At 48.6% G+C, this 141,249-nt stretch overlaps 4 protein-coding genes and 1 pseudogene across 9 annotated transcripts in view; 1 reads left to right on the top strand and 4 right to left on the bottom strand.

Moving 5' to 3' along the window:
* The window catches only part of LOC100607001 (glutamate receptor ionotropic, NMDA 2C), a 19,579-nt gene extending 12,134 nt beyond the window's left edge, over positions 1-7,445 (bottom strand). The window contains 2 exon segments of the mRNA XM_030827113.1: positions 654-1,067; positions 7,364-7,445. Coding sequence (XP_030682973.1) covers positions 654-1,052 — 399 coding nt within the window. The 5' untranslated portion in view covers positions 1,053-1,067; positions 7,364-7,445.
* Positions 7,446-8,474: 1,029 nt separating this feature from the next.
* Positions 8,475-18,544, bottom strand: LOC115838360 (NADPH:adrenodoxin oxidoreductase, mitochondrial-like). Its single transcript, XM_030827954.1, is given in 13 exon segments — positions 8,475-8,927; positions 9,057-9,227; positions 9,875-10,046; positions 10,128-10,327; positions 10,460-10,544; positions 10,804-10,911; positions 11,718-11,819; positions 12,109-12,222; positions 12,424-12,546; positions 12,760-12,884; positions 12,887-12,977; positions 18,015-18,112; positions 18,222-18,544. Coding segments are annotated over 13 exon segments (1,602 nt in total). The 5' UTR covers positions 18,304-18,544; the 3' UTR covers positions 8,475-8,796.
* A 15,307-nt stretch (positions 18,545-33,851) lies between these two features.
* LOC100579711 (golgin subfamily A member 6-like protein 9) lies at positions 33,852-59,069 on the bottom strand. The gene is given in 10 exon segments (XM_030827112.1): positions 33,852-34,255; positions 34,822-35,292; positions 35,371-35,372; positions 35,645-35,723; positions 36,381-36,467; positions 36,668-36,724; positions 37,346-37,453; positions 39,119-39,401; positions 58,232-58,278; positions 58,740-59,069. Coding segments are annotated over 10 exon segments (1,626 nt in total). The 3' UTR covers positions 33,852-34,093.
* On the bottom strand, positions 38,356-39,068 carry LOC115838281 (annotated as a pseudogene).
* Positions 58,743-134,661, top strand: SEC14L1 (SEC14 like lipid binding 1). 6 transcript variants are annotated; one of them, XM_012495728.2, is made up of 16 exons: positions 61,153-61,247; positions 108,503-108,652; positions 109,059-109,190; positions 111,520-111,648; positions 112,774-113,008; positions 114,298-114,407; positions 118,557-118,746; positions 121,645-121,733; positions 123,329-123,399; positions 124,264-124,435; positions 124,749-124,883; positions 127,350-127,484; positions 130,269-130,520; positions 131,572-131,750; positions 132,173-132,274; positions 134,114-134,661. In XM_012495728.2, the coding sequence occupies exons 1-16, from the start codon at positions 61,185-61,187 to the stop codon at positions 134,127-134,129; spliced, it is 2,160 nt and encodes a 719-aa protein (XP_012351182.2). In that variant the 5' UTR covers positions 61,153-61,184; the 3' UTR covers positions 134,130-134,661. The 6 variants fall into 6 exon arrangements, with proteins under 6 accessions (XP_030683252.1, XP_030683253.1, XP_012351182.2 ...); XM_030827392.1 differs by lacking the exons at positions 132,173-132,274; positions 134,114-134,661 and adding an exon at positions 58,743-58,927 and having other exon boundaries at positions 61,155-61,247; positions 131,572-132,137; XM_030827393.1 differs by lacking the exons at positions 132,173-132,274; positions 134,114-134,661 and adding an exon at positions 60,406-60,424 and having other exon boundaries at positions 61,155-61,247; positions 131,572-132,137.
* Positions 134,662-141,249: the final 6,588 nt, after the last annotated feature.

Genomic DNA, 141,249 nt, shown 5'->3' with positions numbered 1-141,249 from the left:
CTGAGGTCCTTCCCGCCTTGGGACCTTCATCCCACCTGCTCCTCTGCCTGGGCCTCTCCCCCTCCCCACCAGCTCGCCCTTAAGCCCTCAGCCTAGACGTCATTTCTCCAGAGACCTTCCCTGGCCAACACGCTATGCATGAGCCATGCGTGAGCTCCCTAATAGCATCCTGTGTCTTTCCTTCAGAACGCTTGTCCCAGTTGTAACTGCTGAAGAATGTGTGTTTGGAACGTTCTCCCCCAGCCCTGCAAGGGCAGGGCCTGCCTCCCCCAGGGCTCCCAGGGTTCCCTGGAGTGCTCACCCTACAGGTCAACTACCAGTGCCCAGAGGGCATGGCACCACCTCCATGCCCAGCTGGCCCTCTGGGTCTTCACCCTGACCTAGGAAGCTATGGGAAGCAGAGAGGAGGAGGGCTGGGGCCTGCATCCTGCCCACCCCTTGTCCAGACACAATGTGAGGGCAGCCCAGAATATCTCTCCTCTAGAACATGGAATGTCATTCCCATTGCCATCTCCCCATCACCCACATCACGCCCTCAGCCCCCACCTCCCTGCCCATCCCATCTAATCCCAGCTTCCCAGAACCGAAGCACCCCCCCACCCCAGCCTGGCTCCAGGCCTGAGGCATGAGGGGACATGAGTTTGGACATGCACCTTGGGGGTGAGGACCACAGCAGAGCCTCCACTGATGCTGAGGATGGGCACATGGGTCTGGGAGGAGATGAAGTCAAGGATCTGGGCCACCGCCTCGGTGCCCACGTTGTCCTCAAAGACAATACCGTGGATGCGGGCAGCACCCAGGAGGCCGCAGATGTGGGTGAGAAGGCTGCTGGGGTTGGTGGTGTTGACCCCCACTGTGAGCGGCTGGATCTCCAGGGGCAGGTCCAGGAAGCTCTGGGGGGTGAGGCGGGCACGGCCCTGGGCCTGGGGCAGCCCTGAGCTGCCAAACACCACGGCCACCGTCATTCCCTGCTCGCCCTGCCCCCGACCTGGCCCCACCCAGGCACCGAAGAGCGAGGTGAGCAACAGGGCCGGCCCCAGGGCCCCACCCATGTCCACCGGAGGGTCCTGTGGAGAGACCAGGACAAGCACAGGGAGGGAGACAGAGAGGCAGATGGACAGACAGGAGGGACAGAGGGACACACATACAGAAGATGAAAGAGAAGAGGGGAAAACCTCCCTCCCCGAAGAGAGGTGGAGAGAGAGGGAGACAGACAGACACAGACAAAGAGAAAGAGACAGAGGTTAGTTGAGCATCCCAAGGGCATCCCAGAAGAGCAAGGGCTGGGGAAGAACAGGAGCCATGCGCGGCACCCAGCCCTCCAGTCTACTGATGCCTTCCAAAACTCCGCCAGCGGGTTCTGCCCTAGAAAGTCATATTGAAAATGCTAGTCTGGGGTTCAAGTGCGAGGATTTGAGTCAGACAGATCTGAGTTCATGTCCCAGTTCTGCCACTAACTCGCTGTGTGATCTTAGGGAAGTCGCTTAGCCTCTCTGAGCCATGTTTTCTTGCCTGAAATAATCACAGCAGTGTGAGGACTTAGATGAGCTAACAGGCTATTTGCTGGGATTAGTGACCTTATCCCACAGGTGACAGGCCCCCAGCCAGGTGAAGGAAGACAGCTCTTGCATCACCCCCAACCCCCGCCACCACCCGCCAGTCCTCTCTGCAGTCTAAACTGGATCTTCCATCTGTCTCTCACCAGGGCCTGTGCTACTGGTCAGCGTGCCCTGCTTGCCATGGGGCCAGCCCCGAGGGCCCTCCTCTGCATGGCTCTGCCTGGCACAGAGCCCCCTCCTCCTGGGCACTGGACATCACTGCAGCCCTTCCTTCTGTGGCCTCAGCTAGTAGCAGCTCTTCTGCAGCAGGGTACAGTGACTTGTTCAGAGCTCAGGGATACCCGAAAACCCAAGGTGGTGATCTGGCGTTTGGTCTCGTTAGACATGAGCTGGTGAGCTGGCCTCTCGGGCCATCACTGGTGTGCAGGATCTTTTGAACCCAACCCAGGGGCCTGACATGTATGCTTGCTAAATGGCATTATTTTGGATTGGGACCAAGAGCCACAGCAGTGAGGGTAACACAAAGCCTGAGTGGAGTGGTGCCCACGGATGTCACTTTCCCTCCCAGCTGGTCATCGGCCACAGCATTGCCGTCTCTTCCATCTTCATCACATCCCCAACAAAACTTCAGAGCAGGGGAGAGCTAAAGGGTGGACAGGGTGAGCCTGCCACTGCAGCCCTCCCACCTCCCCCAGGATCTGCACATCTCTGCTACAGAAATGCTCACGAAAATCAAGCAGTTGCCAGAAACCACGCCTCCGAAAGGCAGAGGCCCTTCAGGGCTGGGGCCCGAGACAATGGCTGGGCAGGCTCCAGCTTTCTCACAGGGCCTTCCTTTTGCCTGCCACGAAATTTCTTTTTTTTTTTTTTTTTTTTTTTTTTTTGAGATAGAGTCTTGCTCTGTTGCCCAGACTGGAGTGCAATGGTGCGATCTTGGCTCACTGCAAGCTCCACCTCCCAGGTTCACACCATCCTCCTGCCTCAGCCTCCCAAGTAGCTGGGACTACAGGTGCCCACCACCATGCCCGGCTAATTTTTTGTATTTTTTAGTAGAGATGGGGTTTCACCGTGTTAGCCAGGATGGTCTCGAACTCCTGACCTTGTGCTCTGCCCACCTCAGCCTCCCAAAGTGCTGGGATTACAGACGTGAGCCACCGCGCCCAGCCATCTTTCTCTTTTTTTTATCCAAAGCCGAATGTCTTACAGACATATGGGCCTTCTTGGATCTCTAGTTCTCTCTAAGGAATCCAGAGAGCAGGGAAGTGCAAGAGGCTACCAAGAACATTCAGGAAAGTTCCTCTTCTCCCCAGGGTGGCACTGAAAGGATCCTTCTAGGGGAACCCACTAGACCGACTTTAATGTAGAAACATAAATTGGCCCATGTGTGCTGAGCCCCTTCCCTGCAGTAGGCACTGGATGATGGAATGTCCCTATGGGTGAGACATGGTCCCTGCCCTCCAGGAACTTAGAGTCAAATCTGCAGAATGAGCATGCTGCTGTTAGCACCTCCAACCTCCTTTTTTCTAAATATATTTCTCTTTCCTACTTCCCTCTCTCTACTTCCTACTTCCTTCTCTCCCTACTTCCCTCAAACTCCCCAGCCTCCCCCTCAAGACCTTCTCTTAGCTGAGGGTCTAGAGCTCATTCACAGGAAGGTATAAGGGACTGATAATAGCTGAAAGGGTTCTCATTCCCCAGAGAGATGTAGTTTAACCACAGTCAGAGCCCTAAGCTAACGTACCAGGTGGTAGAATTTCAGGCCAAGAAGACAAGAGTTTTGGCAAGGAAGGGAATATTGTTCTCACGGTGGCGCCCTTGAAATCTTCCCATGTATATGGTTTCCTAGTACAGTGACACAGAAGTGACAGAACTGACAGCCCAGAGACATGTTTGAGTCTGGCAAGGGATCGATCCTAGCCATGCCGTGCCATGCCTCAGCTACCACCACCAATCGGGGATGTCAGATCTCGACCACAAAGGACACTGACATGCACGTCGCTCCCCTCGTGCAGCCTCCGTCTGCTCACCTCTGCCCACACCTCCAGGTCCTAGAGGTTCCTTGCCCTCTGGGGAGCCCCAAACCTCCTACCGCCCCTGCCTCCCGGTAATGAGCTCTAGATCTGTGCTGCCCAGTATAGGAGCCGCCAGTCATACACGACTATTGGGTACCAGAAACATCTCTCACCCAAACGGAGTTTGCTATCAGTGTAAAATTTCATCCCACACTGCACATTGAAGACAATAGGGAAAAAGAATGTAAAAATCTCATAAACATTTGTATCTTGATTACATGTTGAAATAATAACATTTGGGGTATGTTTACTCAAAGAAAATATACTGTTAAAATTAATGTCACCTGTTTCTATTTGTTTTAATGTGGTTACTAGAAAATTTTAAATTGCACTTGTGGCTCCCATTTTATTTCTTTGGACAGTGTGACCCTGGATGAAGGGCCCAGGCTCTCCCTCAACTGTAAAGGGGCAGAATAAGCAGTCTTCCATTAGCATCTCCAACCTCCTTTTTCTAAATGTATTTCTCTTTCCACTAATAGCCTCTGCCCTCCCTACTCCCCTCAAGCTTCCACCCTCCCCAGTCAAGACCTTTTCTTAGCCAAGGACCTAGAGCTCATTCACATGAAGGAATAAGGGTCTGGTAATAGCTGAAAGTGTTCTCATTCCCACTCTCTCCAACAGGAAGGCATCCTCACGGGCTGGGGACACCAGAGACTCTCCAAAGGGAAGGTGTCCTCCTGTGTTGGGGGTCGGGGGGTGGGGGAGGTGAGGCAGGTTGTGCCTCTAACCAAAGGGCCTAAAATGGGGGAGGGATCCCAGAATACCTCCAGAGGGAGGGGCCAAAACTAGGTAAGTCCCTGGGCTCCAAATAGCAAGGGGCAGACTCAAGGAGCTTCTGAAGTCTGTCTCATCACCCCGTCTAACCCAGCCGCCCTACACAGGTAGGAGGGACAAACTCCACTTTACCCCGCCACAATCTCCTCCCTTGCCTCCCCCTCCCCCCCTCCCATCTACCCACCCGCGCCAGCCCCACTGCACTGCTGAAGCCTTCCTCCAGCCACTGCTCCCTCCTCACACAGGACAGCTACTCCCTGGTGCCCACAAATGAAGTCCAGACAGCTTAGTCCCATAGACAGAGCCCTCTGCACCCTCTGCAACCAACTGTCCTCCCATCCCTGGAACCCACAGCTCTGCCAGTCTGCTGGCCAAACAGCCCCATTCTGCTCTCAACTCCAAGCCTTGTTCCAGCATCCCCCAGGCTGGAATGTCCTCATCCCAACAGAAGTCTACTCTCCTTCGGGGCCCAGCTGAAATCCCTCTCCCACAGGCACCTGCCTTGATGCCTCAGGCTCCAGGAGCAGGGTCTGCGGCCAGGCTGGGGGCACCTGCCCTTCTTCCCCCTGCCCTGGCTTCCCTCCTGGGTGGGGAGGCTCTGTGCAGTGGTCCCCTCCACCCCTCCATTCTGCCCTGCGGCAGGTGTGTGTGCACTCATGAACACCCTGCCCCACACTGGACTTCGGGCTCCTTGAGGGCAGACACATCGTCTCAGAGACCTCTGCCCACCCACCCACTCAGGGTCTCACCCCTTCCACAAACAGCCCTTAAACTAATGTTTGACAAACACAGAGATCCCCCAAAGAGCCCCGGAGAGGATGGCAGTGGTCAGTCCTGCAGGACACAGCAGCATCTGGAAGGGTCTGAGCACCTTCCCAGGCTGGAGGCCTTCTCCTTCCCGGGTCCTCACAGCTCAGCCAGACCCCCTGACATGGACCTGCACACACATGCACACTCCCGCACTCACACCCGCTCACATCCGAGATACCGATGGCTCTCCCTCTCCCAGGCTAGGAAACTCGGTCACAGGAGTCCTCCCCACCCACCAGCAGAGCCCCCCACCCCCTGCCCTTCCGGGGAGCCGCCCCTCCTTTGCCGTCGGGTTTCCCTCCCTCCCTTTTGCCCAGCCAAAACCCGAACCCAGGCGCCAGGGGAGAGGACCGCCGTTCTAGCTTGCTCCACTACTGGGGGCACGGAGTTCTCGCTCCTCCAAGGCTACGGCCCCTGTCTCCGCGGCCCCCGCCCGGACTCCACCCCCGCCGCCACCGGGATGCCCCGTCCCCTCCCCTCCGCAGGAATCTCTTACACTCGGGCTGTGAAGTTCGGGGTATTTTTAGGCCGGCGATAAATAATTCACAGGGAACGTGGCACCAGGCTCCCCCCGCGGGAGGAGGGGGCGCGAGCAGCGACAGCCACCGTCACCCGCGGCTCAAGGACACTCGCGATGCGGCGGCGGCGGCGGCGGCTCCGGGCGGGCACCCGCGCCACGCCTCCTGGCGGCCGAGGTGGGTACCACGCACCCGGTGCCCCGCGCCCCGCGCTGTGCCCCCCCCCCGGCGTCCGTGGCTCCAGGGCCCCCACCCCCACTCCCCTGAGTCCCGCAGTGGGGGGGACTGAGCCAGCCTGGCAGGCGGGCCCAGTACCAGCCCAGGCCCGCCCCGGGGCCCCGGGCGAACCCAGGTGTCCCGGACCTGCCGACCTGCCCCTGGCACGCTCTTATTCTTCGGGAGTTTAGAAACAGGCTCAAAGTCACTAGCACCGCCAAGACCTGGACGGGCTCCGAAATACAGCCCGCGGAATGGTACCCTCCCCAAATAAGTTTCTTTCCTCGATTTTCCTGTGGCCCAGGGTAACGGACTGAACTAGGATGACGCCACCATCCAAGGGCAGGGGACCGAGCCAGAAGTCCCCTTGGACGACCAGGGCTGGGAAACCGAGTGGACGAATGGGGTGGGCATCAGGGCCTGGCGGGAATTCCCGTCTTGCTCACCCAGCAGCTCCTTGCAGGGTCGCGGGACGAACCTGGGGATTCAGGTTGCCGGGTGCCTTTGCTCCGCGTGTCCCCGCCCTGCCCGCCTAGGCAGGAAACAGGAGGCTCGGGGCTTCCCCTTCCCGCCGTCGGGGGATCCTGGGCGAAGCCCCGAGAGACCAGCGCAGGCTGCTGGTGCGCAGCCAGGGCCCAGCGCCAGGTCAAGCTCGCCCGGTGCCCTCTCTGCCTACCCTTCCCTTTGCGCTCTGGAAGCCCGGGAGCCGGGCACGGGCCAGCATCTGCAAGATGCCACTACTCTGGAAGCCCACTCCGATTCTCCCAGGTCGCAGGAGGGAGAGAGCTAGGCTGGGGCAGAGCTAGAGGGGAAGAACCGGGACTCGGGGCGGGGAAAGGGGTCTGGGCGCCGAGGCAAGTGCGCAGCAGGTGCCCAGCAGACCTGGGGAAACCGGGGCACCGGGCTGGGGCGCAGCACAGCCCCCTTTCGCCTTCTCGACTCCTTTCCAACCCCTCGTTCTGGTCGATCCCAGCCCCGGCCCCCGCTCCTGGCCCTGTTCCCCGCTCTCCGCCCCGGCGGATTCCAGCAGCAACAGTTGGGGTCCGCGGCAGCCCAGACTCCCCTGGTCCCGCGGTGCCGCCGCGCCAAGCGAAGGAGGAGGAGGGCTCGGCGGCCCCGGGGACGAACGTCTTGGACGCTTCGCCCGCGTCCTTCTCTCGCGTCCGCCGCGCACCTGTCTGCTCGGCCTCTTCTTCGCCTTCTCTCCGGCCGCCCGGGTCCAAACCCAAGGGGCCAGGTTCTTGAGGGTCCGGGTCCTCCAGCCGCCCCCTCCTTGCGCCCCGAGAGTCCTGCGCAGGCCCGACTCCCCCGGGTGCCCCGCCTCTGTCTCCACCGTTCTTGCTCGCGCGCCGCGGGAACCCAGCCCCAAGTTGGCGGCGAAGTTGGCGCCCCCCGCCCGCCGCCCGCCACTCACCGAGGGGAAGGGGCGCTGCGCCCGTGGCGAGAGCCCGCGCCGGCCGCCTCCCTCGCGGTCTCTGTCCCACAGCCTCGGCCCGGGAGCGCTGGCGCGCTCAGTCTCAGCTCCGCGGGCGCCGGAGCCCGGGCGCGGCGGGGCGGGGGCGGGTGGCGCGGCCTGGCCGGCTGGCCCCGACCCGCCCCCGCGCCCCTCACGAGGCTCGCACGGCGCCCGGCTCCGTCCGGAGCTGGGCTGCGCACCGCGCCTCCTGCTCCCACGGCTCGCAGCCGACTGTGCGGGAGCTCTCACCGCAGCCCGCGAGGGCCCGCCCCGCCGGGGCCCGCCGCCTCCGCCCCGGCCCGGCCCAGCCCGGCCCCTGCACCTCGAGGCCCCTCCCGCCGCAGGCCCGGGTCCCTCTCCCCTCTCCGGGACCGCGTCCCCAGACCCGACACTCGCGGCAAGTGCGCCTTGGAGGAAACACCAGCCTGCCCGGAGCCTGGGTTTGAGCCGGCAGCTCTCGAGTGTGTGACCTTGGGCTAATTTCGAGGACCCCTCAGTTTATACAGCGAGGCAGAATCTTGGGGGCTGCCATAAAAGGGAGAGACCACTCTCCGGACACTGCAAAGCCCTAGGGAGATTGAGGCATTATTATTATTATTATTATTTTTTTGAGACGGAGTCTCGCTCTGTCACCCAGGCTGGAGTGAGGCACTATTTTTAAAGGCCAGTGGGTCTAGCTGGAAACGGAAGCAGGAAGGCTTTGGGAGCTAAAGAATGGGCCCCGGTCTAGACTCGCCTGGGGCACCCAGAGGTACAGGGGACAAGCTGCTGCTCAGTCCCGCCCCCGCTCCCATTTCTTTTCTGTTTTGATTGTACTGAGGGCTCACCAGGGAGGGGGGGTCCCGGTCCCGGGCAGCCGTAGTGTGGACAGAAGACAGGCAACCCGCAGCCACAGCAAGGCCGAGCGGAGAAAGGAAGGGTGCCTATGCCAGGGCTGGCTGACGAGCCCCATCGAGGCCCCTGAGCAGGGAGCCGTCTCTGCAGCGCCACCTGGTGACGGTAGGGGAGCTACGGCCAGAAGGTGACCCCCGACCCCAACCCTTCCAAAAAAAGTCCCCCATCAACCATGGCCCTTGGTTGCAGCTGTTTTATTTCCAGCATGTTCCCAACCTGGTGACCCTCCACAGTCCAGCAGTAGAGAGGTGGGTAAGGGGTTAGATCGGCCCACACCTCCACCTGTCCCTAAGGTTACCTCAGTTGCTGAAAGCTAAAACCTTGCGCGCAAGGGCGACCTTCCCCAGGAGGGAGGAGAGACGCTGGAAGAGCAGCCAAGCCTCCAAGCCAGGGCCGGCCGGGATCAGCAGAGGTGCACAGTCCCACTCAGACGGACCCAGCCCTTCCCCTCCCAACACTCACTCCTTCCCTGCTGGGGGCGGGGGCGGGGGCTGGGCTCAGTGCCCCAGCAGGCGCAGCATCTCCTGAGGATCCACCAGCTTCTCCCTGGGCTTCCCTGTGCCCTGGCCCCGGGCCACCTCCTCGGCATCCAGCTTCTCCCAGTCTGAGAAAGAGACTGGCCGGACCCCTGAAGCAGAGGGGAGATTGTCAACACCTCCTCCTTCACCCCTCCCAGAACAGCCCCCTCCCAAAGAGTGAGGCCCCAGAGAAGGACCACCCACCCCACCTCCCAGGACCTCAGCATCAGGGCCCAGACCTCGGCTGCTGAGCAGGGCCTGGATGGCTGCGTAGCCAGGCCTGGGGCCAGAGGGCAGCAGCCCAGCCTTCAGGTCCTGCAGCAGCATCTGGCCGGTGAGGAAGCTGTCAGTCATGGTTGTGGCTATGACACCTGTAGGTCCTCTCTTCACCCAGCCGCTGCAGTAGAGGCCTGAGAGGGTAACAAAAGGGGAAGGGAGGGAGGTGGCTGGATACCACCCTGGCCAACCTGTGCCCACAATCTACACCCACGTGCACGCACACAGACACCCCACGCCTCTCAGCAGATAGTCGGCTGAGCCTGCTGTGGCCACTGGTCCACTGCCCAGGATTCTTCTCTCCCTGTTTCTACCAGGCCGACCCCCTTACACCTCAGTTTCCCTGTAGACGAGGGGATCCCTAAGCTTAGGAGCTGAGGCTTGCTCCCCTGCAGTTTCAGTAGGCCCTTGGTAAATGTTTACCAAGTGAATTAATCACTAGATAGGTATGTGGGCACTTAGTAAAACTGGAAGCTCCCTGAGGACACAGGCTGCCTTATTAATCTCCAATCCCAGCACTAAGCACAGGGCCTAACCCAGAAAAGACCTCAGTAAATGTTTGTTGAATGACTTAATGACCCGACATATGTCCCATATGTCCTAGCCAGACTGGAACTTCTCTCAGGGCCAAGAGGAGGGTGGCAGTGGGTCCTAGAGAGGGCCTGCCCTGCAGGAGCTTCTCAGTGCATGTTGCTAGATGAATGAATGCGTGGCCCCAGGAGATACCAGCTTCTCGGCCTCTCACCATAATTCAGCACCCAGCCTCCTCACACCCTCTCACCTGGCACATCCAGAACCCGGCCCTCCACATTGGGGATGACCCCAAGCTTGGAGTCAAAGGGCACGCTCGGGTCGACAGGGCGGCTCTTATAGTCAATGCTGCTGAGCACCAGCCCACAAGGGAGGTCTTCCATGTCTCCCGTGGGCACTGCACGGGTGGCCTCATGGACACCCTGTTGGGGAGAGAGTGGGCAACAGCAGGCGGGGTGGCAGAGGCCTGGGAAGGGGGTGTCTTTGGGAAACATGAGACTCACCTCCAGTCTAGTGACTGCTAGGCGGACACCTGCTGCCCGCCGCCCATCTGGTGAGGGCAGCACCTGCTGGGGGCTTCGGAAAAAGCGGAGGCCCCAGGCACGGGAGGCCGATGCCTGGCGGGCAGCCTCCTCCGGCCCTGGCTTCTCTGTGGCCGTTCGAAGCAGCAGTTCCGTCAGCCGCTTCCTTGGGCGGGGGACCTCTGTCAGCAACATAGAATGTCTCCAGGCTGTCCCTGGGCCCTGGCCCTCTCCCTGCACACCCTTCCCCAATCCCTCTCTGACCTAGGCCACCCTCTCCCTAGTAGTTGGGGGGCCAGGCCAGGGCCCCTCACCTTTGATCTTGTCCTGGAGACCCAAGAAATCCGCAGGATCCAAAATGGGCCGGGCTCCCGGTAACTGAATCATCTCCCGAAGCTCCTTGAAGGTGGGAGCAGGGAATGGGAGAGAAGGTCAGGCCCGGACCACAGTCCACTTGAGCCCACCCCAGGGTCCAGCCCAGTCAGGAGAGACCACCACCCCCTTCCTCCCCAAAGGCACAGAGCCCCTGGGGCCCTGACTGCTCCCCTTCTTCCATTCCAGGCAGCAGCTACTCCCAGGGGCTCTGCCCCACCCCCACCCCTTAAGGAGAGGCCCTCTCCACTTGGAACCCTGGCTCCTCCCACTCTGGCCCCAGCACCTTAATGGTGAAGGCCACTTGCAGGGGTCCACGCCAGCCCACTAGCCACACTGTCTTCACTCGACTCTGCCTCAGTACAACCAGGGCTGCCTTCGTGATGTCTGTTCTCTGGCACAAAAGGAGGGCCTTGGAGTCATCAGACGCTGACCCAGGAAAGGGGACTCTCCATTTGGTCATGTCCCCACTGGGAGCCAGGAGAAAGCTGGTGGCCCAAAATTGCACCACTGCTTCCCCCTGGTGGCCAGATGGAGCATTGCTGCCAACTCTGCAAATGGCTCCAACTAATAGCACGCCAGGCCCACACTTTCATTCAACAAGTATTTAGTGGGCCTCTACCATGTGCTCACCCCCATGCAAACAGCTTGGAGGGGCAGGGGTGGTCAATGGTGAGGAAAAGAGACAAGGAGCAGGCCCTCTCAGAGCTTGTGATCTGCTGGGGAGAGAAATACTCATCGAATACTCATCAATGTGTGTAAAATTGCCATGGCGATGATATGCGGTGAAACAGAAGCAGATGGCTCTATGGGAGGAGGCACGATGGGGGAGTGGACCAATTCAGGGAAGTCTTGGAGGAGGGGACAACCGAGCCAAGATCTCAAAGATGAACTTTAGCTGTTAACTGGTGGGAGATGAGTGGGGATGATCCGAGCAGGGGATGGTGTGAGCAAGGGTCCTGTGGCTTACTGAAGAGTAAGAGAAACACGCCACTTAGCTGGAGTGCAGAAAGTGAAGGGCAAATGGTAGAAGAGGAAGCTCATGGCACTGCCCTTCAGAGGGCCTCTGCCTGGGCACCACGGGGAAACAGAGGCACTGAGCCCAGCTTGGAGAGGTGCGGCCTGAACCCTGCAGACAAGGGCACTCTCTCCTCAGGGTGACCCCACCTCCACGCCCCCCGGCCCCGACCTACCACTCACCTCCAGGTGCTCGGGTGGGGTCAGTAGGATGCGGGCCACGTCCAGAGCCACGTTCCCCTGCCCCAGAATCACGGCTGTGTCACAGCTCAGGTCTGGCTCCAGCTGGAGGGGAAAAGTCTTGATAGGGTCCCCCAGCCTTGCTCCACTCAGCTCATCTCAGTCTGCAGGTGCCTCATGCCTGGTCCCCACACCAGGAAAGTCCACACCTCTGGTCCCTCCTCCCCCACCTGGACCCAGCTGTCCCCCGAGGCCCTCCACAGCTGGCCCCCCGCCTCAGTCAGCACAATGTCACATCTCACCACTGGATGGCAGCTCCTCTTCCCCCAGGTCTGGCATCCAAGGGCTGAGGGCCGGGGGAGGAAGAGGCAGCGGGCGTGCTCCCCAAACTCACCTCCTGGTTCTCAGGAAGCCCGTTGTACCAGCCCACAAAGGCCCGGGCGGAGCACACACCTGGCAGCTCCTCACCAGGAATTTCCAGGGCCCGATAGTCCTCTGCCCCGTAGCTCTGATAAAAGATGGCAGGCCCAAGACCCACAGCCTTCAGCACCAGCACTGATAGGCCGGGCAGCCCCCCAGGCTCCCAGCGGCCTCCTTCCAGCTTCTCAGCAGCTTGCATCCTGGCCTCACCCCTGCTGCCGTCCACCCCGAGCCACCGGTCCCCTTCTGCAGCCCCTGCCTCCCCGACCCAGGGCCTGGCTGCACTCACCAGCACCACAGCATGGTAGGCCTCCCGCAGCTCCGGCACCGTCACGTCCCTGCCCACCTCCACGTTGCCCCAGAAGGCACAGCGGCCAGAGTGGGCCGTCTGGGTAAATGTGTTGATGACATTCTGCCAGGTCCCCCGGGAATGGGAGGGGTTAGAGGGTGAGGCAGCTCCAGGGACCATGTCTGCACCACCCTCACCACTCTGTCCCCAGGATGGAAGCTGGGTGGCATCGGCACAGACGGCATGAAGTCCTGTCATCCAGCCAGGGAGTCTCCCTGCCCTCCTCATCTTGACCAAAGTCTCCAAACCCCAGCCTCCAGGCCCAGAGACACCCACCTTCACCTCGGGGTGATCGGGCGCCACGCCAAAGCGCACCAGGCCAAAGGGCACGGGCTGTTTCTCGTAGATGTCCACGTGGGCCTGGGGGTGCTGCTGGGGAACAGGGTGGCAGCTGGTGGGGCCGAGAGAGGCTGGGACGCCCCTAGGTCCTCCCCTTCCCCAGACAGAGCAGGAGAGTTCAGGACCTTGGGCTGAGAACACAAGGCTTCCACCCTCTGCAAGGAAAAAGAGCACTCACTCCTCGGGCGGCTCACGCCTGTCAGCCCAGCACTTTGGGAGGCTGAGGCAGGTGGATCACCTGAGGTCAGGAGTTCGAGACCAGCCTGACCAATATGGTGAAACTCTGTCTCTACTAAAAATACAAAAATTAGCTGGGCGTAGTGGTGGGCACCTGTAATCCCAGCTACTTGGGAGGCTGAGGCAGGAGAATCGCTTGAACCCAGGAGGCAGAGGTTGCAGTGAGCCAAGATGGGCCATTGCACTCCAGCCTGGGTGACAGAGCAAGACTCTGTCTCAAAAAAAAAAAAAAGACGACCGGCCCTCGGAGATGGGGAGAAATGTGGCCAGCCGAGGAGGCCATGGCTTCCCCCGACTGGAATTATATCAGGGTGGCTTCTTTATCTTCTCAGGTCAAGCGCAACCCACCGCCCTGGCCGCCAACCCTTCCACACTTGGGACCCTCAGGTCCCAGCCAGTCTGAGGACGTGAGGGCCACCCTCTGAATTCACAGGTGCCTTAGCTCTAGTGCCCAGGACCGTGCTCTGGGGAAAGGGGAGCAGCAGGACAGGGAGGGGGCACAGCTGGGAATTCACGGGGAAGAGAGGTGGAAATGGGCCTGCTGCCAGTCTTAGAAAGACAGTCTCGGGCAGTGGTTCTGCGTTGACCGCTTTCCCAGGGCACCTTGACTTGAGAGGCCGTGTGGAAGGCACAGGGTCGGGGGTCCAGCAGGCAAGTCTGGTCTGGCTCTGCCACCCACCAGCCACATGATCCCAGCAAGTCCCAGGGGCTCCCCAGGTCTCAGTCTCCCCCTCTGCACACTAGGACGGATGACAGCTCCCTCTCATGGCTGCTGGGAAGCACCGGGAGGTCAGGGTGGTGAGACTCTGGGCCACGGGCCGGTTAGCAGTGAAGCAGTTAGGGGTCCCATGGCTGACAAGCCCAGCCCCCCATCCTATCCTAGGTCCCCACTAGGACACCTCCAGCTTCACTGGGACTCAAGGCAAAGAAGCCCCTGCCCATCAGTCTCCCTACCCCCCAACAAAGGCTCCCACCCACTTCCTCACCTTTGCCCAAATCCTGCCCCTTCCCCTCCACTCCCCCGCCTGCACCCAAGTCCACCCTGCCCCACCTCCTGCCTCTCTCCATCCCAGGCCAGCCACAGGGGGCTCCCCAAACCACCTCCCTCACGCCCCACGATGTTGTACCCACAATGCGCTTCGGGCTTGGAGTCAAACAGGTAGCCTTGGATGCCAGTCCCAGCTCCAGCACTAGCTGGCTGTGCCCTGGGGAAAGTTTCTTCTCTGTCCAAAAGAAGAGCCCTGTGGTGTCCTGCTCAAGGTTAGATGAGTAATCAGGCAGCCCAGGGTGCAACCTACTCTGAGTGTTCAATCAAGGAGGGAGCTTTCATTACTATCCTGTTGTGGTGTGTCACTGCCTTGCTCAAAAATCTTCGCTGGGGCCCAATGCCACAGCATAAAGTTCAAACTGCTCGGCCTGGAGGTCAACACCTCACCCAACCAACCTCTCTATCCTTATCTTCCATTCTTTCCTGCGACGGATCCTTCACTCTGGGTCACGATGTCCTCTCCAGGGCCACCTCCGGAACACTAAGTCTGCCGGATGTTCTTACCCCTTATCTCTCGTGGCTGACCTCATCTTCCAGGTTTCCTCCTTCCCTCCCTCCCTCCCTTCTGTCCCTCTAGCTGCTCCCCGCTAACAAGGACATTCTCTGAGGTTCTTCCGATGTGGCCCCCCTCCCTCCTCCCTAGTGATTTAACCCATTCCCTCCTGCAACCCCAAATTCCCCTGAACTTGCTGATGACTTTCTACTCTCTCTCTCCTGCCCAGACATCTCCCCAAGCTCCAAACCTGAGACCCCTGGATGTCCCACCCCAGACATCTCAAACCCATCCAGTTTCAAGCCAAGTCCCATTGCCCCAAATCGCTCCCCGCTTCTGCTCCTGTTCCCTCGACCCCATCCACTCAGAGCCCAACCTAGAACCTGGGGCTCCTCCCTGACACCCCACCTGATCCCATCAATCCCCATCCTCCCAGTCCTCTTCCTCACTACCACCCCAGCAGCTCCCCACTGCTCTCTGGCCACCAGCCCTGCCTGGATCTACCCTGCAGGCAGAGGGGGCATCCTGAAGGAAAACAGCACCCCGAAAACTCTCCAGTGAAGCCAACCATCTACAGCAGTGGGCACGAGAATCCTTCGGGGTGTTTAACATTGCTGACTCTTGGACGAAGCCACAGAGTTTGATTAGGTCTGAGTTAGGCCCAGGAATGTGTATTTTGATAAGATGCCCCAGGAGACTCTGATGGGGGAAGAGGAGGCAGCTGTGGACACCTCCCAGAGAAACCTGCCTCCAGAGCCTGGTCAGTGGCTTCCAAGCCCCCCAGGATCTGGGTCCTACCTACCTCTCAGCCTCGGCTCTCACCTCCTCACGCCTTACTGCACACACGCACCTTCCAGAACTTGCCCTTTCCCCAGACAGCCATTCTCTTCCTCTTTGTTCACGCAGTTCTCTGTGCCTGGGACACTCCTGCTATTGTCCCCCAACCTGACATCTGTCCTTCAGACTGCAATTGGGACATCTCTTCCTCCAGACTGGGCATGGACCCCCTCCCCGCCCCCCAGTCTCTGTGCTTATAGCTGTCAGAGCCCTAAAATACCTTGTAAATTATCCGCCTGTGCCCCCCACATTCGAATGTCAGGTCCTCGAGCACAGGGACCACGTCTGTCCTGTTCACGCCCATGTTCCCAGTAAAGCCAGCACCCAGAACATGTTACGTCCAGTAAATTATTACTGAATAGATTAACATGGATGGCCTGGCAGGGAGCTGCCTTTGCTCAGATCCCAGTGCCGTCCCTGCTCCACGGTGGAAGCTTGGACAACCTCACTCAGCCCCAGCATCCTTACCTGTGAAGCAAGAGGCACGACACCTGCTTTGCAGGTTGTCATGAGGATGCTACGAGATGCTGTGCTCAGTGCCTGACTCAAGCTAAGGGCCACTGTCCCAAACGTGCTGCATGTGGTCCTGTCTTAGGAGCACAGCCAGTAGCTTGGAGCTCCCTGTGGGCAAAGATCAGCCCAAGGATCAGAACAAGGATTGTACCTGGCCTGAGCCCCTCCCCATCCCAGTCCACAAGGAAAGCATGTGCACGTGTCTGCCAGCTGAGTACAGTCGTGCTAAGAACACTGCCTGGGCCAGGCGCGGGGGCTCACGCCTGTAATCCCAGCACTTTGGGAGGCCGAGGTGGGCAGATCACTTGAGGTCAGGAGTTCAAAATCAGCCTGATCAATACGGTGAAACCCTGTCTCAACTAAAAATACAAAAACTAGCTGGATGTGGTGGAGCGTGCCTGTAATCCCAGTTACTCAGGAGGCTGAGGCAGGAGAATTGCTTGAACTTGGGAGGTGGAGGTTGAAGTGAGCTGAGATTGTGCCACTGCACCCAGCCTGGGCGACAGAGCCAGACTCCATCTCCAAAAAAAAAAAAAAAAAAAAAAAAACCACTTCCTGGAAGGCTTACTCTCCCCCCTTCCAAAATTTCAGGCTCAGCTAAAAAAACTGTCCCTTATACAAAGTCCTTTGGGGCCTCTCCAGCCCCCATGTGCTCCCTGATCTCCATCCCAGAGCCCAGGCTGTCCTCCCTCCCACATGGCAGCGTGCCCAAGGCCTTGCATTCCAGGATGACTCCCCACATGTGGGAGGCCCTCACCAAAGCCCTTGGTCTGCTTCAATGCAGCTCAAATTCACTCTCTCTCTTTTCTCTCTTTTTTTTTTTTTTTTTTTGGAGACAGGGTCTCGCTCTGTCACCCAGGCTACAGTACAGTGGTTCGATCTTGGCTCAGTGCTACCTCCAACTCCTGGGTTCAAGCGATCCTCCCGACTCAGCCTCCCAAGTACCTGGGACTACAGACCTGTGCCACCACACGTGGCTAATTTTTGTATTTTTAGTAGAAATGGGGTTTCACCATGTTGGCCAGGCTGGTCTCAAACTCCTGACTTCAAGTGATCCACCCTCCTCGGCCTCCCAAAGTGCTGGGATTACAGGCATGAGCCACCTGGGCTTCCGGCCCAGGAAACAGTTTCCAACTGACCCCACCTGCCTCGGCTCACGCTGCCCACATTATTGTAATTAGCTCTTTCACCTGTGTTGCCTGGGAAGCATGCACGGGTCACTTTTCAGCAGAGTGATCAACTCATCCCAGTTTCCCAAGAACCTCCAGCTTAGCGCTGAAGCCCCTTGTCCTGGGCAGTCCAGGCCAGTTGGTCACCCTCCATTTCAAGCATCTCTGTGTGTGTGTGTGTGTGTGTGTGTGTGTGTAATTAAGATATTCATCCTTTCTCTTGTCTCTCCACGGACACTCCAAGCCTCTCCAAAGCTAGGCAACTGTCACATGTCTCAGTTAACCTGGGTATCCCCTCTCTACTCTGTCCCAAAGTCTGATGTGGAGTCTCAAGTATAACCTGTAGCCTTGGCTTGGGGCCCTTCCTGCCGAGGCGGACACTGAAAGCCTTGAGATCCTGGCCTTCACAGGGGAAAGGGGAGGGGCAGAGGGCAGGCTGAAAGAACAGAATGGCACGGAGGACTGGAGCTATGGGTGAGGAGGGCATGGCAAGGCAGGTAAAGTTACAGAAAGCAGAGGAGGTGGGTAGCCTCGAGATGTAGGATGTTTGGGACAGAGTGAAGATAGAGGAGAAAGGAGGGAAGATGAAGGAGAACAAAGTCATTTTGCAGGTCTACATAAGCCCCCTGGAGTGCTTGGCCAGGGAGGCAAAGCTGACCACCTGCCACTGACCACTCACCACCAATGTGTGTTTTATACCCCTGTCACACTGAGAACGTGAGGGGAGGGAGCCTCAGGTGTAGGTGAGGAAGCAAGTGGGAAGTGTCCAGGCCAGAGGGCTGGGAGTCCCTTCCCCATAAGGCATCCAGGAGTGCTCTTAAAACCCAAAGGGGGTGAGGCTTGCCCTTAGGACTGGAGCAGCAGGTGAATGATGGACTATGAGTAAGTGGCTTACCTTTAGCAGGTGTTGGGCCGTGTAGAAGCCCGCTGGGCCACTGCCCACCACACAGATCTGGGGGGTCTTCTCCTTTGTGGAGAAATGGTGGCAGAAGCCTGGGGCCAGGCAGAGGAGAGGGAAAAGGTCAAAATTAACTTCTCTCCCCAGTCCCAAACCAACCTGAATATCCAAGAGAAGCTGGAACTTCCCAAGCTTCACCCTCACCTGCATCCTCCTTCTCTTGTTCCTCAAGGCTTTGGCATTTGCAGGGTCTCTTCATCTGAACCCCCAAAGGCTGTGGGTTCATCCAGAGCCTCACATCTCACCCATGAACCTACTACACCACTGCCAATGGCCTGCCCAACAACACTTCATTCCCTATCCAATCGGCTAGAATCCCACATCCTTCCAACGGCCTCCGTATCATCCCAATCTCGCCCCCGTGGGTCTCCCCACAGTGTCCCTCCTCTAACCCCTCTCTCTCCACAAAACGCTATATTGCCCATATAGACCCGTCTTATTCCTACAGATCCCTGTTTCGACTCAGACTTCCCTCTCGCCCCACAGACCTCCGTATCACCCTCCATTCACCCCGTCTCACACCTGTGGATCTCAAAGTCTCTCCTTGTTCACCTTTGTTGGCCTCCGTCTCTAACCCTAGAAGCCTCACATCTCACGCACAGATCTCCGCCCACCCCCGTACACCACCGCGATCTCGCCAGCAGGAAGACACCCCTTCAGTCTCACCCCTCTCCAGCCCTGCCCCAGCTCTGCTCCGACCCCTGCTCAGCGCTCGCAGGCCTCCCCGCGCTCCCATCCAGCCCCAAAGGCGCCCTGCTCCTACTCGGGGTGCTCCTGGCGGGAGGCGGCCGGGTCCGAGGCCACGCCGACCAGCCCCACCAGCGCCAGCAGCGCGAAGCCATGGCTGGGCACAGCAACCTGCAAGTGGATCTGGTCCTGGCTACTGCCCGGCAGTGCAAGCCCGCTCCTGCCCGGGCCCGCCCACAAGCGAGGCCCCGCCCCAAACCCCGCCCCCTGCGCTCTGGGAAAGCGGAGCGTTGCGGCTCCACCCCGACTCCCGAGAGAATCCCGCCCCCAAAGGAGAGACCCGCCCTTAACTACGCCCCACCGTCGAAGCCCCGCCCCTCGGGGCATCCGGGGTATACGCGATTTAATACATTTCTCCCCAAGCCTCACCGTCCCTCCAAATCCCGGAAGCCTAGAGTTGGAAGAGAGCGAATCCCCATCGCTGTTTCAGTCCCTCCCCAAGGAAACAGCCACTTAGAAAGGAGCTTATTTTACTTAGCCGCGCCCCTCTCGGGAGGCTCTCGTCGCTTGCTGATGACGCATACGCCCTTGCCATTTGATAGCGAATCCTCCCCCGTGACTTCGTCCCAGCCAATCACGAGTCCGGCTGCAAGCGAGCCTTCCCGCCGTTGGGAAATAACCAGAGTGCGGAAGTCTGGGGTAAGGCAGCTCCTGCTCGGAGCCCAGCAACCTCCTTCTTTGATCCCGGGTGTTGTGCCGATGTAACCCCTCAAATCCCCGTCTTTGCCAGGCCAGGGAGAATATTAAACCCTGGAAAGCTCGTCCCACCTCACCTCCTTTCCCATTGCATAGGTGAAGAAAAGCGGGGCGGGGCAGTGGTTTACGTATGGTACTGAGGACAGTCTCCGACCCCCGTGCAGCCGAGCCGGGACCAGGGTTGAGGTACTCCCCTCGGGTTCAGAATTTAAGGGGGCTCCAAAACACTCAGTAATCAAGATAAATATAATACTGCAACGTTTTAAAAGGTCAAAATTAATGCAAAATGTCTATCATCAAAATATTTTTAAAAATAAGGACAGAACCCGTAGTCACAGCTGACCCAATAAGTCTAACCCCTCTTCCTTTTCCCCATGGGCCCTCTTGTCAAACATTACTTACTTGGAGAAGGCTTTTCTCTGACCCGTCCCCTCCCAAGTTCCAAGGAGTTAAAGACTTCTCGTTCCACAGCATCTGACCTTATCCCATCATGACTTACTACACTGTCGTTTTTAATGAGATTTTAAATTCAAGAATAGCATACAGAAAAGTGCACAAATCATAAGTGTACAACTTGACAATATATCACAAGGTGTAACCATATAACCACCACCCAGATCAAGAAATAAAACATGGCCAATATCCCAGGAGTCCTCTGTGCCCTTACTGGTCACTTCCTCTCCCTCCCACTGGTAAGTAAATACTGTTCTGCTTTCTAATAGGTCACTGTGTTTTATGCCCATCCCACTAGACCAGGAGTAGGCAAACTATAGCTTGCAGGCCAAATACTGTCCACCAGCATGTTTTGGATGACCAACAAGAATGGCTGTTACTGTTTTTATTTTTTTTGGAGGTTTTGGGGTTTTTGTTTTTGGTTTTGATTTTGTTTTTTGAGACAGGGTCCCGCTCTGTCACCCAGGCTGGAGTGCAGTGGTGCCATCTCGGCTCACTGCAACCTCTGCTTCCTGGCTTGGCTCAAGCTAGCCTCAGGCCTCAGCCTCTGGAGTAGCTGGGACCACAGGTGCCTGCCACCACGCCCGGTTCATTTTTGCACTTTTTGTGGAGATGGGGTTTTACCATGTCGCCCAGGCTGGTCTCGAACTCCTGAGCTCAAAGCGATCCTCCCACCTCGGCCTTCCAAAGTGCCAGGATTACAGGAGTGAGCCACCGTACCCAGCTTGTTTTTACATTTTTAATGGTAAAAAATAAAATTTTGTGACACGTAAAAATTTCATGAAATTCAGACTTCAGTTTGAATAAAGCTTTATTGGAAGACATCCATGCTTACTTCTTTACATATTGTCTATGGCTATATTTGTGCTTTGATGGCACAATTGAGTAGTTGTAACAGAGATCATATGGTTCGCAAAGCCCCAGATATTTACTGTCTGGTCCTTTTTTTTTTTTTTTTTTTTTTGAGACGGAGTCCTGCTCTGTCGCCCAGGCTGGAGTGCAGTGGTGCAATCTTGGCTCACTGCAAGCTCCGCCTCCCGGGTTCACGCCATTCTCCTGCCTCAGCCTCCCGAGTAGCTGGGACTACATGCGCCTGCCACCACGCCCTGCTAATTTTTTTGTGTTTTTTAGTAGAGACGGGGTTTCACCGTGGTCTCGATCTCCTGACCTCGTCATCCGCCCGCCTCGGCCTCCCAAAGTGCTGGGATTACAAGCGTGAGCCACCGCGCCCAGCTATCTGGTCCTTTACAGAGTTTGACCACCCCTGCACTAGACTATAAGCTCCACGAGGATGGGGACCCAGTCTCATTAGCTCTTATATCCCCAGGGCTTCACACACTGGCTGGCACATAATGGAAGTTCATACAATCCAAAAAGCTCTGTAGGGCTCCCCATTTAGAGGCAGTATATCTGGTGGTAAAGAGGATGGATTCTAGAGTCAGACAATACTGGGTTTGAATCCCTCTTCCTGCACTTACTAGCTATATGGCATTGAGAATTTTTTTTTTTTTTTTTTTGAGACGGAGTCTTGCTCTGTTGCCCAGGCTGGAGTGCAGTGGCGCAATCTCGGCTCACTGCAAGCTCCGCCTCCCGGGTTCACGCCATTCTCCTGCCTCAGCCTCCCGAGTAGCTGGGACTACAGGCGCCCGCCTCCGCGCCCGGCAAATTTTTTTTTGTATTTTTAGTAGAAACGGGGTTTCACCATGTTAGCCAAAATGGTCTCGATCTCCTGATCTCGTGATCCGCCCGCCTCGGCCTCCCAAAGTGCTGGGATTACAGGCATGAGCCATCGCGCCCGGCCGACATTGAGAAATTTAATCTCTCCAGGACTTTTTTTCACCGTCTGTAACATTTGGGGGAAATATGAATAGTGGCAATTTGTTGTAGACATTAAAATCAGATGATGAGGTGAAGACAACTTCCATAAGTGCTAGATAAACATTAGCTATTATCGTCATCATCTATATGTATTATGACCTCCCATATGTCTCTATAGATTAGACCTTAGGTCTCTGCAGAGACCTGGATATACTTCATTCACTCCTGTCACCTCCCTCACCTCTCAGGCCCCAGAAATTCCCAGCCCACATCCTAAGTGAAACAGAAAATGGAGCCTCAAAGCAATCGAGTGACTTGTTCCCAGGACACCCGTGGTACAGCCAGATCTGGCACCAGGGCCTTCAGCTACTGCCCATACCCCAGTCAGGTCCAGATCAATAACAGTGAGTCATTGTTTATGTATTTGGATGGTTTTAATCATGAGCCAGGACTGTGCAACTGGGGCCTTTTCTGCCACTGCATTTCTCAAATGGAGAATTAGCAGTTTGATTAATTACACCCCTAGACCTTAAGGCCATTTCTAAGCTGCTAATGCATTTCCAAGGAGCAGCAATAGCATATAGCAAAGCAGTGGGCTGGGGAGCCGCCAAGCCTGCCTCATGCCAAGAGGGCTGCCTGGATCCAAAACTCCACTCTATCAGTCAGCCTTCTAGCAAGAAACAGATGGCACACTCAAAAGGGGTGATTGAGGACAGTTTAATGAAGGAGTTTGTATACAGAGGTGTGAGCAGGGTGCAGGGAATGGAGAAGCACTCCAGGCTAGCAACAGCTGGAAACCACAACCACCGCAAGCCTGGAGGGAGCTGTTTCAGAACTAGTGAGAGTCTGTAGCTATGGAAAAGGGCGTCTAAAGGAACTGCGGTGTTTGGTAAAGGAAGGCGTGGTGGAGATGAATGGGGAGTGCACATAAAGGAACCAGTGGCCTCTGTGCAGCTGCCTAAGGCCACACCACAGAGCGGCTCTCCCAGGGAGCAAGGCTCAGGGAATGCCTGTGCCTGTAGCCAGACCCCTCTGCCCATCCCACAGGCTCCCATTTGCTGGCAGTTTGTCTCCCTATCAGCAGGGTCAGCACGCCTTTCACCCCATCCAAGGCCTTCACTGAAAAACAAGGCAATTACACGCTCAGAGAATGACTTGCATGTTCTCAACTGGGTCAACTCAGCAATGTCTGGAGACATTTTTGATTGTCACAACTTGAGCTCCCAGCATCTAGTACGTAGAAGCCAGTGACTCTGCTAAACATCCAACAATGCACAGGACAGCCCCCAACAACACAGAATTGGCCAGATAAAATGTCAGTAGTGACTGGGCGTGGTGGCTCACGCCTGTAATCCTAGCACTTTGGGAGGCCAAGGCGGGCGGATCGCCTGGGCTCAGGAGTTCGAGACCAGCTTGGGCAACATGGTGAAACTCCGTCTCTACTAAAATACAAAAAATGAGCCGGGCATGGCGGCAGGTGCCTGTAGTCCCAGCTACTCGGGAGGCTGAGGCAGGAGAATCGCTTGTATCTGGGAGGCGGAAGTTGCAGTGAGCTGAGATCACGCCACTGCACTCCAGCCTGGGTGACAGAGCAAGACTCCGTCTCCATAAAAAAAAAAAGTCAATAGTGCCAAGGTGAGAGACCCTGTTTTCAACTAATAGGTCTGGCCTCCTTCTCTCTCTCCCTCGGCCTCCACCTGGGCACTTCCTAGCACCCTCCCAGTCCAGCCCCCAGCTGGGGCAGCTCCCAGCCCTCTGTCAGTACTACCCACTGTGGGCTGAATCTCAGTGGTGTCCCCCAGCGCCTTGGCGTCTTCCTCTGTCTGGCATTGGTAGTTAGTTCCCTTATATTCCCACCTCACTCCCAGGCTGCAGATCATCCTTCCACAGCCCTGCCCAGCCCTGACTTCAGGCTCTTCTATCTGCACCCCACCCTCCTCCCATTCCTCTCTGAGGTCATCTCTCCTCCAGACCCTGTTCCCAGTACCTCCTCCAGCCCCAGACCCCTCCTACAAATTCTTCTCTCTCCCAGTGGATGATCCCCAGGTTCACTTCTAAACATCACAGAACAAACTGTTTAAACTAGCCAAGGTCACATTCAAAGCTATTTATTCCTCAGGTGATCCACTTGCATCAGCCTCCCAAAGTGCTGGGATTATAGGTGTGAGCCACTGCGCCAGGCCACATATTCTTTATATATATATATATACACACACACACACACACACACACACACAACTTTTTATATTCAAGAAAATCTATTACATTTATTTTTTCTTTTTTTCTTTATTTTAACGATTTATTTTTTTTTAATTATTATTATACTTTAAGTTCTAGGGTACATGTGCACAACGTGCAGGTTTGTTACATATGTATACATGTGCCATGTTGGCGTGCTCCACCCGTTAACTTGTCATTTATATTAGGTCTATCTCCTAATGCTATCCCTCCCCCCACCCCATGACAGGCCCCCGTGTGTGGTGTTCCCCACCCTGTGTCCAAGTGTTCTCATTGTTCAATTCCCACCTATGAGTGAGAACATGCGGTGTTTGGTTTTCTGTCCTTGCGATAGTTGGCTCAGAATGATGCTTTCTAGCTTCATCCATGTCCCCACAAAGGACGTGAACTCATCCTTTTTATGGCTGCATAGTATTCCATGGACACACACAACTTTTTTTCTGCTCCACTTGAAGTTAAGTTGGAGATGTGCCCATTTACTCCCAAATATTTCAGTGTTACTTCCAGAACAAGAACATTATTTTATATAACCACAATACAATGGTCAAAATCAGGAAATGTAACATTGATATAATACTATGTAATTCAGTCAGTCCTTGGTCACATTTTGGTCACATTCACAAAATGTGAAAAGTTATGGTTGATTTATTTTGTCCTTCAATTTGGGCTTTAGTAGCCGGGACCACAGGTATGGACCACCATGCCTAGCTAATTTTTAAATTTTTTGTAGACATAATATCTCCTATGTTACCCAGGCTGGCCGTGAACTCCTGGCCTCAAGTGATCCTCCCGCCTCGCCTCCCAGAGAGCTAGGATTACACTGGTGTGTGAGCCACCACATTCAGCCATGTACTCTTATCTCTGTTAATCTGTTAGCCAACCTTTGGCTGCCCCCTCCCCCTTACTCTTCCTCACCTCTAGTAAACACTATTCTAAGCAAATAGATCTTAAAGGAGACCACCCAGAACCTGGTAGACTCCTATATGGCCATTGTCAACAAGACAGTGTGGGACCTCATGGTTGGTCTCATGCCCAGGACCATCATGCACCTCATGATCAACAATGTGCATGCACTGCCCCATGGGGGCAGGAGGCGACTGTGGCACTGGGGACGGAGGTGGCCATGTTGGCCTGGGAGAGATGCCGACCAGCCTTATGGGACCTGGTCCAGGGAGGGAGGCACGGTCAAGACCAGAGCTGTCCCATAGAAATATAACATGGGACTGGGCACAGTGGCCCATCCCTATAATCCCAGCACTTTGGGAGGCCAAGGCAGGAAGATCGCTTGAGCACAGGAGTTTAAGACCAGCCTGGGCAACATAGTGAGACCTGGTCTGTACATAAAAATTTTAAAAATAGCTGGGCTTGGTGGTGGCACATGCCTGTAGTCCTAGCTACTCGACAGGCTGAGGTTGGAGGATCACTTTGAGCCCAGGAGGTTGAGGCTGCAGTAAGCAGTGATCTCACCCACTGTACTCCAGCCTGGCGACAGAGTGAGATCCTATCTCCAAAAACATTTTTAAAAACTGAGTAGACAGGTGTCCTGGTGGCATGATAGGTCCTGGGTCCCCTTCCAGATCTGTGACTTTGGACAGGTGACTTTTCCTCTGGACTTCAGTGTCCCCACCTGAGTGAGAAAAGGCAGTGGGGAGGCAGATCTTCGAGTCTAAGTGGTGTAGAAGCTGCGTCTGAAAAGCCATACTCAGGAATCCAACCCCAGCGCACGGTCCCAGCAGGACCCGGCAGGGCAGCCAGGGCGGCACAGGCATCAGGTTCCACCCTCCTTCCCTCTTTGCCCACTCTCAGACCAAGGAATTCATCTTCTCAGAGCTGCCATCCAACCTGTACTCGCGTAGGGACCAGAACACGCTGATGGAGGAGTCTGCAGAGCAGGCACAGCGGGGCGATGAGATGCTGTGCACGCACCACGTGCTGACAGAGGGGCTCAGCATCATCAGCGACATCAACACGATCACCATCAGCATGCCCATGGGGGCCCGTGGATGACTCCTGGCTGCAGGTGCAGAGCATCCCGGCTGGACGCAGGTACCAGGGCCGGCCCCCATGGTCCCAAAGTCCCCCAGCCTCCATGACTGAGCCTGGGGGCTCTTGGAACGGGCTCCATGTCCAAGCTGGCAGACATGGGTGCTCTCTGGAGCCATCAGAGAGGGCAGAGACCTCATGGTTTATGGTGTAGGGGCTGGGAGCTTGGAGGGGGTTGTGTGTGGGGCTGGATTCTGAGGCAGCCAGAGGCCTAGGAACATCATCCTGGGCACACCTTACCTGTCGTGCAGTCTGAGTCATGCTGCCAGGGCACAGTATCCAGCTCCCGGCCTGGGAGTGCCGAGGGCCAAATCAGATTAGGGCGATACTCAGGGTCCCAGCTCCTCTATTTGTTGGCAATCCGGTGGCGATCTAGGATAAAAGCCTGAGAGTCCTATACACACAGTCATCCCACAACATACTTCACAGGCCAGGAAGGGACACACAGCCCCCATCTCTCCCTCCCAGATACCATCATAGCTGCCAGTGTGTGACTGAAGGCAGGGTCCCTGGCCCCCGCCGAAGCACTACTGCCAGCCAGTGGGCTCATGCACCTTGGCCTGTTGCTCCTAGAGGTCACCTATGCTATTCAACCAAGGGGACCACAGTGCCTGCTGGCCCGGCTGAGCTCTGTCCAGTGAGCCTGCCCACCTCTCCTGCCACAGACTCTCCCTCTTCTGCTTTTCCCTGCAAGAAGGGCCCAGCCTCACCTATGTGACCTGCAGTCCCCCAACAAGCTGAGGCTCCCCTCTTAGACTTAAGTCTATGGCAGTGGCATCTGGCTGCCTGCCCTCCCTGCCTCCCCCAGGGTCCTGTCAGAGGGTCCTGGGCTTTCTGATGGCCCAAAGGGGCCTCCGGTGCTCACTCCAACCATCCATCCATTTTAGCTTCATCATCCTGGTTCAAGCAGTGTTCCTTCCCTATCAGGCCTGGTGGCTGTTGCTTGGGGCTCCCCAAGGCGAGCGATGGCCCTGGGCCAGTGGGTTGGAAGACAGGGTGACCAGAGAAAAGGGAAGCCTGAGGGGGCTGAGCATTGGTCTGAACTGTGGGTACACTGCCTGGATGCCATGGGAGAGGCGTGTGTGGGATGTGGAGGGCCGCCGCAGCCCCCAGGCACTACCTGTGAAGCTCCGGCTTCTCCCTCCATCCTCCTCCCCTTTCCCTTCCAGCCCCTTTTCCAAGAACCCTACTACACACCTGCACCTGTGCCCTCCCCTCCCCGGCCCTCCCACAGCTGCTGTGTCACGCCCATACTCTGCGCTTGCCTCACCAGCAATCCGCTCGCTTTTCTCTCTCCTGTTTTCTCTCTGCTTTCTCTCCACATGCCAGCTGATCGGGTCAGGCAAGTCCATCCCGTCCTGAGAGCCCCAGGCCCCACTTCGACCTCTAAACAGATCCCTCCTCTTCTCAGAGACCTCCCTTTCTGAGCCTGCCTGGGCGGGTGCTCTGTGACTTGACAGTGGCTCTCCAGCCCCAAAGCCAGCCCCCTTCATCTGTGACTTGGTCTGTTGTAGTGGTGAGCTGACACATCCAGGTGTGACTGTTGCTGAAAACTTGTCCCCCTCTGTGCTATGCCCCTGCCCTGTTCTATAAATAGCTATATATATTATTTTTTTTTTTTTTTTTTTTTTATATATATATATGCACCTACACATGGCTGACCGCCTCGCCTCTAGCACTAGGAATAAGTCCCCTGCTGTCCTTTTGGAGTCTTGTGGCCCAACAAGAGAAAGCTGTCCCCTGACATCGCCCCTCCAAAGTGTGCCACCTCCAGTGAGCCTCCCTGTCATGCCCGGCCTGTGGACAGCCAGCCCCCACCATCCCTCCCACCCTCCACCAAGCACGGGGGTGCTGTGCAGGCAGCCGTGTGGCCTGACAGTCACTAGTAGTCCTGCTGTCCCTCGGCTGAGAATCAAACCCATTTCCGGATGACGGAGAATGTGTCCTCTGCTGGCTGTGTTCTCTGTGGAGCTCAGGGAAGGGGAAAGGCCAAGCCATTTCTAGGGTGCTGTTGGGAGCAAGTGAAAAGGCCACATCCTTTCCAAGGGACACTTTTCCTGGAAAGTCCCTGGAGCTTAGCTGGCTTTTATCCTGTGAAGCCGGCTCCGTCCACTAGGGAGCAGGGTCATGATCTCAGCCTGGAGGGAGACTGAGGGGCAGCCGGCATTCCGGGGGGACAGACAGAACAGGCCACCATGTGCACTGGAGGGACAGACAGAAAAGGCCACCCGGTGCAGACAGGAGAGGGAGGCGAGGGGACGGAAGGGAAGACGCCTGGGGTGGATGGAAGTCAGTGCCCTTGGGTGCTGGTATCTGTCTTCCCAGCCACTGCTAGATCAGGCTTCTGAGCCTGTTGGCTGTCAGGGCCAGACTGTGCCCCATAGGTGCCATGACAGTCCCCGTGAAATCCACCAGGTGTCACCAGACAGCAAAAAGGTAACAGGCCTGGAAGATCCCCAACAGCCCAGCTGGACATGCTCAGACACTCTGGGGCTCCTCACTCAGCGGGACAAACTCCAGGACCCAGTGAAGGAAACGGGCACACACCAGGCTGAGCAGTATGGCTAAATCCATTTATTCCAAAATGAAAAGCAAAATAAACGGGAGTCGCATCACCAAGGGAGCCACGACCCCATCCCCGCCTCTTTCCTGTGTCCTATGCTAGCAATAAATACGTTTCCCAGATGCAAATAATTATTAGAACCTCCTCCCCATATGCCAGCTCTAACCTCCACTAGGTAGGATACAGGGGCGGCCCCACTCCCCAGAATATACAAAATGTTACACAGATACAATATATACACTGGGAAAGTGGGGGGTCACCCGAGCAGCCGGTGCCCTCGCCTGGTCTACTGTTAGCCCCACTGTCCTGCCTCAGCTGCCTCTCTGAATAAGAAGATGGGAAACCCCTGAGGGAAAAGTTGCTTTGGTGAGAGTAAGGAGGCCATCAGACCTCCTCCAAACAAACCAACTCCACCAACCTCTGGCTCTTAAATAACAAACATCATCCAGAAATTTAAGGACCCAGCCCTGGTCAAGGTGGCAAAGGATCTGTCTCCCCCCATTAGACAGGGGTCTTGTCTTGCTACCCTAATGGTAAAGGGGTGACTGGGAAGGGGTGGTAGGGACATGGTGGGGGCGGAGACTCCAGACCCACTGGCTTATGGTGACAGGGGCCTGCTTTTATTTATTTTTATTTATATCCCATGACTTTATTTTTAATCCCATAACTTCTTTTTCATATCTTTTTAAATAACTTTTCATACAAGTTTTTTCTCCTTTTTTTGACACACTTTTCCACATTTTTTATCCCATAACTCTTTCATCTCATAACTTTGTTTGCTCTCTTAATAAACGCACTTATATAGTTGCAATTTTGTAAAAATAAAAACAGATTATCTCATGCCAAGCGTGCCCATTTTTTGCACGCTATAGTATTTAATACTATAGTTTTCAAGACACACAGAATTTTAAGGCAAAAACAGCACTTTGCAACAATTTAATAATTTATTACATCACAGTAACATCACAGCAGTCAACAATGCCACTTTAGGCAAAAGTCAGTATTTCCATTATACATTCTGTTTGTAAATTTCATAAATAGGTAAAAGTCATTCTAAGAAAACTTGGCAAATAACGCTTTGGACTAGAATTGGCATTTCTTTCTCTACTTTTCCTTCCCCTGGTTTCTTTCTTTTAAACTACAGTATTCATATTTAAAATGTTTTAACTTATTTCAAAACATTAAGATAGCAGTTACATTTTTGAATAGTTATTTTAAAAAGCCTAAGATAAAGTTTTAGAGAAATTATGTTATGGATAGGGCTGATTTACATTTTCACATTTTCAAAAAATTAGCTTTGGTTTTAGAACTGATTTTTTTCATTTCGAGAAAACCTATCAGGTTTAATGAAATACTTTGAAAATAATCATCATATATTGCAGTCTCTAGATAGGTATTTTGATTCTTTACTTCCTACAGAAATTCACATTTATTCAGTTGAACTCACATTTTAAAATTCTGTTTCTGATGAACTCTAACCTTCTAATGTTGCCTTCTAAGCAAATCGAAAGCTGCCTGATACTGAATGAGGAAGAAAACAAATACTTGGCTGAATGAGGTATTACAAAAGACTGCATGCACTTTGAAGAAAGACTTAAGTTACTGTCACATGATTTCCATTCTTTTTAGCTTTTTCTTAAACATATGACAAAATACCTACACAAAGAGTGGTATTTGAATTAATATAGTACATTTACTTTTCAGACTGACATTGAGCTTAAATATGCTCATATGTGATTTAATCCATAGGTACCTGATGAACACATTATTGTCAGATTGGTTACAGATGCTAAATGCTATCTGAAGGTCATTCCTGGTCATTTATATGTGTCAGGGTAAAAGTGAAGTGATTTGAACTATAAAAATACCTTTGAAATAATTTATCAGTGTATTAGGTAAACCCAGTTTCAGAATAATAAAGAAAAACTGTGAGACCAAATAATGTGGCTAATTAACAGTGGTAGGATTTCCAGCCCAAGGGTTTAAAATGGACTTAAGGTCCTGTTCTTGCCTTTTATTTTCTGAACTTCCCGCTTTTGCATTCTTTGAGTTCAGTTTAAAGACAGTTACTTTAAGTCCATTTTAAACCCTCGGGCTAGAAATCCTACCACTGTTAATTAGCCACATTATTTGGTCTCACAGTTTTTCTTTATCATTCTGAAACTGAGTTTATCTAATACATTGATAAATTCATACAATTTGGAAGAGTCAGTTGAAGTCACAAGGGCTCAATATTTGCACTCTTTCAGTGAATGCAGGCAATTTTCTTATTCAATCTGTAAAATCATATTATTGATCTCCTATTAATGTCATATTTACAAAAGTATCATGAGGATGCCAAATGCTAGAAATGGAGATGGTCTAGTAACTAGAAATGCCCACCCCAGGGAGCGCAGATACATCTCTCCCTACATGCTAATGATATGATGTATTTTGGAATACAGACATTAGAACTTCGTGAAGTTTTAGCTGTTGATTCTTTCCCAAGCATCATCCAGTTAATGATTTAGGCAACATATGACTGAAATAATTCATTGATCATGCACATTAACATAACTGTTACACAAAATACGCCTCTAACTGAAACCGAGAGGTATAAAAACATATTTCACTCTTCGTAAAGAACTTTGTGAGGAAATATAACTCTGTGATTGTATAGACACTTTTCCTCATAACACTTTGACATTCACAAACAGTAGATTGAGCTGCAGTTTGTAACCATTTTAAGTTGCATAAACTTCTCCTTGATTTTCAACTGTAGTGTACTACTGTCTACTAAAACTCCTTTTTGTTTCAGCTAAGTACTGTCACATATATTAGTTTATAATAATGTTTCTTATTATTTTTAAAGTGTTTTCCATTCAAGGAAAAGAAGTAAATTCCTATGTCAGATGGTTGAAGACTAGGTATTAGCCAGAGAGGTCTAGATGGTAAAATCCATCTTCCAGCCTCAAATAAGCTCCATGAACATAGAGGAACGCCAGGTGTCACACACCTTCCCTTCACTCGAATTCATTCTTGACTAGAGCCTGTATGCCTGTTCCAGGGACATTTAAACTCTTAAAGGACCTCTTCTGATCTTTACTAAATACATTAAGAAGAATGCCAGCCAGTGCCCTTTTGAGTACTGGGACATGTAGTCATGTGATTAAAACAGGGAACATGAACTCTGACTTTAAAATGTATCGTAGACATAAATGCTCTCAGCTAGAAAAGGTTTTCCACATCCACAGTCATGATGGGAGCCTTCCACTCCTCAGAAATAATCCCTTTTTAGGTCGTCAAAAAAGAGTACAACAGCCACAGCTCATGATGCAATATCTTCATGAGCCCAGAGCACATGCAAATCCTAAGGGAACTACCATAGCACAGTGCTCATTCTTGGCACCAGAACACATGAAACATATTCTATCCCGCACACACCTGCCAGAGCAGGCCACTCTCCTCTTCCGGGAGATGTAAAAAGCTCCCCAAAATGTTATTACTCCCATCCCCAATACACAGAAAAAGGGGGAAAGGCTGTTTCCAGTGCTCCGCCTTTAAACGGCTGTAAATGTCAGTACTCACAGTGGCATATTACAAAGTAATAAACTGTGCACTTGAGGGCAAACCACATGTTGAGCTAATGAAGAGCTCACTGTGATTAGCATTCAATCAAACATAACAGCAGAACATAAGCAAATTCTATCTGAATTCCGTAATGAATATACATGCTGCACTAACATTAAAAAAGCATGGCAGCCTATCCCAAAGCAGCAAGAAGAGTTGTGTGCATATAGTGGGTCTTTGTGTGTTTGAACTCCCACCACATAAGGGCAAACGATATGCATGCTAACATCCTATAATTATCAAATTAAAAAAATGCTAAAGATGCCAGAGTGAACATGAGGGAAAGACCCACTCTCCTTTCACTTTTTAGAAATGAATTTAAATTATAAATTAGAAACACAAATAAATTTAAACTATAAATTAGAAACACAAATAAATTTAAACTATAAATTAGAAACACAAATAAACATAAGTGGCTCTAACTTTCAAATGAAGTAAATGAATTGTGTAGGAGATTAACCCCTTAACCGTTTTTTTTGTTTTTTTTTGTTTAAATTTCTTGACCAGCTCTTGAAGAAGATGTCTCTTCCCGTTCTTGGCAGCCCGAAAAGGATGGCATGCAGCCTCTCCTGCTCCTCCTGCCGCCTCTCCTGTACCAACAGCTTCTCCACCCAAGCCTGGGGAGTCCTGCATTACAGAAAGCAGCTGCTGGATCTGCTGTGCAGTGGGGTTGTCATGGGGAGAACCCTCCCTGTCCTCTCCTGGTGCAGGCTCCACGCTATCAGTGAGGCTCACCTTACAAAGATCTTCACGGAGAGGGAGGGGGGAGGTAATCTGAGCACAGTGTGAGCCTCCCCTGCTCCTGACTGCCCACCCCACCTGGGGGCTCTACTCACCACCCTGCTTGTCAGCAACACCCCAGCTCCTGTGGGATTGGGGCTCCCAGAGCGGTACACAGGTACGGGTCTGGCTGCTGCTGCAGACTCTGAGCCTCTTGGCTCTTCAGCTCCACCTGCAGGAAGACCCTGGGCATGAGGGCATGTGGTGGCTGGCTTCCAGATTCCTGGCCCATTAATAGGGTAGCGAGGGCACTGTGGGGCTCTGTGGCCTGCCCAGGGAGACTGCCTCCCTTGCCTAGAACCCCATGCCTCCTTCCCCAGCCTCAAATCGCACGTCCTTTTTCCCAGCATTTAAACTGTAGGCCACAGACTGGTGGAAAAGCAGGGGGAGCCAATCACCATCTGCTGAGTGTGCTACATGCCTAATGTTTCCACGTATTATCTCATTTAATCATCAGCACCTCTGCAAGGAAAAGGCTAACTTCCTTTTGAAGTTAAAGAAACAGAGACTTAGAGATGCAAAGTGGTTGGATTATGACCAGTGGAACCGAGGTCAGAATCCAGTTTGAATCTAAGGAGTCTTTTTTGTTTTTGTGTTTTGTTTTGTTTTGTTTTGAGACAGTGTCACTCTGTGTCCCAGGCTGAAGTGCAGTGGTGCGATCTCAGCTCACTGCAACCTTCACCTCCTGGCCTCGAGTGATTCTCGTGTCTCAGCCTCCAGAGTAGCTGGGATTACAGGCATGCACCACCAGGCCCAGCTAATTATTATTATTTTTTAATTTTACTAGAGATGAGCTTTCGCCATTTTGGCCATGCTGGTCTCAAACTCCTGACCTCAAGTGATTGTCCTGCCTCAGCCTCCCAAAGTGCTGGGATTACAGGCGTGAGCCACCACACCCAACATAAGGAGCCTCTTATACCACTGTCTCTTCCTCTGTGATTGGGGGCTCCATGCCTCTAGCTGGGATGATGATGTCCAGACCTGGGAGGAGCCCAGGGCTACCCGCCTCTAAAAGTCAGAGGGCAGGAAGCAAGAAACAGTCATAGGACCGCCATGCAGTGTGCTGGGGTCACCTGCCCCCAGGCTGCAGCTGCCTCTGGCCTGGCATCTCCCCTCCCCAGAGGCTGGTGCCCGCCTCCCAGCCCTTCTTGGATGGGTCCAAGGTTACCATCTCTTTCAGCTCACCCGGCTTCTTCTTTACTTTCTGCTCCACCAGCTGTAGGGTCTTGTTCTGGACAGAGAGAACCAATCAGTGGCCACCCACTAAAACTGGAGACCCCAGAACTTGGTGTCTGCCTCCCATGGCACCGGGAAGGGTGGAGGCAGGTTAGAAAAATCATCCCCTCTCGGCCGGGCGCGGTGGCTCACGCTTGTAATCCCAGCACTTTGGGAGGCCGAGGTGGGCGGATCACGAGGTCAGGAGATCGAGACCACGGTGAAACCCGTCTCTACTAAAATACAAAAATTAGCCGGGCGTGGTGGTGGCGCCTGTAGTCCCAGCTACTCGGAGAGGCTGAGGCAGGAGAATGGCATGAACCGGGAGGCGGAGCTTGCAGTGAGCCGAGATTGCGCCACTGCACTCCAGCCTGGGCGACAGAGCTAGACTCCGTCTCAAAAAAAAAAAAAAAAAAAAAAAATCATCCCTCTCTCCACAGCCATCAGAGCAGGGCTCTGGCTCACAGGTGCCTTTAGAAGTACCATTTCATGTGAAGGCTACAATGCCCCATTTTACAGGTGGAGAAACAAAGGCCTTGAGGGCTAGGGAAGAGGGCAGCCTCCCCAGGTGGGGCAACGCACCAGGTCCTCCGAGGCGCTGGATGGCTCGTCGCACTCCTCATCGAGGGCTTCCCACTCCGGCTCCAGCACCCTCTCCAGCTCCCGCGGCCTCTCCTTCCCTGGCGGCTCCTCCTGCTGACGCAGCCTCTCTTCCCATTCGTGTAGCCTCTGTTCCTGTTCGTATAGCCTGGCTTCCCAGTCACATATCCTCTCCTCCTTTTCCCATATCCTCTCCTCCCATTCACATAAGTTGTTGTCCAGTTCGCAGATCTCCACCTCTGTTTGACGTATCCTCTTCTCCTGATGACGTAGACGCTTCTCCAGTCTGGTTTTCAGGAGAGTAAATATCTTGTTGTTTTCCACCTCGGCCTGGAGCCGTCTTCCCACGCTCTCCAGCTCGTTTCTTAGGTGGTTGGCCTCCTCCTGTAGCTGCTCCACCTCAGAGGGCCCTGCTGGGGTTCAGCCGAGAAAGGAAGCAGACAATAAGGGCCTCTGGATTCCCCCCCCGCCATAAAAATCCTCCCTTTGATACACAGCTCCTGCTCTCAGGCTTCCCAAACTTGGCCTCACTGCTAATGATTCCTCGCACCCGGATGGTAGCCAATCTTCCAAGTCACTTTCAGGTAGAGAGCACTGTGGGTGGCTGACAACGGGCACTCCTCCCTCTTTGCTGATGGGGACACTGAGGCTCATGGAGATGACAAGACTTGCCGTCTCCTGGCACAGACCTCTTTCCCTCTGCCTCAAAGCCCTTCCATCCACCCACCTCCCTGGGGCATTCTAAGTCACCCCCACAGACCTCTGATGCCAGTCCTGCTCCCAGGTCATGCCAGCCCCATCTTACCCGTCTGGTGTTTTAACTTGAACAAGCTCCTCCCGAGCTTCTGCAACTATTGCTTCCACTCCTTCAACATGCGAGGAGCCTGCCCAAAGCACAGGGGGAAAGGGCCCTGGAGAGAGGGGCTGGTGAACCTCTAGAGACAGACTTTGAGAAAGGCCCACCCCCCTTCTGCCAGCTTGTGATTTAGAAAGGTGCATTCATTCAACAAACATTTACTGAGCATGTACAGGCCAGGTACAGTTCTTCATAGCAGAGATACAAGACAGCAAAGGACAGACGGGAGCCCTTGGCCCTGAGGTTTCCATTCTAGGGGCCTTTAAATCTCAGACTTTCAGAGCTGACGGAGACCTTTGATACTCTCTACCTCCTCCAGAAACACGAGCCTAAGGAGGAGACATGGCTTGTCCAGACTCAAAAGCAAATTAGGGACTGAGGCAGGGCAGAAATTCCGGCCCCTGACAACCAGTCAGGCTAGTGCTTCCCTGAGAGGTGACAACTCCAGGGCATGTGTGGCAAGGACTAGAGCAGGGGTGTCTGGAGAAGAGAGAGTCAGCAAAGAGGGCAGTGCGGAAGAGCCATGCTGCATGTTCTGTGCTCTGGGGTCCCTCCAGGTGAGACCTGGGTACCCCAGCTCCCCATTTGCCCTTGGCATCAGGGGCCCCTAGCCCCTTTCTTCAGGGCCCCAAGGGGAAACTGGAGTCGAGGATTGACAGGCTGGAATCAGGGGACCCCACTGGACTCTTCCCAGTGAATTGATGTTTCCGCTGAGTTGGCCGATTATTGTGGAGCTTGAATCCAGGGCTACCTCTAGTTGCTGGTGCTGGCTCTGAGGTGCATGCAGAGAGGAGGAGTTGGAGGAAGAATGTGGGGAGGGGTAGAGAGACCAATCATTAGGGCTGGGGGTGGGGGTGTGGGCTGTCTCAGCTGGCAGAGGGGTAACAAGCCCCACGTCAGCAAAAGCCCCTGTGGGAGGAGGTTGGAGGGCTGGCCTGCAGGCTCACTGCACATCGGCCCAGGGCCTCTTACCTCCAGATCCTTCAGGGTAGATGACGCAGGGCCCTCTCTCTCCACACTTGTTGCTGACTGCAAGAGATGAGAGTGCACATGGAGATGTTCTGTCCCCCCTCACTGTCTAAGCCCTCTGACTTCCTTTCTTCCCCATCAACTGACAAAAGCTTCTTTTCTGCCTATCTTGGACCCTTTGTCCTATAACTCCTTTGTGCCAACTTCTCTCATGGTTCTTATCTCCCCGCTATCCCACCGTGGGGCCCTTTCAGTGACTCCTAAAGGGACGGCCTGATGGCAAGTGGCTCTTCTCATTGGCCTGGCTTCCCCTTGAGACTGGGGATGAGGAAAATCAAAGAGCAATGACCATTTCCTGGATGTCCTGGGTGTTTGCAGCAGGCCATGTACTAAGGATGCACATAAAAGCAACAATAACGAATCTCATTTAAACTTCACAAATGGAAGTCAAAAAATACCACCTCTATTATACAGATGTGAAAAGAGAGGCCCAAAGACCTCAAGCAACTTGCCCTAAATCATATCCTAATCAATCCCTAATCAATCCTTAGCAGACGGAGAGGCAGAATTCAAACCCAGGATTCTTAACCAGTACCCAACAGTCCATCCACAATCTTAACAATTACCCTCTACTGCCCCTTGGGCCCCCTGTCCCCAGGAGCCTGGCCAGCCAAGACTCACATCCCCAGGTGAGTGGTAACCACCAGGAGTGGCTGTGTCAGGGCTACTGCCATTGATTTTCTTTCCTCCTGGAATGCCAGGGCTCTTCCTCCGCCAAAATTGTCTGAACTGTGGGAAAAAAGAGCAGTAACACTCGTGAGAACTATCAGCCCCTATAGCCACATCCTCCTTTACAGTTTTGACAAAATACTCTTATACACCATCTGATTTAATGCCACCAACCACTGTACAAGGTGTTGTCACAATCATTTAGTGACTGAGAGGGATTGATATCATGGAGAGAAAAAACAAAAGAAAGAAAGAAAAAGGCAATACTGGAACTTAAACTCAGTCCTCTGACTCCAAGCTCTGGGGTTTTGCCTTGAATCAGCAGCTGCCAGGGACCAACACCAGGGGCAGAGATAGAAAAGTAAGCATTAAGCAGGCAGGAACTGTAGGCCGTGTGGTTTAGAGTCATACATCCTCACACGTCTGTTGGTGTGAAGAAGTGCACCGGTACCTCTCACACTTTCATATCAATGTGTCCTCATGGCAGAAGGCAGCTTTTCTGTTAAATCTGAGAATTTATCAGGAAGATGACAACCCAAGCCTCATTTCAGAGAGAAGTCTGGTATGTGCTTGGAAACCTATGTGTCTGTCATCTCTAAGTACATTAATGTTTTTTCTCAAGAGAATCAAGGGAAAATGATGCTTCAGAAAGATGCCCCACATTTATCCTGTGGCACTCAAAGTACCCCAGGTTGAGATGATATGAGGAAGATTCAAGCTGTCAAGTTCAGTTTCCCAAGATCTATTCCACAGAAGATGGGCAAATCTCATTTCAGAGACCACTGACTGAAGGGCAGTCTGGTCCCAGAAGCGTGGAGAACTCAGAAAAAAATGTTAAAGTCTCTCTGGAAAGTAGAAACCTGGGAGAAAACCAAACCAAACCCATTCTCCCATTGCCACCTAGAGATACTGTCAACGTTTTGAGCTCACAGGCGAAGTGTAGGCTTTTCCCACCGTCAATTAGACATTGTTAAGGGAGTAAGGCAGCCTGAAACCTCTTGCTCCTAGGTCCCATAGTCTCCACTCCCCTTCCAGCTGGAAATTTGTGCTGCAACCAGAGGAACCAGAAATGGGGTGAGAAAACTTAGGGGACTGGGTTGTAAGATCAAAGGCCGGTCTTGCAGCAGTAATGACAGTTCCTAGGGGGACTGTGACATCACTACATTCCACTCCTCCCAGGGGAGGGGACCACATCAGCGCGATGCCCAAGTAGCCGCTCCACGATGGGGGAGGGAAACACACGGTTTTGACCCAGGTCCTCGGAGATGCCAGCCCAAGAAGCCCAGGGAGGTCGAGCTTGGGGCAGCAAGAGGGGAGGGCAGAGTCTGCAGTAGGGAGCCCCAGGAGTCACCAGCCCAAAGTCACCCAGGGATGACTGGTGAGGGCAGGGCCTGGGGCTGGGGGACCCAGGTCCTGGGAGACACAAGCCCAAAGAGCCCAGGGAGGTTGGGCTTGGGGTGGCAGGAGGTGAGGGCTGAGTATGGAGCAGGGAGCCCCAGGAGTCACCGCCCAAAGTCACCCTGGGGTGATTGGCAAGGGCAGGGACTGGGCTCCTGCTGAAGGGGTGGGGCTGACTGACAAGACTTTGGTCGGGGGAGCCCAGAGGCGCTGGGGTTGGGGGGCCCAGTCTGGTATGCCTCAGGAGTGGTATGGACTCTGGCACCAGCCTTGTCATCAGAGGGGCTCTGTGGCTGGGTTGGGGGCCATGACCTGGTGCGTTTTTACCTTTTTCTTGGCTGTGGCCAATTTCCCCTGTTGTGTTTTTTCTGACATCGCAGGGTGGGGAGGGAGGCGGGATTGGGGCCACGTCAGCAAAATCCCAGTGAGCACTGCTGAATGCCTCCAGTCAACAACCAGGCAGCTCTGCGACTGAGCCACAGGAGGTGTAACCAGGGCCCCACTAGAACGCAGAATAGGGGGCGTGGCCTGAATACTCCAAGCCCATTGGTCAGTGAGAAAGATGAAAGGGAAAGGAGGCGTGGCCAGGCAGCAGCCTGTCCAGAGGGACCTGTGACATCATAAGGAAAGTGGCCCATGCAACCGCTGTCCCTGCCCACTCAGAGAAAGGGGAGGGGCTGTCCACTCTGGGAGAGGGGAGGGGCTGGATTTTGCTTTAAAAGCTTTGAAACTGTAAAAAATAAACTTTAAAAAGCATATGTGTGTATACTTTATATATATGTATGTCTCTGTGTGTGTATCTATGTGTTCCTCCAGAGCTGTCTTCATTATCCAGCTTCTATGCAAAGTCTATGAATTTGGCCTATATTTTTCATCTTCAAATGGAGCACAAGAATTACCAGTATTACCTTAACTGAGATATAGATCCTATAAAAACGGAAAATCCATAGCATGCTTGATGATTAATGAAGCCAACTATAGTATCCAACATTCCAATAAGACAAAATAATCACAATGATTTCTCTTTTTTGGGAAAATGTTTGTCGTCTTATCCTCCATTATTGTTAAGATTTTTTTAAAAAACAAGAAACATGTCTAATATCTTTAAAAGCACAAAGCTTTTGGGCCAGGTGCGGTGGCTCATGCCTGTAATGCCATCACTTTGGGAGGCCGAGGTGGGTGGATCGCCTGAAGTCAGGAGTTCAAGACCAGCCTGGCCAACATGAGGAAACCCTGTCTCTACTAAAAATACAAAAACTAGCCAGGAGTGGTGGTGGGTGCCTGTAATCCCAACTGTTTGGGAGGCTGAGGCAGGAGAATCACCTGAACCCAGGAGACGGAGGTTGCAGTGAGCCAAGCTCACACCACTGCACTCCAGCCTGGGCGACAGAGCAAGACTCCATCTCAAAAGAAATAAAATAAAATAAAATAAAATAAAATAAAATACAAAATCAGTAAGAACACAAAGCTTTCAATTTAATAAGCACCTAAAGCTCTTTACTGGTTTCAAACAAACACAAGGCCCATTTTTCTAGAATCACCTGGCCTCTCTAAGCCTTGCAAATGAAACTGAATTTCTCACTTGATACCTGGCTATGACTTGCAATCATGAAAACCAAGAATTGTGTTATGTCACTGTGTATTGCTTGTTACCTGAAATCCACACTAGGCTGGGATCAAGGGTTGAATCCTTCATGATTTTCTCCATAACCTGTGTGGTTCTTATCCCAGACCAAACTAAGCTTTTTTCTAGAGTTCTACAATTTACAGTTAATAGACAAGAGTGGTTCTCAAAATGTAGTCTATTGGGCCGGGCGTGGTGGCTCACGCTTGTAATCCCAGCACTTTGGGAGGCCGAGGCGGGCGGATCACAAGGTCAGGAGATCGAGACCACGGTGAACCCGTCTCTACTAAACATACAAAAATTAGCGGGCGTGGTGGCGGGCGCCTGTAGTCCAGCTACTCGGAGAGGCTGAGGCAGGAGAATGGCGTGAACCCGGGAGGCGGAGCTTGCAGTGAGCCGAGATTGCGCCACTGCACTCCAGCCTGGGCGACAGAGCAAGACTCCGTCTCAAAAAAAAAAAAAAAAAAAAAAAAAAAAAAAAATGTAGTCTATGGACTGGCAGCACCAGCAGCACCTGAGACCTTTTTTATATGTGCAAATTCCCAGGCCCTGCCCCGGACCTGGTGAATCAGAAACTCTGGATTAGGGTTCAGCAATCTGTGCTGCAGTAATCCCTCCAAGTGTTCAAGAACCTCTGGCATACAGCAGGTAGTAAAATGTGTTTCCTTCTGTAGGTCCAAAGCCAGGGTTACCATATGTTCTGCCTTGTTATGAAACAATGACATGCAATTAAGAGACATAAATCTCCTTTCTACTCCCACCCTCCATCCAATGTGTTTTATTTTTATAAGTTCAATTAGAAAACAAGTGGCAATCAGAGATTTAGTCTAAAAAGTATGTTTACAAGTGTCCGTTCTTGGGGGTGGCAAGCCACCCAGGCGCCGAGGCAAGAGACTGAGGACACGAGCTGTTCCAGTATAATAAAATATAAAACAAGAATAGTTATGCCAGATATAGATCTTAGGTATGAATATATATGAATATCATTAATCATTAGTTTGTAGCAATTACTCTTTATTCCGATATTATAATAATCCTCACTCTATAATCATAACCTAGGAAAAACCAGGCCATACAGAGATGGGAGCTGAGGGGACACAGTGAGGAGTGACCAGAAGACAAGGGTGTGAGCCTTCTGTTATGCCCAGACAGGGCCACCAGAAGGGCTCCTTGGTCTAGCGGTGATGCCAGTGTCTGGGAAGATGCCCGTTGCCAGGCGGACTGTGGTCTAGCGGTAGTGAAAACTGTCAAGGAACACACCCGATACTTAGCAGACCGGGAAAGGGAGTCACCTGTTCCCCGGGGGAGTTTGGAGAAGACTCTGCTCCTCCACCTCTTGTGGAGGGCCTGACACCAGTCAGGCTTTCCCGCAGTTACCCGGAGGCCTAACCTTCTCCCTGTGATGCTGTGCTTCAGTGGTCACACTCCTAGTCTGCCTTCACGTTCCATCCTGTACACCTCGCTCTGCCTTCTAGATAGCAGTAGAAAGTTAGTGAAAGTACTAAAAGTCTCTAATATGCAGAAATAATGGCATAAGCTGTCTTTCTTTTTGTCTCCTCTCTCTCTCTGCCTCAGCTGCCAGGCAGGGAAGGGCCCCCTGTCCAGTGGACACGTGACCCATGTGACCTTATTTATCATTGGAGATGACTCACACTCTTTATCCTGCCCATTTTGCTTTGTATCCAATAAATAACAGCGCAGCCAGACATTCAGGGCCACTACCGGTCTCCGCGCATTGGTGGTAGTGGTCCCCCGGGCCCAGCTGCCTTCTCTTTTATCTCTTTGTCTTGTGTCTTTATTTCCACATTCTCTTATCGCCGCACATGGGGAGAGACCCACCGACCCTGTGGGGCTGGTCCCTACACAGGTTCACCCCAGGTTCACTTCTAAACATCACAGAACAAACTGTTTGAACTAGCCAAGGTCACATTCAAAGCTATTTATTCTTTTTTTTCTTTTTTCTTTTGAGATGGAGTCTCACTCTGTTGCCCAGGCTGGAGTGCAATGGTGCAATCTTGGCTCACTGCAACCTCCACCTCCCGGCTTCAAGTGATTCTTCTGCCTCAGCCTCCCAAGTAGCTGGGACTACAGGTGTATGCCACCACACCCAGCTAATTTTTTGTATTTTTAGTAGAGATGGGGTTTCACCATGTTGGTCAGGCTGGTCTCGAGCTCCTGACCTCACAATCCACCCACCTTGGCCTCCCAAAATGCTGGGATTACAGGCATGAGCCACCGCCCCTGGCTGGCTATTTATACTCTTTCCCCAACTCTGTCCCTGAGGAACTGTAGCAGGATGAGTAGTAGACAAAACTCCTCAGACACCAGATTAAAGAAGGAAGAGGTTTTTTTTATTCAGCCGGGAGCGTCGGCAGACTCTTGTCTTAAGATCCGAGCTCCCCAAAAAAGAAATTCCTAGCCCTTTTAAGGGCTTACAATTCTAAGGGGTCTATGTGAAAGAGTCATAATAGATCAAGTAAGCGTGAGGAATGTGACTGGGGGCTACATACATCAGCTAACAGAACAAAAAGTTTTACAGTGCTTTCTCATACAATGTCTGGAATTTACAGATTAACACCAGTAGTTTTGGTCAGGGGTTAATATTATTTCAACCACCAGGGCCAGGTGGTGGCGCCAAGGTCATCTAGCTATTTATCTTACTTCTGTTTCTTTCCAACTTTTTGCTTTCTCCCTTTTCCCCTGTCTTATAAACTAGGGAAAAGGGGAGGTTGGGGAGAAACTGGGAAGGACAACAGAAGTGGTGGTCTCATACCGTAATGGGAGGCAGGCTGCTGAACTGGGGCCCCTGTCTTGGCTAATAATATCACTTTTTTCAGCTGTAGTGGCTCAAAATTAAGTTTTGTCCTTTGCTGTGAAAAGCACTAAGCTTTTATCAGACATTATTTGACGTAGACATAATATTTAAAGGCTTGGCCAAGATAAATGATCTTAAAGGTGACTCACATTCCAGCATTGCAAAGTTGAGGGTTGGAGTGAGTGAGGCCATTGGAGGCAGCTCAGGTTTACTGAGTCCATATATTTTCTCAGTGTTCCTTTCAGCAGGTTGGAACTGGCTGCAGGAGAAATCACTGATCCCTTTCAGCATGTTGTACAGTCGCTTAACTGTTTAAAGCAAGTGATGCAGAAATTAAGGTGGGGGATCTGATGTCTTCCATCAGAGAATAAGCTTTACTTTATATTGAGATCCAAATTGCCCTAGCAGCCTTGGCTGCTAGAACATAAGAATAAGTGGATTTATTATTATTATTATTTTTTGAGACAGAGTCTCGCTTTGTCACCCAGGCTGGAGTGCAGTGGCACAATCTCGGCTCGCTGCAACCTCTGCCTCCTGGGTTCAAGCGATTCTCCTGCCTCAGCCTCCCGAGCAGCTGGGACTACAGGCGCGTGCCTGGCTAATTTTTATATTTTTAGTGGAGGCTGGGTTTTGCCACGTTGGCCAGGCTGGTCTCGAACCCCTGACCTCAAATGATCCGCCCACCTCGGCCTCCCAAAGTGCTGGGATTACAGGTGTGAGCCACCTTGGCCGGCCAGAATAAGCGGATTTAAAGAAAGAAAAGAAAAAGAAAAAAACTCTTCTTATAATTTTCACCAGTGAAGCACACTTTTCGATTCACTCAGCATTCTAAAATTTTAGCTTAGTCCTTAGATTCTGAAGTTGCAGGTTTTTTTTTTCCTTTCCCCTATTATGTCATGCACATGGCACTCAAGAGCTATGATATAAATCTCAGAACAATAAACGGATAGAGGAATAAATAGAACATTAAGAATCATCCAGGTGATTGCTACTTGCTATTTAAAGAACGCATGAGTCAAAGCAATTCAGCTGCTACGCCGGGACCATATGGAAATATTTTTGAGCTGAATATGTCTGTGGTTTGCTTGTTCAGTAGGATATCCCAGGACACACAGGCACCTACCTCTGCTAGGCTTTCACTCGGGGCCTTCCTGTACTGGAGGCCCCTGGCCATCCCACGTGCCTTATGTGCTTGCCGCCAATAGGCTTTTCACCATGACACCAGGATGTACAAATCTTGAAACCGGTGACCTGGAAGGAAGAACAAAAAGCCAAAGAACTGTGAGTTCAACAGAAGGAATGGGGCCGGGCGGGGTGGCTCACGCCTGTAATCCCAACACTTTGGGAGGCCCAGGCAGGCAAATCACCAGAGGTCAGGAGATCGAGACCATCCTGGCCAACATGGCAAAACCCCATCTCTACAAAAATACAAAAATTAGCTGGGCATTGCCTGTAATCCCAGCTACTTGGGAGGCTGAGGCAGGAGAATCGCTGGAACCCGGGAGGTAAATGTTGCAGTGAGCTGAGATCGTGCCATTGCACTCCAGCCTGGGTGACAGAGTGAGACTCCGTCTCAAAAATAAGAAGGAATGGGAGTGCGATAGGAAGAGCTCTGTGAACACTGGAGTCAGACTGTTGGGTTCGGATTCTCTGCTCTGAAAGTCACTTATCCTCTCTGTATCTTGGTGTCCCCATCTGCGAAATGGGCTGTGATGAAGGTCATCGTGATGCTTGTTAAGTGCCTAGCACAGGGCCTGGGCCTGATACAATTGGTAGAAATTAGAGGGAACTGTGTTTGCTCTTCAAGGAACCTGTAACTGAATTAAATAGGGTACTGAATTTAGGCATCATATGGGGACACAGGAACATGAACTGGCTCCTAAGTTCTGAATGATCTGTAGGGGTTAAATACGCAGAACTCTTTATGCCTCGGTCTCCCTGGATGTGGAATAAGGTCAGGTTGCCAGCATCATAGCGCTTCCTTGCATGCTCCTGGAATTGCTAAGAGGCTGGTTCCCAGAGAAGCCCTCTGTGTGCCCGAGTGTGCCATGTGAGCCAGGTCAAGCTCTTCTCCAGGTGTACGGGAACCTTGGAACAAGGCCAGCCCTGCCAAGGACAGCAACATCCTTTGTTCTCTGGCTCTCTCAAAGCCCAGAGTCTATAACGTGACGGGCAAGCCAGCCTTCCCTTCCCTTGGTGTCATCTGCTTTGTGGGCAATGGTGGTGGGGGGGTCAGGCAGGAGAGGGCACCCTTGGGGTCCAGGAGGCTGACCGTGTGGGGTGCAGGCACCTTTTTCACTGCTCTGGGCTTGACAAGGCTGATACCACTGGCGGGAGAGTGAGCAGGGGCACCTCCCTTCCCTCCAACAGGGGTTTCTTTTCTTTTCTTTTTCTCTTTTATTTGTTTTATTTTTATTTATTTATTTTTTCTTTTTCTCTTTATTCTTAAAAAAAAAAGAAACGGGATACATGTGCAGAATATGCAGGTTTGTTATATATGTGTACATGTGCCATAGTGGTTTGTGGCACCTACTGACCCATCCTCTTAAGTTCCCTCTCCTCACCCCCAACCAACAGGCCCCAGTGTGTGATGTTCCCCTCTCTGTGTCCATGTGTTCTCATTGTTCAACTCCCGCTTATGCGTGAGAACATGCGGTGTATGGTTTTCTGTTCCTGTGTTAGTTTTCTGAGGATGATGGCTTCCAGCTTCATCCATGTCCCTGCAGAGGACATGAACTCATTCGTTTTTATGGTTTCAAGGGGTCTGTTTTCTTTTCTTTTCTTTTTTTTTTTTTTTTTTTGAGATGGAGTCTCGCCCTGTCACCCAGGCTGGAGTGCAGTGGTGTGATCTCAGCTCACTGCAACCTCGGCCCCTTGGGTTCAAGCAATTCTCCTGCCTCAGCCTCCCAAGTAGCCAGGATTACAAGCACCCACCACCAAGCCTGGCTAATTTTTGTATTTTTAGTAGAAATGGGGTTTCACCATGTTGGCCAGGCTGGTCTTGAACTTCCGACTACAGGTAATCCACCTGCCTCAGCCTCCCAAAGTGCTGGGATTACAGGCGTGAGCCACCGCGCCTGGCCAAGGGGTTTGTTTTCTAACCAGCTGTAGAGGGTTGAATGTGGCTTCCCAAAAGATGTGTCCAAGCCCTAACCTCTGGTACCTGTGAAGGCGATTTCATTTGTAAAATAGTGTCTTTGCAGATGTCATTAAGTTAAGGAGCTTGAGATGAGATCATCGTGGATTTAGGGTCCACGATGATCTCATTTTGGTGGCTTTATAAGAGAAAGGAGAGAGATTTGAGACACACAAGGGAGAAGGTGGAAGTGGAGACTAGCAAGAGGTGGCCGTAAGCCAAGTAACACCCAGGGCAACCAGCAGCCGAAAGAAGCCAGGACGGACCTTCCCAGAGCTGCAGGAGGGAGCACAGCTCTGCCGACACTTTGATTTCACCTCCAGAGCTTACGGCCTCCAAAACAGTGAGAGAAGGAGTTTCTGTTGCCCTCAGCCACTCAGTTCATGGTAATTTCTTGGAACAGTACATCAACCGTGGGTGCTTCCTGAGCCTTGTGTGGTGAAAAGTTCAGAGCCGTACCTTGTATACCTGGGGGTATGGAGGAAGGTCACGCAGGCTCTTGGTTTTGCGTCAGTGTGGTTGTTCCTTCCTGGGGCACACCAGATCTCCCCGCTAATGTCCGGTAGGCAGCTGGGGGTCACCTCTTAGCACAAGCACAGCGCCTGACCAGAGGCCACAGGGGTGGGCGGGGGTGCAGAGCTGGCAGGTGCAGTGCCTTTTAGGACAAGTTATGTGCTCACACTTGAGCATTTTATTTTATTTTGATTTTATTATGTTTTTTTTTCTGAGACATAGTCTCATTCTGTCGCCCAGGCTGGAGTGCAGTGGCACGATCTTGGCTCACTGCAACCTCTGCCTCTCAGGTTCAAGTGATTCTCCTGCCTCAGCCTCCCAAGTAGCTGGGATTACAGGCACATGCCACCAGGCCTGGCTAATTTTTGTATTTTTAGTAGAGATGGGGTTTCGTTGGCCAGGCTGGTCTTGAACTCATGACCTCAGGTGATCCACCTGCCTCGGCCTCCCAAAGTGCTGGGATTACAGATGTGAGCCACCGCACCTGGCCACACTTAGCATTTTAAAGTTGAGTGAGCTTTCTGAACGTGAGGGGGTGATAGAGACTGTTGTGCCCAACTAAGCCAAGATGACCATCTCCCCGTGCACGCCTAGCCCCTTGGAGTCCATTTAGCTTATGTAGCTCATAATTATAGACAATGGTTTGCCAAGAAATTCCTTTGTATTTTTCTCAGCCTGTCTGTGCCAAGAGCCGTACAAATGAGCATTGGTCTTTTAATCATATTTTCATATTGGTCTTTTGAACAATTTTCATATTGTTTTTCTGTTGGGGGAAATTTAAGATGGGGAAGGATTTATCTAAATATAGACGATGTTGCTGGCAACCAACTAGAGGGGTAGGCGGGATGATAATAATCTATGTGTACAGAACATTCCGCAGGAAAAGCTGTAGGACGCCTGGTGGTGGGAAGCATTTACATAGAGCCTAACCATTTACAAAATGTTTTCATCAACATTTTCTTATCCAAGCTTAACAACCCAGTGAGATTTTCTGACACCAAATTCCATCAGCATCCAATTAGGTTTTTTTTTTTGTTTGTTTTGTTTTTGTTTTTCCCTTTGGAGGAGAAAAACCCTAAAAGCTGCTTTAGGCTACTGAGGTGGCTCAATCAGACCCACAGGTCCTGCCAACGTGGGGAGGGGTGAGAGATGGAATTTTCACTGCAGTGTGAAGTGAGCACATGTGTGATTCTCAGCTGGAGGTCGCACTGTGTATATAGAACCTTCCCGGGCAGGGCTGTAGGGTGCCTGGTTATGGGATGCATCCCAAATAAGGTATTGAACTGAAACCTTCTGAGTTTGAATCTCCTGGTGAAACAGGAGATTTGGGGGTCTGAATGGTCCTCTCTTTCACCCACAGCAAGGAGGATGTGGGAGAGCTCTGGCCTCTGATGACCCCTGTGTGTCTTCAGTTCTGCCCGCAGAACTGAAGGTGGAGGAGGGTTTTCTTTTCCATGGTTAGCCTTGAGACAATTGTTTTAACTAAATGGATTAAGGCTTCTCGACTGTTTATTCTTCACCCAGCCATGCCTTGTGATGTGGCCTCTGGTCTATACCCTGTTAGCACGACATTCCTTCCTGGGGGTTAATTAAAAGCAGCAAGTCGAGCCTCCCTCCAGCTGTTTATGACCTGCAGCTGCACAGCCCGGGGATTCATTGCTGGACTTGCCACCCTAAGTCTTCATCCAGCAAAGGAAAGGGAGTGCCAAGCAGCTGCATCAGTCGGTGAATTGAGGACTATATTTTGTGAAACAAGCCAAAAAGAAGCATGATTGGGTAGGCTATTTTTATTTCTCTGAGTGGGAAGCTGAAAGGCTTGGGGGCGCTCCTTTGTCACCCTAAATCTCATCAGATGCAGGCTGTGCTTTCTGCTGCAGAAACTCACCACCTAAGCTGGGCCACTTCCCTGGACTTGATGTCCTCGCCTGGTGACACGAGGTACAGTGCTGTCTAAAGGTGCCAGTGTGGGGTGGAGGGGTGGTGAAATCATCATCCCCAAGGATGTTTCAGCTCAGTCCATGTGATGGGGGGGATGTGTTTTTTATTTAATTAATTAATTTTTATTTATTTATTTATTTGAGACAGAGTTTCACTCTGTCACCTAGGCTGGAGTGCAATGGCGCTGTCTCAGCTCACTGCAACCTCCACCTCCTGGGTTCAAGCGATTCTCATGCCTCAGCCTCCCGAGTAGCTGGGATTGCAAGTGTGCTACCATGCCCAGCTGATTTTTTTGTATTTTTTAGTAGAGACGGGGTTTCACTTCACCACATTAGCCAAGCTGGTCTCGAACCCCTGGCCTCAAGTGATTCACCTGCCTCGGCCTCCCAAAGTCCTGGGATGACAGGCATGAGCCACTGCGCCCAGCCTATTTATTTATTTTTGAGACAGGGTCTCGTTCTGTCACCCAGGCTGAAGTACAGTAGCATGATCATGGCTCACTGCAACTTCTCTCTCCCGGGGTCAAGTGAGCCTCCCAAGCAGCTGGGACTGCAGGCACATGCCACCATGCCCAGTTAATTTTTGTATTTTTGTAAAGACAGGGTCTTGCCATGTTGTCCAAGCTGGTCTTGAACTCCTGGGCTCAAGGGATCCGCTCAGCTCGACTTCCCAAAGTGCTGGGTTTATAGACTGCCTAGCCTGAGATGTGTTAAATGCACTCAGAATAAAGGCCTCATCAAAGGTTCATTTAGTTCAACCCAACAGATATTTAATAGGGTTCTAGAAAATGCCAGTGCTATTAAAATAGGAGAAAATTAGTGATGATGGTACCCAAGCAACTTACAATTCAACAGAAGACACAGATCCCGTTCTTTTACGGACAGTCTAGTTTTAGCCAACATGCCTTATGATGGAATTGCCAAGTGCATGGGCCAACGGAAAGAGGCATCAGAAAAGCCTTCAGGGAAGAGCTACATTGGGCCGTTGCGGAACTGAATAGGTTGCGTTTCAACTGCTAGGTGTCTGTCCTATAGAGCAGGCTGGCATTTTGTAGGAAAATCTGCTTTTTTGTAGTGGATCTCTCTTTTTTCGAGATGAAGTTTCGCTTTTGTTGCCCAGGCTGGAGTGCAATGGCGTGGTCTTGGCTCACTGCAACCTCTGCCTCCCAGGTTCAAGTGATTCCCCAGCCTCAGCCTCCCAAGTAGCTGGGATTACAGGCACCCACCACCATGCCCAACTAATTTTTGTATTTTTAGTAGAGATGCGGTTTTACCATGTTGGCCAGGCTGGTCTCAAACTCCTGATCTCAGGTGATCCACCCGCCTCGACCTCCCAAAGTGCTGGGATTACAGGCGTGAGCTACCACACCCAGCTGTAGTGGATCTTTCTATAACCCAGTGCTATGTTCGGAGAAATTAAGGTGCTGAATAAATGTTTGTTGAATCCCCAAAGGAATGAATAAATAAATGAATAGAGTGGAGATGAATATAAAATCATTCTGGACAAACGAGGCTGGGGACAAGATTTACAGATGATCTTGAATGGTAGGCTTTGAAGTTTAAATTTAATTCTGCAGTCAATGTACTTTTTGCACAAGGGAGTGAGTTTATATTTTTGAGAGAGAATTCTCTAGTAGTACGAAGGGTGTCCTGAAAGAAGGAAGACTCTTAGGTAGATAAACCAGCTAGTTTTAGGGACTTTGCCTCTCCAGATTGAAATGAAATATTTTGGAAATATTGAAGGTTGGATGATAACTTTTGCAGATCCAGCTTCTTGGCCTGAAGTTTTCCCAGGTCGGGAATGATGCACTGTGTTAGTTCAAGGCCACTGGATTATTGCCAGGACTCAATTAGGAAATTGTGCCTGTAGGGTAACCTACATTTTCTGTACTTTTCCAGGCTGGAAACTTTGCCAGATGGCCCATGTCAGGAGTATCAGTCATGCCTCGCAAGGCTGTCTTTAACTCTTTTACCACCAAATGCCAAAGTGGTCTCTTCCTTTATTAGGCCTTTATTCTGTGTGGATTCTTTTTTTTTTTTTGAGCCAGAGTCTGGCTCCGTCACCCAGGCTAGAGTGCAATGACGCGATCTCACTGCACCCTCCACCTCCTGGGTTCAAGCGATTCTCCTGCCTCAGCCTCCCAAGTAGCTGGGATTACAGGCATGCACCACCACACCCAGCTAATTTTTACATTTTTAGTAGAGACAGGGTTTCACCATGTTTTGGCCAGGCTGGTCTCAAACTCCTGACCTCAGGTGATCCACCCACCTCTGTCTCACAAAGTGCTGGGATTACAGGCGTGAGCAACGGCACCTGGGCAAGTCTGCGTGCATTAAACACAAAACCCCAGGATGGGCTCTGACATGTCCCTGTAACTGACTGAAGTGAAGCACAAATGCCAGGGCGTATAAGGCCACCAGAAAATAGGAAGTAAGTGCCCCTGGGTCTCTTGGCACAACCTAGATAATTAGCTGGCCCTGACTCTCAGCATTGTTTAAAGGGATTATTGAGCATTATCTCTTGTTTCGTTTGCTATGGTAGTGAAGGGGTTGGGCTCTGGAGGCTGAAATTTTAGTTTGAGATTGTCACTTGCCTTCCACTGTTTTTCTTGAAGTGACACTCCCCTAAACTATACCCCACTCCTCCTTTTTTTTTTCTTTTTTCTTTTTTTTTGAGACAGAGTCTCACTCTATCGCCCAGGCTGGAGTGCAGTGGCGCAATCATGACTCACTGCAGCCTCAAACTCCTGAGCCCAAGTGATTCTCCCACTTGAGGATCAGCCTCCCGAGTAGCTGGGACCACAGGTGAGTGCCACTACCCCCAGCTAATTTTTATTTTATTTTTTTTGTAGAGACAAGTTCTCACTATGCTCTCCAGGCTGTTCTGGAACTCTTGGGCTCAAGTGATCCTCCTGCCTCACCCTCCCAAAGTGTTGGGATTACAGGCATGTGCCACTGCACCTGGCTGCAGTCCTCTTATGCTACGGGTTCCCATGCTGCTTTTGTTGTGGTGGAGAAGAGGTTGAGCTCTGGAGGCCGAAATTTCAGTGACTCCTAATATTTTGCTAAAAGCAATGGAGAAGATATGGCCTGAGGACCCAGCAACAGCCCCCCCTACCTCAGGTTAATCCTGCCAGGGGGGGATGTGTCCTGCCACGATGCTTCTGCCCACCTGTCGGGGCCTGTGCAGCTGTGACCAGGCTGCTGACACTGCGTCCTGAGGTCAGCTCGTGGCGGCCAAGTGGAACAGCAGCTTCAGACTCAGGCTTCTAATGGGGGCTTGTCTGAGCAACTCACAGTGTCTTGCTATGGACTCTTGGGTATCCTGCGCTTCGGTCCCAAGGGCACCTGGTATGTGTAGCCTTTACACGGCACCCATCAAGGCTTCCATTCACCAAGTGAGAGGCAACAACACACAGGTGAGGGGCACTCACTAATAAGGATGCTCTGCACCGGGCACGTTGGCTCACCCCTGTAATCCCAGCACTTTGGGAGGCCGAGGCGGGTGGATTACATGAGGTCAGGAGTTCAAGACCAGCCTGGCCAAGATGGAGAAACCCCGTCTCTACTAAAAATACAAAAATTAGCTGGGCATGGTGGCAAGCACCTGTAGTCCCAGCTACTTGGGAGGCTGAGGCAGGAGAATCACTGGAACCCAGGAGGTGGAGGCTGCAGTAAGCCGAGATCGTGCCACTGCACTCTAGCCTGGGTGACAGAGCGAAACTCTGTCTCAAAAATAAATTAAATAAATAAACAAAATAAAATAATGTTGTTGTTGTTGTTGAGACAGGGTCTCACTGTGTTTCCTAGGTTGGTCTTGAACTCCTGAGCTCAAATAATCCTCCCACTTCAGCCTCCTAAAGTGCTGGGATGACAGGCGGTGGCCACCATGTCCAGCTGCAAACAATTCTTATGTTCCGTTTTTGTTTTTTGTAAAAAGATTGTGTTCTGTCACATTGGCTTGAGTATTTACACGCATTGTCCTGGCTTCCATTCTCTCCTCAACCCACTGCTGTCTGTCTTCTGTCCCTGAAGCCTGGTGAATTCATGTCTAGCAAGGACACCAGTGGCCCTCTTATTACCGAAGCCCAGGAGCTGTCTTCTCGTTCTGCTACCCATCTTTTGGCTCTGTTGACCCCATACCACTTGACATGGCTGGGGAGCAGGGCATCACTTCTCTCTCCTGGTTCTCCTTCCACCTCTCTGCTTGTCAGCATCCTTCCCTGGTTCTTGTTCACATCCCAACTCTTAATAGTTGGAGTTCTTTAGAATTCTGCTCTTGGTTTTCTTTGCATCTGAGTGATACCATACTCCCACCAGTAACTTCATTCAACCTTGGATATGTCCCTCCCTAGTCAGCTGTTTCTGCTCTGTGAGACTTTCCTCAACTCTCCAGAAACTGGCTCCATAGCACTGTCCCTATTTCTCATTTCTAGCACTTATCACACTGTATAGACTTCTTTTATTCTGAAATTCTTCCTTTCTGTCTGTCTTTCTCTCTTTCTTTCTTTCTTTGTCTTCCTTCCTTCCTTTCTTTCGACACAGTGTTGCTGATTCTCAGGCTGTCTCTCAGGCTGGAGCGCAGTGGCACAATCAGGGCTCACTGCAGCCTCGAACTCCTGGGTTCAAGCGATCCTCCTGCCTCAGCCTCCCGACTAACAAGGACTACAGGCATGTACCACCATGCCTGGCTAATTTTTTTTCATTATTGTTTGTAGAGATAGGGATCTTTCTATGTTATCCAGGCTGGTCTGGAATTCCCAGGCTTAAGCAATCCTTCCAACTTGGCTTCCCAAAGATTGCAGGCATAAGCCATGTACCTGGCGCCTCTCTCTCTCTCTCTTTCTCTCTTTCCTTCTTTCCTTCCTTCCTTCCTTCTTTTTCTTTCTTCTTATTTTTTTGAGACAGAGTTTCGCTCTGTCACCCAGGCTGGAGTGCAGTGGCGCTATCTCGGCTCACTGCAAGCTCCGTCTCCCAGGTTCATGCCATTCTCCTGCCTCAGCCTCCCGAGTAGCTGGGACTATAGGCACCAGCCACCACGCCCGGCTAATTTTTTTTTGTATTTTTAGTAGAGACAGGTTTCATGTGTTAGCCAGGATGGTCTCGATCTCCTGACTTTGTGACCCGCCTGCCTCGGCCTCCCAAAGTGTTGGGATTACAGGCGTGAGCCGCTGCGCCTGGCCCCTTCTCTTTCTTTCTCTTTTGCTTTCTTTTTCTTTCTCTTTCTTTTCTTTCTTTCTGTTTCCTTCTTTCTTTCTCTTTCCTTCTTTCTCTTTCCTTCCTTCCTTCTTTCCTTTCTCTTTCTTTTTCCCTTTTCCTTTCTCTCATTCTCGCCCTGCCCTGCCCTCCCTTCCTCTCCCCTCCCCTTCCCTCCCTTCCTTCCTTTCTCTTTCTTTCTCTTTTTTCTTTCCTTTTCTTTCCTTCCTTCTTTCTTCCTTTTGAAATTTTTCAAACACACATTACCACTACATTTTAATAGTTTCATTATATCCTTGATGAGAGAGACTGTTAGTTGCCACCAATATCATACATCCTTTGCTTCTTTCTTAGCAACAGAACTCACAGTTTGTAGCTGGGTGTGTGGTCACTTGGCACAGGCTACATTTCCCAGCCTTCTTTGCTCTTGGGTGTGCCCATGTGATTAAGTTCTGGCCAATGGGAAGTATGTATGTGTGCTTATGTGTGCACGCATGTGGGCACGCGTGTTTGTACATGCATATCATTTCCAAGGAAGCGTCGTTCGGGAGCAGGTTTGCTCTTCTTCACCCTTTCCTCCGACTTGCTGGCTGGAGGGGGAAGACATACTGTGATAATGGCAAAGTAGCAACACAGAAGGGGCCCATGTTAGGCCATTCTCGAATTGCTATAAAGAAATACTTGAGACTGGGTAATTTATAAAGAAAAAAAGTTTAATTGGCGTTCTTAAGAGAAAGCAATAATTTCTTTTTCTTTCTTTTTTTTTTTGAGACAGAGTTTCGCTCTTGTTGCCCGGGCTGGAGTGCAATGGTGCGATCTTGGCTCACCACAACCTCTGCCTCCCAGGTTCAAGCAATTCTCCTGCCTCAGCCTCCTGAGTAGCTGGGATTATAGGCATGTGCCACCATGCCTGGTTAATTTTGTATTTTTAGTAGAGACAGGGTTTCTCCATATTGGTCAGGTTGGCCTTAAACTCCCAACCTCAGGGGATCCACCTGCCTTGGCCTCCCAAAGTGCTGGGATTACAGGCGTGAGCCACCGTGCTCAGCTACAAGAAAGCAATAATTTCTTAGTATCATTATATGTTTGAATAGTGCTTAAGGGATTCCACAGGCTGTTCAGGAAGCATGGCACTGGCATCTGCTTAGCTTCTGGTGAAGCCTCAGGGAGCTTTTAGTCTTGGTGGAAGGAAAGAAGGGGGAACAGGCAGGTCACGTGGTGAAAGCAGGAGGAAGCTCCAGAGAGTAGGGAGAGGTGCCGCCCATTTTTAAGTGAGAAGATCTCATGCGAACTTAGAGAGAGCTCACTTATGGCCAAGGGGACGGCCCAAGCCATTCATGAGGGATCTGATGATCCAAATGCCTCCTACCAGGCCAGACCTCCAACACTGTGGATTACACGAGATTTGAGTTCAGACTATTTCAGGGCCTACATTCCTGATGATGAGGAATAAGACCACCTGCGTCCACAACAGCTTAGCCATCAGGACTGAGACCTAAGACCTCTGTGTCACCATGACTTACTATTTGATCCAGGAGATTCTTGTTCAGGAATATTAGACTGTAAACCAATACGTGCCTTCATTGTTTGCTTCAACAAATTCATGAAAAAGCATTTATTGTAACAAAAGATTGCTTATCTTTACAAATAACCCCCTTCTCCGGATAACAGTATAACCACCCAAGGGGTTCACCTTGCCTGCTGCCTAGAGAGAGCTGATTCATCAGGACAGGAGAATTGCAATAGAGTCATCCACACAGAACTAGCTGTGCAGGAGATTGGAGTTTTATTATTACTCAAATCAGTCTCCCTGAACATTCAGGGAGCAGAGTTTTTAAAGACAACTTGGTGGGTCAGGGGCAGCCAGGAGTGCTGATTGGTCAGGAATGAAACATAGGGAGGCAGAGCTGTCTTCTTGTGCTGAGTCGGTTCCTGGGTGAGGGCCACAAGATCAGATGAGCCAATTTGTTGATCTGGGTGGTGCCCGCTGAGCCATCAAGTGCAGGATCTGCAAAATGTCTCAAGCACTGATCTTAGGAGCAGTTTAGGGAGGGTCAGAATCTTGTAGCCTCCAGCTGCATGACTCCTAAACCATAATTTCTAATCTTGTGGCTAATTTGTTAGTCCTACAAAGGCAGTCTGGTCCCCAGGCAAGTAGGAGGTTGGTGGGCTGGGTGCTGTGGTTCACTCCTGTAATACCACCACTCTGGGAGGCTGAGGCAGGCAGATCACAAGGTCAGGAGTTTGAGACCGGCCTGACCAACATGGTGAAAGCCCGTCTCTATTAAAAATAAAAAATTAGCTGGGCACTCGCCTGTAATCCCAGCTACTCGGGAGGCTGAGACAGGAGAATCACTTGAACCCAGGAGGTGGAGGTTGCAGTGAGCCAAGATCGCGCCACTGCACTCCAGCCTGGGCAACAGAGTAAGACTCCGTCTCAAAAGAAAAAAAGAAAAAAAAAAACCTAAGGAAAAAAATAGCAAAACTTAGCCAGGCGTGGTGGCACATGCCTGTAGTCACAGCTACTCAGAAGGCTGAGATGGGAGGTTCACTGGAGGCCAGGTGATGATGCTGCAGACAGCTATGATTATGCCACTGCCCTCAAGCCCGGGGAACAGAGTGAGACCGTTTCAAAAAAAAAAAAAATGGGAGTAAAGTTTTTTGTGATTGGTTTTTGTCTCAAGTCTGTTTTTTCTTCAAAATGTTTAATTGAAGTATAATATACATATAAAAGCTTGCAAATCATAAAGGAATGTATGGCTCAACAAATTTCCCAATCTCTTTTAATCTATAGATTGACCATTCCCCTCTTTTTTCCCTTTGGAATTCGATAAAGAATATATTTGTCTTGTACTGTTTCCCACAGTCTGTACTTTGCCAATTGTTTTCCTGGTGTCATTTAGCATGTTCCTCTATTCTGTATTTCCTGTAAATTGGTGGTTACATCTAGAAGTTCAGCAGGTCAGGTCAATTTTTTTTTTTTTTTTTGACACGGAGTCTTGCTCTGTTGCCCAGGCTGCAGTGCAGGGCAGGTGGCGTGATCTCGGCTCACTGCAACCTCTGCCTCCCGGGTTCAAGTGATTCTCCTGCCTCAGCCTCCCGAGTAGCTGGGATTACAGGCATCTGGCACCACGCCCAGCTACTTTTTGTATTTTTCGTGGAGACGAGGTCTCACCGTGTTGACCAGGATGGTCTCAAACTCCTGACCTCAGGTGATCCACCCGCCTAGGCCTCCCAAAGTGCTGGGATTACAGGCATGAGCCACCGCAATCGGCCTTAAAGCATCTTTTGAAGTGGAAGTGATTTCTTTTTTCTTTGAGATGGAGTCTCGCTCTGTCACCCAGGCTGGAGTGCAGTGGTGCGATCTCAGCTCACTGCAAGCTCCGCCTCCAGGGTTCACGCCATTCTCTTGCCTCAGACTCCCAAGTAGCTGGGACTACAGGCACCCGCCACCACGCCCGGCTAATTTTTTGTATTTTTAGTAGAGACAGGGGTTTCACCGTGTTAGCCAGGATGGTCTCGATCTCCTGACCTCGTGATCCGCCCGCCTCGGCCTCCCACAGTGCTGGGATTACAAGCGTGAGCCACCGCGCCCGGCCGGTGGATGTGATTTCCACAAACAAGCAAAAGCCAGTCAGACTGAATGTAGTGAATAATGTGGGTGACCAAGCTGGAAGATGATGGTTTCACGTGGAACACAAGGGGTGATGAGGCCATGAATGATTTGCTTGTGTGTCTGGTAAACTGGCTTTGATGGAAATTCCTAAACAGGTCCAAAAACGTTCTGTCCAACGGCAGCATGAAATGTACAGCCACCCGGGGTGACTAATGTGAACGGAACAACAGTGACTCTGACGGTGAAATTGCATGTTGGTTATAAAACCAGCTTTGCTGTGTGGGTGGGCATGCGAGGTGCCCCTTTCCAGTCATGAGCTCCTCTTAAGGACCCCAAAATGTCTCACTGGTACCCGATTGAAAATTGGAGCTGGACGGTGCTCTCCTGCTGAAATTCGGGAGCTACTCAGCAGCTCCACCTTGGCACGCTCGTTTCCGAGGGGCAGACCTGGGCGCGTGTCTCAGTTTCAAGCCCAAGCCCGCGGCCCGACACTACAGCCGTGTAGATGTGTTGACAAGGATGCCGCTGGGCTCCACCCGGGCCCATCCGAACCCTCCCAAGCCCTGGGCCGCGCAGCACCGGCGTCCGCCTCCTCCCCATTACTCGGCGAGAATGCGGTCGGGGCACTGCGCGCGAGCAGGCTGGTGCTCCTGAACAGTCAACAAGAAATGAGGAAGCACTGGGGCAGCCGCCAGGGCGACCAGAGGCAGGCCTCAGAGCAGCAGCCAGACGGGAGGGCCCCGGTGGTTTTGACCTCCCGCAGACTTCCTTTTTCCCGCTCAGCCGAACCCCTCCCCGGCACGCCCGCAGCCCCTTGGGGCTTCACTCCGCCTCCGCCCGCTACTCGCGAAGCCCCGCCCCGGCCCCGCCCCCAACAAATGACGCAAATTGGGAGGGGCCACGAGGATCTCGGGCACAACCAGCCCTGCGTCAGCGCCGGCGCCTTCTCCGAGCTCCTCCCACGCCCGCGGTTCGGAGCTCGCGCCTGCGCAATTCTGGCCCCGGGTGTCCTCCCCCCTCCCCTTCCTTAGCAACCGTCGCCCGCTCCCGCCCCCGCTCCCTCGGCCGCGGCCGCGCACGCGCGCCCCTCCCGGCGCCCGGCCCCGCCCACCCCGTCACCCGTAACAACCACAAGTGCCCTCGCCGCGCCCCTTCCCCCTCCCCCCTCCCCGGCCCCCTCCCCGGAACCGGCGGTCGAGCTACGGCCGCCGAGCATTGGAACCGAGACTGCCCCGCGGAGCCGCCGGTATGAGCGCCCCTCGCCACCGCGCGTCCCAGGCCCGGCCTTTCTGACAAAAGGTAGGCGCGTCGTCGCGGCGGGTCCGAGTGCGCCGCCGCCCCGGTCCCGGTCTCCGTGGAGTCCGGAGCCTCTCGGGCGGGCCCCCCGGAACTCCTGGCCGCCCGCCTGCTGAGCCCGTCCCTCCCCGGCCCCGGCTGCCATCGGCCCGGCACCCGAAACGGGCCGTGCCCCCGCCCCGCTGCTCGCCCTGCGCCCCCGGCCCCCCTGCTCGCCCCTCGCCGCCTCTCGCCCCCGCCCCCACCCCGCCAGGCTTCCAGCTCCCGGGAGCCGCTTTTTGCTGAGAGCGGAGTTTCGGGTCCGGAGCCAGTGCCCGCCCCTCTCTCCCGTCGGCCGGGGCTTTGGCCCCGTGGGGCTCAGCCGCGCGGGACCCCTGCTGAGCAGCCCCGGGCGCCGGCCGCCCCTCGAGTCTGCTCGGGATGCGTTCAGTGGGTCTGGCCTTTGGCTCCTGTTTAAACAGCGATTGTCATGCAATGGAAGCCGTCCGGCTCCTGGATGCCACTTGGTCGTTGTCACTCCGGATGCCCGCGTAGGGCGTTTATCTGGACCAGAGCATCGGCAGCTGGGACCTGGCTGTGGTTCACAAGCTCGTGAATTAGCAGGTTCTTAAGTGAGTGTAGCCAGTTCTGCCAGGCGGTGGAACCCTGAATGGATGTTACCGTTTCTTAAGCGAGCATTACGCTTTTTTGCTTCCTCCCCCCACTCTTGTTTGTACCCGGTTATCGTCCTCTTATCTGGGAGAGTACCCTAAAATTAATTTTCCCAGTTAAATTTTTAAAAGATGATTGGATTTCCACTGTGCACCAACACTGGAAGGTTTGCAAAAGAAACCTTGGTCCCAGCACATCAGGATGTGTCAGTCCCATAATCAAGATCAATATTAGAAAAGCTTCAAGTTGAGTTTGGAGAACTTGGGAGTCTGGCTCTCATTCTTATGGTTTTAGAGGTGGAAGTCTTTCAAGATCATCTCCCCGAAAAGCTCATTTTACAGAGATGAAACGGAGTCCTAGGGAAGTCAAATGGCTTACTCGTGGTCACCCAGAGTTATTCCTTAGCCGTTTTCACACTGTCAGATGGCGATGTTTTCCACCATGACCTGCTTCTCTGAGAGGTACGCCAGACATACCAGAGAGAGTTCCAAACCTGTTTAAACCTCGTACTATAGATAGGAATTTTATAACGGGCGCCGTGGCTCATGACTATAATCCTAGCACTTTGGGAGGCTGAAGTGGGCAGATCCCTTGAGCCCTGGAGTTTGAGACCAGCCTGGGCAACATGGGGAAAACCCTCTACAAAAAATATATATGGTGGTGCGTGCCTGTGGTCCCAGCTACTTGGGAGGTTGAGGCAGGAGGATCACTTGAGCGTAGAAGGTGGAGGCTGCAATGTGCGGAGATTGTGCCACTGTGTTCCAGCTTGGGCAACAGAGAGACACCCTGTCTCAAAAAAAAAAGAAAAAAAAAGGAATCTTGGAAGTTTCTGCAATAAAATACATCTTGGTAATTTGTCTTTTTTTTTTTTAACAGCTGGACTTTCGGCTCCTTGATTGTGAATTAGGTGTGAACATTTAACCAATTACTTACAGATATCAGCTATTTGAGGCTAGAGATTTCAGTGGAACCCGTTTAGCCAGAATACTTGGCATCTCTGCCACTTGAAGACAGGTCGCCAAAGCTGTAGTGTACACAGTTAGAAAATAGGAATTGACACGTTTCCTTTGAAGCTAGCTTTTGAGGAGTATTCCATAGTTTGAGATACAGTAGTATTTTTTTCCAGTTTTATTTTTATTTTCCCAGAGCTAATATCTTAACACGAGATCATTTTTATTTGGTTTCTAGTAGAAGTTGCTTAAGAGAAAAAGGTTCCAAGCATTAATTATATTGGTTATTAGAATAATAGAATCATAACAGTTCATTGCTGGAAAGGACTCAGGTCAGATCATGTAATGAATGCAGAGTCCCAGTAAGCCGATGAGAGGATTGGAGCCCCTCTCACACCAGTACTGTTTGCCTCATTGCATTGGGGCTTTGTCCGCTTTTTCTTATCGTTTACTTACCTCCCCCTGCCCTCGTGTATTTAAATATCATCTTTTCATTTTTGTGTGCATAGAATTATGACCTACTGTGGTCTCTTTCTGTCGTTAGAATGTGGTATGATGTGTCAGTGCAGACTTACTAATAATTTGTTTCTGCATTGTGGTTATTTATCACATATATTTATGTTTTGCAGGTGTGAGAGGGTTGCTGTTATATTACAATCATGGTGCAAAAATACCAGTCCCCAGTGAGGGTGTACAAATACCCCTTTGAATTAATTATGGCTGTAAGTACTTGACATTTCAATTTACTCTTTGGCTTCTTATTTATAAAGCACAGTGTTAGAATTTGATGATCTATAGATTTATTGTTCATCTCCATGGCATCACTTGTACTTATTCTGTTTTTATGCTTATGAACCGTATCTAGAGTGTGTAAAATGTTTTTAAAACATAAGCCTCTGAAAATAAAAATCTGCGCATTAAAAAAAATGCACTTCAGGGTAGTGTATGAATTGAAGTTAATTCTCGCTTTGAACACACAGAAGTGGGATTCTAAGCACTTCTTCCTCGGGGTTGTGCTCTTTTTCTCCTTCGTTAGAGTAGCAAAGGGACATGGAGCGTGGTCTCTGCTGCTCATGTGGAAGAGTGCTCTGCCTGTGGGTGAATTCACTTTAGGTGGTGTTAGAACTGAGCACTGTGCGATGGAGCTTTACTCACGATTCAAATGACTCTGTTGAATGAGTTTTTCCGTTATTTACCTGAAGAATTTGGCTGAAAATAAGCATTTTACTAGATGCAAAGCAAACCTTTTCCAGTCATTTTTAGATTACCATAGGGCATTTCTTCTCTTCCTTTCTCTTTTGTGTTATTATTAAGATATAACATGCATACCAGAAAATATAATACAGACAGGAGAATGTGTCTTTCATGAGCACACACCTGATGAAAACATGTGTCACACTCAGCACACCTGCGATACTGGCACCAAGGTCAGGAGCCAGAACATAGGCGACCCAGGGAGAAGTCCACCCTGGTTCAAGTGAGCCACTGTTTTGACTCCTAATACACAGAGGACTGTTACCTGTTTCTGTTCCTTCTATAAATAGAAACACAGGTGTTTTAGCAGCTAGCTGCTTTTGCTCAGCGTATGTTTGTGGCATTTATGTAGATCAATACTTTTGAAAAACAAATCCTCTTACGGGAACAATTTACAGGAGAGGGTTTGTTTTAAAATTTATTTTTTTGAGACAGCGTCTCACTCTGTCACCCAGGCTGGATTGTAGTGGTGCGATCTCAGCTCACTGCAACCTCCGTCTCCTGGGTTCAAGCGATTCTTCTGCCTCAGCCTCCCAAGTAGCTGGGATTACAAACCTGCACTACCATGCCCGCTAATTTTTGTATTTTTAGTAGAGACAGGGTTTCTCTATGTTGGCCAGGCTGGTCTTGAACTCCTGACCTCAGGTGATCCACCCGCCTTGGTGTCTCAAAGTGCTGGGATTACAGGCGTGAGCCACCTCTCCTGGTCTATTTTTATTTTTATTTTTTGAGATGGAGTTTTGCTCTCGTTGCCCAGGCTAGAGTACAGTGACGCGATCTTGGCTTACTGCAACCTCCGCCTCCTGAGTTCAAGCGATTCTGCATCAGCCTCCTGAATAGCTGGGATTACAGGTGTCTGCCCCCGCACCTGGCTAATTTGTGTGTGTGTGTGTGTGTGTGTGTGTGTGTATAGTTTTTTTTTTTTTTTTAGTAGAGATGGGGTTTCTCCATGTTGGCCAGGCTGGTCTCAAACTTCTGCCCTCAGGTGATCCTCCTGCCTTGGCCTTCCAAAGTGGTGGGATTACAGGTGTAAGCCACTGTACTTGAGATATAATTTACATACAGTGAAATGGTCACGTGTCAGGTGTACAGTTTGATCAGTTTTAACAAAAGAATCCCTCACACCTTTGTCAAAACACAGGACATTAGAATCCATCCCCCTGGTGAAGGTTCTGCGGTACGCCTTCCCTTTCAGGTGTGAGGTTTTGGTTTGTGTGTGTGGGTTAAGAAGCTCTGTGTGTTAAGATGTTCTGTGTGTTAAGAAGTTCTGTGCGTTAAGATGTAGTTACACATCTTAAATATGTGTAGCTAGGGCTGTTCAGTATTTTATGTTGTTGACTTACCATGTTTGCCATTTGCATGTTATCTGTGCTGTTTTGGCTTTTAGTCGTATGAGGCAAAGACCCACTCCAGCCAGCTTGGGAAGGAGTTTGGTGAGTGGGAACATGTATAGTGTGATAGGAATCGCACAGGAATCCGGGAATTCGAGCTGGAATGGGCTGAGCTCCAGAGCCTGGTGGTGGAGGGAGGTTCCTGGCTCTGGGGGCCTCAGCCACAGTTTTTCTCTAGGATTTTGCCCTGTGGGACTGTGCCTGGCTCCATGTGCTGGAACCTTCTCCCCCCCACCAGCTGGCTGCTTTGCTCACTCCTAGTTTTCCTTCCTTGTGGCTTCAGCTCGAGGACTTGCTTAGCTGTCCGAAAGCCCTCTGGCCCCAGTTCAACTCTGTGGCATTTCTTGTTGCATTCTTTCAGTTTCAAGTGACCAATTCCTGTCACATTTCATAGTTCACATCCTTGAGAGAAACTTGATCTAGTTCATTCCCCACCCCAACCCCTGCCCTGGTCCTGGGTTTGAGGATATTGGCTAGCCCGTGGGTTGTCTGCCCTGGGTGGGAGGCCTGACCCTTGTTCAGTGAGCTGGGCTGGTGGAACTGGAGAGGAGGCAGTGGGGGCGGTAGGCAGTGGGCATCGCCAGGTAAAGCAGAGTGGCTGCCCACGGCCCGGGGTGGACACAGGGCAGAGAGTTGGGCGGGGTGGGAGATGTTTTCCAAAACACTTGAGTGTGACTTAAAAAGCTTCATGCAACCCTGATAGTTTGAGGCAAAGGCTGGTTTCTTTGCCAAACATTAGATTTAACAAAGAGGAGGTGTTTGGATTAACGTTCAGACTTCCTTATTTCCCTTACTTCACTATTTTCAAAATCGTGACGTTTACTTTGCCAGTTCATGCAGGACTTCACAGAAGAACTCGAAATTCAAATTCTGAGCTGCCACCAAGTTTTTACAATTAAACCATTTTAAAACTATTGTTCTGAGGTAGCGGTTAAGTTCCCTTCTTTTTCTTTCTTCTCCTTTTTTTTCTTCTTTTTTTTTTATGATTTAAAACTTACTAGTTAGAAACTTTTTTTTTTTTTGCCTCACCAGCTTCAGGAAATTTTCTTTTGAATTGTTAGAAAAAAAAAAAAAGCAAACAACACAGACGCACGCACCCGCACGTATGTTCTTCCACCCTGTAGTATAAAGAAAACATTTTTAAATCCGAAAACGAAGTATGTTACCTTTTTCCTTCCAAAAGTAGACCGTGAGTGATGTTTGTGTGATGTCCTTTGCCCCCATTTCTTACGGTAGTTTTATGGTATAAAATCCTCAGTATTTGCTTTATTTTTTTGTCATTGAGGAAAACTAACAGTAAAATGAGTTAACCTGAAAATGCTCTTCTCAGTTCAGCATTCAGAGTGAGGAAAGAGGTATATATGCAGTTAAGGTGAGAACGGAACTGTAGCTTCCGCCGGTGTATTTGTGAGCACGTCAGAAAGCGAATGTGCCTCACTAGAACGCACGATGGCATCAGGAGTGGCCGGCAGGTGCTCGGCACGCAGTCACGGGAGGTGGGTCCGAGTCCTGGTTTATGTGAGTTCTGTGAGGTGAGAGGGTGGGAGAAAACGCCTCACTCAACTTAATGCCCTTGTTTGTTTGTTTGTTTTAACCAAGAGTTTACTTATAATTTAGTATTGCCGGAAAATTATTTAGGTGAAAAGTGCCTAGTATAAATACGTACACAGTCGGGTCAGATATGTTAATTGCATCTCACTTGATTTAATGAAAATTTACCATTTGTTTTGAGGTCAGTACCATTAAAATAAACATGTTAAAGTTCTCATTAACTCGCTTGAGTAGTATTTACATAAGCAAAATTGAAGTGGAGGTTTTTCTTTTTTTTTTTTGAGACGGAGTCTCGCTCTGTCGCCCAGGCTGGAGTGCAGTGGCACGATCTCCGCTCACTGCAAGCTCCACCTTCCGGGTTCACGACATTCTCCTGCCTCAGCCTCCCAAGTAGCTGGGATTACAGGCGCCCGCCACCACGCCCAGCTAATTTTTTGTATTTTTAGTAGAGACGGGGTTTCACCGTGGTCTCACCGTGGTCTCACCGTGGTCTCGATCTCCTGACCTCGTGATCCGCCCGCCTTGGCCTCCCAAAGTGCTGGGATTACAAGCGTGAGCCACCGCGCCCGGCCTGAAGTGGAGGTTTTTCAGTAGGCATTTGCGTGGTGGTGTTTTGTTAGATATCAGCCCAGAAACAGAATGTCAGAGCTTTCAGCGAGTTGGAGAAATCACCTCGCTCAACCCTCCCTTGGAGGGCGGGGAATCTGAGACTCCGAGGTGGTGAAACTTACACAGGTCGTGCTGAGATCTGATTCTCGAGTTTAGTGTTCTTTTCTCATACTGTGCTTCTTCCTCCTACCCAGGGATGTGTACCTGAAACATTTTATGAAAGAGAAATCAAAACTTCTTGGCCACACACAAACGAAAACCTCACACCTGGCAGGGAAGGCGCACCAGGGAACCTTCTGGGGGGATGGTTGCAGATGTCCTGTGTTTTGACAAAGGTGTGGGGGACTCATTTTTTAAATTGAGTTATAATTTACATACAATGAAATGGTCACATGTCAGGTGTACAGTTTGATCAGTTTTAACCAAAGGGCTACTCATCCTGGCTTGTGGGGAGGAGAAATGAATCAGTGAAGGACACTGATTGATTGTGCCTTAAAGGGTTTACGATCTCACGGGGGCATAGTGATATGACCCCACAGATTAGGAACTTAGAATGGGAGGTATAATTCCAGGGTGCTTGAGTCGAAGTGTTTCTTTTTGAAATTTCTAAGATAAAGCACAAATTTTCAAAGTTAAACATTGTCAAGTGCAACTCCCCCTCCCCCTGCATGTTAATGGTTCCTTAATAACGGCTTCAAAGGGAAAATGAAGGAGGCGGGAGGCCACCTGGTGTAGGAGGGCAGAGTGGGAGAGGTCAAGGTCAGGAGCCCTTAAGGAAAGTTGTGGGAGAGAGGGAAGAACATGAGAGGCCACCTTCTGAACCCGATTTCTGTGGTGACAGCCACAGGCGAGATAGTGGCTTGGACTCTGGTCTTTCTTCTGCTGAGGACAGCTGTCCTCATTGTGACCAGCGGGAACACACGATAGAAGAGGCTCCACTAGCTCCCGTGCATCCCAGAAGCTGCCACCCTGTCCAGTGCCGTTTCTGTCTGGGCGTATTTCCATTACACAGCAGATGTGGTCACCTCATTCTTTGCTCTCTCCTTTCCTCCCCCTCATCCCAGTTCACTGTGCTCTAGGAGTACTGGCGTTCTCCAGGAACCCCTTCAGTGTCTCTGTCCCTTCAGCAGACACACCCTTTAGACTGTGCCTTCAGGAACCAAGGCACCTGGTTCTGTGCCTGTCTGTCCTAGCACTGCCGTCGTTGCAGCGTAAGCCCCTCTCTTTGCAGGGAAAGACCAGGGGTCCCTTGTTCCTTTGCGCACTCACATCTTTCATCCCTTAGGTCACTTTGCGCTCCCCTGCCACACACTTTCCATTGTGTGTGTCCTGTGTTGAAGGCTTTCCTGTTATCTGTCCTCACACGTCTCAGCTCCTGTGCTTTTTTCGGCAAGGCCCTTTGTGGCTGTGTTCTGCCTGGTACGTTTAACCTTATTTCATAATTATGCACACTTCCCAGCTTGAACTTGAACGTTTGTTTCTGTCTTGTTCCCGTTGGCCCGGACACACAGTGCCGTTTCCTGCCCCCTCTTTTTCTTTTTTCTTTTCAGACTTCTTTGCCTCAGATGTTTGCCATTCCCCATCTGTCTCTCCACTCTTACCCATCTTGTCCTTCCCCGTCTCCCCGATGCCTCTGAAGATGGCATTCATGTTTCTCTCCCTTCCCCGGGACACATTCTTTATGTTGGAGTTGGTGTTAGGTACTTTCACTTGCAATGGGAGTTTCTTTATTCACAAAGACTCTTGAGTGTTGCTCTCCAGCTATTTTGTGTGTCCTTCCAGGGCGGTGACCTTGGCAGTTATTTGTCTTGTTCTCCCAAGCGCGGGTGCTAAGGACATAGTCTGTGGGCATGCAGATGTGTGTGACTTGTTCACACGAACTGTGAGGATGAGGACTTGGTGAATGGTGGAAATTCAGATCTAAACTGTATCTCCAGGGCATGATGGTGCCTGTCGGTAGTGCAGTTACTTAGAACTTGGGAGGGTGAAGTGGGAGGATTTCTTGAGGTCAGGAGTTCGAGACCAACTTGGGCAACATAGCAAGATCCTGTCTCTACAAAAATAAAAATAAAAATAAATAAATGGTCATGGTGGTGTGTGCCTGTAGTCCCAGCTACTCAGGAGGCTGAAGAGAGAGGATCCTTTGAGCCCAGGAGTTCAAGGCTGCAGTGAGCTATGATCACACCACTGTACTCCAGCCTGGGTTACAGAGCGAGACCCTGTTTCAAAAATAAATAAGGAAATAAAATGCACCTCTGATTCTGTTTTCAGACAAGGGATTTATGTTTTCTACATGGAACAGAAGTAACACGCTATGGTCTTTCAATTAACCAGTGCGTCACCTGGGAGCAAAGCCCTTTTGTGGTAAAGTTGGCTAATTTGTGTTTTGTTTTGTTTTTTTTAATTTTCATAAATGTTGCAAAACCTTGTTGGTAAACACTCTCATGGCAGTTTAAGTGGTGTGCTTTTCCAGATTGAACAACCAACTGCTCACCAGTGTATAGGTTTTGTTTTTGTTTTTAAATACTGCTCCTTGTGGAGCAGGGCTGACCCACAGGCAGTGCTCTCGGAGTAACCACGGTTGTTGATTAAATGGCCCGAGTACAAAAGAATTTGTTTCGCTCTCCTGCTCCTCTTGCTTTATTTTGTTTTGTACTCTGGCATTTGGGGTTTTTTCCCCCTTTCCTCTCAGGTGTCTCGTGTCTTCCCACTAAGACCAGAGGAAAGAAGAGAAAGAGATTTGCTTTGAGGCCAGATACAAATCTGTGCCTGCCACAGACCAGCTTTGTAACCTACTAGGCCAGTGACTAGTGTAAGACTGCTGTGAGGAGGTGCTGGAGTGAAATAGACAGCAGGGGTGAGGGTAGGCAAGGGCAACCTGGTGATGCCACAGCCTCCCCCTCTCCCTTCTGGATACCCTGCCGCTTCCCACCTCCAAATACCAGGGGAACTGAATCAGTTTATAAGTGAGTAAATAACTATGAATGTGTATCTCTGTTAGATCAAATAGGCATTTATATTAAAGCTATTTCATCCGTTCCAATTTCATATACAAAACAGGGAGACGTGAGGGATCCCAGGATGGACAGGCGACTCATGTATCTTACTTCAGGGCGAGGGGATACTGCCCTTCCTTAATCGGGGCTCCGTGGAGTGCGAAATTCCCGAGGGAGAGCACTTTCTGACGGGCAGCTGTGCCCATGTTGTTCCTGTGGTTGGTTGGGCAGGGGGCACGGGTCCTGCTTTCTCCATCTTTGTGGCAGCTAGCTGCGTTCAGAAACCATCCATCCGCCCACCCGTTCCTTGCCTGAATATTCTCTGAGCTGCCTGTCCCCGTTTCTCTAACTTTGTTTTCTTCCTCTGACTGAGGTCCCGCGCACATCAGATTTTCAGCATTGTTTTAGTTACAGGAAATATTTTCAGTCCGTCGTTCATCTTCTCAAAGCACATCTTTCTCTCATCCTAGATTTCATCCTTGGGCCTTTTTGTATTTCTGATTCTGGTTTTTTTTTTTAGTTTCTGATGGTTAGGTGTAATATTGAAATACATCTTTTTCATTCATCAAGGTATTCTTAGATCTTCCAGCAGCCTAATGTGCAGTAGAATTTGTTTTTACCCAAACGAATAAGCAATCTACTTTTTGGGGTAGCTGAGTTAAAACCCAGTTTTGTTCAAGTCAGGAAGTGGAGGGAAATGTTCCATTTTCTCGGATGACATATAAAAGGACCTGGTCAATTAGTGGGAGATTGTGCTGTCCTCATTTGTAAAGTTGTGAATGCCATCGTGTGAGTCCTATTGCATTTCATCAAAGCTGGGGTGTAATTAGTCAGATTTAGTTGGTTTTGAAAATGGACAATTAGAGTGAGCTTTCATTACGTGCTGCTGTGTACAGAGCCAGACCTTATCCCTTGTATTCCGTCTCTCAGCATCATGCGTTCCGGCTGGTTTTTCCCCATGCTTTTCCTGAGCTGTATCCAAGTGTTTTTAAAGTGCTAGAGTGAAGGCAGTTGTGGTGCAGTAGGAAAATATTTCAAGGATAAATAAAATGGATCAGATTCAGCTTCTTACCTCTCTGATTTACCTGGTTTTATAAAAACAAACAAACCCCAAAACCTTGTTTTATGGAAAATTTCAAGCATACACAGGTAGAGAAAATCATATAATAAATGCCGTTTACCCATCACCCAGTTTCAATGTTATCAGCATCTTGCCGGGCCTGACACAGGGGCTTATGCCAGTAATCCTAGCACTTTGGGAGGCCAAGGTGGGAGGATGGCTTGAGGTCAGGAGTTTGAGACCAGCCTGGGCAATGTGGTAAGACCCTGTCTCTAAAAAACAAAACAAACTCTTGCCAATATTTTTATCAGTTCTACCCACTTTTTTCTTTCCTGGTGTATTAAAGCAGATTTCAGGTATCTTGTTAATTTTTGACAAATACTTCAGTGTGCATCTCTAACCTTTTGCTTTTATTATTTTTATTTTTTTGAGATAGGGTCTTCCTTTGTCACCTAGGCTGGAGTGTAGTGGCACGATTATAGCTTACTGCAGCCTCGAACTCCTGGGCTCAAGGAGCCCTGCCTCAACCTGCTGAGTAGTTGGGACTACAGGCTCACACCACCATGCCAGCTAATTTTTCTTTTTCTTTTTTTAAATTTGAAATTATATTCCTGTTGCTTAAGATTACTAAGGCAGACTTTTTTTTAAAACCAAAATATTCAGTCTCCATAGAGACTGTCAGAAATGGCCAGTGCTGGCTGGGCACGGTGGCTCACGCCTGTAATCCTGGCCCTTTGGGAGGCTGAGGCGGGTGGATCATTTTAGGTCAGAAGTTTGAGACCAGCCTAGCCAACATGGTGAAACCCTGTTTCTACTAAAAATACAAAAATTAGCTGGGCATGGTGGCAGGTGCCTGTAATCCCAGCTACTTAGGAGGCTGAGGCAGGAGAATTGCTTGAACCCAGGAGGCAGAGGTTGTAGAGAGCCGAGGTCGTGCCAGTGCACTCCAGCCTGGGTGACAGAGTCAGACTTCGTCTCAAAAAAAAAAAAAAAAAAAAAAAAAAGGAAACGGTCAGTGCCAGCTCTATTGCAAGTTATCTTGTGGCATTGGAAGTTTTCAATTAGCAATAATCGGGCCTCAGGTGAACCTCATTGATTATGATAGGGCCACTGTGCAAAGAGCCTTTTTCCTTTTTAAACACAACCACCATGTTGTTATCACACCTAACAAAAGTACTAATAATGCCTGATAATCATCTAATACACAGTCCATGTTCATATTTTCTCACTTGTCTAAAAAATGTCTTTCGTAAGTTGCTTGGATCCTGCTTCAAATAAAACCATTTGTATTTGGTTATTATGTTTCCTGGGTCTCCTTTATTCTCTGACATTCTCCCTTTCCTTTTGTTTCCTTTCATGCCATCGATTTGTTAGAGAAACTGGGTCATTTGTCCTGTTCAGTTACCTTAACCTTTTGCTGATTTAATTGTTCCTTACAGCAAATAGGCTGTAAGGAGAAGGTGTGGACCTAAATTCAATCAATGCAGCCACCCTTTAGCAGTTCTCTCTATTTATTTATTTTTTTATTTTTTTATTTTTTTCGAGGCAGAGTTTCACTCGTCACCCAGGCTGGAGTGCAGTGGCACAATCTTGGCTCACTGCAACCTCTGCCTCGTGGGTTCCAGCGATTCTCCTGCCTCAGCCTCTGAGTAGCCGGGACTACAGGCATGCACCACCACGCCCGGCTAATTTTTGTATTTTTAGTACAGATGGGGTTTCACCGCGTTGGCCAGGCTGGTCTCAAACTCCTGACCTCAAGTGATCCACCCTCCTTGGCCTCCCAAAGTGCTGGGATTACAGGCGTGAGCCACTGAGCCTGGCTAGCAGTTCTGTTTAAACATTTGCTGGCAGAGATGGAAACTAATAGTTAAAACCAGCTGCTCCCCTTTTCTTCCTAGGATTGTTCTATGTAATTTTGAGTTGCAAATAAGATGCAAAATATTTTTTTCCCAAATTAAACTAGGCCATTCTATTTATGGTTACTCCTTATTTATTTATTTTTATAGTTACTTTTTGACACTGAATGCGTCCTCATATTTTGTACTGAAAGCAGGTGAGAGGGATTAATTTATTGGGAGCGTTTCTATGTAGTGCATGCAGCAGGCACTTGGCAGGAGTCTGGCCTGGGGCTGAGGAGGTGGGTGATGTTTGTGGTCTGAGGTGTCCAGTTGTGCTGGGCAGTCAGTCCTTGCCATTTTCTGTTGTCTCTTTCATTAGAGTTCTGGATAGGGCTGTTGGGCTGCCTGGGGAAGCTTCCCCAGAGAAGTTCACCGTAGAGAGGATTTTGGTTGGCAGATGTTATAATTGATCCATCTTTCTTGATTTTTGACCTGTACGCTAGTGAAGCAGACACTTTTATGTAGTTCTAGTGGAATTATTTTGCATGTTGTAACAAGAAGCATATACTGCGTTGTAATTTTCTTGAAAGGTACAAGTCGATGTAAGAGGACAGCAGCCCTCTGTATCCTTGTGTTCTCCACCCACAGATACAGCCAACCATGGATGAGAAATGTTCAGGAAAAACGATAAAAATAATACAACAATAAAATGCAATACAAATAAAACACATGTAACAACTATTTACATAGCATTTACGTTGTATTTGGTATTATAAGTAACGTAGAGAGAATTTAAAGCATATGGGAGGGCTGGGTGTGGTGGCTCACATCTGTAATCCCAGTGCTTTGGGAGGTCAAGGCGGGAGAATCACTTGAGGCCACTAGTTTGAGACTAGCCTGGGCAACATAGCAAGACCCTGTCTCTATAATAAATTTTAAAAAAATTAGCTGGGTGTGGTGGTGCATGCCCTAGTCTCACCTACTCAGGAGACTTGAGACAGGAGGGTTGTTGGAGCCTAGGAGTTTGAGGCTGCAGTGAGCTATAATTGTGCCACTCTGGCCTGTGTGAACAGAGCGAGGCCCTGTATCTAAAAGATGTGTGTCTGTGTATATGAGAGGGTGTGTGTAGGTTAAATATAAAATGTAAATGCCACTCCATTTTTATATCAGGGACTTGGGCATCCACAGGTTTTGGGATTGGAGGGACATCCTGGAACCAGTACCCTACAGATACTGAGGGAGGACTCTACTGGCCCCCTCCTTTTTTTTTTTTTTTTTTTTTAAGAAAATCCTCTCTCTATAATTATGTATCAATATATAAAATAATTGCTGTGTGTATCTTTATATGTACTGGATCCATTTTCCATTCAGACATCTGCCCTGTTTTTCAGCGATCTGTACTGCCATGTGTATCAGTAGAGTATCCGAGGTACTGATAACATCCAGTCTGTAAATGTCTTGTGTATTTCAGTAGATGGCTGCATCCTTCCTTCTTTTCCTTTTAGGGGTCTGGCCTTCCCCTTCTGATCTGGACTTCCTTTATTCCACTTTCTTGCCTTATTAAGGTGTGGATGGACTGTTTGTTCCTTTTCCTCTGGTTTTGCTGTTTGGGGACCTCCAGCTGTATATTTTGCATTTTCTGACAATGATAGGTGTTTTAATGAGCAGTTAATGCTATTTTAGGCATAGTTATCTGGCTTTCTTACTGGGCAGCACTTCCTGGGCAGCCCCATTTAAACCTGTGGCTTCACCTGTCACTTTATAAACTAAAGATCTCAAAGCTTTATCTTCACCCGAGATGCCCCCCAGGAGCTTCCAAACTCCAAGCCAGGTGTCTGGCAGACATCTCCGTTTCACTGTCCAGGCAGATTTAATGCCTCTGAAACAGAGTTCATCTCCTCCTGCCTGCACAAAATACACACACCCCAACAGAAACAAACACACACCCACACCCACCTATCTACCCCAGTAAAAACCAAACCAATACAACACCACTCAGAAGCTCTCCCTTTCCCCTGAGCGGCTGCTTTAGATGCATGGCCCCGCAGGTACCTTACCCTCAGAGCAGAAATCCAAGCATCCCTGGCAGCCTTCCTTCCTCATCCCTCAGTCTTGCTGGTGCCCAGATGGGAGCTGGCAGAGATGTCTCCTGGATGGGCGCTCACTTTGCTCTTCTGTAGCCTTGGTTGCTTAGTCCCAGACCACTCCTCCTTACAGCAGCCTTTGGACCCTGAGTCTACCCCTCACTCTTCTGCTCTTCCTCGGGGCTGCTGTCAGAGAGATCGGTACATTGTAAACCTGACTGTACTGCCCGCGAGTCTCAAGTGATGAAGTGGCTGCACCTTATCTTTATTTATTTATTTTTTTAATTTTTTTGAGACAGAATCTCGCTCTGTTGCCCAGGCTGGAATGCAGTGGCTCCCATCTCGGCTCACTGCAGCCTCCGCCTCCCTCCTGCCTCAGCCTCAGCTGGGATTACAGGTGTGAGCCACTTTGCCCAGTCCATGTACCTCATCTTTAAGATGAGATTCCCAGCTTAAGCTTGGCTCCCAGAATCCTTTGTCATTGGCCTTCTGCCTGTCCCTGCAGCCTCCTCTCCACGGCGAGGCCTCCACACCCACTGCACAGTCTAATTATGTTGAATTTCTTGCTGTTTCCTAAGTATACCATTTTTTGTCATGGTCTTGGTGCCTTGACCACATACTTGCCTGGAATACCTTTCCTCCTTTCTCACCTGGCTGACTCTAGCTGGCTGCATGCAGTTGCTCCTAGTGCAGGGTCTGTGCACTGGCAGCCGCTGTAGGGTCCTGACACTCCACTGGTCTCTCTGCCTCTCTCTGTCACCTTCCCTGCAACTGCCAGTGTTCCCAGGGTGAGAATCAAATGATCATGCCCTCAAAAATAGATTTCTTGGCTGGGCGTGATGGCTCACACCTGTAATCGGAGCACTTTGGGAAGCTGAGGCAGGCGGATCACTTGAGGTCAGGAGTTCGAGACCAGCCTGGCCAACATGGTGAAACCCCATCTCTACTAAAAATACAAAAATCAGCTGGGCGTGGTGGCGCACATCTGTAATCCTAGCTACTGGGGAGGCTGAGGCACGAGAATTGCTTGAACCCAGGAGGCTGAGGTTGCAGTGACCTGGGATCGCACCATTGCACTCCAGACTGGGCAGCAGAGCAAGACTCTATCTAAAAAAAAAAAAAAGATTTCTATGAAGAGTAGAGGGTCTTGCAATGTATGCTTTCGTTTCTTGCATCATTTCTTCTCTGTCAGTGAAATTTTTTTTTTTTTTTCACTCTAATCCCATGACATAATGAAAATTTTGACAAAAGGCTACATTGGAACATAGTCTTTTGGTCGGGTGTATTTACTATTTATGGTTCAAAAGAATCTGATGCAAATCATGTTTTGTGAGTAAAATAGTTCAGTGAACTGAAGCTTATAATCCCTCTAGTTGCCTGAAAAGCGTGTCCTGGTTTATGTGTTACTTAGTGTTTTGAGTGGCTTTTCTCCTGTAGTGATGAATACAAAGTATACACAAAATCCTATTTCTTTGCTTCTCCTACAGAACATAAATTTATTTTAAGTAAAATTCTTGACCCTGGTAGAATGGTAATCTGATTTTAAGATTTCTCCAAATTTAAAACCCAAGAGTTACTACATAATTCTTGTTTTCTTAATGAATAAGTTATTCCATAATATGAGGTAGGCCTAATCACAAAATGTGTGTGTTTCTTTTCTTTTTCCTAGTTTAATGCTTGTGTATGTATTAAAAAGCAAGGCCAGAACTAAAAGCTACAAGGTACATATTTTAAGAAGTAAATTGATTTAAGTGGTCATTGCTATGTTGCAGGATTTATGGCATTAATATTTAGAAAGTTCTTCTCCAAACACCTATTATCTTCATTTGAATTTTCTCACACAAAGTTGGTTTAGAATGGAAATTCGTAGAATGGAAATTTGAAGAGTTCCAAATCCTGATTCTTCACTGAGTCAGAATTTCTGGAGGTGGGTCCCGCAGTTTGTGGCTTCACAAGCCTTCCAGGTGATTCTTAATGCCTGCTCAAGCTGGAGAACCACTGGTGTGGATTTGCATCATTTGAATTTGTAGTACATGGATAGGAAGAAAGGAGGGTGGTTTCTATTATAAGTTTTTTTTTTTTTTGAGACGGGGCCTCGCTGTGTTGCCCAGGCTGGAGTACAGTGGCATGATCACTGCTCACTGCAGCCTCCACCTCCCAGGTTCAAGCGAATGATTCTCCTGCCTCAGCCTCCTGAGTAGCTGGGATTACAAGCGTGTGCCACCATGCCCGGCTGATTTTTGTATTTTTAGTAGAGACGGGGTTTCACCATGTTGGTCAGGCTGGTCCCAAACTCCTGACATCGTGATCCGTCTGCCTCGGCCTCCCAAAGTGCTGGGATTACAGGCATGAGCCACCGCGCCTGGCCATAACTTTTATTTAAAAGTTTTTCAAAGGAAGGATTTTTTTTCAACAGGCCTTATAAATAGGCTCGTATTACATCATGTTTTCATGTGACGGATTTAACATACACTAGAAGGAGACTGTTTGCTTTATGTACTTCTCCAAATTGCTGTTCTTGAGTTTATTTAGTAATATCCACGTTATATTAACAAGCATGTGGGCCGGGCATGAGCCACTGCGCCTGGTCGTAACTTTTATTTTTGTATTTTTAGTAGAGATGGGGTTTCACCATATTGGCCAGACTGGTCTCGAACTCCTGACCTCGTGATCCACCTGCCTTGGCCTTCCAAAGTGCTGGGATTATAGGCATGAGCCATCGTGCTCGGCCCGTAACCACTTTTAAGTGCAGAGTTCAGTGGCACTAATTAAATTCACATCGTTGTGCAGCCACCACCACCATCCATCTGCAGAACTTTCTCATCTCCCCAGACTGAAGCTCTGTCCCCATGAAACACTCATTCCCCATTCTTCCTTTCCCCAGCCCCTGACAGCCACCATTCTTTCTGTCCCTATAAATTTGACTACTCTTGGTACCTCTTATGGGTAGAATGACACAGTACTTGACCTTTTATGTGACTGGGTTTTTTCACTTAGCCTAATGTCTTCAAGGTTCATCCTTGTTGTAGCATGTGCAGAATTCCCTTCTTCTTCAGGGGTGAGTTGTACTCAATTGTATATGCCACATTCTGAATTGAATTGTACTCAATTGTATCTGCCACATTCTGAATTGAATTGCTCATCCATTGACTTAACCGATGGACGTTGGGTTGTTTCTACCTTTTGGCTGTTGTCTGTACTATACATTTTTAAAGTTTAAATTACATTTTATAGCTTTCTTTCTTTTTTTTTTTTTTTTTTTTTTTTGAGACAGTCTCACTCTGTTGCCTAGGCTGGAGTGCAGTGGCACGATCTCGGCTCACTGCAACCTCCGCCTCCTGGGCTCAAGCAATTCTTGTGCCTCCCAAGTAGCTGGGATTACAAACGTGCACTACCACACCCGGCTAATTTTCGTAATTTTAATAGAGACGGGGTTTCACCATGTTGGCCAGGCTGGTCTAGAACGCCTGGCTTTATGTGATCCACCCAGGTGTAGTGTTATTTTTGTTTTGTTGTTTCTGAGATAGACTGTCACTCTGTCACCCAGGCTAGAGTGCAGTGGCACAATTTCGGCTCACTGCAGCCTCCACCTCCCGGGTTCAAGCAATTCTCCTGCCTCAGCCTCCCAAGTAGCTGGGATTACAGGTGTGAGCCACCACACCTGGCTAATTTTTGCATTTTTAGTAGAGATGGGGTTTCGCCCTCTTGGCCAGGCTGGTCTCGAACTTCTGACCTCAGGCAATGGGCCTGCCTAGGCCTCCCAAAGTGCTGGGATTACAGGCATGAGCCACCACACCCAGCCTCTTTTCTTTTTTTTTTGAGACAGAGTCTCACTCTGTTGCCCAAGCTGGAGTGCAGTGGTGTGATCTCGGCTCACTGCAACCTCCGTCTCCCAGGTTCAAGCGATTCTTCTCTCTCAGCCTCCCAAGTAGCTGGGACTACAGGCGCCCACCACCAAGCCTGACTAATTTTTGTATTTTTAGTAGGGATGGGGTTTCACCATATTGGCCACACTGGTCTCAAACTCCTGACCTCGTGATCTGCCTGCCTCAGCCTCCCAAAGTGCTGGGATTACAGGCGTGAGCCACCGCTCCCGGCCCTTGTCTTTTATATTTGATAGATTCCAGATCCAAAAGACAAGTTCCTTGAGGAATTCAACCACTATTTTATTCCGTCTGTCGAAAATACAGCTTTAATTTACAGCTCATGATTGCCATTGTTGTTAATTTTTTAACAAAGAAAGAATAGCGTGTAAAAGCTGGTGTGGAATGATGAGCTTGAGTGGTGACCCACTTAAATGAAAGGGTGAACTCCTGTGCTAAGGGAATGGAGGTGGTAGAGAAGATAGAGAATTCTATAGGTGACCCTACCCCCTGTTAAGTGTTGAAGTCATAGTGTTACTCCTGATTTTCTTTTCTTTGTTCTTCGGGGTGTGATTTAAATTTTAAGTGCTTCAAGGTCTATGAGGTACAACCTGCACAGTAGATATTTAATAAACAGTGAGTGATCAATATTTTCCTGATGGATTAAACCACTCCTATTGGCAGCCTACTGACTCTGTAGAGTTATTATTCTGGTTCATGAAACTAGATAATATTTCCATAGCTCATTGCATTCCTTTATGTGGGCAAACACATGGCATCTTTAAAAGCTGACAGCTGCAGTTCCCTAGAACACCAAATGCTTTTCTGAAGTCCACAAATTTCTCTTTTACACTCTGGAAAGTAAAACCGTACTCTGCCAAGTCCAAGCGGATCTGAAGGGGAATATGCACACTGCTATTTTGTTGTTAGAGATTTGTACTCAGTTTGCTCTTTATTAGACCAAAAATTTTTCAGATTAGGAATGGTTTTTGAATATCATGCATATTTTGGTTTCCTTTGGATGCTTTCAGCATCATGTGCTTGCTTTAAACACATGAAAAGCAAAGAGAAATAAAACCTTTCATAGCCCTGTAGACATTCTTGTTTGCCTAGGGCTTAAGTAATTGTGGCATGCAAAGTATTTGACATTCAAGATTTATTGACGGAGACCAGGTATCTTAAGTATAAAGATTTGTATTTAAATATGTGTATACCTCCATTTTTTTCTAACTAGTGTCTTTAATTCTCTAACAGGGATTGGTTGTCTTTGTACTTTTATTTTGATAATCGAAAAACTACATAGATGCCTTGAGATCATCTGTATAGCATGCTTACAGCTGAGCACTCTCAGCACATGGTTAGTTTTTATTTTTTGTGGACAACAAATAATACTATTTTAATGGCTGAAAGTAAATACAAAAAGAATAGGGATGAAGTTACTATGTCAATGATGTGTTTGAGCCCACTGTAGACTGGGGTGCTTACTTTGCAGATGGGGAGCTGCACAAATAAAGATTTAAATAGAGTAAAATGATGGGAGTAGTGAGTCATCAAACAGCTTCTGCCCAGTTTGAAAGAAGCTGTGCCCCTCCTGTTCAGTTCCATATTCATTTTGAAGGGGAAATTAGTCTTCAACAAATTGTCATTTTCCCCATGAAATGTATGTTGTTGTTTACATTTTATAATTGTATGAGCTTTTTTGTTTTTGAAACTAGTTTGTTTGCACCTATTTAAGTAACATTATAATAAAAATAACTGGCCAGTCAAGGTGGCTCACACCTATAATCCCAGTCCTTTGGGAGGCCAAGGTGGGCAGATAACTGGGGGTCAGGAGTTTGAGGCCAGTCTGGCCAACATGGTGAAACCCTGTCTGTACTAAAAATACAAAAATTAGCTGGGCATGGTGGCACCCAACTGTAATCCCAGCTACTGGGGCGGCTGAGGCGAGAGAATCACTTGAGCTGAGGGGGTGGGGGTGGGGTGGAGGTTGCAGTGAGCTGAGATTGCGCCACTGCACTCCAGCCTGGGCAATAGAGCAAGACTCTTATCTCAAAAAAAAAAATTAATTAAAAAATAAAAATAACTGGTCAATAGACTGAGTTCTGCAAGGGGAAAAAAATAACTGGTCAACATTAAAGGTTCAAGGAAACATTTCTCTTTTAAAAGGAAGGTTTGTACATTACTCAAGCTTCATAAAGGATTTCTTTGCCATAGAGATTTTGCTTTACTTTGATGAATCCAAATCAGCTAGGTCCTTAAATTGGTTTTTGTTTTTTTTTTTAAACAACCAGAGGTTAAGGAGGGGAGGGGAATAAACATCCTTGTATTATCCTATTTGTTTTTAACATGAGTGCCTGGTTGGCTCAAGTACTGAATTTTAATTTTTGTTTGTTTCCCTTCTCTCCCCTCCCCTCCCTTCCTTCCTTCCTCTCTTTCTCTCTCTTTCTCTTTCTTTCTCTCTTTTCTTTCTTTCTTTATTTTTTTTTTTTTATTTTTATTTTTTTTAACAAACCCTTGTGTTGAGGGCTGACTTTCAACAGATCGCAGTGAGGGAGGTGCCCTGCTATGTACAAATCCCCGACCCAGAATTCTGCGGGTCATCTATGAATGGTTTAGAGCCAAGTTCACCACAAACATGGGTGGCCCAACGGGCAAGGGGCGGCTACCTTTGCCAGGACGAGGGGCTCTCTGCACCGGACCCCGGTCCTGGCGTGTGGCGGGGGAGGGACCAGCTGTCTGAGGCCGTTGGAGGCCAACCAAGGCCCCGCGGGCACTGCTGTATCCGTCTGCCTGGGTGGGATTCTGACTTAAAGACGTTCAGTCATAATCCCACAGATGGTAGTTTCGCCCCATTGGCTCCTTATTGTGGCTCAAGTATTTTAAAATATGGGCAACCCTTCAATGCAAGGAATCAAATTAGTACTGATTTGACAGTCATTTTAATTGAAGTTGATATTGACTGGTAAGGCTGAGATGAGAATGGAAAATAGGAATGACAGTGTCTTCAATTTCTTCTGGGTGTAATTGAGATCTGTGGAAAGTAACATGACGTATATTTTGACTGCATTATTACCATATGGTGGAAAGGTTAAAAAAATGTGTTGTGGATTGGGCGCGGTGGCTCACACCTGTAATCCCAGCACTCTGGGAGGCCGAGGCAGGTGGATCACCTGAGGTCGGGAGTTCGAGACCAGCACGACCAACATGGAAAAACCCCGTCTCTACTAAAAATACAAAATGAACTGGGCGTGGTGGTACATACCTGTAATCCCAGCTACTCGGGAGATTGAGGCAGGAGAATCACTTGAACCGGGGAGGCGGAGGTGTCGGTGAGCCGAGATGGTGCCATTGCACTCCAGCCAGGGCAACAAGAGCGAAACTCTGTCTCAAAAAAAAAAAAAAATGTGTCGTGGATTCTCATAGTCATGTTTTCTTTTTCATGAAGAACATTTGGAGTGCTTTGTAGGGGGTTTAGATCCTCACCTAAAACTATATCATGTTTTTAACTTTAAAAGTTTAAAACACTTAAAGCTATTTAGTTTGAGAATATTGGCCATGTACCAGGGAGACGGGGAGTTCAGTTTGCCATGGGCCAATGGGACACAATTCTCCAGCAGCTTCTGCCTCCTGGGCTCTTGTTATTTCCTGGAGGGGATTGACGTAGCTCCTGCCACTGTGCTTGGTCTGGAGCTTGCAGTGGCAACTGAGCCCCTTGAGTTCTGCTCTCAGCGAGTATACAGTCTGTGAAAATCGATGATACGAATTGGACTTACCCTGTCACACCCAACTAAACTAGAGTTGAGAGACCAGGGGAGAAGAAAAGCTGGGACACAGAGCGTCTGCCCCGGGATTATCTTGAAGGCCAGCTGCCAAAGTGACCTGCTGTAACTTTAAGACCAGTGTTAACTCCTTGCTGCTGAAATGAACTGCTGTGACTCTAAGACTGGTTTTTCTCAGCACCGTCACTCACTCATCAGTCAGGGCTTGCCAGCTCCCAAAAACTTCACTAGTACCAGTGAGTTTTCAAAACAGTATGTCACCTTTCTTCCTTTTCTTTCTTTTTCCCCTCCCCTTCCCTCCTCTTTGGTTTTATACTTTAGCTATGAAGGCCATTTACCACAGTCAAACTCGTTGTTAACAAGCAGAATTTTTAAGTTCATACAGAGTCCCTCAGACCTTTCTGAGCCTGTTCACTTGCAGAGAGTAAACGCTGTCACCATATTCTTTGTGTCATGCATTCACATGGATATTCAGTCTTCATATGCTGTCCAGTTTCTTTAAGATCAAAGGAGTGGCTCGCAGCGGGGCCACATAGATGAGTGACATTTCTCTTTCTCATAAAACCCCTAACCTTCTGTTTTTTCTTCGCACATAGCGAAAAGCACCGTGGTCTTTCTCTGTGCCCCACGTTGCAGTTCTCTTTTCCCAAATGAAACTGTTTTAGGGATTCAGCTCTATGTTTTTATTTGACCTTGACAAGCCCAGTGTGAAGATGATAGTCCTTGGCCTGGAGAGGAGTCTGGGCTCCTGGGTGGCAGTCAGGGATCCTGCCACTGAACCACAATTTGCAAAATACTTAAAGAACATGTAACAGGTCTAAGAACAACATTTAGAGAGTGCTTATGTGGCAGTATCTCATTTATCACCCACACTTACATTGTGGGTAGGGCTCTTTTATCCCACTTTACAACTGAGGAAACAGGTTGAAATTGGTTACTAAATGACTGCCCTGACCTGGCTGCCTCGCCTGCTGACAGCGGTGTGGGCTGACCTGGTACCGTGCCCCGAGCAAGCAGAGCGCCTGTGCCCACCTGGAGGCCGTCAGCCCACGGTGCTCCGGCACTTGGCTTTCATAATTCCCAACAGGGCCAGTTTGCAGTCTTTGCTTTAAAAGACCTCTCTCAGAGTCACTCTGAACCAATTCTGGTTTGAGGGAGGGCTGCCCAATTTGGTCAGTTAAACTCAGTTTTTGGAAAAACCTCCCTGTTTCCCACCACCTCTTTTCCCTTTCGCTCTGTCTGGTCTGATCCGTCTCCCTGCTGGGCAGCAACCCTTTTTCCCAGCGCTCCACCTTTGTTGGTGGCTTTCTTTCTGTTTGCTTGGACAGGAGGCCTTTGCTTCCAGGTTGTCCAGCTGGGATTCAAATCAAGGTCCGTTGACACAAGAGCCCAGGCTCTAATTTGCTCTGCCATATGCCTCCCCGGCTTGTGTCTTAGTCCTAGAATGACAGTGCTGGAGGAGTGGAGGGAAAGGACACTTGGATAGCTGAGTGGCAGACATGATAATTGGGTGGGTGCGGGTGAGGGTGGTGGTGATGGGGAGTGGGAGGAAGTTGCTAGGAAAGCTGAGCTTAAAATAGCTGAAGGCCATAGATACTGGTACAGTGTGGAGTCTGGCAGATAATTGTGTGGCAGAGAAGGCTTTTGTCCTGAGAATAGTAGATGACCTCCCAGAACTGTGGGAACAACAGTCTCATGTTTACATTTATTCAGGCCACAATGGAGCTGAGCAATTCGCTTCCTGACATGAATTCTTTCTCTTCCTAGTAGATCGTGTTTCCTTATTCTGTGGAAAATGTTAATGCCATTAGAAGCCAGATTGAGGGCTGCCTGTAACCGGAAACCTCTGCAGAGAACATCCTGTTACTCAGTACCCCTTTTTCTTCATTTATTTTATGAAAGTTCTTTCGACTTGACTGATATTTATCTTTAGGGCCATATTTTCTCCATCTATCAACCTAATATAGTATACGTAGCTAATCAGTGAATTAGATAACTAAATCCATATATTTCCTCTTCTTCTGTGAACCCTGAATATCTGAGACAGGTCTTAGTTAATTTAGAAAGTTTATTTTGCCAAGGTTGAGGACGTGCCTGTGACACAGCCTCAGGAGGTGCTGACAACATTTGCTCAAGGTGGTCAGGGCACAGCTTTTTTTTATGTTTTGTAAGGAGACATGAGACATCAGTCAGTATATGTAAGATGTACATTGGTGCTGTCCAGAAAGGCGGGACAACTCGAAGCAGGGAGAGGGTCTCCAGGTCGCAGGTGGGTGAGAGAGGCAGCCAGAATCATTTTTCTCAGTGGGTAGAGGGGTGACTTTGAGTGGAATGGGAGGCAGATTTGCCTCCCAGTTTGACTTTTCCTTTTAGCTGAGTGATTTTGGGGCCCCAAGATTTATTTTCCTTTCACAATTTATATGATAAAGGGAGTGTTTTATTCCCAGTGCCTGAACTGAAGTATGATCATTTTTTTTGCCATTATCTTCCTTTGGCCTTTTCTTTTCTCTGTAGAAGGCGGGAGACCTAATATGCTCCTATTTATACCTAGTTCCTTTTTTTAGTCGCTAATTATATACTTAAAATAACTGGTTTCTAGCAAAGTCTCGTGAGATTTACATCTTGTATTTTTAGGGTCGTGAGATAATTATTTTAGTTTGGTGAACACATGGATTTTATTTGGTGCATTTCCAAAGTTTAGTAGAAAAGATAAATGTCAAATGAAAATGTTTAGTGTTTTAAACTGTTTGCATTCAGAAGGTCCCCCTCCTCATCTTGTGCATAGCTCAGCTGGTTCCTGGACTGTGGGCCTGACAGCGGCTTTACTTCATTGCCAATAGTGTCTTCCTCCTTGAGAGGTTCATGTGCCGCATGGAACAGTAGCCTATTGAGTATTGTACTTATTCTTTGTTTGTTTTTGAGATGAGATCTTGCTATGTTGCCCAGGCTGGTGTCGAACTCCTGGGCTCAAGTTATCCTCCCACCTTGGCCTCCCAAATTGCTGGGATTACAGGCCTGAGCCATCATGCTTGGCCCCCTACTTATTCTGTGTCAGGGCCTGCCAAACATTTTATGTTTTCTTATTTAATCTTTCAACAATGCTGTAAGTTGAAGATGATGAAGAAATTGAAGCTTAATGAAATTCAATAGCTTCCCCAAGGACCACTTTTAATGGGGGAACTGGGATTTGAAGCCAGATCTGCCTCTTCTAAAGCCTATGCTCTGAAATAGAATGGTAACTGGAGTGGGGCAGACCTGGGTTCATATCCTGGGTTCAAATTCTCTCAGCCTCTGTTTTCTCATTTTAAAATGGGAGAAACACTTATTTCATGGAAAGATTAGACCTATTAAGGGCCGGGTGCCGTGGCTCATGGCTGTAATCCCAGCACTTTGGGAGGCTGAGGCAGGTGGATCACTTGAGGTCAGTTCAAGAACAGCCTCGCCAACATGGGAAACACCTGTCTCTACTAAAAATACAAAAATTAGCCAGGCTGGGTGGTGCACATCTGTAGTCCCAGCTACTTGAGAGGCTGAGGCAGGAGAATGGCTTGAACCTGGAAGGTGGAGGTTGCAGTGAGTGAAGATCGTGCCATTGCACTCCAGCCTGGGTGACAGAGCATGACTCAGTCTCAAAAACAAAAAACAAGAAAAAAAAAAGATTATACCTATTTAATGCAGTAATCTTTGTGAAGCTGATTAGGGTGCATGCGTACTAGGCTCTCCATATATACATGTTGGTTTGATCATCTCTCTGATGTGTTTCTCCCCAGATGAAAGCTCTTCACGGGTAGGACCCTTGTCTTGTGTTCATGTGTCCTCAGCACTGTGCCTGTTGGAGAAGGGAGTGAATGTTGAAGAAGTAATGTTAGAAACTTTTCTAGGTTCTTAAAAGAAGCTTGTTTGTCTTTCTGTTTTCTTTTCTTTTTCCTTTTTTTTTTTTTTTTTTTTGAGATAGTTTCCCTCTGTTACCCAGGCCAGAGGGCAGTGGTGCGATTATTGCAATCTCCACCTCCCAATTCATTGTTGAAGCAATTCTCCTGCCTCAGCCACCTGAGTAGCTGGGATTACAAGCATGCGGTACCACACCCAGCTAATTTTTGTATTTTTAGCAGAGAAAGGGTTTCACCATGTTAGCCAGGCTGGTCTCAAACTCTTGGCCTCAAGTGATCCACCCGCCTTGGCCTCTCGAAATGCTAGAATTACAGATGTGAGCCCCTGCGCCTGGCCAGTTTTCTTATACCATGAGCACAATAGGTTTTTCCCTTTGGCCAATGTGTTACTTGATTGCTTTTGTTTCTTTTTTTCATATTTAATGGAGTTTATTTTTTGGAGCAATTACAGGTTTACAGAAAATTGAGCAGCTAGTACAGAAAATTACCATATACCTTCTTCCACCTTACAAATTTCCCTATTATTAACATCTTGTGTGATATTGAGGCAGGATTTTTTGCTCCTTAGCTTAGCTAGGTGTGGGTTCTTGTCTCATGACCAGGAAGAAGTAGACACGCAGACACTCAAGAGTGAGCAAGGTGGGAAGTTTTATTGAGTGATGAAACAGTTTTTAGTGGAGAGAGTACACAGGGGTACTCCCTCTATCCAAAGGCAAGGGAGTTCCTTGTGTTGGGAACAAGTAAGCGGTGCTGAAGAGAAAAACCAGCATTGAGACAAAGGATTTCTCAGCAAGGCAATTTACTTCTGCAGAAAGGTGCCGCCTGTTAAAACCACAAGAGTACACCGAACAAAGGAGGGAAGGGGTTTTTATCCCTAACGCAGTTCCTGTCCCTGTGTCCTTCCCCTATTGGCTAGGTTTGGACCACACAATCTAAACTGATGCCAGTTGGCTAAGACTTAAACTTTTTCAAATAGGTAAACGCGTGATTTGTAAGAGAAGGAGGGGGTAGGAGTGGTCTGTCCATTACAGTACAAGGCATGTCCGGACATGTCTGGGCATGTCAGGCCACAAGAGCGGGAGGGTTGTTCGGAGGCTAGAAACAAGGGAGTATAAGGAGGTTGGGCTTCTGAACAAAGAACAAGAACATTACACAATTAAACCCTTTGAAGAGGAATTCATCGTCTCTAGCAATTTCCCCCTTTGTCTTTTGATAATTCTTCCTCTTCAAATTTTTCTAACATGATTCAGCTCTGCTGTTCTTCTCAATCACCTAGGAACAAGAGCCTATTTGAGTATAGAGGAGGAGAGGTAGGGGAGGTTTTGTGAGAGCTGTTTCTATAAGACCTTGCATTAACCCACGGATACAGGGTATGATGCAGCATCCTACATATGAGTACATCTGTAACAATTGCAAGAGAGGTTAATATTGAAGTCATAAGCCCTTTCCATTTACCAAACCACTTTTCCATGAGACTTGTGATGGGGCCATTTATTCTGGGATTTTTTGCTAACTTATCTGATATGGAGGTAAGGCCTTGTAAAGCCTTCGTAATTGTTCCATTGGGAGCTGTGTTGTTAGGGCTGAAAGTACAGCATTGGACTCCAGTCTTCACACAGGCTTCGCCTTTTTTTGCTAACATTGCGTTAAGGGCTATTCTATTTTCCCAGGCCGTTTGGCTGGTGGGGCCTAATTGTTCAGCTATCCCTTTAATGGCATCGTTTGTGTAATTGACAAGCTGCTATTGATTATAGTAAATGTAATTTACCCAGTCTACATTTTTGTTTATAGTTGACCATCAGAACAGTGCAGATTTGAATCTGAATCCTGCAGCATTTTGGTTTCGGGGTTTAAATTTATCTGGTACCCCTCGTGGGACCCCAATAGCATCTATATAAATGTGAGGGTCAAAAGACCCGTGAGGAGCATCTCTTTTTTGTTGTTGTTTGTTTTTTGCGATCCTCTGTCCTGTTATGTTAACGGAATGCCAGAGCGAAAGGGATGGCCCAGATGGACTAGGGCTCAAGTGCTGCTCCAGTTTCTAGGCAGAGTGCCTAATAGTTTACCGCGGTACCACCATACATTTGCTCGAAAATAGACAAAAGGTAGCTTGACTGGTAAGCTCTTGGGAAGGCTTGGTTTCACTACACCCTTTTAGGTCTCCGAGGGACGTTAATCTTTCCCCTTGCCATGAGAGACACGAGGTAAAATTAACAGCAGAAGCTGGAGGCCACATGGCCCTTGGGGGCTGACCTGCAGGGTCTTTAACTTGGGGGAATAGCAGTGAGAGAGTCTTGCATGCCTCATTGCCCCAGGCTGTGGGATTTTGAAAGAGACTTCCCGTGCAGCTTACGCCTGGTCGGTCAGAAGACCATCCAAGTGGGAAGGGGACTATCTGGGCCTCTGGCCTGCCTGCCACACAAGCCTAACAGTCAATTTTGTTTAATGTGCAAACAGAATATTTAATCCATTCTAGCCCGGCATTCGCATCTTGGTATCCTGTTTTAATCACTGAAGTTTGTTTTAAATCTTTAACCTTTATAGTGTCTACTGTAGTTTTGTCATGGGATACGGAAAGAACAGCTGTTTGACTGGAAGAGGGTTTAGAAGGAGAAGAACGTGAAGGGGGTGGAGGAGTAATGAAGTGCATTTCAAAGGATCCTTTGGGGTCCTTTCCTGGAATATTAGCTCCTAGGCCATAGAAGTGACCTAGAGTAGGGTTGGTGTCAGTAGAGATGGGGGCATTAACAGAGATTTGCACAGGGTTACACTGTTGGAGTTGACAAGTGGAGGGGGTTGTACCTTTGGTAAAGTGAATGTAAGGCTTTAGATAGGTACAACCTATTGAGGAGGTCCAGCCTCAGTACTTGGTGGTCTAGATTACATCTCCCCAAGTATCACAGAACCACCAGTTTTAGGATCGGCCTCGGCCCGTGCAAAAGTTAGTTCTGTAGGCAGTTTCTGGAAGGGCAAAGGTACTTTTCTGAAGAGGCCAGCTGTGTTTGGCTTTGGAGATCCCCGCAGAGCATAACAAGACAAGCATTAAAAGTAACGGTTTGAGGGGAGCTAGATGTGGTTATATTAATAATAAGATGTGTGGTAGCTGGGGAAAGGAAGCTAAGAAGGAAGAGACAGATTAAACTTTCTTTTTTAACGTTACTCTGGTTGGGGTGGGTCCTGGAACAGCAGTCCATGACTCTGGAGAGCATGGTGCTCTTTTGACTTGGGTGTGATGAGTCCAACCGTTTTTGGTGGTCCTGACTGCTGTTTCAGTTGTTAGAAGTACTAACTAAGGTTCTTCCCAAGTAGGTTTGAGCTTTTCTCCTTTCCAACTTCTGGCAAGGACGTAATCTCTGGGCTGGTGATGATGGCATGCAAATTCAAGGAGTGCAGTTTATGCTAAAAGGCCTTGAGTCCTAAGAGAGGAAAGGGTGGAAGACAAACCTGATACATAGTTTTTGAGAAATTGATTCTTTGTTTCGAAAGTGGGAATGTCAGTATTAGAGTTTAAGTAAGGCAGTCCGTAAAGCATTTCATAAGAGGGGAGGCCTTGTCCTTTGCGGGGCTGTTTGGACTGAACAGGGCAATAGGAAGGCATTTTGTCCAAGGTCGCTCGGTTTTTAAAATTAGTTGGGTTAAATGATTTTTTAAAGTTTGGTTCATTCTTTCTACTTTTCCTGATGAGGGTGGATGCCTTGGTGTATGATATTCCCATTTTATTCCTAGTGCTTGAGTGAGCCCTTTAATAACGAGGGCAGTGAATTGGGTTCTGTTGTCTGAATCAGTGTTTTCTATAATTCCAAACCTAGGTATAATTTGTTTTAATAAGGTTTTAACTACATTTTTAGCTGTCGTGTTTGGGAAAGGGATGGCCTGTACCCAGTGGGTGAGATGATCTACTGTTACTAATAAATAGTTAACCTGGCCTACTGGGGGCATTTCAGTATAATGAATTTGAATTTTTTGGAATGGCCTTAACCCTGGGTTTTTTCCCCCGAGGGGTTGCCTCTTATTTGTCGATTTATTCGTTTTTTGGCATATTATACAACTATCCACAATTTGCCTAGCAAGGGTATAGATTTCTATACACCCATAAACTCTGAGAGTGGCGTCACACATAGCCTGGGGACCCCAGTGAGTTCCTTGATGGAGTTGAGACAACATCTCTCTTATGAGAGGCTCAGACAACATTTCCCTCCCGTCTGGTAATATTCGTTTTTCTTCTGAGCTTTCTTTGGCTCCTATTTCCTTTAACTTTTCTTGTTTGTTATGGGAAAAGACGGGGACTGCGGCTGGAGGAGGGAGACAAAGAGTTAAATGGAAAATGTGTTCCCGTTGGGGAAGAGGCAGCTTGCTTAGCTATTTGGTCAGCAAGATTATTCCCTTGGCTTCCAAAGGAAAGATTTCTTTGATGCCTGGGACATGAACAACAGCTATTTCTTCTGGCAACTATAGATTTTCTAATACTTGAATTATTATGTCCCTGTGGACTAAGTTACTGTTAATGAGGCCTTGCTCTGTTCAAATTTTTCCAAAGGTGTGGACCACTCCAAAAGCCTACTTGGAGTCCGTATAAATAGTTCCTTCCCGGTTTTGCAGAAATTTTAAGGCTTGATTTAATGCAAACAGTTCACATGTTTGCGCAGAGCAGGTGCAGACCCGTTATTAGGTAAATCTTTCTGATTTTATTTCTGTGAGGGCATCTCCGTTTACTACTGAGTACCCGTTATGCCTTTTTTCTTTTATTACTTGCCTCGATTTCCTTCTTTTGACCATACATCTGGATGGATGTATCCTTTATCTAGGGTAGTGAGCAAATTTAGGGAGGGGAGGAATTTTTCTTGGTTAACATAGAGGTCTAGGTTTAATTTTAGCATTAAATCTCTTCCTAAATAGGTTTGTTCCTGCCTCTGGGATTAACAGAAGTTTAATATTTACTGAGCGGTCCTTATATTTAATTTATGTTTTTTCTAAGATTTTTGCTTTAAACCCCTCTTCTTTTACTCCCGAAATAAAAAGTTTTTCCTGTGAACAAGTTACACCAGGGGGAAGATAACAAACTGAGGAGCGAGCAGCTCCTGAATCAATGAAAAAGGTGATATGCTTAGGTTTGGGTCCCACCTCTAAATTTATCAAGGGCTCTTGGTGGGACTTGAGGTAAAAAAAGAGTGGAGCCCCGACCCCCGTATTCTTCCTCGAAGGTCATGAGTAGAATGACTTCTTTCTCTTTTTCCCGTTTGGGACATTCCTTTTTAAAGTGGCCTATTTTTCCACACTTGAAACATTTGTTTTGCACTTTTTCCCCCCTACTTTTGGGTTCTTTGGCTGTGCTGTTTTATAGCCTTTATATGGCCTGGAAAGTGGGGGCTTAAGTTCTTTATAGGTTTTGGCCCCTGAGTGTTCTGTTGTGGGGTGGACAGCATGATCCTTGCTTTTTGTTTTTGCTTTTCTTTTCCTCCTCTCTTGGTATATATACCTTTTGAGCATCCTCAAAAGCTGCTCTATAGATTTATCTTTCCAGTTCTCTATTTTCTATAACGTTTTTTGTGATGTCTGACCAACTATTGGTAACAAAATGGAGCTTTAACATCCCCTGCCCAAGAGGGTCTTCTAAATCTAGACCTGCATATTTCCTCACTTGCTCATTGAGCCTTTCTAAGAACTCTGTAGGTCCTTCATCCTCCCTTGTTGTATATAAAAAGCTTTGGTAATGTTTTGAGTGTGGAGTACAGATTTTTTAATTCCTATATCAGTTCTCCAAGGTCTTACATGTTTCTTCAGTGGGCTGCATTGTTACCATCCCACTGAGGATCTGCAGCCGCAAATTTTTGCTCAGCTGCTGGGACGTTCTGACCTGAGGGATGCTCACGTTCCCAAATTGTCATAGCAGCCCTGTGAATCATGCTGCTGTCTTCTCCAAAAAAGAGAATACCTAGGATAGGCATTGTTAGCTCAGCCCAAGTATATATCTGGGGTCCGAGAAATTGATTAATCTGGTCGCCACTCTATAAGGGTCACTTAAGAGTGGTTTGAGCTCCCTTTTTAGGTTTCGGACCTCTGAGCTAGTTAATGGAGCATTTAGCCTCCTCCTCTGAGGGGCACTTCCCTTAAGGGGAAGAGAGTTGGAGCTAACTCTTTAGAAGTGGTGGGGAAAGGGAAGTTTTGAATATCCTTTTTACGTTGTTCTATCTCACATTGAAGTCTTCCTGGGGGAGGGCCTTCAGGCTGGGAATGATTCCAAGAGTTAGGATTATAAAGAGGGGGCACAACGTGAGTTGGGGGAAGGGTCCAGGGTGGCTGCCTGACAGGGAGGGAGGTGAGAGGTATCTGCCGGAGGCAGATGGTCTAAAGGATCCCACGTGGGTTGCTTAGGGGTTGGGGCCATAGTTTCTATAGGGGAAGCAGTTTCTGGCTTATTCTTACTGGTTTTGAGGGGGTAGAGGTGGACAGGCCCCTGCCTTCAGCATAGGGCATAGTGTATCTGCTCCTGAGAGACAGGACTCTTGTTATTCACATACTCTTAAAAGTTGACAAATCCAATCCTCATTTGACCCAAACTATAGCCAGAAAACTGATGGTTTGAGGATAGTTTCCTTAGTCCAAATGAAACAATATTTTATCATTTGTTGCTTCTTCTTCTTTTTAGTCCTTTCATTATCTTTCCAGTATTTTAGCAGAAGACCTAAGGGGCTGTCGGGGAATTCTGTTGTCTTGCTTGGGGTATTTCGCATCCTGGAGAAGGTGTTTTCTTGAGTTTGCGAGGCTCAACCTCTCTTACTAGAGATTTCTTGCACCCTTTCTTTCTTTTTTTTTTTAAGGTGGAGTCTTGCTTTGTTGCCTAGGCTGGAGTGCAATGGCACGATCTCCACTTATTGCAACCTCGCCTCCTGGGTTCAAGTGATTCTTCTGCTTCAGTCTCCCGAGTAGCTGGGACTACAGGCACACACCACCACACCTGGCTAATTTTTTGTATTTTTTTTTTCCTTAGTAGAGACAGGGTTCCACCATGTTAGCCAGGCTGGTCTCGAACTCCTGACCTCATGATCTGCCCACCTCGGCCTTCTGAAGTGCTGGGATTACAGGCATGAGCCACTGCGCCTGGCCTCTTGCACTCTTTCTTTAGAGGCCCAACCCCCCTTACTTGAGATTTCTTGCACTCTTTCGCTTCTGCTTAATCCTTCTCTGGCTGCTTCCTTTGCAGGAATTTTCAGGTCCCTCTTAGCGCTGGCGGGTCGGTATAATGCCCCGACAGGCAAGACAGGCAAGCTGCCCTAAGCCGTATGAGGTGACCACGGAACCGCAGATCCGGACTCTGCACTCGGTTGTGCATCTCATTCACACACGTTCAACCTCCAGGTTGTCCCAACCACCAAGGAAATACTTCACTGCCCTTGTGGTTTTTCTTACCTTTGTCTCTGCACAGAGTTACCTGGTCACCGTGGTATTTGTAAGCCTTTTTCTCCCGCGTTGCTAAGAGTCTGGGTTTATTTGTCACACCAGGTGGGTCTCGATCCCTAACCCTTGAGGCCACCACACCGAGGCAGTGGGACGCGTCTCCTCATGAGTGGGGACTGGAGACCCTTCCCCAGAGGAGAATAGGAATCCTGGATGGGCCCCCAGATTGTTGGGAACAACTAAGCGGTACTCAAGAGAAAAACTAGCACAGAGACAAAGGATTTCTCAGCAAGGCGATTTACTTCCGCAGAAGGGTGCCGCCCGCATGTTACGACTGCAAGAGCACACCGAACAAAGGAGGGAAGGGGTGTTTATCCCTAACGCAGTTCCTGCCCCTGTGACCTTCCCTTGTTAGCTAGGATTGGACCGTACAGTCTAAACTGATCCCAGTTGGCTAAGACTTAAACTTTTTTGAGTAGGGTAAACACGTGAATTGTAAGAGAAGGAAAGGGTAGGAGTGGTCTGTCTGTTACAGTACAAGGCATGTCCGGACTTGTCTGAGCATGTCAGGGTACAACGAGCAGGAGGGTTGTTTGCAGGCCAGAAACAAAAGAGTATAAGGAGGTTGGACTTCTGAACAAAAAACAAGGACATTACACAGTTAAACCCTTTGAAGAGGAATTCATCATCTCTGGCACTAGTGTTGTTGGCAGGATTCAGGAGGACGAGAGAGAGACCTCGGGTTAAAACAGGAGAATCTTTTATTGAGTGCACTCAGGCCCAGCAGATTCACGCCCAAAGGTTGGGCTCAGAACAAAGACAGCACTTGACTTTTATACACACTTCACAAAAGGGGTTGGGCTAGCTAAAGCAAGCTTATAGTGGCGTGAAAGCAGTGACACAGAGACGAGACAAAGACAGTTAATTAAGTTGTTACAGGTTCATAACTCAGGATTGCACATAACTGTTGCTCTGCAACCCCGATGTCTGTTATCTATGTTTGCCTAGGCATGGGTTTACCCTATAACCTTCTCTATGGTGCCCGGGCAGCTGTAGTTCAAGCCTACTCAGGCTTTTCATGACCTTCATTGTATTTCTTAGATAAAACAGAATACTCGAAGTCACTAGTTACAGAGAACAGGAATCTATAAACTCATTCTATAAAACAAAGAAAAATTTGTTTTTTCTTCTCCCTGTGTTGAGGGAGTGCTGGGAAAGTCTCCAGAGCACATTAGATAATATTATCAAGACTTTTCCTGGGTCTAGGCTGTGCCTGTTGCTGCCGCTGGGACAAATCAGCCTAATACAGGAAAACTTATTTCTCTTTCTTTTAAATTTTATTTTTCTTTAATTTCCCACCTCCGTATAGCTGAGCCCAGGGCTTTTTATGGGCTCAGAATAGGGAGTGTGTGCTGATTGGTTTGTGAGTACGCAAAAAAGGTTAAAGAGAAGACACCACTCAAAGCTGGGCATGATAGTGTAGAAAACCAATTAGGAGGCTGGACATGGTGGCTCACGCCTATAATCCCAGCACTTTGGGAGGCCAGGGTAGGTGGATCACCTGAGGTCAGGAGTTTGAGACCAGCCTGACCAACATGGTGAAACTCTGTCTCTACTAAAAAGGCAAAAAATAGCTGTGCGTGGTGGTGCACACCTGTAATCCCAGCTACTCAGGAGGCTGAGGCAGGAGAATCACTCGAACCCAGGAGGCAGAGGTTGCAGTGAGCTAAGATCGTGCCATTGCACTCCAGCCTGGGCAACAAGAGCGAAACTCAGTCTTGGAAAAAAAAAAAAAGAAAGAAAAGAAAACCAATTAGGAAAGGGTAGGTATATGTAAAATAGATGAAGGACTGGGATCAGAGGAAACTGCGCCAGACGAGAAGGTGGGTTCTCAGTCCCACCTGAGGATTTACCCAGGACTCTCTCCAGATGGAAGGTTGGATTTCACTGGGGACCTGGTCCTGTCTGCCTAGGCATTTGCCTGCCTCCTGCCTCTATCAGTATGTTTGTTAAAATTGATGAACTAATATTGACATTATTTTTTCCCCACTGGATGTCTCTTATGCAATAATTATGGTTTTTTGTTGTTTGTTCGTTTGTTTTTGAGACAGAGTCTTGCTCTGTCGTCCAGGCTGGAGTGTGGTGGCACAGTCTTGGCTCACTGCATCCTCCACCTCCCAGATTCAAGTGATTCTCCTGCCTCAGCCTTCTGAGTAGCTGGGATTGCAGGTGCCTGCCACCATGCCCGGCTAATTTTTGTATTTTTAGTAGAGACAGGGTTTCTCCATGTTGGTCAGGGTGTTCTCGAACTCCCAGCCTCAGGTGATCCGCCCACCTCGGCCTCCCAAAGTGCTGGGATTACAGGCGTGAGCCCCCGTGGCTGGCCAATTATGTTATTTTTAACTAGAATCTGTAGTTTATATCTAGGTTCAACTCTGTGTTGTACATGTCTTTGGATTTTGACAATGCACCATTACACATCCTTAGAAATCCTTCTGATTATTTAAGAATGAAGCAAAGACATTTTTTCTTCAACTTAAGTTTATTATTTTTTCAAATGGTTACTAAGTTATTAGGACATAAATGCTTTTTAAATTGTTTGGACCTAGTAACTTAATAAATGGTAAATTTTTTTGGCCCTGAGGCACCACGAAAGTTACTGAGACATCAAGGAACACATGTGACAGTGCTGAAGGACAAATGTACCCAGATGAGCTGGTCAGGAATGTCTGAGATGATTATGTTCAGGACAGTGAGCAAATTTAAAACATAGAGCCCCCAGGCTAATGTTTGAGATATCCGTCTTGAGATCTTTCAGAACAGTAGATCTAACAGTCTAACAGACAGTAGAACAATGATGGGCCTTATTTTTTTAATTTAAATTAAAATGCAAAAGATACAATTAATCAGGCATACTAGATTATACTTTGAATTTCATTTGAAAGTGCAATAACTCTATGTCAGCCTATTAAATAGTGTTAACAAAAGTTTCCAGGTAGTCTTGGCTGGAAATTCTTGAAGAAGAATACATTAAAAGTACTTTAAGAGAAAGTATTCCAGAAGACCTTGTTGAACCAGTTTCAGCTGTGGTTAATTGCATGTATGTTATTTTCAGCAAGGAGAGAAGGAATAGTGTTTATCTTTAACTGGAGCAATCTGAAACTGACCTCCTCTTAAAACATTATATCTAACACTAGATCTGAATAGTAGTCTTGCTTTAGCCAAGTGTAGACATGCTAGTGTTTTAGCAGATGATTATTTTTCTTTTGAGCATAATTTTTTGTTTTCGTGCTTGTTTTGTGCTTATAGTAGTGGTTCAAAACTTAGAAGCTGTAATCCTCTGCTGGATACTGTGAAATACTGACATATACCTAGTTCTTTTGTGTGGACCAGGAACAATTTTGACAGGACACATGGCTGTCATGTGAAGAGTATAAAATCACAGCCATTGTCATTGGGGGACAGAGTTGGGGGTGTCATAGAGCTGTCAAGTTAGGTTTGTTGGGTACTGCCCTAGTTCTTTGCTAAGATTTGCTTGCCTGCCCCTTTGTACCTGTGGCTTTTTCCCTTTGTTTCCTCCCCCCTGCCCCCCGCCCTTTTTTTTTTGTTTTTTTGAGTACAGTGTTCATGCACTAACACTTGTTTCTAGGACCCAAAGGTTTAGGGAAATTTATGGCAGAAAATCTTAAAGCGGATGGAGCTGTATTAAGTAGCAGCTTCTCTTGCTCTCGAGGAGACCGTCGTCAGTAATTTTGGTTCATAGCACTTCCATCCCACCTGCCACTCAGATCTGCAAGAACATGGCCTTCCAGAATAGAGTCAAACACAGTGTGGGTGTCACTAACTTGAATTATTTTAAGAGGTCAGAAAAAAAAACCCTACTACTGTGTGTTTTTTGACACTATTTTAAAATATCATAATGTGGATAAATCAGATGAGTGACCTCTCTGTGGAATTAAAACTTTTTACGTGTGAAGTTTTTAATTTTGTGGGTAATTTTTCCAAGGTCCTTTAGAATTGTGTCACTGTTGCCTGCTAATGAAGTCATGTGAAGGTCTCTGTGAAAGCAGTGGTCCCCATCCTTTTTGGCACCAGTGACTGGTTTTGTGGAAGACAGTTGTTCCACGGATTGTGGGGTGGAGGGGATGGTTTCAGGATGAAACTCTTCCACCTCAGATCATCAGGCATTAGATTCTCTTACGGAACATGCAGGTTACAGAGTGTGCAGCCTCGATCCCTCGCATGTGCAGTTCACAATAGGGCTGCCATTCCTATGAGAGTCTGATGCTGCCACTGATGTGACAGGAGGTGGAGCTCAGGCAGGAATGCTGGCACGCCAGCAGCGTGGCCGGGTTCTCAGCAGCGCGTGGACCAGTAGGAGTTGGGGACCTCTGTGTGTTAAATGAAGGTAGTCCAGGTGAAGTGCAGCATAGGCTGGAGGGTGGAACACACAAATGGTCACTGGATGTAGTGACCTTTCCTTGACACAGGCTTAACACCCCAGGTGGCACAGATACCTTGAAGAGCCATGCTGTTTCCTAAGAGAAAACATGGAATTTGGAAGAGATTTTGAAGTTTCTTTCGCCTGTCCTCTAGCAAAAATATATATCATGTCTGGAACTCTTGGAGCAAAGGAGTAGGTGTACGAATGGAAGAAGCTCTGATGGGTTGATGCAGAATATCTCACAGCCCTCCCATTGTTGGCCCATTCCCTGTCTGTTGTGTGGTATGATGTGTGTTGAAATGGCTGCTTGATCAAAAGTAAACATAGCTGCTTTCTACCATTGTGTGGTAAACTGTGAGGGCAGGCATTGAGAGAGGTGGTAAAAAGAACCTATTCCTGGTCAAAAATGCTAAAATTCTTGGAAGTGCAAACGTTTTGGTGCGTGGCATGTGAGCAACGTGTTTACTGTCTTTCAGCTATAATTAATGCCTTCCACGATACTCATCATAATCACACCTTAATCAGAAGGCCCTGGAAAAGAAACCCAACCTTTTTTGTGGGGTTACTTCGCATCTATCATGATGCTTTTTCCTTTGATTTTATAGCACTTTAGGGTGAACTTACTTTTCCGTACTAAATGTTAGCTTTGGAGAAAGTGTGTCATCAGAACCATGGAGTTTGAGGTCTTCTAAGATGAAGTTCATAATTTAAGCTTCATATGTGTTTGATCTTAGAAATGTCTTGGATTATGTCAAATTTTTACTTTTTTTTTTTGAGACGGAGTCTCACTCTGTCGCTCAGGCTGGAGTGCAGTGGCATGATCTCAGCTCACTGCAAGCTTCACCCCCCGGATTCACGCCATTCTCCTGCCTCAGCCTCCCTAGTAGCTGGGACTATAGGTGCCCACCACCACACCTGGCTAATTTGTTTTTATATTTTTAGTAGAGACGGGGTTTCACTGTGTTATCCAGGATGGTCTCGATCTCTTGACCTTGTGACCCACCCGCCTCGGCCTCCCAAAGTGCTGGGATTACAGGCGTGAGCCACCGTGCCTGGCCTACATATTTGTTTTTAGGTTTTTATTTTGTTTTGTTTTGTTTTATTTTGATGTTATGTTATGTTATGTTACATTATGTTACGTTATGTTATCTTATTTTTTTGAGATGGATTCTCACTCAGCCACCTAGGCTGGAGTGCAGTGGCATGATCTTGGTTCACTGCAACCCCTGCCTCCTGGTTTCAAGCGATTCTCCTGCCTCAACCTCTGGAGTAGCGGGGACTACAGGTGCCTGCCACCATGCCCAGCTAATTTTTCTATTTTTAGTAGAGACGTTGGCCAGGCTGGTCTCTTAACTCCTGACCTCAGGTGATCTGCCCGCCTTGGCCTCCCAAAGTGCTGGGATTATAGGAGTGAGCCACCGCGTCCGGCCTGTTTTTAGTGTTAGTATAGTCATTGTATTTTCTTGTTTTTGTTTGAGGTAAGGGCTGGCTCTTTCGCCCAGGTGGGAGTGCAGTGGCGTGATCATGGCTCACTGTAGCCTCCATCTCCTAGGCTCCCACAATCCTCCCGCCTCAGCCTTATTTTCTGGTTTGATCTAAGTGCGGATTACCAGTCTGTGTTGTGACTTGATGGGTTTGTCTCACTAAAGACTGGTACCCGAGGCAGTTGACTTTGGTTGAGATGTGGCACTTCTTTCCCTAGTATAATGTGCATGCCGTGTACCATTGTGAGTTTGCCAGAAGCGGCCTTTGATCCTAGCTGTGGATGCTCTGGGCTGCCAGTATTTGGACAAGTGGACGGGTATGCCGGAACTGCTGGGATCCTGACTTTTCTTTGAAAGGGCTCAAGTTTTTATGAATTTTAGTTTTTGTAAATACCTTATTAGGTATGAACACATATTCACAAATAGCATGCAATTTGAAACCTTGGTTTACCAGTGGACTAAACAGAAGTCGTTTCTCTTGGTAGCCTTCCGATGAGGAAACGAGGTGGGATACAGGAGCCTACAGAGGACGGAATTGTGATTACATGTGGTCTTCCTGGGTCCTTGTCACTCTCACGGTCTAGAAGTAGCTTCAATGTTTGTTTGCTTGGAGTTTCAGCAGCAGACCGCGGTGCTTGAAGCTGTTCATGGAATGACCACTTGTGTCTGAACCAGCGTCTAAGGAAACTGATGTTCCATAAGTAGGTCTGAGAGGCTTCTCTGGAGTTGGCCCATGTCTTGCTCCCTCTTGCTGATGCTCTCCCTGCCAGGAATGTTCCTCTCTCTCTGGGTTTCTCTTTAGAGCCCTCTGCAGACATCACCACCCCAGCAAAGCCCTCTGTAACCATCCCAACCTGAAGTGGTTTCCCCCTGAATAGCTTAAGCAGATTTTTTTTTTGTTAATACAGTCCGTTTGGTGTTAATCACCCTCTTTCTCAGTCTTCTTTTCTATTGCTGTATATAGTTATAAATTTGTTTTTGTTTTTGAGACAGAGTTTTGCTCTTGTTGCGCAGGCTGGAGTGCAAAGGCACAATCTCAGCTCACTGCATCCTCTGCCTCCCGAATTCAAGTGATTCTCCAGCCTTGCCTCCTGAGTAGTTGGGATTACAGTCATGCACCACCATGCCCAGCTAATTTTGTATTTTTAGTAGAGATGGGGTCTCACCATATTGGCCAGGCTGGTCTCAAACTCTTGACCTCAGGTGAGGTAATCCACCCACCTCAGCCTCCCACAGTGCTGGGGTTACAGGCATGAGCCACCCCACCCAGCTAGTTATGAGTTTTTATGTCTTGCCTCTCTAAATAAGCCATGTTCCTGTGCCTTCCACTTTTATATTCCTTAGAATTTTTAGTATAGGGCCGCATGTGGTAGGCCCTCTGTAAACAGCTGTTACTTTGATAGTGTGCGAATTATAGAATTAGAACTCTGAGGGACTTTGGTCGGTTTGCCACGTTTTCTTTCTTTCTTTTTTTTTTTTTTAAATGCAGCCTACAAAGTTGGACACATTTTGTTGATATGTTGAATACTTGTTTCTTGGAGCACTGGCAGCTTGTAGAGAGACTGAGGCCGTAGTTAGTTGTTTTACTTCCTGGTTCTTTCCAGGGTAAAACCAGATCTGTGTATAAATGAGTTTGAGGGTCATGTCTGATGCTGTAGAATATCCCAGTGGTGGCATGGAAAACAGCTGGCTTGGTGTGGTGGCTAAACTGGGTATGAACATAGCTCATGTTAAAGGTAGGCTCTTTAGGTTGAATTTGTTTTGAATGGGTTTTTCTGGTGGAGTGCAGCATTCAGCTCATTAATTTTCAAGTTGAAATGTCTTCACAAAAATATGGCTTTCTTTAGCACAGTACTAGCTTTTAATATGTCAAAATTGCATTCAAAGGTTGCTTAAAAGCTGAAAGTGCTGTTGCCAGCCTTCCAAATTGCAGGCTCAGAAATCCCTTTTGAAAGAGGAAGAGGGGGTGTAGGAAGGTGGGAGGAAGCAGTTACCCGGGAGGAGCTTCCTCTCGGGGTCAGGTTGATGAGGCCCTGGTTTTGTTTTTATTACTGAAACAATTGCTGTGTAAAAATGAGTGAGCAAATGATTGCAGTAGTTATTTGTCTTACAGAAGTAATTTTTCCTTTAAAAAGGACCTTTCTCCCTCACTGAAGAACTTACTTCTGGGAGAGGGCATTTTGTCCAGCCCTTCTTGACTGTGTGTTTGGTAGATGTTGGGCGTGATTAGGAAATGGCTGGATGACACTGTGGATACCTGGAAATTGCTGCTGCTCTTCCGGCGCAGTGATTCGAACCTGGTGAGAGTTGAAAAAGGGGTTCTTCCCACATTCCTTTAGTGCAGAGATAAAATGTGAAGGCCTGCTGATGTGGGCTCTGTGGCTCAAACGGGGTTTTAAAAATAGAGAAGCTTTCCAGAAAAGTCCAGGTTGCTGGCTTTGCTTGAAAAGCATAAGCTCCCCAGGCTGCTGCTCCTCCGAGCCCCAAGGAGCTGGAGCCAGTGCTGAGGCCCCAGGAGAAGGCCCTGTCCCGCTGTGCTGCGCACCAGCCACCACCTCGACCAGAGCTTCGGGCAGGCCTAAAATTTGTACACGTTTTCACATCTAAAACGTGGCAGTGTTGTATTTAATCAGTTATTGCAAAAGACAATAAAAACTGTATGTTGATTTCTTGGTTTGTACCAATCTGTGTAGGCTCTGACTCTGTGTCATAAAAGCAGGTTTTATTTTACATGTGGACTTTCTCCCCTAACGTTACCTTTTTCAAACTATTAATGTCTTTCCAGACTTTTTATGATGACTAATGCTCATTTTTTAAAAAGTTGGTAGAAAAGTACTATGAACACCTGTATGGATGTCCCCGAGGTAGATGAGCACATTTGCTTCCTCTGTCTCTTTTTCACAAACACATGTGCACATACATTTTGTAGAAACATTTGAAAGTAAGTTGCTTTATGTCATGACACTTTACCCCTAAATCCTAAAACATGTATTGCCTAAGAATAGATATTCTTCTGTCTAGCTGTGATTATTATCACAGGCAAAGCATTGTGCACCTGTGGTCCCAGCTACTTGGGAGGCTGAAGTGGGAGGATCGCTTGAGCCAGGAGGCGGAGGATGCAGTGAGCCAAGACTGTGCCAGTGCACTCCAGCCTGGGTGACCAGAGTGCGACCCTGTCTCAGAAAAATACAAATAAAAAATAAAAAATTGTTATTTAATATGAAACGCATGGTTGCATTTCCTCGGTTGTTGCCCAGATGTTTCAATAGCTATTTTTATTCCAATCCAAGAGCTAATGCAGCATTGCATTTGGTTGTTCTCTTTTTAGATGCCTTTATTCTAGACAGTTCCTTGCTTTTTCTATTTATCTTTCAAGACACTGACTTTTTTTTTCGTTTAAGCATCTAGGGTGGTTGTGTAGAATGTTCCATAATTTGGGTTTGTCTCATGATTTCCTCCTGAGTAGCTGGGATTACAGGCGCACGCCACCATGCCCGACTAATTTTTGTATTTTTAGTAGAGACGGGGTTTCACCATGTTGGCCAGGCTGGTCTCGAACTCCTGACCTCAGGTGATCCGCCTGCCTTGGCCTCCCAAAGTACTGGGATTACAGGCGTGAGCCACCACGCCCGGCCCTATTTCCTCATGATTAGCTAAGGGTCAACCATCTTTGTCCTGAGGGCCGCAGAAGCCTGTGGTGTTTGTGTCTGCTTCCACTGCATCATGCCAGGCTCTCCGGCTGTCCTGTTGCTGGGGCTCAGTTCAGTCATTCGGTGAAGGTGGTGCCCATGAGATCTTTCCATTGTAAAGGTACCCACCTTTGTTCCTTTGTTAAATTTATCTGTAACCCGCAGGATGATAATCTGAGACTCTGTCTCTTCTGAACGCCTTACATTAGCGTTCATTGATGATCCTTGTCTGAATCAGTTATTGTGCATTGGTGGCTAGAAAATGGTGCTTTCCTAATTGGCACTCCTTCTGTGTTTATTAAATTTTTTTTTTCCTGTAAAATTTTCTCCCCATTGAGTATCACTATGTGGTTTATAATGCTTTGCCACCTTTTTTCTTTCTGGTGTTCAAATTATCCCAGACTTGGTGAACGGAGCCCCTTCAGGCTGGTTCCTCTGTCCCTTGGACATATCCCCATCTGTCACTGAGCACTCCCTTGCCTCCTGGTGAGAAATGTTTCTGCCTTGCCTTGACCTTCCCTTGCTCCAGACTTGTAATCAACCTCACGGATTCCTTTGCAATAGGGACTGGCATTTGGAAATCAAGATCTGGTTGCCAAGTTTGCTCATCGTGAACTGAGATGTCATTGCTTTTCGCCCGTTCCAATGGAAAGAGCTAGGAGCTAGGACATAGATTGATGTTTTTAATCAAATTAGAATGCTTCTGTTTTTCAGGGCCTGCTTACATACTTTGTAGAAACTTGCATGGCTTGTAGCTCATGCTGAAAAACTCAGGTTCTGGTACCTAAGCCATCCCAGAGATGACAGTTACATCTACTTTTTGCTGTCTTTTCATTTCCAGAACCCTCCACGGTTAGAATTGTGACAGTATGCAGAATTTACTGACCTTAACATATCTCTGAAAGACGGGTCAGGGTAAGAGATGCAGAAACAAAAGGTGGGACTTGTCTTTTTATTGAGTAGGCTTGTATTGTGTGCTTCAAAGCGTGTTTACTGAACAACGACTTCGTTTTACGCATTGAAGTTCCCATTCTCCTGAGGATAAAAAGTCTCTGCCCTGCATCCTAGCAGTGCATCTGGGGGCAGAGTGACAGGCTCGGAAGAGAATGTGGAGGGAGTAAGGGAGGCGCTTGCTAACTGCCCCTGATGCCGACAGGGCTCTGGAGAGGTCAGTGCAGCTTCTGCGTTAGCTGCTCCTTAGCCTGGATACCTTAAGTGCCATCTGGGTGGGCATGCCAAGGTAAAGCGAGTGTCTGTGCACATAGGAGTCTATGTGGATGGATAATTTTACAGGGAAGGGAACGTTTTTGGTGAGGTTGAAATTCAAGGTGAGGCTGTGTGGGTGAACCTTATGCTGACCACTCTATTTCAAGAATTGGAAGGATGGTGTGTGTATTTTGAAAATGGCCTAGTTCACGTGCTTAAATAGGAGAGACCCCAGCTAAGGCCACCTCTTAGTAAGTGGCCACTCTGCCCTTTATGTCACTTTAAAGATTCATTTTGTTTGAAACCTTTGTAAGTCTCAATTTCTTGGTATGCCATAGTACTGGAATGTACAAAGCCAATTTTTTTTTTTTTTTTTTTAAGTAGAGTGCAGTGGAAGTCAGTTTAGATGGTTTTCAGTGTCCATATAGGACAAATGGGAGCCAACCTGTTTTCCTAGGAATTGTTCGTGTATTCAGTACTTAATAAATTCTTAGGGCTTTGAATGGGACTTATCTGTGGTGGGATCTGAGCCGGTGATTAAACTTCCTAAGTGCTGTTTACATAAAGTGCATGAGGAGACAGATACTGAGTGATTTTCAAGATTCTGGAAGTAATGGGATTCAGAGTATGTTTGAGTAGAAGAGGGGAGTAGATAAATATAAAGAATATATTTTTAACTTCCAAAGTAAGAACATTTAAGAAGCAAATATAATTGGCCACCACACGTGGGTTTTACATCCTTTCCAGACCATCCTGCGCATGAGTCTCATATTAATTTTCTGAAAATGTGACTCTGGCCACCTGTTCACCCTCCCTCCATCCCGGCTCCTGGAGAGGAAGGCCAGGGCCTTCTGTCTGCACCTGGCAAGGCATGGTCTATGCCACATCGTCATGCACCACAGCGACCCCTGGCATCACCTCTCACCACTTCCCTCCCCTGGGGGCTATGGGTCCTGCCCCCACCTGAGGTTGCCTTGTAGTCGCACTCCTGAGTTCTTTCCTGGAAACGCTCTCCGCCTCGCTGACTGTGAAAGACCCTGGCACGCTTTGAGGCCCAGCGTGCGTGCCTCCTCTCTCTCGAAGGCTTTCTCCATGCTGCCCCTCCATGCAGAGCGTGTTCTTCCCCTTCTGCCTCCTGGCACCTGCTTATCCTTCTGACCCTCATGGACGCCATTGACTCCCTTCCCTCCCTCCTGTGCTGACTACCATGGTCCCTTGTGCGTAGGCAGCTGGAGTGTAGCGTGTGCTTTTCACATTGATTTAACCTTGTAACGTTGTGGAGAGAAAGATACAGGCAAGAAAACTGAGGGTGACTTTGAAGGAATCGTAGTAAAAACCCAGGCGGAGGAATTCCTGTGATTCTCTAGTCCTTCTGGGATCTTGATGGCAATGTTTGTGATCTATGTATTACTTCTATTCAGAAGGGCAGTCCTGTTGAAGGTAAACATCAGGGAATTGCTGCCAGAAAGGGAGTGTTTTTAGTATGATAATGCTCTGAAGCTACTTGTACCTTGTCAGAAGTAAAATCAAAGCCGTTTGTGCCATTTTCGTTCATATTTTTAACACCACAGTTTTCTTAACTCTGTTTTTGGTTGTGATTAATTTAAGATGGGAATTCACAGTTCTAACCCCGCCTCATTTTTAGTACAGGTTGAGCATCTCAAATCTGAAAGTCCGAAGTCCGAAATGCTCCAGATCAGAAACTTTTTGAGCACTGATATGATGCTCGAAGGAAATGCTCATTGGAGTGTTTTGGATTTCGGATCTGTGGATTCGAGATGCTCAGCCAGTAAGTATAATAGAGCTATTCCCAAGATCCGAAAAAAATCGGAAATCAGAAGCACTTCTGGGCCCAGGCATTTTGGAGACGGGATGCTCAACCCATACAACCTTACAGAGGGTGACATCTATCAGTCAAGCAAGAGTCATCCTGCAGTACCTTCCTTTATAATGGGGCCGACCATAGGGGCAGACACTGGGTTTCCTTTTTCAGGTTCCTTCTTACAGCCTAGATTCTTACTACCCTATGCCCCCCCACCACTTTTTTCTGAAACGGAGTCTCTCTCTGCCGCCCAGGCTGGAGTGCGGTGGCGTCATTTTGGCTCACTGCAGCCTCTGCCTCCCAGGTTTTAGTGATTTTCCCACCTCAGCCTCCCAAGTAGCTGGGATTACAGTTGTGTGCCACCGTGCCCGGCTAATTTTTGTATTTTTGGTAGAAATGGGGTTTCGATATGTTGGTCAGGATGGTCTCAAACTTCTGGCATCAAATGATCTGCCTGCCTTGGCCTCCCTAAGTGCTGGGATTACAGGCGTGAGCCACTGCACCGGCCTTATTACCCTATATCCTATGGTTTCCTGTTCACATGCACCATGAGCTACTGGAATTTTTTTTTTTTTTTTTTTTTTTTGAGACAGGGTGTTACTCTTAATCTGTTGCCCAGGCTGGAGTGCAGTGGTGCAATCACAGGTCACTGCAGCCTGCACCTCCTGGGCTCAGGTGGTCCTCCCATGTCAGCCTCCTGAGTAGCTGGAACTACAGGCATGTACCACCACACCTGGCTAATTTTTATATTTTTTGTAGAGATGGGGTTATGCTATGTTGCCTAGGCTGGTCTCAAACTCCTGGGCTCAAGTGATCTGCACACCTGGGCCTCTGGATCGCTTAGGTTTTAATATGAATTCTGCAACATCTTTAGTTTGGTAATCTTTGTGGATTGCTACAGATTAAATTAAATTATTCATAAAGAATAATATTGAATAATTGAATTATTCACAAGGAATAATCTTGAAAGATCTAGTGTGTTCTTTACTCATCTTCCCCCAGTGATAACATCTTGCAGAACTGCGTGCACCGTCACAGTCAGGATGGTGCCGTGCGCGTAGTCGAGATGCAGAGTGTTTCCCAGGCGTCTCTCTTATGGCCCTTTTACAGCCACATCTGCTTCCCTCCTGTCCCCACCCCTTCCTTAGCCCCTGGCAACCACTCTTCTGTTTTCGGTTTCTATAGTTTTGTCTTTTCAAGAATGTTATGGACAGGGAATCATACAGTATGTAACTGCTGAGGCCGTTTTTTAGCTTAGCATAATTCTCCCACGATTCATCCAGTTCCTCACCTGGATCAATAGTTCGTTCTTCTTTTTGCTGAGTAGTGTTCTGTGGTGTGGCTGCAGCACAGTCCGTTTAGCCTCACTCAGGAAGGACATCTCGGAGTTGTTTCCAGTTTCTATTATGAGTAACGCTGCTATGAATGTTTGTATATGGGGTTTTGTGTGAACATAAGCTCTCATTGCTCTGGGATAAATGCCCAGGAGTGCATTTGTTGGGTTGTATACCGTTGCGTGTTTAGGTTTTAAGAAGATATCTGTTTTCTGGAGTGGTTGCACCATTTTACATTCCTGCCAATGATGTGGAAGGGATTCAGCACTTGGTGTTGTCACTGTGTTTTATTTTAGCCATTCTGATAGTTGTATAGTGATACTCCTTTGTGATTTTAATTTGCATTTCCCTAATGGCCCTTTTCTCTAATGAACATCTCTCATGTGCTTATTTGCCATCTGTGTATCCTCTCAGGTGAGATATCACTTCCTGTCTCTTGCCCATTTTCTAATTGGACTTTTTTAAACTCTTGAGGTTTTTTTTTTTTTTGATCATGGTAAAAGCACATGAAATTTACCATCTTAACCATTTTTAAATTTCAATTGTGTGTCAAAAGACAAAATTACAAAAAATTTAGTGTATGGATCTTAATTGGCTTTTTTGATTCCAGAATCAGGCAACACCTCATTCTATAAAACAGAATTCTGTAAAATAGAATGAGTGTTCTCATGAGCTGAGCAGGGGAAGTTGGCTTTGTAGACAGAAAAGGGATGAGGGAAACAGACGCAGAGAACAGAGAGCAGATGGGTGGTTTCAGAGTGACTTTCCTTGTAAAGGTTAACACAGAGGGGACTTCCTTATCACGCTGGCCCAAACTGGCCCATTTGGGGGATTCGCTATTCTCTCTCCCCTGATTTCTTGCAAAGTCAGATAAACAACTTACTTTTGGCTTGGTGGTGTGGAGGTTACCAAGAGGGACTCCATTTTGGTTTGGTCTGCTGGGCCTGGTGCAGGAGCTCAGTCCAAACCAGTGTTCTCCTGGTTCACTATATTTATGTTGAGTTTTAAGAATTTTTTATATATTCTAGGCACTAGTCCTTTGTCAGATACGTGGTTTGTAAATACCTCCGCCCATTTTGTAGTTTGTTTTTTCATTCTCTTAACAGGGGTTTTGTTTTGTTTTGTTTTGAGATGGAGTCTCACTCTGTCGCCCAGGCTGGAGTGCAGTGGCGCGATCTCGGCTCATTGCAAGCTCTGCCTCCCAGGTTCGTGCCATTCTCCTGCCTCAGCCTCCCGAGTAGCTGGGACTACAGGCGCCCGCCACCACGCCTGGCTTATTTTTTTGTATTTTCAGTAGAGACAGGGTTTCACCGTGTTAGCCAGGATGGTCTCGATCTCCTGACCTTGTGATCTGCCCACTTCAGACTCCCAAAGTGCTGAGATTACAAACGTGAGCCACTGCGCCCGGCCTTAACCGGGTCTTTAGCTGAGCAAATGTTTTTAACTTTGAGGAAGTTCATTTTATCTATTTTTTCTCCTATGGATTGTGATTTTGGTGTCACATCTGAGAACTCTTTGCCTAGCCCAGGATCCCAAAGATTTTCTTTTTTTTTTTCCCTAAAAGTTTTAGTTTTGTGTTTTACATTGAAGTTGCTGATCTTTGAGTTAATTTTTATACAAGGTGTGAAGTTTAGGTCAAGATTCATTGTTATTACTGTTTTTGCCTATGGATGTGTAATTGCTCCAGTAACGTGTTGAAAAGACTGGCCTGCTGTCTTTCCCTCATTGCTTTTACATCTCTGTTGAAAATCAGTCGGTGTTCCCTGACAAAGGTGCAGATACTAAAAAATAAATCGGTTGGGTGTATCTGTTTGAGTCTATTTCTGGGTTCTGTGTTTTGTCCCATTTGATCTGTATGTCAGTTACCCCTCTACTAATACTAGACGGTCTTGATTACTGTAGTTACAGAGTAAGCCTTAATACCGGGGTGACTGATTCTTCCCAATTTATTCATCTTTTTCAAAATTGTTTTAGTTGTTCTAGTTCCTTTGTCTTTCCCTGTATATTTTGAAACAATCTTGTCTATAGTTACCAAAAAGTCTTGCTGGGGTTTTGTTAGGAATCACGTTAGTTATGGGAAGAATTGAGATCTTTACTAGGTTGAATCTTCCAATCCATGGACATGGAGTATCTTTTTCTTCTTTAATGAAAGCTTCAAATGTGAAGACAGTTGTGGTGCTGCCCGTTGCCGTGCACCGAGAGGTGCTGTTCTAGGGAGAACACGGTCAGCGGCAGGACATCAGGTGTGTCTTTGCTCACTTCCGCTTTCTTGGTGTTTAAATTTATAGGCCTATGAAAGGAGGTTCCCTACGTGTCCTTTGATTCCGATGTTCGTGGGCAGTGACACTGTGAATGAATTCAAGAGTGAAGATGGGGCTATTCATGTCATTGAAAGGCGCTGCAAGCTGGATGTAGATGCACCTAGACTGCTGAAGAAGGTAACCGTCGGAAAGGGCGTCTTGGAGGGAAAGGGCCTCCTGGAGGGAAAGGGCCTCCTGGAGGGAAAGGGCGTCCTGGAGGGAAAGGGCCTCCTGGAGGGAAAGGGCCTCCTGGAGGGAAAGGGCGTCCTGGAGGGAAAGGGCGTCCTGGAGGGAAAGGGCGTCCTGGAGGGAAAGGGCGTCCTGGAGGGAAAGGGCGTCTTGGAGGGAAAGGGCGTCCTGGAGGGAAAGGGCGTCCTGGAGGGAAAGGGTGTCCTGGAGGGAAAGGGCGTCCTGGAGGGAAAGGGCCTCCTGGAGGGAAAGGGTGTCTTGGAGGGCAGCCCCCGGAGACAACATGAACTTACACTATAGCTTCTGTGCAGTTGGTTGTTATTAATAAACCCATTTCTCTTTTTTTTTTTTTAAGATTGCAGGAGTTGATTATGTTTATTTTGTCCAGAAAAACTCACTGAATTCTCGGGAACGTACTTTGCACATTGAGGCTTATAATGAAACGTTTTCCAATCGGGTCATCATTAACGAGCATTGCTGCTACACCGTGAGTAATCTGTCACTCGGTAGAAGACGTTCTGCTGACATACGGCTTCTGAGGATTGTTTGATCACCGTTTTAAACAGTGCATCTTTTTGTCTTAGAGGGCAGTTCTTCATTAGATGTCACTCATTTCTCATGTGTAGGAGGAAGGGTAGCAGGTGTGGTCTCCTGCAGAGTGGATTATGTTGTTGTGGCAGTTAAGGCAGCCAAGTGATGCCTTGATTTGTTTTTTGTTTTTTTTTCTTTTGAGACACAGTCTCCCTCTGTCACCCAGCTGAAGTGCAGTGGTGCAATCTCGGCTCACTGCAACCTCTGCTTCCCGAGTTCAAGTGATTCTCCTGCCTCAGCTTCCCTAGTAGTTCGGATTACAGGCACGTGCCACCACACCAGGCTGACTTTTGTATTTTTAGTAAAGATGGGGTTTCACCATGTTGGCCAGGCTGGTCTGGAACTCCTGACCTCACGTGATCCACCCCTTGGCCTAATTTTTTTTTTTTTGAGATGGAGTCTCACTCTTGCCAGCAAGGCTGGAGTGCAGTGGCACAGTCTCAGCTCACTGCAACCTCCGCCTCCCAGGTTCAAGTGAGTCTCATTCCTCAGCCTCCCAAGTAGCTGGAATTACAGGCACTCGCCACCACGCCCAGCTAATTTTTGTATTTTTAGTAGAGATGGGGTTTCACCATGTTGGCTAGGCTGGTCTCCAAGTCCTGACCTCGTGATCCGTCTGCTTCATCCTCCCAAAGTGCTGGGATTACAGGTGTGAGCCGCTGTGCCCGGCCTTAAATATTACTTTCATATGCCACTTCTTTTCTGGTCTTACTGTAATACGTTAGAAATATCTAATGAAGGACTAAGATGTGTGTCTTTAAGAATAGTGCCGAGAGTGTTTATCTGTCTTAGTATCTTCACTGCTTACCACCCTGTTTCAAGAACTTCTTTTATCAGATTTTTAGAATACTCTCCTGCCAGATTGCTGTATTTCTGCCCTTCTCCCCTGCAGTGTATCCTTAACACTGAATTCAAAGTGATCTATTTAAAGTATGTCAGATTAAGTCACTTCTCTGGGCTCAAAACCCACAGTTCCACAGTTCGCCCAGAGGAAGAGCCCAGAGTCTTTATGGTGGCTTGCAAGGGCCTGAGTTCTTTCCTGGTTACGCCTTTCCTGTCCTTGCTGTCACGCGGTGGGCCTCCCCCAGGGGCTTTGGCTCCAAGGTGCTCGCTGTGCCATGCTATTCTTCCCTACGTCTCTAGTCTCACCTCCTCCCGTCTCGGCTCAGGTTACCCCTTCTTGGCCAGCCCCAGCCATCCACTTAATTCTGCAGCCTGTCACCCCAACCCCCAGGTTTTTTTCTTTTCTTCAGGGATGGGATCTTGCCCTGTCACTCAGGCTGGAGTGCAATGGAACAATCACAGTTCACTGCAGCCTCCACCTCCCAGGCTCAAGTGATCCTCCTGCCTCAGCCTCCCAAGTAGCTGGAACTATAGGCACATGCCACCACGCCTGGCTAGTTTTTAAATTTTTGTAGAGATGAGGTCTTGCTCTGTTGCCCAGGCTGGTCTCAAACTCCTGGACTCAAGTGACCCTCCCACCTTGGCCTCTCAAAGTGTCAGGATTGCAGGTGTGAACCATCATGCCTGACCCCCATCGCTGGTTCTTTTAGCCTCTGCTCCAAGTTTTCTTTTTTCCACAGCACTTACTTATCTTTAATTTCCTTGCATACTGTGTTTCTGGCTGATCGTCTCCTCTGTTAGACTCTGTTGAAAGCTTCCAAGGCCAGTACCTCTTTGTTCATGATGGAGAAGACTGTTAAATGAGTATGTTGAATGAATGAATGAAGCAAGAATGAAAATGAAGCTCTCCTTTTTTTTTTTTTTTTTTTTTTTTGAGACTGAGTCTCGCCCTTTCCCCCAGACCGGACTGCAGTGGCGCTATCTCGGCTCACTGCAAGCTCCGCCTCCCGGGTTCACGCCATTCTCCTGCCTCAGCCTCCCGAGTAGCTGGGACTACAGGCGCCCGCCACCACGCCCGGCTAATTTTTTGTATTTTTAGTAGAGACGGGGTTTCACTGTGTTAGCCAAGATGTGAAGCTCTCCTTTTATAGTTGTCTTTGAAATGTTTTTGAACAATTATTTGGATCTCTTCATGATTTAGAATGTGACTTTGGTCCTGATTTTGAACATGATTTTGGCATTTTTTCCATCTGCCGTCTTTATGGTAGTAGCATTATTAGTAAAGTAAGTGTTTTTTCTGGTTACTGGTTAAACTGAGGAGCCAGGCAGATGATATTCTGTTGTCAATTCAGTCAGTGACAGTGCTTTCTCTTTATCTGCAGGTTCACCCTGAAAATGAAGATTGGACCTGTTTTGAACAGTCTGCAAGTTTAGATATTAAGTCTTTCTTTGGTTTTGAAAGTACAGTGGAAAAAATTGCAATGAAACAATATACCAGCAACATTAAAAAAGTGAGTGTATCTTGGGATTTTATGGCAGAGGGTGGGCGGGAGTCTCTGAGATGGCCCATCTTTTTGGAAGGCTGGGGATGGGTTAGCAAGAGATTTGCAGCATTTCTTGGGTGGAAGATGCTGTGATCCCTACCCCCCGCCTCATCTTTAGGTATAGGGGTTAAGGTTGTGCTGGTTGCTGATGGAGGAAGGAGGTGCCTGTAGCTCCAGCCATGGCACTGCCTGCCTGGAGTTGCTGAGAGAGTTAGAAGTTGGGGAGAGGCAGCAGCAGCTGGCACACAGCACCCAGGCCTTGCTGCAGGGTTGGGAGGAGGCCTGGGGGCCCAGGGAGGTGCTTGCCGGGCAGGCTGCCACCCCTGGATTGTCAGTTCTTCCACAGAAGACCTTCCTTTCTCGTTTTTGTGCTGTTGTTCATCAGTTGTTATGGAGTTGTGGTTTCAAAATCTATCTGTGTGGGATTATGGAGTGATTTTTGAAGGCTCATTTTCAGGGTACTGCGTTGGAAAGAATTGAAATTGAGACAGAAATCATATATTGAGTATAAGTACCCTAAATCAGCATTTTAAAATAGTCATATAAAAATTCCATCTCCTTAGATACGATTTTTAAACCTTGGAAAAGAACAAGTAAAATAAACAAAAACACAGAAGCATTTGGCCTTTTTTTTTTTTTTTTTTCCATTTATTTCATAGCAGTTCAGTTTTATTGGTGTTTTAAAAGCTTGTGAGGGACTAGGCGCACTGGTTCATGCCTGTAATCCCAGCACTTTGGGAGGCTGAGGTGGACAGATTGAGCCCAGGAGGTCGAGACCAGCCTGGACAACATTGCAAAACCCTGTATTTACAAAGAATACAAAAATTAGCCAGATATGGTGGCATGTACCTGTAGTCCCAGCTACTGGGAAGGCTGAGGTAGGATGGCTTGAGCCCAGGAGGTCAAGGGTACAGCAAGCTGTGATCATGCCACTGCACTCCAGCCTGGGCCACAAAGGGAGACCCTGTCTCAGAAAAAAAGCTTGTGAGGCTCACCATCTTCTGTTGGCTAGAAAAAAAGAAAAATCTTGGGAGAGATGAGTAATTTGAATGTTGAATATATACTCACCTTTAAATTGGTTTTGTTTTAAAGGGAAAGGAAATCATTGAATACTACCTTCGCCAGTTAGAAGAAGAAGGCATAACCTTTGTGCCCCGTTGGACTCCGCCTTCCATCACGCCCTCTTCAGAGACGTCTTCGTCATCCTGCAAGAAACAAGCAGTGTCCATGGCCGTCGTCATCCCAGACGCTGCCCTCAAGGAGGGGCTGAGTGGTGATGCCCTCAGCAGCCCCAGCGCACCTGAGCCCGTGGTGGGCACCCCTGACGGTGGGTCTGGCAGGGGCTTCATCCTGAGAACAAGGCTAGGGAAGTCGGTGTTGCTGTTTTCTCTTTGTTTGCTCTGCCTGTTCCCGCTTCCTTGGAACATTAGATAACTCAGAAAGAAAAGACCTGTCTCTCGTTTCTGGCCCTTGTCCTCTAGCTTATGTAACACATTCATTTTACTTTTTATTAGATTTTTTGTTAATAGGTAGGAAGGGTTATATCAAGTTATTTTTATTCTTTTATTGATACCAGAAGGTGTTTCTTTGTTTGTTTAAGAAATGGGGTCTCACTGTGTTGCCCAGGATGGTCTTGAACTCCTGGGCTCAAGCAATCCTTCTGCCTTGGCCTCCCAAAGTGCTGGGATTATAGGTGTGAGCCACCACGCCTGGCCTAAGGAAGGTGTTTTTTTTTTTTTTTTTTGGTGATGGAATATTGCTCTGTTGCCCAGGCTGGAGTGCAGTGGTGCCATCTTGGCTCACTGCAACCTCCATCTCCCAGGTTCAAGTGATTTTCCTGCCTCAGCCTCCCGAGTAGCTGGGACCACAGGCATGTGCCACCAAGCCTGACTAATTTTTTTATTTTTTTATTTTTGAGATGGAGTCTCAGTCTCTGTTGCCTAGGCTGCAGTGCAGTGGCACAATCTCGGCTCAGTGCAGCCTTCGCCTCCCGGATTCAAGTGATTCTCCTGCCTAAGCCTCTTGAGTAGCTGGGATTATAAGCCTGCACCACCACACCTGACTAATTTTTATATTCCTAGTAGAGACGGGGTTTCACCATGTTGGCCAGGCTTGTCTTGAACTCCTGATCTCAGGTGATCTGCCCCCCTCAGCCTCCTGAGTAGCTGGGATTACAGGCGTGAGCCACCAGATTTCTTACATTCTCGAACACAGTAGCTCTATTCAAAATAGATTTAGATTTGCTTGGCTTTTTTCTTCATAAATTTTATATCTTGTAAGTCCTTTTTGTGTTATGTTCCTCTTGGAATTAAAAGAGTCATTAATATCTATTATAGTCATGAATAGTATTGTGATTTGGCAATAGAGATAACTCAGTGGTAATCAGGGAAAGATAACTGAGTCAGAAAGTTTACCTGTGGTTTAGTCAGTGATGTGATCTCCAAGCCTATCCCTCAAGTCCTCTCAGGCATCTGGTTTACATCTGCCATCTCATCGCTGCGGTTTCATTTGCCTCTAAGACTCTAGGACCGCACGCTAACTCCACTGAGCAGGAAGACTTTGGGAGCCCAGAGCTCCAGTGTTCTTTGTTGTAAATAAATGTCACTTACATTCCAGACAAACTAGATGCCGACTACATCAAGAGATACCTGGGCGATTTGACTCCGCTGCAGGAGAGCTGCCTCATTAGACTTCGCCAGTGGCTGCAGGAGACCCACAAGGGCAAAGTGAGTGTCGGCACCGTGCCCGGTGTGCAGGGGCAGAGCTACGTGAAATCACGGAATCGCTTTCTGCTCATAGTCACCAAGAGTAATATTCCCAATTTCCACAGCTGGGAATGTTTCTTCCAGTTTAGAAGTCATTGAATTTATGTCTCTGGGGAATCTAAGTCCTTTATAGCAAGTGATGATAATGCATGACTAACTGCATTTTTCTAGACTTTACAGAGCAGGGTCTGGCTACAAACAGTGTCATGTCACAAAGCAACATGTGTTCCAAGTATTCACACATTGAAATTTTCAGAAGGTGTAAAAAGAGTTCAGAGATTTATCAGAGATTAGAAATGTTTGAGCTTTAATTTTCAGGTTTTTGGTGAAATTTTAGCCTCATAAGGGTGTAGATTTTTATGGTAAGCCTTATGTAGTGAGCAGAGCCTGGTATGTGTCCAGCGAGTTATTGCCATTATTTAGTAAAGGGAAACTAGGCATTGCATGTAGTTGGCCTGATCTCTAATTCTGTCAGCCTGGTTACTAGAAACCAGATAACTGAGTGCCGTTGAATACCAGTCATCAAGAAAACCACTGCAGTGATGATGGCCACCGTTTGTTGTCTGCCTACCATGTATTAGACACTGTTTTCAGGTCTTTATTCCATCCTTCCGGCAGCTCCCTTTGCTGCTGTTTTTCTCACTGGTTTTACACGTGAAGAAACTGAGGCACACAGAAGTGAAGTAACCTGCCTGAGGTCTCACAGCCAGCGAGTGGTGGGGTCAGGATTTGAACCCAGGCCATTTTGTTCCAGAACCTACATTCTTAACCACTTCCACATAACTGTGGTCCTTTCTGAGTGACGATGATGCCATGTCAGTAAGCCACATGCTTTTGAGTTATTTCCCAGGAGCTGGAGTCGTGAGTAGCTCATGTTCCCACCCCCTTCTTGTTCTCCTGATGGACCTCTTGAGTTGGTAAAGCACATGGCCACGGAGGAAGACATCTAGTCCACGTGACACTCAGAACACGGCCTTGGCCTCGTTCTTTATTCAGGGAGGCCAACCTGTTGATTGACAGTAATGGAACCTGGAGAAGATTCCTGTATGTTAGTCAGCAATACCGCCACGTCATGAAAACCCAACATGCTTTTTTGTATTCTGACTTTTTCTTTGATCTGTGGTTTTCGTTTTTAATTACCTTAAGTGTTACGATCACTCATAATTTTTAACTTTGTGTATATCTCCTCTACTTTAATCTTTCTAATGAGTTGGCAAAAGCACCGTTGCCGGTCACATAGTCACATGGTAGTTCTGCAGTTTTATGTTTTTGAATTTTTTTTTATACAGAGTCTTGCTCTATCACCCAGGCTGGTGCAGTCTCGGGTCACTACAACCTCTGCCTCCCAGGTTCAGGCTGTTCTCCTGCCTCAGCCTCCTGAGAGCTGGGATTAGGTCTGCCACCATTCCTGGCTAATTTTTGTATTTTTAGTAGAGAACAGGCTTCCACCATGTTGGCCAGGCTGGTCTCGAACTCCTGACCTCAAGTGATCCACCTGCCTTAGCCTCCCAAAGTGCTGGAATTACAGGCATGAGCCACTGGGCCCAGCCTTGAATGACTTTTTAAAGACAATGCTAAATTATAACTTAGTCTGACTTAAGTAGTAAAAGTAAAGTTTAACTTGCTACTATTTCTTGTCATACTGACTTTTAAAAGCATCTGACCTTATAGATTGTCTATAAAATGTGAGAGATGTTAAATATTCCTTATTTGATATTACACATAAACTACACTAAAATGCCTTTTAATAAATAAAGGGAACCATTTTAGATACAGGAAATTCTAATTAGATTGGCATAGTTAAGGCCAAAAATATAAAGTAGATATTGCTGCCTTATCTTCAGCCTTTGCCTTTAAGAGGCAAATAAATACAAAATGCAGGTGAGTATTGCTTGGTTCTGAGACAGTGAAGGGATTTCCTCAGTATTTAAATAGAGTCACATAGCCAGTTATGTAAACCCAAATATAGAACCAATCTCCAATAGGCTTTAAGATGGCATTCACGATCTTTGTGAAAGTTGAACATTACTAGCGAAGTCCAATCATATCTTTAGAAGGGGAAAGCAGCGTAGCATTACTGATCAGAATTATTAAAATTCAAAAAACTGGACATAGTCCTTTAACCACAAGCCAGCCTTAGTTAAATCAGGATTGCCCAACAAAAATATTCTGATGATGATTCATGATCTGAATTCTGGTGTATGAGATTTTTTTTTTTTTTTTTTTGAGACGGAGTCTCGCCCTGTCGCCCAGGCTGGAGTGCAGTGGCGCGATCTTGGCTCACTGCAAGCTCCGCCTCCCGGGTTCATGCCATTCTCCTGCCTGAGTCTCCCGAGTAGCTGGGACTACAGGCGCCCACCACCACGCCTGGATAATTTTTGTATTTTTAGTAGAGATGGGGTTTCACTGTGTTAGCCAAGATGGTCTCGATCTCCTGACCTCATGATCCACCCGCCTCGGCCTCCCAAAATGCTGGGATTACAGGCGTGAGCCACCGCGCCTGGCCATGAGATCTATTAAATTATGATATGCATAAAAAAGTCATGACATTTCTGTTTTGTAATAAGGCAGTGACCAATTATTATTCATTAGAAGCTTTTTTGAGATAAACTTTCAAGTCTACCCTTGCTGTCTTCTTTCTTTCTTTTTTTTTTGAGATGGAGTTTTGCTCTTGTTCCCCAGGCTGAAGTGCAATGGTGTGATCTTGGCTCACTGCACCCTCTGCCTCCAGGTTCAAGCAATTCTCCTGCGTCAGCCTCCCAAGCAGCTGGGACTACAGGCGTGCACCACCATGCCTGGCTAATTTTGTATTTTTAGTAGAGACAGGGTTTCTCCATGTTGGTCAGTGTGGTCTTGAACTCCTGACCTCAAGCAGTCCTCCTGCCTTGGCCTCCCAAAGTGCTGGGATTACAGGCATGAGCCACCACACCTGGCCAGTGAAGACCATTTTTTGTTCCAGGGATTCTCCAAATACCCCATCAGTGTTTCCTCACTTCAGGTGATGCTTTTGTTCTTACTGGCATCTGCGTATGAGAGAATCCAGCAGCCTGACCTGTCTTCTGCCCGGAGAGACTGTGGAGATGTGGCCCGGTCTTGTGCTTGCTTCCTTTTTCCATGGTGTGGCACTGGGCACCCTTTGGAACAAAAATCTTGCCTTTCTCAACATCATCCGTGTTTAATTCTCTTTTGTCTCTGGCACTACGAAGATTTCCATTCAGAAGCCAGGTGTGCTGCTCTCTCTTTATTCTAACTTTTTATTTAAATGCAGTATGTATACAGAAAAGCGCACAGATCATAGTCATTCATAGATCGGTTCATAGAGTTGAAACATTTGATGTTTAGGGAATTATTTATGCCTTCGCTCTACTTTGCGGAAACTAAAATGAAATACTATAAAGATTATTCAAACTGATAATGCTGATTTTCTCTAGAGTAGTAAGGGAGATGTTTCTGCTACCAGCTCATTTTAAATAGTATAATAAATGCAGCTCACTGTTGATTAGAAGTGGGAGTTTTAGGCCAGACATGGTGGCTCACGCCTATAATCCCAACACTTTGGGAGGCCAAGGTGGGAGGAGTGCCTGAGCTCAGGAGTTTGAGACCAGCCTGGGCAACATGGGGAAACCACATCTCTACAAATACAAAAATTAGCTGCGCATGGTGGCATGTGCCTGTGGTCCCAGCTACTGAGGAGGCTGAGGTGGGAAGATTGCCTAAGCCCAGTAGTTGGGGGCTGCAGTGAGCTGAGATGGTTCCACAACACTCCAGCCTGGGTGGCAGAATGAGAGACCCTGTCTCCAAAAGAAAAGTGGGAATTTTAGGGTCTTATTCCCTTAGCAACTTTTTTTTTAGTGCAGTAATGTGATCTGGGCTCACTGCAGCCTCCACCTCCTAGGTTCAAGTGATCCTCCTGCTTCAGCCTCCGAGTAGCTGGGATTACAGGCGTGCACCACCATGCCTGGCTGATTTTTGTATTTTTAGTAGAGATGGCATTTCGCCATATTGGCCAGGCTGGTCTCGAACTCCTGAGCTCAAGCGATCCACCTCAGCCTCCCAAAGTTCGCTTCACAACTTCTAACATTGCTTAGAAACGTCTTTTGCTCTTAATAGATTCCAAAAGATGAGCATATTCTTCGGTTCCTCCGTGCACGGGATTTTAATATTGACAAAGCCAGAGAGATCATGTGTCAGTCTTTGACGTGGAGAAAGCAGCATCAGGTAGACTACATTCTTGAAACCTGGACCCCTCCTCAGGTCCTTCAGGATTACTACGCGGGAGGCTGGCATCATCACGACAAAGGTACCGGATGGAGTTGAAACTGTGTTTCCGTCGTTGTCTTGATGTCTGGTTGAAGATACCTTCCAAGGCCTCCTTCCCTGGAGTTGAGTGGGGCCCCCTTGAGTGCATCGTTTCTCCTCACTCTGAGAATTTGGCACCTTTCCCAAGTTGAACTGACTGATACGCGTCACCACGGGCACACTCCCATCCTGACCCAGGCAGCCAGGAAGGGCCTGGGACTGCTCTTTCCTCATGGACACACGTCATCCTTGGGCAAATGACTTCACTTGCTTGGTGCAGTACAGTTTGTTTTGACCTATTAAAAAGACAGCAGTGCCTCTGGCAGAGTATTTTCAGTAGTGTGGTGTTAATAAAGGGACTTTTCAATGACTTAAACCCTATGATAGCTTAAAACGGTTCAGCCCGGTTTCCTACATCACAGCCCTGAGCACTTCAGTTCTGCTTTGGGAGTAAGTAAGGCCCGGATGAAGGGTGGCGATGCGCCTGAAATGAAGAGTGGTTTAAATGAGAACCTTAAAACACAGTTCCCCCAAATGCCTTCCATACCCTGCCTTGCAGGAAGACCTGCACTGTCAAAAATACACTCTTTCCTGAGCCAGAGTTTGAGAGCTGGGCAGGGTGGAATTGGAAGCATTGGCGAGAGGGAAGCACCGGAGAACTGGTTCTTTCTCCCTCTGAACAAGTCCTCACAGAACCAAGCAGCTGTGCCTTGTCTGTAATTATGACCTCATCTTTGTATTTCTCCAGGTTAATTGTTAAAAAGTTTGGTAGTGAGACACTGACAAATGTTTTTTGTTTTTTGTTTTTTTTTCCTGAGACAGAGTCTTGCTCTGTCCCCCAGGCTGGAGTCCAGTGGCAAGATCTCAGCTCACTGCAACCTCCACCTTCCAGGTTCAAGCAATTCTGCCGCCTCAGCCTCCCGAGTAGCTGGGACTACAGGTGCGCGCCACCATGCCCGGCTACTTTTTGTGTTTTTAGTAGAGATGGGGGTCTCGCCATATTGGCCAGGCTGGTCTTGAACTCCTGACCTCATGATCTGCCCGCCTCGGCCTCCAAAAGTGCGGGGATTACAGGTGTGAGCCACTGCGCCTGGCCTCGACAAATGTGTCTTATTAAATGTTGGGAGAAACTTTCTGTAAATAGACCTTTCCATAAGATTTTGGAGCACATAAAAATGTTTTGCTGTAAGTAGATCAGGTCTAGAGCTAGACACTCCTGGGAGATGAAGTTCACTAGGTGACAAATACAAGATAAATGTTACCCTCTAACCCCCCACCCCGTGTCAGGGTGACACTGCTGGTCTTCTGTTAACCACAGAAGACAAGTCTTGGTTCCTTTTCAGGAGGACGATCCATCTGTATTTCTCCTGCTGCCCCTTCTGGGACTGTGCGGCAGGAAGCTAGGTAGTGCTGACTCTAGGGATCCACTATGGCCACCAAGATCTGTTTCCCCTTTGTGTAGATGGCCCATGATGATAGGGCAGTATGGTATGAGTTAGGCTCCTCTCAGGCAGCACTCATTAGACCTCCAGGCTATAAAGAAGTAGAGCCAGGCCAGGCGCAATGGCTCACGCCCTTAATCCCAGCATTTTGGGAGGCCAAGGCAGGAGGATGGCTTGGGCCCAGGACTTCAAGACTAGCCTGGGCAACACAGTGAGATGTTGTCTCTACTTTAAAAAAAAGGAGGCCGGGCACGGTGGCTCACACCTGTAATCCCAGCACTTTGGGAGGCTGAAGCGGGTGGATCACCTGAGGTCAGAAGTTCAAGACCATCCTGGCCAGCATGGTGAAACCCCATCTCTACTAAAAATACAAAAAATTAGCTGGGCGTGGTGGCACACGCCTGTAGTCCCAGCTATTCAGGAGGCTGAGGCAGGAGAATCGCTTGAACCTGGGAGGCGGAGGTTGCAGTGAGCCGAGATTGTGCCACTGCACTCCAGCCTGGCGACAGAGCAAGACTTCGTCTCAAATAAAAAACAAAAAAAAGAGGCCCAGCACGGTGGCTCAAGCCTGTAATCCTAAAAGTTTGGGAGGCCGAGGCAGGCGGATTGCCTGAGTTCAGGATTTTGAGACCAGCCTGGGCAACACGGTGAAACCCCATCTCTAGTAAAATACAAAAAATTAGCCGGGCGTGGCGGCATGCACCAGTAGTTCCAGCTACTTGGGAGGCTGAGGCAGGAGAATCGCTTGAACCTGGAGGCAGAGGTTGCAGTGAGCCGAGATCATGCCACTGCACTCCAGCTTGGGCGACAGAGATTCTTACTCTAAAAAAAAAAAAAAAAAAGAGTAGAGCCAACACAGGCTGCTTGGTGGGGTTTTAAGGATTTTTAGAATGTTCTTATTTATCTTGGTCCTTAGAGTGGGAATTGAGGGAAGCTGGCTTTTAAAAAGCTTACATTCAGTTTTTAGTAATCTATGACATGAAAAAAAATGATTTTCTAAGAAAGAAAATTTTAAAAGTACTCTGTAGTCATAGAAAAAGTGTCTGGATAGTTTGATGTTCCCTTGCCGTTGAAAGTCAGAGCTCTTGGGCAGCCCCAGTTGTTCAAAGTGAGCCCAGCTTATGGGCAGTTGTTCAGACTGAGCCCAGCATGTGGGCAGCTCGAGCTGAGTCCCAGCCGGATTCCTGTCATCCCGGCACAGCCTTCTATTTCCAGGACCCTGCACAGCTACTCTGTCAGTTGGTTTTTATTTTTCTCGCTTACAACTTTTTCGGGTAAATATTGGACACACACCCCCTATCACACACACAAATCAGTTGCCACTTCTAAGAATCAGAAAGACCTTCAAGCGCCCCTAGAACACAGGCAAGCACATTTTCCTGTTAAGGGTCTTAGAGTTGTATCCTCAGTTTCAACTGGGATGGTGCTGACAACTCATTCCTTCCCCTCCTCTGCAGATGGACGGCCCCTCTACGTGCTCAGGCTGGGGCAGATGGACACCAAAGGCTTGGTGAGAGCGCTCGGGGAGGAAGCCCTGCTGAGATACGTAAGTGCGCAGCTGCGAGACCCCAGGCTCCACTGTGGCGTCACTTTCTTTCTCTGCCAGTAGGATTGGGGTATTAACCAGCCTGTTAGAACAAACATGAATTGCTTATGTAGTTAGAACTGAAGATACATTAATATCGCCTTAAAATTTCAAAAGAAGACACAGAAGTTATAAAAGTGTTTCTCACAGTGGAAGCGTCAGTGAGGCAGTCAGGGTCTCCCTTGAGATGCCTGTGCAGCAGCAATTCTGAGTCTTTTCATTCACTCCCACATGGAATTGCCCTCTCCTGGGACGCCACTCACAGCAGACCTCTTGATAGCATTCTTTCCACTGGCCATTCCTTAACGCGAGCTCTTGGCGTCTTTCTCCAGACCCTCCCGAATGCCTGCTGACCCATCATCTCGCTGACTCCAGCCAGGCCCCGCTCTGCTGCTGCCACCATTGGCAGCTGTGCTTCCCCCTCCCAGAGAAGAAGATGGTCCTTCAATTTGAAAACAAACGGAAACTTAAAAGACATATTTATAACCCCATTATCCTGAAATATGCACTTTTGGCTTTATGGTTTATTATTTTTTTGAGATAGAGTTTCACTCTTGTTACCCAGGCTGGAGTGCAATGGCGTGATCTTGGCTCACTGCAACCTCCGCCTCCCGGGTTCAAGTGATTCTCCTGCCTCAACCTCCTGAGTAGCTGGGATTTCAGGCGCCTGCCACCATGCCCAGCTAATTTTTTTTTATTTTTATTAGAGACGGGGTTTCACCATGTCGGTCAGGCTGGTCTCAAACTCCTGACCTCAGGTGATCCTCCCGCCTCGGCCTCCCAAAGTGCTGGAATTACAGGCTTGAGCCACCCTGCCCAGCCGGCTTTTTTTTTTTTTTAAGAGACGTGGTCTTACTCTCTTGCTGAGGCTGGGGTACAGTGTCTATTCGTGGGTGTGATCACGACTCACTGCAGCTTCAAACTCCTGCCCTCAAGTGGTCCTCCCACCTCGGCCTCCTGAGTAGCTGGGACTACAAGCACCACCACTAAGCCTGCTCACTGTTGGCATTCTCTTGTGTATTGTGTCAGTCTGCCCCCACCTCGATGTGTGTTTAGATATCCCCACATGCACATGTTCACACATAAAGATAGGGATGGACTTTATCTACAGGGGAAGGGTTTATTAACCTAAAGCAAAGGATCGCTTGAGCCATGCCTTACATCTGTTCTAAGGCTGCCTTTTCTCTTGGCTGGCACATGTGGTATCAGAGTGTTCTCACACTCACAGGTGCTCATCTGCTGTTCCCATGTGCTTGTTCTGAAGACAGAGCCCCAGAGCCAGGCCCCTGCTCATCTGGGAATTCCTCTGCGCTTCACTTTGGATAGCCGTTCCCTTTGCCACACATGACAGTGTTTATTCTCTTCCAAGAGTAAAATTTTTTTGTTGGTGGTGATGTGTTTAGTGCATGTGAATGTGTAAGCAAATCTGCATAGGTGACTTTTTTGGTTTACACGCTTATCTGTAATACGCTGTTAGTGTCCCTCTTCCGTAGCTGGACGCGGTAGTTTTAGCCTTAAACTAATCATGGTAAATTTTCATGCCCTTTTGTGTGTAGGTTCTCTCCATAAATGAAGAAGGGCTAAGGCGATGCGAAGAGAATACAAAAGTCTTTGGTCGGCCTATCAGGTAGATGTGGGATTTTATTTTTCCTTTCAACTTACTGAGAAAATGAATTAAATATTTCTAGTTGATTTTTGGAATTAAAATCTACTTACTATTTTCCAAGGTGCTCTAAAAGGTAGACAAGAGGTGAACATGTAATATGCCAGTGACGAGGGCCAGACAGTGTTTTTTGACCCCAGGCGTTGCTGCCACGTCAGCCTGAGTGGGTTGGCCTGCCTGCTTAGTCTGTGCAGGCCACGGGAGCCCAGGGCTGCAGGTCGTTTGCTTGTTTTTGCCTCCCCTCCCCACCCAGATGACTCTGTGTTCTTAAACCAAGCTTTAAGTTACAGTAAAGAGTTCTGAAAATGTTTAGTGATTCAGAGGTTGACATTCATAAGGGTGTAGATGGTTCACTGGGATATAAGTTCCATGAGAACAGGGATTTTGAGGGCCTTTTGCTGACTGCTGTATTCTCAGCTCCTGGGACAGCGCTTGCCTGTGTCTCTGTTGAAGCATAGCCCACTGCAGTTCAGACACAATATGTGTTAAAATCCCAGCTGTGTGCCCTGTTGATGGCAGGTTAGGGGGGTGGTTTAGCACGTGGAGGACAGCACACTGTGGCTTGCTGGCTCACTGAGCATAGCTGGGAGAGCTTTTCATGCATTATCAATCAGCCTTAATTGCAGTTTCAGGCCTCGGTCTACCACACTGATGCTGGGTGTTTTGTACAAGTAGATATAAACAGGGTTCATAGCACTATAATTTTAAAAAATTGATTATGATGTATTTGGAAATAGCTATAAATGACCAAAAAAGAAAAAATTAAGAAGACACAGTTAGCTAAGCGTGCTGTCTGTTGAATGAAACACGTCTCTGCACAACCCGCAGCTCATGGACCTGCCTGGTGGACTTGGAAGGGCTGAACATGCGCCACTTGTGGAGACCTGGTGTGAAAGCGCTGCTGCGGATCATCGAGGTGGTGGAGGCCAACTACCCTGAGACACTGGGCCGCCTTCTCATCCTGCGGGCGCCCAGGGTGTTTCCTGTGCTCTGGACGCTGGTGGGTTGAGATGCTTTTTGCAGCCATTTGGAAAGCAGATAACACATGCATTCATATACACGTCTGTGACCTAAAGTCTTAACTTCTTAGGAAAAAAAAAATAACATGCAAAGATATAAAATTTCTCAAATTGTTTAAGAAAGGGGAAAAACAAAATGTGAGTGTCCTAATGCCATGCAAATAGACTTTACAGAAGTATAGAAACTTGGATTTCCACCCCCCACCCTCCCACTCAGAATACCACATTGTCATTTTAATCTTGGACACCCAGGCAGCAGAGAGATATGACTGCATGGTCTTCTCCTCCTCACAGGTTAGTCCGTTCATTGATGACAACACCAGAAGGAAGTTCCTCATTTATGCAGGAAATGACTACCAGGGTCCTGGAGGCCTGCTGGATTACATCGACAAAGAGATTATTCCAGATTTCCTGAGTGGGGAGTGCATGGTATGTCTTGAGGCAAGGAACTGCACATTTGGCCCCTTATGCAGGTGGGAGAGGTCGGTATTGATTTGCACAAATGATTTTCAGAACTTCCAGTCATTTGGATGTTTTGTTTTTGTTTTGTTTGTTTTGGCCGCTATTTCTCTGATCCAGGGTTAAGCTAAAGAGAACCATTTAAGTAATTGTTGATACTGTACATTTCTTCATTGTTAAATACAAATGAGAATTTGTAGAATCAAATACAATTGCAGCTTGCTTGATTGAATCAGATCTTTAAACCATTTTAGAGGAGCTGTCATATTTTTTAAAATACTGTTAAAAAATTGAATCAGTTCTCAAAATTTCCCACCCACCCCTCCCCCTCCTTTTTTTTTTTTAAGGAGACAGGGTCTGGCTCTGTCACCCAGGGTGGAGTGCAGTGGTGCGGTCACAGCTCACTGCAGCCTGACTTCATGGGCTCAGGTGATCCTCCCACCTCAGCCACCCAAGTAGCTGGGACTGTAGGCGTGCACCACCACACCCAGCAAATTTTTTGTAGAGACAGAGTCTCACTATTTTGCCCCAGGCTGGATGACATTTTTTTTTTTTTTTTTTCCTTGAGATGGAGTCTCGCTCTGTTGCACAGGCTGGAGTGCAGTGGCGCAGTCTCAGCTCGCTGCAGCCTCCACCTCCCAGATTCAAGCGATTCTTCAGCCTCAGCCTCTGGAGTAACTGGGATTACAGGCCTGCGCCACTACCCACAGCTAATTGTTTTATTTTTAGTAGAGATGAGGTTTCACCACGTCGGCCAGACTGGTCTCAAACTCCTGACCTCAAGTAATCCACCCACCTTGGCCTTCCAAAGTGCCAGGATTACAGGCATGAGCCACCATGCCTGGCCTGGATAACATTTTTAAAGTAAAAAAACGAAGGGAAGTGGTTCTTAACATATGTTTGGGGTTTTTAATATACTGAGTTGCTGGGTAATGAAGCAGAGGCCTCCACTTCTATGCCCTGTACTCAGGGAAGCTCAGAACCTTGGGGTCCTTATAGGCTTCTAGCCCATGGCACACAGTTCTGCCACGGGAGCATTACGGAAGCCAAAGCCTTTAGAAGTCCCAGTGACTTGTTCCATGGCATACGGCGGCGGCTGAACTCAGCAGGGAGTGAAGCTTCTTATCAGAAGGGCTCTCTAGTCATCCTTCATATAAAGTTACCCGTTTGGAATGTGTACCCACTGGGTTTGACTCAGGTATTTAGCTAATGAATTGGACATTCAGGGGACTTTGGACTTTCTGAATGGTTAGAGAAATTTAGAAAACAAATGAATTTAGCTTTCACTTCATCAGTTCCATTTTAAGGAAATTACAGGCATCATCACAGTACAATGCAAAGAGCAAGTAAGTTACAATAAAGGTTATAGGACCAGAATTTAGCAAGTGCCTGTGAGGTTAAACTGCAGGCTCAGGTTTGTAGAAACCTCTGAACTCCTTTCATGGTATGAGCTAGCCATCCCGTGTTGTTGCTGCTTCCAATTATGACACGAAGAATTGAGCTGGAGCCCAAGGAGACCTCACCACGTTGTACCTGTTTGTCACATGCTGACCTCCGTAGTGTTTGCAGTGCTGAGCGTCTTTGTGGTTAACTGAGCTGTCCAAAAACTTGGGCCTCCTAAGACTTCTTCACCGCTCTCCTGAGCTGCTGTTGAGGCTGGTTGTTGAAAGGAGGTTGTTCCCTCCTGCTCTCTGGTGGCTAGAGGTTACTAACCAGCGGGCAGTCCGGTATTTTTCCAACACGACATCGCTGCTTTGACACTTTGCACTCATGCTGTACTGCAGGCCGAAGACTGAAATGTTTATTTTCTATGTAGTTGCTTCCCAAGGCTAATAGAAGGAGGACTTCGATTTTATAAACTTTAATGTGGAGTCATTGTATTAAGGTCAATTAGGAGATTTATGATATGTACAAATTCTAATTCAACTTGTTTCAGGCAAATTCAAAAGAAGTTCTTCATTAGTTTTTGGCTGGTGTTACAGACCAGTCATTTGACTTTAGACACACAACATTATTTATTGATTCTATATCTTGACTATAATTCCCTATCATAAAAATAATGCCTGTGGCTATTGAGAGCAAAACTCTTTTCTTAAAGTAATACTTTTCCTTTACAGGGCAATATAAATACCCATAATGCTTATATGAGTCAGCTTTAGTAACTGAGTGCAGTGCCTCACGCATGTTGGTAGGAATTCTGTGGTAAATCAGCTTCAACTTGTTCCCGTTTATGCAAAGTAAAATACGTGTATTGAAGTGGTTTTTAAAAACATATTGCTCAGCAGTGCAGAGTATTTTACGACCCTGCCAGTGTTCTCCATTTTCTCAGCAACTTCCAGGAGTTGAGCGCAGGGGGATGGTGCTGGCCGGTGTGTCTGGGTTTCGTGGGGTTGGTTTGTGTTTGCACAGGTTTCACCGCTGTGTTTCTGCTTCCAGTGCGAAGTGCCAGAAGGCGGACTGGTCCCCAAATCTCTGTACCGGACTGCAGAGGAGCTGGAGAACGAAGACCTCAAGCTCTGGACTGAGACCATCTACCAGTCTGCAAGCGTCTTCAAAGGAGCTCCACATGAGGTACGTCCTCCACCTTCCTGCACCTGGGCCAGCCCTTCCTCCACAGAGAGCCTGGCCCTGGCAGGGCTTCCTGGCAGCCTTTCATTCAGAACAATCTACTCGTTTTTCTGCTCTTTGTCTTTAGGCTTTTGTTGACACTCGATATTTAGTTTCAGTAAATGTCAACGTCGAAGAATGGGTCTCTCTCAGAATAGAAACTAGCTGTGCTTGATCAGAGTGCCTGGAAAGGAATTGGATCTCTTGACCTCCATTTTGCTAAAGCCACCAAACACAGAGATAGGAATAGCTAATCTTTCCTTGTGGGAGCACTTAACTCCTGAATTTAGTTTATTTCATGGTTATATTGAACAAGTTTCATGTGCTACTTTTTCTTTTTTTTTTTTTTCTAGACAGAGTTTCGCTCGGTTGCCCAGGCTGGAGTACAGTGGCACGATCTCAACTCACTGCAACCTCCGCCTTCCGGGTTCAAGCAATTCTCCTGCCTCAGCCTCCCAAGTAGCTGGGATTACAGGCAGCTGCCACCACGCCCGGCTAATTTTTGTATTTTTAGTAGAGACGGGGTTTCACCATGTTGGCCAGGCTGGTCTCGAACACCTGACCTCAGGTGATCCACCTGCCTTGGCCTCCCAAAGTGCAGGGATTACAGGTGTGAGCCACTGTACTTGGCCCATTTGCTACATTTTCTTGACTGGGTTTTGGTTATTTATAGATATCTTGGGGATTTTCCGATTTCTGTAAGTCTAATGGAGCAAGGAGGGTGTTCCTGTGTTCCCTTCTTGCTGTCACTTTTGGTAGAGAAGCAAGGGCGTTCCGTGTTCCTGTGCATGCCATATGTCTGTCCTGTAGCATTACGAGTGACCTGAAGCAGGAGGGGCCTGCAGCGGAATCTCCCTTCTCAGCTAGGACAAGGTTCATGGCCCAGAGTTGTTGGAGAGGACGGTGGCACGCTGTGCAGAGCGGGTGTCAGTGAGGATGTGGTGCTGGCTTGGGCAATGGTGCTGGCCAGGAGCTGACTGCGGCCTGCTTCCTGCCATGGTGGCACCTGGGTCAGCCATCTGCCAGTGGCTTCTGGGGGTGTCTTCCTGAGCGGCTCACCTGGTGCTTGCAGGGCAGGTGGATAAGGGAATGCTGTTGCCATGGTTTGAACAAGCAGAGACAGATTTGGTGTGCCTTACTTGTAGATCCATACATAGAGGAGTCTCAGATTTCATAACGTCTTGAGGATTGTCTGTATTCGTTTCTTACCGGGAGGGCAGGCTCCAGGGACTGAGTCCTTGTTCCTTGTTAGGCACTATCGCTCTTGTCCATGTTTCAAGAACTTGGGGTGCAGTGTGTTTCGTGTGAATCGGGGGCATCTGTAGACGTCCACGTGGTAAAAATCGCCGTTCTGCTTTGGGTATTTTTTTTTTTTTGAGACGGAGTCTCGCTCTGTCGCCCAGGCTGGAGTGCAGTGGCGTGATCTCGGCTCACTGCAAGCTCCGCCTCCCGGGTTCACGCCATTCTCCTGCCTCAGCCTCTCCGAGTAGCTGGGACTACAGGCGCCCGCCACCACGCCCGGCTAATTTTTTTTGTATTTTTAGTAGAGACGGGATTTCACCGTGGTCTCGATCTCCTGACCTCGTGATCCACCCACCTTGGCCTCCCAAAGTGCTGGGATTACAAGCGTGAGCCACCGCGCCCGGCCTCTGCTTTGGGTATTAAATAAAGCACAGATCCGAGATGGCAACAAACTGAAAGGAAGGCTGAAGCTGAGGCCCCCGCTGTGAATGCAGGAAAGAGGTGCCGTCAGCACAGGGGGCCAAGGCCTCAGGATGGAGCTGCCTGGCGAGCCACTTTGCTGAAGAGCGGGCCGTGCCACGTAGTGCCGCCTGCTGTTGTTAGACAGGACTCTTGTACCTCACTCACTCTGCTGTGGAAGGACATTCCAAAGTGGCGTTTCAGTGGTGAGGTGGCGGTGGTGGGGTTGAAGGAGCCGGGCTTGTAGAGCAGCCACGTGCTGAAGGCACAGCAGACGGCGTGCAGTGGGCTGAGAGGGGCCGCGGGCCTGGCTCTGCTGCTTCCTTAGGTGGAGTTTTCAGTGACTGCAGAACTCTGCACAGCTGCATTTAATTCTCACGTCCCCCCCCCACCCACCCCCACTAATCTTTGAAATTAACTTTGATCATTCCCTGCTGGGAAGCTCTGTCGGTGCTGTATAAGTTTGGTTTTCAATTGGTTCTCAGCACCCAGGGGGCTGACCGCCTCAACCCCACCTCTACTATGCCAGGGGCTCATCGCACTCACCCAGCCTCGCCACTGTTCTCTCGTGCGAGCCTCGCATGGCAGGCCCGGTTCCATGCCCCTGCTTCCCCCTTGCTGGGAACGCTGTCCTCGGGCTCCCCCGCCTGCTCTTTCTTTAGCTTTCACCTTCTCCAGGGCCTTCTGTTCTCTCCAGCCCAGGGCAGTCCTCTGAACCACTCATGTACGAGCTCACGGTGTTTGGTGTTTCTAAGACCCGGCCTCTTAGAGTGTCTGAAGATGGTGTACGGGGGTCTTGGGCCTGTAGGTGCAGGTCACAAAGAACACAGAGCTTGGTGCATGACGTATAGCAGGATCCAGCGGTTGAATGGAGGGTGGTGTGTGACTCTGGGGAAAGAGATCCACCCACACGCATTCAGCCTTTCCCTCCCCAGCTTCAGCACCTGCACCCTGGAGCCCCTGGAGCCTCTGGAGGGGACGGTGCGCTCGCGGCACGCAGGCCGGGTGCTTGTGCATCGGGGCTGCCTGACGCTGCCTCTTTTTCAGATTCTCATTCAGATTGTGGATGCCTCGTCAGTCATCACTTGGGATTTCGACGTGTGCAAAGGGGACATTGTGTTTAACATCTATCACTCCAAGAGGTCGCCACAGCCACCCAAAAAGGACTCGCTGGGAGCCCACAGCATCACGTCTCCAGGTGGGAACAACGTGCAGCTCATAGACAAAGTCTGGCAGCTGGGCCGCGACTACAGCATGGTGGAGTCGCCTCTGATCTGCAAAGAAGGAGAAAGCGTGCAGGTAAAATCACACACAGGCCAAATCGCGCATCTGTGACTCCATGCGGCTAGGTGATTTGTCATGAGTAGGACTCTTTGCTTCGCTCCTTGAGCAGCCCTGTGTAGCTTTTGAGGCACTGCTTATGGAGGAGCAGCTTGCCTGGAGGAGCAGGAAGCCAAGTGGGTCTCACCGGAAGGAGTTCAGGCCTCGCAGTGGTTTTGGACAGAATCTGCGACTTTTCCCAAAAGCAGCATGTGACAGGAAGGGAAGGCATCGCACGCACGGGCCCAGCTGGGCTTCAGAGGATGTTCCCCCCAGCCTCATTTCACTGGGTTGCATTTGTCTTTTTCAAAGGAAAATCACCCTAAATAGAAGTAAGAGGGACAAGTACTTAGAGAACTATTAACTCTCATTACCAAACCTTCTAATTTGTTTCAAATGCTTTCAGTTCCCTTTTCACATTGTGGCTGGTTATTTTGGGTGCCTGGGCTCACAGTGGCCTCGGGGCAGCCTTCATAATAGATGCATCATTTTGCTGCCTTTACAGTTTTCAGGGGTAAGGCTTGTCAGTGTTTCAGTGGTCTTAGAGGCAGAGTAAAAGAATCCTTTGTCCATTTTAAAAACAATGAACAGCTAAGCTGTGTTACCACAGTCATGAATTTTGGAGAGAATGGAGAAGGCTTTCCGCGGATTGACGGCTCACTTTAGGGTGATTGGCAGCATGGCCAGGTCCAGGGAAGCTGTGCTGAGCCCTCCCTCCAGCATGAGTGCCACCAGCCTGCCAGGCTCCTGCCTCCATAGGTGGGGTGGGCTGGGGTGGCCTCCTGAGGGCCACAAACATGGAGCTTGTCCCTCTGGGCTTCCCAGCACCCGGGAGTGACCACACTCAGTAGAGGGAAGGATATTGTCAAACCTGCTGCCGAAGCAAAATAGCAGGTTCTGAATCCCATTGAGATATTTCCTGTAGCTACATGAAATCCTAAAGGCCGTCCCCTTGGCGCTTGTCAGGCCTGTGGTGGGCCAGGGGTCGGAAGCAAGTCGCCCTCAGCTGCCACTGCCCTACTCGTTCTAGGGTTCCCATGTGACCAGGTGGCCGGGCTTCTACATCCTGCAGTGGAAATTCCACAGCATGCCCGCGTGCGCCGCCAGCAGCCTGCCCCGGGTGGACGACGTGCTCGCGTCCCTGCAGGTCTCTTCGCACAAGTGTAAAGTGATGTACTACACCGAGGTGATCGGCTCGGAGGATTTCAGGTGCGGCCACCCTCGCCACAGCAGGTGCCGCGGACAGCTGGGCACGGTTGGAGGGAGGCTGCGGTCCCGCGCCGTGTGCAGGATCAGCAGTGGTGGCGGGTGTCAGGGATGCTCGGGGGGCCGGGAGGGAGTGGCTATGGGGTCATTTGTTGGCACGGTGACTCCCTGCATGTCTGTAGAGGGGGAGAGTGTTGGAGACAGAGCCGACTGCCTTTCTTTAGCTCACACTGCCGTCTGCGTGTGGGCTGTGAGAAGCCGGTCTCCCCGGCGGGTTACTCATGTCCATCTCCCGTTTGCAAGTGCTGATGGGGATGAGAAGTGAGCAGAGAGCAGGGTGGGCCACGAAGTCCAGCAGGCAGTATGGGCAGGCGGGTGGTTGGCAGGGTGGTCCTCACGCCTCACCCCTCCCTGTGCCATTACAGAGGTTCCATGACGAGCCTGGAGTCCAGCCACAGCGGCTTCTCCCAGCTGAGCGCCGCCACCACCTCCTCCAGCCAGTCCCACTCCAGCTCCATGATCTCCAGGTAGTGCCGTGCTGCCTGCACTTCATGTGCAGAGGGGACGGCCGCCCCTCCTCGGACAGCCAGCTGCGCCCGCCCGCCCAGCGGCGGCATTGTACAGACTCCTCTCACCTCTAGATAGCAAATAGCTCTCAGATGGTAAACGTAGTCATTTGATCCCAAAACTACCTTGGCAGGTAGTTTTAACTCTGATCCTAACTTAACTCAATAGCCATAGATTTTGTATACGTTATGCACAAAATCAAACCAGAGCACAAGGGCTCTCTTGAAAGAAAAGTAGTTTCTATACCAATTAAAGGATTGACGTGGTCTCAGATGTTGATGCAAAAAATTTTTCCAACGAACTCCGCATTGTCCATTAGTGAATGAATTCCTGTGACATGCGCCAGGGATGGCCCCTCCTCACCTGGGACGGAAGCTGCCAGCTCACTTCCCCCAAGCTGCCTCGCGGCCCCCACGCCTCCCGCCACAGTCAAGATGGTCTGTGGACTTAGGGCCAGCCCTTGAGGTCCTTATGCTCTGAGGATTCAGAGGCCACCTGTGGAGCACCCTGTCCCAGGGCCAGACCCACCCACACCACCCACTGTCCTGCAGTGGGGCCAGGGGCTCAGGAGGGGCTCTCGGGGACTCCTGGTGACTCCAGGAAAATGCTGCCATCGTTAAATGTTACTTTCTCTTTCTTCCTTTTCAAATCTTTTTGATACTTTTTAGAGCAGGATTTTTCTGTATGTGAACTTGGGTGGGGGGGTTCTTCCCCTGTTCCCTTCCGCACGTTGCCCCTCTCACCTGCAGTCAGCTCCCAGCCCAGTGTAGGCCATCTCCTCTGTGCCCTCTGGTGGCTCATTGTCCTCAGAGCCCAGACAGTTCCAGCCACTAGGAGGCCGTCTTGGAACCAGCAAGTCACATTTGCCACTTGACACTGTCCACGGGGTTTTATTAGTAGCTAAGCAGCAGCTCTGGCATCCACTTCAGGGTGGCGTGTGGCGTGTAGGAGGCCTGCTTCTTTGTACGTGGGAATTGCGGACTTGTGTGTGTGTGTGCATGTGCTGTGTGTGTGCATGTGTGCATGACGGTGGGGGTGCTGGGGGGACGGGGCGAGTAGAAACTTAGCTTGAGTAATGAAGGAGTCTTCATAGAAGCAAACCAGAATATGGGATTTGTTTGCCTTTTACATTTTGTTTAATTCCTGATTTTAAAGCCTGCTCTATCTGGTACAGGCCCTTATTTTTTCAGCTTTTTATGAGAAAAGCAGCTTATTTGAGAATCTGTCCAGAAGTTGCATAGGGGATGGGCTCCACGATAAGGACATGCAACGTGTGTTTCTGTGTGCAGCAGAGGCCGTGTTTTTCGTGCCAAACCCCACGCGGCTGTCAACTGTGTGCGTGGTAGGCCTGGAAATCCTGGTTGTGCTGTCTCAGCTCCGCTCTGAAGGCACTGTGTGGGTGCTGCGTGGCTGGAGATCTGTGTGGAGGCCGTGTGTGCCCTGTGCAGGGATCAGGAGGGCGGGGGAGGGACCGAGCAGCCCTCTCGCCCGGTCGGGTCAACCCTAGTGGCTGCCTGCACACTGCAGACGTCCCAGGGCCTGTGCTGTGATCACCTGCCTTTGGACCATGTTTGTGTGTTTGCTGTTAGAGATCGAGCTCCTCAGTGGTACCCGAAGCTTTTGCTTCCGGAAAGCGCGGTAGGGTTAGTAGGTAGGGCTAGTAGGTAGGACTAGTAGGTAGGGTTAGCAGGTAGAGTTAGTAGCGCGTCTGTGCTGCGTCCACCTGGTGCTTCCTGTTCCCAAATCACAAGGGCCTGAAGATGGTCCCTGCTTTCTCTTTCTCTTTCTCTGTGTCTCAGATGGCGATTTTGCTGACAGCTGCCAAGAAAATGCTTCACTCAACAGTCCTCATGTGCCCAGAGATGTTTATAGAACTGTTTGAATTGCAGCCATCCCCCGCCCCCTCCCAGGCTGAAGACCTGTTCTTTTTAAGTTGATTCGGGAGTGGCATTCTTTTATCCCCAAAGAGTTTAGTGCACCTTGAAGAGCTCAAAGCACATGACCGCACAAATGCTTACAGGGGTTCCTCCCGAGTAATCCAATCTCACTCCCCTCGTAAGGGAATTCTGGGGCAGCTGTGGTTTGAGTATGCAGTTTGCATCGTGTCTCTACTTTTAGTACCTTGCCACTCTTTTAAAACGCTGCTGTCATTTCCCATTTCTTAGTACTAATGATTCTCTGATTCTCCCTCTGTCTTAATTCACTTTCCTTCCTAAATTTGTTACTTGCATATCAAATTCTGTAAATGTTTTGTAAACATATTACCTCACTTGGTAATACAATACTGATAGTCTTTAAAAGATTTTTTTATTGTTATCAATAATAAATGTGAACTGTTTAAAGAAAAGAATGTCTTTTTCTTATTGTGAAACAACAGTTTCCCTTGAAGAGTTTGAGAGTCTTAGGAGAATTTAGAGATTGAAGAAGAAGAGAGCTTCCGACGCCAGAGTACTGACGCTCTAGAAGTTCGAGAAGAGCTTTAGCTCGGGTGGGATTGTTTCACAGGTGAGAGGTCCGGCCCCAGGTCACAGCCGTATGTTTGCTGATGCAGAAGTGAACCCAGTGTTTATCCTCGCTTCTGTAAGAAGACATGATGTGGTTTTTCTTAAACGCAGCCAGATCTAACATCACTGTGATGGGGCGATCCCTGCTGTGATGTTTCTGTCGTGATAAAAAGGATTGCTTTCATCAGGTGCCTCCAAGAAAATAAAATAGGCAGGTGTGGACCTTTAGAAGCCTGGGTTACCTTATCTCCACTCTCCTGCCAGTGGGTCTTCAGGGGGTCGTAACCCAGTGGGCAGAGCAGGCTGCTGGCTCAGTGAAGCTCAGGGCAGGCCAGAAGGCGGCTCAGGGCAGCGTGCCAGGGTGCAGAAGCCAGTGCCTCCCCAACTGGGAGCCGCAGGATCATTGGCGTTCCTAGTAGTCCGTGTCTGTCCTTGGTGGGACACAGCCAAGGGGTCTGGCTGGCACCTGGGTGGGAAGCAGGGGAGACCGAGGGTGCCCTGCACGTCCATGCTGGGCCTGGGCCGTCAGTGTGTCCACAGGCAGTCAGGACCTTAGCTGTGCCGAAATCTGATGATTTAGCCAACCTGTGATAGAAGGAAGGAAGAGGCTTTTTACCTGGATTCCCTTTATGCCCTCATATTTCTGTGTCTGTTGTCAAGTCGGACCTACTGTTACCAAGCTTTTGGCTTGGCGGTCCAGTTCTCAGGGTGGAAGCCAGAGGCAGCTTGGAAAGTAAGCGAGGGTCATAGGATGATAACCCGCAGCCCGTCTCCTGACCACCTTCAGAAAGGGCCACGCTGAAATGGAGTGTCTTGAACAGCAGTGTGTTTATATTGGGCCACCAAACCATTAGTAATGTGTTTGTTCTTTGTTGTCGTGGGTTTTTTTTGTTTTTTGAGACAGAGTCTTGCTCTGTGCTGTCTCACCCAGGATGGAGTGCAGTGGCACAATCTCGGCTCACTGCAACCTCCGTCTCTCGGGTTTGAGTGATTCTCCTGCCTCAGCCTCCTGAGTAGCTGGGGCTACAGGCGTCCACCACCACGCCTGGCTAATTTTTGTATTTTTAGTAGAGATGGGTTTTTGCCATGTCGGCCAGGCTGGTCTCGAACTCCTGACCTCAAATGATCCACCCACCTCGGCCTCCTGAAGTGCTGGGATTTCAGGCGTGAGCCACTGCACCCGGCCAATGTAATGATTCTTAAATATATCATGTTTCCTTTAATACTCCATCTCTGCAGAATTTTGGCAGAGCCCAAACCATAGGTTGTCTTCCAGTTCTTAAGTTGTGGTGTAGGCGTTCTTATTAATGTCATCATGAAACAAACCAGTTGGAATCAGTTTTGCTTGAAAAGTGAGGGCTTTGGAAAGCCAGGGATTCTGGGAAGATGGTAGTACAACTAGACTGCAAAACCTAAAACCTGTGGACAACTGAATTGTCACTTTAAAATGGTTGAAATGGCAGCGTTTGTTCTATGTTTTTTAGCACAATAGTAAGAAAAGCCTATGGACATCATTTACAGCAAAACTAGGTGATAACGTATCCCCATAAACCCCAAACCAGAGGCGAGTCGGGGTAAACCACCAATAGTTGCCAGAGCTTCCGGACCCATAGGTTATCCGTGTCTGGGGGAGAAAGCAGAGGTTACACACAAAATGTCTGATGGATGGGAGAGCAGGAGAAGCCACGAGGCCCCATGAACCCCAGTGGGAGGCACATGAACCCCAGGGGGAGGCCAGTGTGTGCTCAGCAGGTAACACGGCCCAGCTGGGCTGCACCTGGATCCTGGGGACACGGAGGCCGTTGGGAAGAGGATCGGGTTGAGGGGAGCAGACCAGGCCCTCTGGACTCCCTGGACTGACCTGCCAGGGCTCACTTCTAGAAGGAACCTCACAGTGAGGAAATAAAGCATATTCTACTGCTTGGAGTGAATCAAGTCAAGCAGGATGGGGACCGAAGTCTGCAAGTGCCTGGGAGGGTCATGGGCAGGGCAGCCATGAAAGCAGACGGATGTGATGTTTTCAATGTTTCACAAAACAACAGGGAGCACCACAAAATTAGAGCAGCTTTCTTGAAGCATACTTCATTCTGAATGTTGATGAAATACTTTTCCATAAAAATGGGCATCACAAAAGTAGCAAAGTCAAACCTATAGAAGACTCAGAGTAGGGAGCAGAATAGTACACCCACCAACAATGAAAGCAAAACAGACCAAAGAAAACACGTTGAAAAACTATTTTTATTTTTATTTTGTATTTTTTTTTATTTTTTGAGATGGAGTCTTGCTGTGTCGCCCAGGCTGGAGTGCAGTGGCATGATCTCTGCTCACTACAACCACCGCCTCCTGGGTTCAAGCAATTCTCCTGCCTCAGCCTCCCTAGTAGCTGGGACTATAGGTGTGCACCACCACGCCAGGCTAATTTTTGTATTTTTAGTACAGATGGGGTTTCACCATGTTGGCCAGGCTTGTCTCGAACTCCTGGCCTCATGTAATCACCCTCCTCAGCCTCCCAAAGTGCTGGGATTAAAGGCATGATCCCACACGCCCAGCCTAAAAACAATTTTAAAAATGAACTAAAAAACTTGAAGAAAATGATATGAAACATGAAAAGCATAATCAGAGTTAGAAAAACTCAGAAATGAAGTGACAGAACTCAAGAAAGATTAGAAATGCAGGAATCCTTTCAGAAATTGAGACAAATTAGAGGGAATGCAAAGTGGAGAAACAATGCCAAGTGAAAATGAGGATGGTTTTATAAATCACAAAGGAAAGGATGGAAAGCCTTCAAAAGTGATGCTGTTGAAAATAAGCAAACACGTGGGTGCCATTGAAAGAGCGAGGGTCTGAGAAGGACCAGCACCAAGAGTATTTTAGGAAAAGTGCTGGACTTAAAAAATCCTTGGGGCATCCTGGGAATCAGGCTTTTTGAGGACTGAGCTTTCTGCCAGAAGAAAATGGATTAATTAAGACTTTTCAAGGCCGGGCGCGGTGGCTCATGCCTGTAATCCCAGCACTTGGGAGGCCGAGGCGGGCGGATCACAAGGTCAGGAGATCGAGACCATCCTGGCTAACACGGTGAGACCCCGTCTCTACTAAAAATACAAAAAAATTAGCCGGGCGTGGTGGCAGGCGCCTGTGGTCCCAGCTACTGGGGAGGCTGAGGCAGGAGAATGGTGTGAACCCAGGAGGCGGAGCTTGCAGTGAGCCGAGATCGTGCCACTGCACTCCAGCCTGGGCCAAAAGAGCGAGACTCCGTCTCAAAAAAAAAAAAAAAAAAAAAGACTTTTCAAGGAAAGAGCCAAAAATTTTATGTCCAGCAAAACTGACCTCCAAGTATAAAGGGCCCTGATTCAGGCCAGGCATGTTGGCTCACGCCTGTAATCCCAGCACTTTGGGAGGCCAAGGCAGGCAGATCACCTGAGGTCAGGAGTTCGAGACCAGCCTGGCCAGTGTGGTGAAACCCCATCTCTACTAAAAATACAAAAATTAGCCCAGAGTGGTGGCGGGTGCCTGTAATCCCAGCTACTTGGGAGGCTGAGGCAGGAGAATTGCTTGAACCCGGGAGGTGGAGGTTGCAGTGAGCCGAGATTGCACCATTGCACTCCAGCCTGGGCAACAAGAACGAAACTCATCTCAAAAAAAAAAAAAAAATTAAAGGGCGCTGATAAAGCTATCAGTGTGCAGCAGCTTGCGCCTGCCACCCTTCCCGAGATACCCAGCGACTGGACTTCAGGTAGTGTGGTGGAGAGCCATGAGACCTGGCGGTGGGCCCAGGGTCCTGCTCATCTGTACAGCCAAGGCTAACGAGGGCAAGGGGACTGTGCGTATTGGCTCCAACAATGTATTGATCACACAAAAGTTTTTGTTTGTTTTGAGACAGGGTCTTGCTCTTGCGCAGGCTGGAGTGCAGTAGCCTGATGGTGGCTCACTGTGATCTCAACATCCTAAGCTCCAGCAATCCTCCAGCCTTAACCTCCTGAGTAGCTGGGACTACAGGCATGCACCACTGCACCCAGCTAATTTCTGTATTTTTGGTAGAGATCAGATTTCACCATATTGCCCAAGTTGGTCTCCAACTCCTGGGCTCAAGCAATCCACCTGCCTTGGCCTCCCAAAGTGTTAGGATTACAGGTGAGCCACCATGCCTGGCCTGTTTTTTTTTTTTTTTTTTTTTTTTTTTTGAGACTGTCTTGCTCTGTCACCCAGACTGTGCAGTGGCACAATCACGGCTCTCTACAGCCTCCAACTCGACCTCCTGGGCTCCAGTGATCTTCCTGCCTCAGCTGCCCAAGCAGGACTGCAGGCATGTGCAACTACACTCAGCTAATTTATTTTTATTTTTGTAGAGATGAGGTCTGGCTGTGTTGCCTAGGTTGGTCTCCAACTCCTGGCCCTAAGCAATCCTGCCACATTGGCCTCCCAAAGTGCTGGGATTACAGATTTGAGCCACCACGCTTGGCCAGCAAAATGGTGTTTTAAAATGGGAGGAGAATAGAGGGAACATTTGCAAACATCTGTTGTTTTAGTGGTTATATTAGCGGCAGTATTAACATTGTTGTGCTGAGTTTTTGTGTGGTAACAAGTGAGTAATTAGGGGCTGTCCTCAGCCAGCTTTCCCTGGGTCCTGTGTTGAAGGTTCGCTGTGTGGAAGATACATCAGGGAGTGGTTAAGTAGTCGCCGGGTGTGGTGGCTTATGCCTGTAATCCCATCACTGGGAGACCAGGGTAGGCGGAGCACCTGAGGTCAGGATTTCGAGACTAGCCTGGCCAGGGGAGACCCCATCGCTACTAAAAATACAAAAATTAACCGGGCCTGGTGGTGCACACCTATAATCCCAGCTACTCGGGAGGCTGAGGCAGGAGAATCACTTGAACCTGGGAGGCGGAGGTTGCAGTGAGGCGAGATTGCACCATTGCACTCCAGCCTGGGCAACAAAGCAAGACTCCGTCTCAGAAAAAAAAAGAAGCCCTGTAGTCTCAGATTTGAATTGGAAGATTAATATGAATTCATGAGGTATTTTTATCTTTAAATGTGTATGTGTGTTGTGTTTAAGTGAATTTACTTAGAAACAATGATCAGCCCATTACAAAGAGAATCTCTGACATCCCGATTGAACCCAGGCGTTCCTGTTAAAATGACTCATTCCAAGTCTGGGACGGGAAATGTACCAGATGAGCCTGGGACATCTTGTCATGTATCACTTGGGAAAAAAGGGATCAAAGACTATTAGGGGGTGAGCGCAGTGGCTCACAGAGGCAAATGTGGCAGATTGCTTGAGCTCAGAAGTTCGAGACCAGCCTGGCCAACATGGTGAAACCCTGTCTCTACTAAAAATACAGAATTAGCCAGGCGTGGTGGCACACGCCTGCGGTCCCAGCTACTTGGGAGGCTGAGGCAAGAGAATCACTTGAACCCGGAAGGTGGAGGTTGCAGTGAGCCGAGATTGTGCCACTGCACTCCAGCCTGGGCAACAGAGCGAGAACATCTCAAAAAATAAAAAATGAAAAAGAAAGGATCATGTCAAAAGGACTCAGCAGTCTCAAAGAGGCCTTCACTGGCGAGAAACGAGATGAGTTCAACTTGTCCCAATTATTATTGTCCTATAATAATAATTGCAGGATGCAATTGAATGTTAAGATTCATGAGTCATAATTTTAATATATAACGTAATTTTCGATGATAGGGAAGCAATTATTTTGGAAACTGGTAAATAAGAAGCAAGCATTTATCCCAGCCTTTCCTAGATGCACCATAGATGAAGATTAGTATCTATAAAAGTATTCCAACTTTCACTATCAAAATGATAGAATAACATTCTGTAATCCTGATGAATAAATAGATACAAGTATGAAGCATCAGGTGCTAAGATCACACACACAAAAGACAAGCAGATGTCCTGTGTCTGCTGGAGATCTACAGTCTTGCCAGTTTTGTAATCCAAACTGAGTAGATCCAGTCTCTAAATCCAGCTGCCAATTTGCAAGAAATAGAGACCAAGGAACCTGTTGAACTGCACTGTGGGAAACTGAAGTCAGAAGGCTCAGGCTCTTTATCTGTTTTTTTTTTTTTTTTTTTGAGATGGAATCTCGCTCTGTCACCCAGGCTGGAGTGCAGTGACGCGATCTCGGCTCACTGCAACCTCCGCCTCCTGGGTTGAAGTGATTCTCCTGCCTCAGCCTTCCAAGTCGCTGGGACTACAGGCACCCGCCACCATGTCCAGCTATTTTGTGTGTGTTTTTAGTAAAGACGGAGCTTCACTATATTGGCCAGGCTGGTCTCGAACCCCTGACCTCAAATGATGCGCCCGCCTCGGCCTCCCAAAGTGTTGGGATTACAGGCGTGAACCACCCCGCCCGACCAGAAGGCTCGGTCTCTTTAATTTGTAGGAAACGTCCCACCCAATTCCTTTCTTTTTCTTACAGCAGATCTA

Source organism: Nomascus leucogenys, chromosome 14 (assembly GCF_006542625.1).
Source record: "Nomascus leucogenys isolate Asia chromosome 14, Asia_NLE_v1, whole genome shotgun sequence".
Lineage (NCBI taxonomy): Eukaryota > Metazoa > Chordata > Mammalia > Primates > Hylobatidae > Nomascus > Nomascus leucogenys.
Note: the sequence above shows the minus strand (reverse complement) of the source record. Positions and strands in the feature narration are given on the sequence as shown.

Excerpts from the sequence above, each read along its gene's own strand:
- SEC14L1 (XM_030827392.1), top strand. The coding sequence starts at position 61,185 with ATGGTGCAAAAATACCAGTCCCCAGTGAGGGTGTACAAATACCCCTTT. Across the intron at positions 127,485-130,268 it reads TCAAAGGAGCTCCACATGAG|ATTCTCATTCAGATTGTGGA; the intron begins GTACGTCCTCCA and ends CCTCTTTTTCAG. Across the intron at positions 130,521-131,571 it reads AAGAAGGAGAAAGCGTGCAG|GGTTCCCATGTGACCAGGTG; the intron begins GTAAAATCACAC and ends TACTCGTTCTAG.